Source organism: Suncus etruscus, chromosome 3 (assembly GCF_024139225.1).
Source record: "Suncus etruscus isolate mSunEtr1 chromosome 3, mSunEtr1.pri.cur, whole genome shotgun sequence".
Lineage (NCBI taxonomy): Eukaryota > Metazoa > Chordata > Mammalia > Eulipotyphla > Soricidae > Suncus > Suncus etruscus.
In genome coordinates this window covers 72,337,100-72,481,278 of record NC_064850.1, presented here as the reverse complement: position 1 = coordinate 72,481,278, position 144,179 = coordinate 72,337,100, and the positions used below count along the sequence as shown (strand labels likewise).

At 41.2% G+C, this 144,179-nt stretch overlaps 1 protein-coding gene across 2 annotated transcripts; it reads right to left on the bottom strand.

The window, feature by feature from the left end:
• Positions 1–33,847: 33,847 nt before the first annotated feature.
• On the bottom strand, positions 33,848–139,599 carry TLE1 (TLE family member 1, transcriptional corepressor). Of its 2 annotated transcripts, none has more exons than XM_049770569.1 (20): positions 139,440–139,599; positions 138,500–138,600; positions 136,527–136,590; positions 136,372–136,416; positions 105,733–105,795; positions 103,719–103,823; positions 88,943–89,147; positions 88,201–88,217; positions 71,793–71,909; positions 67,922–67,975; positions 66,527–66,679; positions 65,001–65,145; positions 64,067–64,257; positions 62,271–62,347; positions 43,852–44,101; positions 41,673–41,920; positions 38,037–38,184; positions 36,380–36,530; positions 34,584–34,660; positions 33,848–34,441 (listed from the first exon to the last, which is right to left on the bottom strand). In XM_049770569.1, exons 1-20 carry the CDS (start codon positions 139,461–139,463, stop codon positions 34,334–34,336), a joined length of 2,343 nt encoding a protein of 780 aa, XP_049626526.1. In that variant the 5' UTR covers positions 139,464–139,599; the 3' UTR covers positions 33,848–34,333. The 2 variants fall into 2 exon arrangements, with proteins under 2 accessions (XP_049626526.1, XP_049626527.1); XM_049770570.1 differs by having other exon boundaries at positions 103,749–103,823; positions 139,440–139,598.
• Positions 139,600–144,179: the final 4,580 nt, after the last annotated feature.

Genomic DNA, 144,179 nt, shown 5'->3' with positions numbered 1-144,179 from the left:
AAGAAGAAATGGGCATGAAAAAATCAATCCCATTCACATTAGTGTCACACAAACTCAAAAATCTTGGAGTCAGGGAATAGGGGGTGGGGTGGGAATCTTAACTAAATATTAACTTAACTAAAGAGGTGAAGGACCTATACAAAGAAAACTACAAATCCTGCTTCAAGAAATAAGAGAGGACACAAGGAAATAGAGACACATACCCTGCTCATGCATTGGCAGGATTAATATCATTAAAATGGTAATACTTCCCAAAGCATTGTACAGATTTAATGCATATCTCTAAAGATACCCATGACATTCTTCAAAGAATTGGATCAAACACTCCTGAAATTCATTTAGAACAATAAACACCCATAAATAGCTAAAAAAAAAAAATCCTTGGAAAAGGAATATGGAAGGTATTGCTTTCCCCAATTTTAAATTGTATTACAAAGCAATATTTATTAAAACAGCATGGCCCAGAGAGATAGTACAGCGGCGTTTGCCTTGCAAGCAGCCGATCCAGGACCAAAGGTGGTTGGTTCGAATCCCGGTGTCCCATATGGTCCTCCGTGCCTGCCAGGAGCTATTTCTGGGCAGACAGCCAGGAGTAACCCCTGAGCACCGCCAGGTGTGACCCAAAAACCAAAAAAAAAAAAAAAAAAAAAAACCAGCATGGTATTGGAATGAAGGCAGATCCTCAGATAAGTGGAATAGACTTAAGTATTCAAGAATGTTCCCCAGACATACAATCAATTAATTTTTGATGAAGGGGCAAGAAATCCAAAATGGAGCAAGGAAAGACTCTTTAACAAGTGGTGTTGGCACAACTGGTTAGCCGCTTGCAAAAAAAAGTGAACTCAGACAGCCATCTAACATCATGCACAAAGGTCAAATCCAAATCAATTAAAGATCTTGACATCAGGCCTAAAACTATAAGGTATATAGAACAATAGGTAAAACACTCCATGACATTGAAACTAAAGGCATCTTCAAGGAGGAAACAGCACTCTCCAAACAAGTGGAAGCAGAGATAAACAGATGGGACTATATTAAGCTGAGAAGCTTCTGCACCTCAAAGGAAATAGTGTCTAGGATACATAAGCCACAGAATGGGAGAAAATTTTCACCCTATACCCATCAGATAAGGGGCTAATATCTAAAATATACAAAGTACCAACAGAAGTTAACAAGAAATTAACACTAACCCTATCAAAAAAAATGGGGAGAAGGAATGAACAGACACTTCTTCATAGAAGAAATACAAATGGCCAAAAAACACATGAAAAATGCTCACATCAATAATTATAAGGAAAATGCAAATCAAAACAACAGTGAGGTACCATCTAATGCCACAGAGACTGGCACACATCACAAAGAACAAAAACAATCGGTGTTGACAGGAATATGGGAAGAAAGAAACTCTTATTTACGACTAGTGGGAATGCCATCTAGTCCACCCTTTATGGAAAACAATATGGAGATACCTCAAAAATCTGGAAATTGAGCTCCCAGATGATCCAGCTATACCACTCATAGGGATATACCCTCAGAATACAATTCAAAACTCCCTTCTTCACACCTATGTTCATAGCTAGACTCTGAAAACAACCAAGATGCTCTTCAACAGAGGAATGGCTAAAGATACTGTGGTACATATACACAATGGAATATTATGCAGGAGAGATGAAGTCATGAAATTTTCCTATACATGGATGTATATGGAATCTATTATGCTGAATAAAGTAAGTCAGAGAGAGAGACATACACACAGAATAGTCTCACTCATCTATGGGTTTCAAGAAAAATTAAAGACATTATTGTAATAATGCCCAGAGACAACACAGATGAGGACTGGCAGAACTGCCTCATAATTTGAAGCTCACCACAAAGAGTGTTGAGTACAGTTATGGAAATAATTACACTAACAACTAGCATGACAATGTCAATGAGTGAGAGAAGCAGGATGCCTGTCTGGAATACAGGCAGAGGTTTGGGAGGAGGGAGGAGCATTATTGGTGCTGTGAATGTTGCACTGGTGAAGGGGAATGTTCTGCTTATGACTAAAACCCAACCACAATCAAACTTGCAATCATGTGCTTAAATAAAGATTATATATATACATACATACATATATATACATACTTACATATATATATATATATATATATATATATATATAAAGGTAGAGAAAGCATCATATTCTAAACTACTGTTTCCTTTTTCTGTAATAGGAGCACAGATTTTTGAAAGTAGGTCAGAGATTTTATTTTTTTGAAACAAAGTTAATGATGTTTAAAATATGCACTATATGTACCTCTGTGGAACTCTGAATTATCTTGATGTCTGAACTTTTGGGGATGGCCTATAAGAAAAATAATTCAAAAATGAGTAGAAATCATGGGAACTATAAAATGAATTTGGGAGGTGAAGCCCCAAATACATTCAAAGCAGAATGAAGAGAAAAGCAAACAAGACATTGTCATGCTCCCATCTGTATTTTTAAATCTCATCCTGAAAAGATTTACTTGCTGGATTTTTGCCTAAGAGATTCAGGAGTTCCTTCAGGCCTTTTTTTTTTCTTCCCCATTTTGACATGGGAAAAGGTGCTTTCAAAAAACAAGCCCAACAGAGGGTTTCCTCCCTTGGAGAGCCACAATACTAAACCCTTCTCCACCCAAAACAAACAAACACAACAAAACAAAACCTTCTAACTAGTATTTAGGCTTTCAAAAATGGTTGGCTGTGAGCCTCACCAGGATAATCTTTTTCTCCCTCCTTCAGCCACACATAATACAGCCTTTATTCAGCAAATAGCAAAGTCGTTTCTTTGAAAGTCAAAGGTCACTTTTTGCTGTATTAATAGCTGCTCTGGGAGGGTCAATGTTGTGCTATCCTACATTTTTTCCAGGGCCTGGAGATGCAATTTCCTACAATCTGCAGGCAATTTCCCACCAATTTTCTTGGGGAGCTAATAGGCTGTGACAGGAGATGGAGCTAGCAAGCAGCAGGCAGCTTCAGAAAAGACAAATTGCATCTCTGCCACCTAACTGGGCAATCTAGATCGACAGAGTTTATAGCTTTGTAGTGTTATTGGGCCCCATGCTAACAGCAAATCATTCACGCTGCTCACTGAATTTCATATTCCCTTCCTTCTGAATTTGTTATTGCCACATATCACTTCTTAGCACTTTCCCTGGAAATTGCCATGAAAGGGGGTTCACAAATATATTAGTGACTTTAAGTGTCTCCCTAAATTGCTTACCAGACATTATTAGCATTCTATAATTTCTGTTTGCAGAATTGGAGCCAGTACCTTTTTTTTTTTTTTTTTTGAATCACACCTGACAGTGCTCATGGGATAAACCCTGTGGTACTGAGATATGAACCAGTGTCAGAGTTGCAGCCACTTTTAACCTTCTACTATCCTGTCTAAGCTGGTAACTTTTAAGGAGAAACACTAGGATCGTTGGGAAAGTGAGTCCAAATGAAAAGAAAATGCAGTGCAGCAGGTTGCAGGTACTTGGCAGGACAGAGACTATTTCTTCTTTTCTGAGTAGATCTGTCATGTGTTGTGTACTCTCAGGAGCAAGCAGCTGATCCTGGTGACCCATATGGTCCCCCGTGCCTGCCAGGAGCTATTTCTGAGCAGACAGCCAGGAGTAACCCCTGAGCACCACTGGGTGTGGCCCAAAAACCAAACAAAAAATAATAATAATAAATAAAATAGAATAAAATAAATATAGAAATCTTTGCAAACCATCATCACAGCTCTGATTTCTGCTTCACTTAATCTGTCTTGAAAAGCTACCAATTCAGTACAACAGTGAAATTCTTCCATAAAATGAAATAGGACTCTTAATTGTATTTGAATCTCTCTTGATAGTATGTAAATTATCCATGTTCAACCTAAATGACTTAGAAAGGAGAGATGAGCAGAGGGAGTTAGATGAAAGAAACACCTAGTCCTTGTGTCAATTTAAGCATTCTTTCTAATAAACTTCTTTTACAGGAACTACATTCAGTACCTAGCACAGAGCATGGCACACTGATGAGTAAGATGGCTCCTGCTGCTGGGAATTGCACAGACTGGTGGTGAGACAGGCACTTTTCAAATAAATTGCTAGACATTATGGCCCAGTTTCTTCTGTGCTACTTTTGAAGACAGTGGAAGAGACTGCCTCTAAAAGTCTACTGCCATGAAAAGTAGAACAGCTTGGAGTCAAATAAAGCCAGTGAACGTGAACAAGCTACACAGATTTGAGTCTCCTTATCTTTTTACCTAAAGTGTTTCTAATTTTCAAGAATCAGTGTGGAATGACCAATGCACTGTCATCTCTTGCATGTGAGACTGTCATTTAAATAAAATTGTATAACAAAAGTTTTTGGGGCAACATAATCTAGCAATAGTATCTGTACTAGTATGATGGGAATATTATATTCCTATGAGTACACTACTTGCTGTACTGTCTCCCCAGCCCTTCAGAATCCATCTTTGGCACCTAATTCCTCTGTTTCAAAGAATTTATGAAAGCCTGAGAGGGATTTTTATTTGTTTGGTAAGAATTTTGATGTTGTTGTTTTGTTTTGTTTCTTTTTAAAGACTTAAGGAAACCTAATTTTTACAAATAAGTAGAATTTGAAGCAGAGACACGTCCATTTCTCTTGCCTAGCCATTGGAAGAATTGTGCACTCTTTATTGTTTGCCTGTATATCCATTAAAAATAGTATTATGATGCTTTAAAAAATAAACTCAGTATCAGAGAAGGTGTGCATAAAGATAAAACAAAATGATCATTTCAGAAAGGGAAAAGGAAGTTCTGGTGCAGTATTTTTTAAATCATGGTATTTTCAGGGTTCATTAAGCAAATTATTTTAACTTTCTGGCTTTGAGAACAGGCAGAGAATCACCAAGCAATAAGAATTTGAGAAGGGCTCTGGAGATCTCTGCTCTTACTGACTGACCTCTGTACTTGCTAGTGAGATCTAAAATGTCATCTTCCATAGATGGTCCCTTTCCAAAGGTTTACTGACATTAATGAGCCTTAAAGTCATAGACTGTTTCTAGAGGCCATGAGCCTTAATAATCATAACATGTTTCTGAAGGCCAAGGAAATCTCACCAAAAGTTCATACAGAAGTCTCTGTTTTGTATTTCAGAGGCCCAGGTTCAAATCCCAGTTCTGAATGTTCTTCTGAGTACCACCTGATCCTAGGTCTGAGAGTAGCCCCTGAACATTGTCAGGTCTAGCCAACTCCTTCCCATCAAAAATAAGATTTTTTTTTAAAGGCCAAAAAATTGTATCAAAAGACTGGAACACATACCTTGCATGTAGGGGGCCTAGTTTAAACCTTTAGAGCACTGCCAGTATAATTCCAAACCACCAATAAACAAACACACATATTTCTTTTTCCTTTTCTTTTTTTTTCTTTTTTGTTTTTTTGGGTCACACCCAGCAGTGCTCAGGGGTTATTTCTGGCTCTATGCTCAGAAATCGCTCCTGGCAGGCTCGGGGGACCATATGGGATGCTGGGATTCAAACCACCGTCCTTCTGCATGAAAGGCAAATGCCTTACCTCCATTATCTCTTCAGCCTCTAAACACACATATTTATAATCTCAGTGTCCATAATAGTCTTTTATAAGCATTAATTAATGGAATTAAATAGAATGAATTAAGTAAAATTAATTAAATAAAATTAATTAAAAGGCAAATACTTCCTAGCATAAAATAATCATTAGGCATGTACCACCTCCAGAGGAAATTCCAATTAAATAGGCTTGGAAAAAGTCCTCTGGAATCTGCATATTCAATTCTCTTGTAGTGCTAGATTGGAAAATTCCTGGGATAGGTATAGACTGAAAGGAATAGAATGAATATCAAATGTTTTCCCATTATATATCTGTAATGAAACTCTAAGGATGGCCATGGCACAGTGTGGGTAAAACATAAAATTTCCTCAGTTTAAAATTCTACTTTGAAGTGACTTTCTAAATCTAAGAATATTTAAAAAGAAATTATGTCAAGTAAAATTAGTAAGGCCTATTTTTAATATAAATAAATGAGATAGGGTTAAATTTTTCCTACTTAATATAAAGTAAAGAAAATGAAAAGTATGGTGAATGTATGTGTTAGAATCACTTCTAATTTTTTTTTTTTTTTTTGGTTTTAGGGTCACACCCGGCAGCGCTCAGGGATTACTCCTGGCTCCATGCTCAGAAATCACTCCTGGCAGGCTCGGGGGACCATATGGGCTGCCAGGATTCTAACTAATGACCTTCTGCGTAAAAGGCAAACGTCTTACCTCCATGCTATCTCTCTGGCCCCATTTAAATCTCTTCTATTTTTATGTCCTTGTCCAACTTCATAAACATTGTATTTTAAAAATTTTGGTCTTCAGTAGGTAAAAGAGGATGTAAGATCACATCTAGTTTAACTGGCATGGAAAAAAATGGTAATATGCAAGAACTGTAACCATCTAACTGGGCTTAAATGCCAGTCAGTCAGTCATTTCTTAATCAGGAACAGTGACAAAATCACAAATTCCATTGCTGCTCTGTCTTCAGAATTAGCTCCAACAAATCAAAAATAAAGGCCTTCACTACTTTGTGTGGTCTGGCAAAAGATTAAGCCAAACAAATAAAATATTTTCCCAATCAGCAAATGTTCCTACAAATGGATTGGCTAACAACCCCGTGTATTTCTTTGAATTCTATCTTGCATGCAATCCCATTTTTCCAATGATCCATTAGTTAACCAGAAATACTGTACATATTTTAATATGTTACCAGACCTTAAGGGAATTGATGCATCTCAAGTGAATGCCTCAAGGGAGTCTGGTTTATTGCATAGCAGATAATTCTTTCCTGAAAAAGAGCAAGGTTCACTTGAAATCAAGATTTGGGGATCATAAATGAAATCGATTGAACCAAGGAGTCTTTTGTAATGTAAGGCTCATGGGAGACAAATGAGCACTTGCGAATTATGAGGGAGTGAAAATCAGGTCTAAGAAAATGACAAGAAACTTGCGTTAGCACATTGTCTATAAATATGGTGTTTTGAGAAGGAGACTCAAAGGATTTTCCAGGCCATTCTAAGAAGTTCTTTGTTGAGAGACAGAGAGAAGACAAATGCTGGTCATGTTCCAGAATATCTTTATGCAGTTAACCACAAAATAAGTTAATAGCTTATTGTAAGTGTAGCCAGTTTTTAGAGTAATGAAGTAATCCACTGTGGATTACAGCAAGGAAGTGGAACAAAGGGTGTGAAATGAACAGATGGATTTGATTTTAAACAAATTAAACCCATGACAAGGGATGTGACAAGTCATTTTTCAGTATCCCATGCTACAGGTTAACTTCCTTTTGTGACCTTTTCAGCTTACTATTTTTCCCCTCTAAGGATCTCAGGTCTTTCTAGAAAAACAGTTTTGTGCTTCATGATTATGAACTAATCTCTCTTCTCTAAAACAATCAAACTACCACTGGGGACAGTCGCAACAGAATGCTGGCTTGATTAATGTCCAAACTACTTGTTCTTTTTATCTTGGATTCATTTCTGGGCACATTGATAAATATAAGAACAAATGCTCAGAAGATGTCACACCTTTGTAACTCTGAATTCTGTAAGTTCTTCTGTTGAGAACAAGCCGAGATTGGCAGATTCATCAAAGCGACTAAAATCAACTCCAGGGTGACTCATGAATAGGTCATCCTTGTTCCTTCCACTTTTTTTTTTTTTTTTTTTTTTTACCTCTGGCTTCCTTCCCCAACTTCACACAGTCAGTGGCCAAAAGCTGTCATGTTTTCCTACTTAGGGTTATGTAAGTACTCAACATGATTAGCCTACCAGCACATTTCCCCTATCAGGAACTCAGGGCTTTTTAGGCTGACCCTCCCTCTTCTATGTCTAATCACCCTACCTGTTTCCACTGCCTCCAAATAATCTTCTGTTTTCTCACTGCTCAGTAACAGTCCCATCTCCTACCACTAATGTCAACTAGAAATTCCAAGGGAAACAATAGGTGAATATAAATTCATAGTAAGATATGAATGACTGGACCATTGACTTAAATTACAAGTTTCCTGACTCTGCCCCCTATCCTGCCTCCCAGAGTTCCTAGGATTTTTCCCTAAAAAACATATCTGACCATTTTCTGATGGATGCCAGTGACTCAAAGACTATGTTCTACTTACTCCAAGTACAACTCCACAAGACTAAATACTACCATTCATGTCCAAGACTTAAATCTCATTCTAGCTTTTCATCCTGAAAATATACAGAAATATTACCTTTTCCTGTCAAAATTTTTTTGGGGACCCATACCCTAAAGTGCTCAAAGGTACTCCTAGCTATGCACTCAAGGATCACTCTTGGTAGGATCGGGGGTGAGACTATACGGGGTGGCAAGGATCAAACCCAGGTTGGCCATGTGCAAAGCAAATGCTTACTCTCAATACTATTGTTCTAGCCCCTTCTCTGAAATTTTTAAATTCTAGTTAGAACCACTCCCCAATCACAAACATCTTAGGTCAGGATTTTCACTCAGATAATTCCCTCATAGACACCCATGTCAATGTTGTGGCACATACTTAATTCATACTAGTTACTTCGATTCACATTTACTTGAATTCTAAAAATTCACTTCTATCCAAAGTGTTCTATTAAAGGCTAGTATAAACTTAAAGGACTGAATACATGTTTATGCACATGAGCCCTAATTCAATTCCCAGCACATCATGTTCTCAAAAGGACCATCAGGAGTGGTCCCTGAGCACATAACCTGAAGTGGGCACAAAATGTTTTCAATAACCAGTTATACAATGTGAGTAACATGACATTTGCATATTAAGTAAAAAAATAAAAATAGGGGCCAGAGAGATAGCACAACGGTAGGGTGTTTGCCTTGTTCGTGGCCCACCCATGACCGACAGTGGTTTGATTCCTATTTCCGGCATCCTATATGGTCCCCTGAGCCTGCCAGGGGTGATTTCTGAGTGCAGAGCCAGGAATAATCCCTGAGCGTCATACAACAAAAACAAAAAATAATCTGAAGTAAGAATGTGAATAAGTGTCAAAGAATCAATTTGTTGTAAAGAGGAGGAAATATAAGGAAAAAGCTTGTACTTTGCTTATAACCTTGTCAATTTACCTCATTCTATAATGATATGAAAGGACAAAGCCTCATGGGTCAGAAAGAGAGCAACCAAAGTTTTGAAATTAAATCAGTAGAGAGCAATTGATGACCCAGTAAGGAACACATATCATTAGCTTCTCCAAAATATACCCTCCAACTCCCTCTGTACTCTAGAAAAGTATACCATTGATAGGTTAATTCTCTGCTTTGTGGAACAGCATGAAAAAAAAAAAAAGGCAAGAGTAATGTAGAATGCTATCTATTTAGAGATCATTGTGTGTTTTAGGCAACTCGGAGGAAATGTGCAGGACAGAAAAGAGATTAATAAAGAGCTGGCAGGTCACAGAGGAATGAAAGGGAAGGGGGGAAAAGACATATAAATATGATCTAGACAAGTCTTCAAATTGAGCAAGTATGAGTTCTTTAAGACTATTCAGGGAAGCTAAAAAAAAAAACGGGCCACAGAATGGCATTATTGAAAAGTGTTATAGAACTAATGAGAACATAAGGACAGTAAAGACTGACTTCATTCAAAATGGTATTTGCCTTCTTTGACTGAAAAGGGGCAGAAAGGAACCATCTGTGGTTCTCTGGAATTGTTCCATATCTTGATATGGGTAGTAATAGGCTTAACACACAAAATATTATGACAAAGTCCTACAAGAAATTGTTTATTGTTTATCTAAATTTCAAATGTAATAAATTTTATTTTGCTAAATCTAGCAAATGTGGGGTAACAGTTACATAGGTATAGAACACTATTTCCTGAGCTGGAGAGATAGTTCAGCAAAAGTTGACTACTTTGCATGTGCCCAACCAGAATTCTATCCATAATATCACATATTTTTCCCGATGCACCTCCAAGTGTTATACTTGAGCACAAAGTTGAGAGTATGCCTCATATACAGCTAAGTATTGTCCTCCCTCCCACCCCACCCCAATCAAAAATAATTTAAAACACCACCATCAAAAATAATTTAAAAATACTGCTCTCTATGTAGGTGATTTTTGTTCTCATGGAAAGAACTCTGCATTGTCTAGCATTGACAAAAGTTGAATGGACACAATCAGAAAGTAGAAGTAACTAGAAGAGAAAGGCCAGAAATGCTGCCAAACTTCCTATACTGAACAGAACAGTTTTCACTTAAAAAATTGCCAATCAATGTTTCTTATTTCAAGACCATGGCGTGTTTTTGGTTTGTTTGTTTTTTTTCTTTTTTTTTTTTTTTGTCTATTTTTTGTGGTGCTTATCAATATAGCTGGAGTCCTCACTGGATAATTGACACTTTTTTTTTTTTTGGTACTGGTGGAGTGTTTCACCTTCTTTTTCTCCTTCATCTCCCAAACCAATGATGAGAGCCTCTAGAAGGATTCCACCCATTTTTGGAGTATTAGACTCTTACCCCAGTTTATATATCTTCTCTTTTTCCGGCAAAACCATGCAACTTGAACTAGCTAGTCCTGCCCACAGTTAGAGGGGGAGATAAAGGAGGCATCAAGACCAAACAGGTGCAAGACTACTAGGTAGTGGGTTGGATACAGAGGGGACCACATATTCTAGCCGCCCTGGGGGTGAGGGAAGAGGAAATGGGAGGTAGGACAAAAACGGAGGTGTAGGGAGGACAATTTGGTGATGGGAATCCCCCCTGATTTTATGTAAATATGTACCTAAAATGTTACTGTCAACAATATGTAAGACACTATGATCAAAATAAAAATTATATTAAAAAAAAAGTGAACTCTTACCTAACACCAAAAAAAAAAAAATTGCCAATCAAATGTCAGGGGCCGCAACGGTGGCACTTGAGGTAAGGCATATGCCTTGCAAGTGCTAGCCTAGGACAGGTCGTGATTTGATTCCCACAGCGTCCCATATGGTTCCCCCTAATCAGGAGCGATTTCTGAGCTAATAGCCAGGAGTAACCCCTGAGCATCAACAGGTGTGCCCCACCCCCCAAAAAAGACAACATCAATTGTCAATAGTACATGTCTATGCAAAGATAAAACAAGATAATACTTGCTGGTATGTTTTTATTGCACACACATGCAATACATTTCATAAGAAGTAATTTTGAGCCAATAAAATTGTTTACTCTGCAGTATTACAAATCTTAAAAGAGAGTAAAAAACTTTTAACAACATAGCTTATTGTATTTAAACAACATTAGGGAAAAGTTAGCTTATGGCTGTAAAGATAGTTTAGGAATTAGGACACACAAATCACATGGGTCTAACCAATATTCTATACTTGCATGACATTACTCTCTAAGCATTGCTAGAGTGGCACCTGTGATCCTTGGCATCATAGAACTTGAGTAGTAACACATCCTCAGGCTCAGGTACTCAATCCAAAGGCATAGAGGCATAGATGGCCAAGAAAGATTAGGAAGGGACACCTTGATCCCCCAATAAACAAGAACGGAAGGAAAGAAGGGAAGAAAGAAGAAAAGAAGGGAGGAAGGAAGGAAGCAGGGAGGGAGGAAAGAAGGAAGTAAGGAGGAAAAGGAGGGAGGGATAGAAGGAGAAAGGGAGGGAAGAAAGAATGGAGGAAGTGAGGAAAGGAAGGAAGGAGGGAGAGAGGAAAAGAAGGAAGGAGGGAGAGAGGAAAGAAAGGGAGATAGGAGGGAGGGAAGAAAGGAGGGTGGGAGGAAGGAAAGATGAAGGGAGAGAGGAAGGAAAGAGGGAGGGAAGGAAGAAAGGAAGAAGGGATATAGGGAAGGAAGGAAGGAAAGAGGGAGGAAGGGAGAGAGGGAGGAAGAGATGGAAAGAAGAAAGGAAGGAAGGATGCTAGATTTTAGTTGATAATTTACTACATTGTTAACTTGAATGTGATGCATTTAAGTCATGCAAACTTGGGTATTACAGGACTTCAGGATTATTTAAGTCTCATCTTTTCCTGTATTTACCAAGACCTCATGGCCACGTTGTCCTGAATCCCCTCATCCTCCAGAAAATAACCAGAGATATTATGAGATATTTTATATTTTCAAGGGAATTACAAAGATAGTCAATAACTCCTAAGTTATAGGAACTACTAGCATTATAGAAACAACTAGATTGAGTTAGTTTACAATATTAGATCACAAAAATCAGTATGGTGGCCAGAGAGTTCAACAAGTTGAGTTCATGTTTATATGTCAGAGGTCTAGATTGGAACCTCAGAACCACATGACCTTCAAGTATATAGCCAAGATAAGCTCCTGAGCAGATAACATAAAAATAAAAAATTCAAAACAAAATAACATGGAATATAAAATGAATAGAGGTAATGTCCTTCCAAAATTTGAGTTGTGAATTTCCCAGTAAATGCATGCATCTCATTAATATGTACTACCATCTAATTTTGTTTCAATTATGTTTTTTTATTTTTTTTTCATTTTTCATTACTTGAGTTCATTTTTTTTTTACTCCAGTACAAGTTGTCTAGAGGCACTCATTTAATAGGCAGAACTGTCATATATTTCTTTTGGATTGTAGTGCTATGACAACATTACAGGATGCCAAGAACAGAGAAAATTTAGGTAAGGTGGCACAAACTAAATAAATGTCCATATAAATTTAATAGTATTTGTATAGTAGTATTTGTTTGTAACCAAGTAATTTTTTGTGTTTCATAAAAATAAGTGTATTGACAGACACACATCCCACAGCCTCTACCATGAAAACAGTCAGTTTCACAGCTTAATAGTAATCTTTGGAGAGGCATAAAGCCAAGCCAATAAAACTCCCAGGTACTCCAATCTTAAAGCTAAAAGCTTTAAAAGCTTAAAGCACTTCCGTGGTGGAGAGGGGAGAGGGAGAAGGCTGAATACTGCCTGCCAAAGCCCTAGCAACTAAACCTACACCCCAAACCCACTGCCATCTAAATAGTGCAACTTCACAGCTTCGTGACTAATCTTAGAAGAGACTCCAAGCCACACCTGTGAAACTCCTAGACATATCAGTCTTCAGGCAGAAAACTCTGGAGCCTCTTGTGGGAGAAGTAGGCAGGAATCATCCCAATTTTACAGATCCTAGAGTTCCTGTAGCCTGTGGCCACATAGGAGGCCATGAGGTATCTCCAAAGGCCACAATATTAATGGCCCACTAGAGACACAAAAAATTAAATGGGACAGTAGCATAGAAGCCTACTAAGCTCAATAAGTGAAAACAATAACAGAAAAAGCTAAACTATAGACAAACAAGTTCAGTAAATTCTCAATGACTTTAATAACACCTTGTGTGATATAACAATTTTCACTATTTTTTTTTACTGAATTATTTTTGAGAATTTTACTTGCCATGTTGTATTAACAAGCAATATAAAATAAATTGCTATGTGCCTGCCAAGGGACAGGCTTGTGAGAAACTGGGGACAATAGTGAAGGAAAGGTCACACTACTGGTGGGATTAGTGTTAGGACATTGAATAACCAGAAAATTATACTATGCATAACTTTGTAAAATATGGTGTTTAAGGTGGCACTAGTGGTAGGGCGTTTTCCTTGCACGTGCTAACCTAGGACGAACTGCGGTTTGATCCCCCTGCATCACATATGATCCCCAAGCCAGGAGTGATTTCTGAGCACATAGCCAGGAGTAACCCCAGAGTATCAAATGGGTGTGGCCCACCCCCCCCAAAGTATATCTTTCATTCCCAGGGAAATGGATCATATTGGACATTTTTGACAAAACACAACATTTATAAATGACTACTGAATAGAGAGAAATGTCTGTGTTACTTTTATCAAGGTACAATTAAACAAAAAACTATGAATATTCAATGTATATATCTTGATAGGTATGAAGAAAAGTATACACCAATAAAACTATCTTGACTTCCCCAAAAATGCCTTTTATAAGAGGGAACATGTTACTCCTACTTAAAATGAAGCTAATCTGTGATTTTACTTAGAGAGATAAAATAGGAAAAAGGAAGAAAGGAAAGTTGGGAATAATATCCTATTGGTTGAATATTAGAACTGCTGATTTCATATCTGTCTCATAAGCACCAATGGAACAATTCACTGTTCCTCAAGTTACATAGAAATTTTCAGGTATAGGGGCTGGACAGATAGCATGGAGGTAGGGTGTTTGCCTTGCATGCAGAAGGATGGTGGTTCAAATCTGGCATCCCATATGGTCCTCCAAGCCTGCCAGGAGCGATTTTTGAGCGTAGAGCCAGGAGTAACCCCTGAAAACTGCTGGGTGTGACTCAAAAACAAAACCAAAAAAAATTTTTTTTTCAGTTATATTCAAAGCAAGCTCAATTGTCATTTGTCTTTTAATTGGCCAATACAATGTAATCACTGACACCCTGGTCAAACTTCCTGCTTTTCAGAATATTCTCAGTTCCTCTACTTTTGCACAAGAGAGAATCACACTTGACTTTCAAGTTTTCCATAGTTGGGTTATATCTATGGTACTTACAGGCAAGCACAATTACTTGTGCTGCCTAGTGCCAACAGAGAAATACCAAGTAGGTGAGAAAATAAGTCAAAGTAAATTAAATTACCTGTAGAGAGCTAATGGGGCTGATTCAAGCTGCAGCAAAAAAAATCAATGAATAGAAAATAATGGTTCACCAAAGAAAAATCAATAGAACCAAAATGGGCTGACCATAGAGAAGAATTCTCTCATAAACAAGCCAGCTCTAAGCTCAGTAGATCCAGCATTTGTCCAGCTTTCTGAAGGAAGAATGAACTCTTCCCACTTTTTGTATATGTGAGTTGCCTGGAGATCTCGTTAGTGTGAAGGTTGTAATTTAGTAAGTTTGGATGGGACCTGAGAATTTCCACATCTAGCAATATTCCAGGAACCATGGATGCTGCTGTTATATGGATCACCCTTTGCGTAGCAGACATTTAGAGAAGCATGACTTCCCAATGCATTCTCCTTGAACAGCAAGATCAGCACCACCTGAAAACTTAGAAATGCTGTTGTTTAACCTTACCCAGAATTAAGTGAAGCAGAAATTCTCATACTAGGGTTTAGGAATATGATTTTTTTGTTTTCCTTCACTGGGACCCTAGAACCTAGACCATGGGTCTGGCAAGATCAACTTGGCACCTGTAAAGTACTGAGGATTAAGTCCAGAACCTCATGCTAGTCCTGAGTGATTTCTAAATCACTGAGCCTTCAAGCAGTCACTTTCTCATTGCAAATCCCTAAAATAAGAGCTGTGAGGATCTCCTCAACCCTCCACTTGCTACACCAGGGCTTTAAAGCTACTAAACTATCTACCCATCACTCTCTAGAAATCTTAATTCTGAAAAGCTTTCTATATTGGGGCTGGAGCAATAGTATAGTGGATAGGGCGTTGACTTTGCATACAGAGACTCAGGTTTAACCCTCAGCATCATATATGGTCCCTGGAGCACCACTAAGAGTATGATTCTTGAACAGAGAGTCAGGATCAAACCCTAATCACCACTGGGTATAGGCCCAAAACAAAACAAGCAAGCAAACAAACAAACAAACAACAAGGTTTTCTATATTATGTTAACACACTCTACAGTTTGAGAATCACAAATAATCTGGATCTAGGTACAGTACGCTTCTATGAAGTTCCTTGACAAATTCTACTTTAAAGTTTCTCATAGTAAGTAAAAATACAATCTCCTCTTTCCTTCCTCTGAAATCCTCATCTCTTGTATATCCATTGTGTTAACACTTCAGAACTTTAATTTTCTCTTCTAAATTACATTAAGAGTTATTATCTTTTCTTTCAAATTAAATCAAGAATACCTTGAAAGTAAAAGCCTTACTTTGCTTAGCTCTCTATCTTGAGTTTATTTAGCAGTCTTTACTATATAGTACATGACTGATGAACTTATTAATGATTGGCAATATTATATGATCTCACACTGAAGACAAATACAGTTTTGTTGCTAGTCTGAGAGTCCTCTTCAAGTAAACAAAATATATAAAAATATAAGCATTAATTCTCTAACTGTACAAACCAAAAAGCAACTATGGGTCTAAAAAGGTACTCATTTATTGCCAATAGCTTTTTTTAATATAATATCTTTATTTAAACATCTTGATTACAAATATGATTGTGATTAGGTTTCAGTCATGTAAAGAACACCCCTCTTCACCAGTGCAACATTCCCACCACCAATGTCCCAAATCTCCGGCCAATGGTTTTTTTTTGTTTTTGTTTATGTTTTTTGTTTTTCTGGCCACACCCATTTGATGCTCAGGGGTTACTTCTGGCTAAGCGCTCAGAAATTGCCCCTGGCTTGGGGGGGACCATATGGGACACCGGGGGATCGAACTGAGATCCTTCCTTGGCTAGTGCTTGCAAGGCAGACACCTTACCTCTAGAGCCACCTCGTTGGAGACCAATGGTTTTTGATTCAAGTTGGGGTTCACTTAGCTGTGCTGCTCTTATTTGGCTAGGATTTTCTGATGAGGACCCTGGCAGGTTGAAAACAGCTAACAGCCTGAATAGGCCTGAAGGGTCTGCTTCTAAGATGGCTTTTGCATATGACTTGTGAGTTGATGTTGATTGTTAGCAAAGGCGTCAGTTTCTCTCCTTAAAGCTACTTCACAACAAAGCAACTACCTTCCCTCAGAGTAAACAGCCAACGACACCAAAGCAGAAAAATCCCATGAGCTCACCTGCTTAACATTCTGTTGGTTAAATCTAGTTATGGTTTTTTTTTTCTTTTTTTTGGTTTTTGGGTCATACCCAGCAGCGCTCAGGAGTGTTCCTCCTGGCTCTATGCTCAGAAATCGCTCCTGGTAGGCTCGGGGAACCATATGGGATGCCGCATTCGAACCACTGTCCTGTATGCAAGGCAAACACCCTACCTCTATGCTATCTCTCCAGCCCCTTAAATCTAGTTATATAAGAAGGAATAATACAAGAATTGTTTGGAGGATAACTAGTATCTTGGAGGTAGCCTACAGTCATGTAACATCCTCAGTTTTTTGTCAATACTGAATTTGCTCACAGGTATTTACAGTGAGGAAAAAAGGAAAATATTAAACAGAGAATATGAATATATATTTATATATAATATATAATTATATATAAAACATAGCATTATTGTTTATATAACATATTATTTACATATTTATATATGTGTAAATATATTAAATATATAAAAAATATATTTAGCGGTGAATGACACAATAGAGAGGGGGCATTCTGTGAGTAACTCAAAAATGAGGCCAGAGGCTCTAGGTAATGCAGAAGAAACCTTCATGTGACAACCAGCAAAAGGAATACTGGAAGGGTATTGAACATAGTAGAACAAGTAGAGAAGAGGTCACAGACTGAAAGAAGGTAGATGAGACTGGAATAGTAAAGAAAGAGTGAGGAGTGGCCTGAGCATTTAAAGAGGCAGGAAGCAAACTGGAAGCATATGTTATCTCTAAAACCAAGAAAAGCACGTTTCTAGAAAGCATAATCTACTGTTTGAAAAAATGCTAAGAGTTTGAACAAGAAAAACATATAAAGAATTGGCCAATGAATTGGACACAGAACCCTGGAAACCTTATCAAGATCAATTTCCATGGTGTGCTTGGAATTATGTCTGGTAAGTGTGTTGAATTGAGGCAGAAGGAGAATTTCTCTAAAAAAAGAAAAACCACAAACTTAATGTAAGAAGAAAAACATGTGAGTAACTTGAGAACAAAGAATCAAGAAAACATTTTTTTGGGTGGAGAGCCTCACCCATTTGACACTCATGGCTATGCCCTCAGAAATCACTCTTGGCTTGGGGGGACCATATGGGACGCCTGGGGATAGAACCATGGTCCGTCCTAGGCTAAGGCTTATATGCCTTACCTCTAGCGCCACATCTCCAGCCCCAAGAAAACATTTTTGTTTCAATTTTGGTCTATAACTTTGTTGTCTAAGATGGGAGGTCAATGAAATTATACTGAGAAAGATGAGGTAAAACACAGAAATCTCTGAAACACAACAATCATACTTAGCCTTTCAACTAAACTTTTAGACCTAACTAATTCAAGACAGCAAATTCGGGAACCTTGATTATTTTTGCTTATTACTTAATTGGGACTTGCAGTTCTTTGTTAGTTCTTACCATTTAATCCAGAAATAGTAGCTAGACTTACTATTTGTAGAAGTTATAGAATAAGGTGGGCAGTTTTTTTCCTACCCTACAACTTAAAAATTCCCACTTGTTTCTCTTCCTCTTCTATTTCGTTTCCTTTTTCTTCTCTTTTTACGTATCATTCTTTTCCTCCTCCACTTTGTCTTTTTCTTCTGCTACTGGACGTGCTCAAGAGCTACTTCCAGCTTAGTGCACAAGGGCCCATCCCATTGAACTAACTCTCTGATCCCTAGACTATTCTTTCTTCTACATGCTTCTATTACTCCCGATAGCCTTTTGGGTAAGTGTGGCTGAATGCCTATAATCAGTGAATCATTCTGAAAGTTGATGTTTACTTCCTATTGGATGTCCTAGACAAATTTTGTCGGTTCCTTGAATCTGCAAGTAAGCGAGGGCCAGAGTTCATCATCTGAAGAAGTCTAGTCTAGTTTTCTGAGGAATGAGTGCCTTTGCTCTCAACAGGTCACTTGATTGAGCTCCACCAACCAGACATTTGATTGACGACAACCTCAGTGAAATCATCAGTTGATTGAAGCAGCTTGAGGTCAACAGAAAAAATGATCCAGAGTGCCACGCAAATTGTAAAAATGAACAAATTAATGCTGAAGTCAATTTGCAGAAACTTTTTTTACAAACTTTGTGGAAATTTTGTTATAAGCAACAGGAAGCTGACATTCTATTAAAAAGTGAACCTGGTTTCACAATTTTTTTTTCTTTTGTGAGAAAACTGGCTCAAAAACATCATATACTTTTTCACGCTGCCCTGATATTTACTGTCTTCTTAGAAATTTTGATAGCAGTACATGAGAAAAAACAAGTAAGACTTTTAATTGGATCCAATATCGATCCATTTGGAAACACATGATGTTCTGGATTTAGATGTTTTGAAATCATTGGACTACAGAAGTCCCTGTGCTTATTTGCTTTATTCTCTCTTTTTTTTTGGGGGGGGTCACACCCGGCAGTACTCAGGGGTTACTCCTGGCTACACGCTCAGAAATCGCTCCTGGCAGGCTCGGGGGACCATATGGGATGCTGGGATTCGAACCGATGACCTTCTGCATGAAAGGCAAATGCCTTACCTCCATGCTATCTCTCCTGCCCCTATTGCTTTATTCTTCCAAGATGGAGGAACATGCATAATCATCCTCCCCAACCAGAGAGTTTAAAAACGCTTATTTTCTCAATGAATAACTTTAGTTTCCTACCTATTCTATGTTCAGTACCATAGTTCAGACCTCTGGGTACCATTTTTTTGTGTTTGTTTTTGGGTCAAACCTGGCATGCTCAGGGGTTACTCCTGGCTCTATGCCCAGAAATCATTCCTGGCAGGCTCGGGAGACCATATGGGATGCCAGGATTAGAACCACTGTTCTTCTGCATGCAAGACAAATGCCCTGCCTCCATGCCCTCTCCAGTCCTCTGCGTATGAATTTTAATCATATACAAAGCATTTGAATGTTGTTGGTTATGAACTCTTGCCTAGATGGTGTCACTTCCTATTCAACTGTCCACTAATGTAGGGATTTCCTTAGAGGACCTGACACTAACACATAGCAATCAGGGAGACACACACACTTATTTTGATCACTGTTCTATTGAAGTCTCTTGAATTGCCCCTTTCTCCAATAGTGATCTCAGATCCAAGTAGAATACTGTGTTATACAAGGCTGAGAAGTTGAAAGAGAACAAGAATTCTCCAAGGGAGAATGGCAAGACTGAAAACAGATATTATAAGAAAATCTAACTGGACTTCTAGAAACAATAGATTTGTATAGTAAAGTGACAGGCTACAAAATTAGCACACCATAATTAATGGCATTTTTTTTTTTTTTTTTTGGTTTTTGGGCCACATCTAGCATTGCTCAGGGGTTACTCCTGGCTCTCTGCTCAGAAATAGCTCCTGGCAGGCACAGGGGACCATATGGGACACCGGGATTTGAACCAACCACCTTTGGTCCTGGATCGGCTGCTTGCAAGGCAAACACCGCTGTGCTATCATTCTGGGCCCCAATTAATGGCATTTTATATTCAAATAATGAAAGACAAATTTTAAAAAATCCCATTCAAAATTGTGCCTCAGAAAATCCAGTACCATGGTGGCAACTTAACTAAAAAAGAGAAAGTCCTATACAAAGAAAACAATGCTTCAAGAAATAAAAGAGGATTCAAGGAGATGAAACATAACCTACTCATGAATTGGGAGGATAACATTATCAAAATGACGCTACTTCCCAAAGCATTGTACAAATTTAATGAAATTCCTCTAAGGATACCCGCAACATTTTTCAAAGAAGTGGATCAAATGCTCCGGAAATTCATTTGAAACAATTAATGCCCATGAATAGCTAAAGCAATCCTTGGGGAAAAGAAGAGGGAGGTATCACTTTCCCCAACATTGTACTAAAAAGCAACAGTCATCAAAACAGCATGGTATTGGAATAAAGACAGACCCTCAGATCAAATGGATAGACTTAAGTATTCTGAAACTGAACCCCAGGTATACAACCAAGAAATTATTGATAAAGGGGCAAGAAATACAATGTGGAACAAGGAACGCCACTTCAACAAGTGGAGTTGAGAAAACTGGTCAACTACATGCAAACAGCAAACAAACAAAAAAAGTGAACTAAGACCTCTCTATGGTACCATACACAATGATCAAATCAAAGTGAATTAAAGACCTTGATATGAGCCCTGAGACCATAAGGTACACAGAGAAAAACTTAGACAAAACTCTCCATGACATTAACTAAAGGCTATTTTCAGGAAGGAAACACCACTGTTCAAGCAAGTGGAAGCAGAAACAAATGGGACTACATCTGCATTTCAAAGGAAATAATGACTAGGATACAAAGGCTACTCACAGAATGGGAGAAACTATTCACCCAATACCCATCTGAAAAAAGAATTAATATCTAAGATAGATAAATTACTGGAAGAACTAGAAAACATCTACCAAAAGGAAAGAGGCTGACAAGGGCAGCACGGCCTTGGTGATGAGCTTGTAATAGTTGGCTATGTATGTTTTATCATACAAGCGAATTTCTGTTAAACAATAAAACATTTATTATATACCTTAGCATCATTAAAGATACCAACTGATATTTGCTAGTGGCACATAAGCCACTGACAAATTTACATAGTGTTTGAAATTGATGACTCTAGACAATAACTGGGTATTGATAATGTGATGTGCATGGTACCCCTCAAGTGTAAATCCCATGTTTAAAAAAGAGAGAGAGAGAGAGAGAGAGAGAGAGAGAGAGAGAGAGAGAGAGAGAGAGAGAGAGAGAGAGAGAGAGAGAGAGAAAAGAGTTAAATGCCTGTGGGCCCCACAGGCAGGCAGGATGGAGGGTGAGAGGGAAACCGAGAACATCGGTGGCATTCATGGGTTAAGAGTGGTTTAACATTGTAAGACTAAAATTCAACCATAAACAATTTTGTAATTGTTTTTTTGTGTTTAAATTAAAGGTAGAAAAATAAAAATTTACATAGTGAACCTCTTCTAGTTAATGCAATGTAAAGAATATAAGTCTAATGTTAGTAAAGGAGCCCTTGTTGGATTGTATTTTTATTCTAGCAAAAGTTAACTTGTGAGTGCCAGAGCAATAGGACTACAGATAGGGTGTTTCCTTGCACATGGCTGATTCAAGTTCTATCCCTGGCATCCCATATGGTCTCCAAGACCACCAAGTGTATTTCCAGAGCACAGAGCCAGCAGTGATTTCTGAACATTGCCAGGTGTGGCTCATGAAGAAAAAAAGTCAACTGATGAGCTGGACAGAGTAAAGAACAAGATTTAACATGCTTTTCTTGAAGAACAGAGTTTAACATGCTTTTTTTTTTTTTTTTTTGCATGTAGTTGACTATAGTTTGGTCACTGTCACAACCCATGTGGTCCTCCAAGCACCAGCAGGAATCACTCCAAAGCACAGAATCAGGATAGGCCCTGAGCAACATGCAAAATGGCTCCAAAACAACAAAAAAAGTCATTTGGAAGGTGGAAATTCTTAACCAGTTTCTTGCACTGTGACCTGGCAGCTTTATAACATTAATTCTTTTTTAGCATCAAATCTGTTATTGATTATCCTGCATTTAGACTTTGCTGAAATGTTAAGTGAAATATGGGTTATAACAAAGCCTAGCTATGGATCAGAGTGACAGTACAGCAGGTTGAATCCTTATCTTGTATTGACTAACCTGGGTTTGATCTCTGGAACCACATGTGGTATCCTGAACCATCCAGGAATAACTGAGTATCACCGAATGTGACCCAAAAACAAAACAAAAAAAAAAAAACATACAAAGTTGACTTTAATGGAATCTTAACTGTGAGGGATTCTGCTCCAGAGATGCTAGAGCTTTCTTGGAGACTCTAGCAGCTAATTTTTATTATTCTAATGTAAATGAAAATCTTTTACAATGATTTAGGGTCCAATAGTTCAGTTTATAAACATAGAAAGGCTATTTTGCAGGAATAAGGTCTGTATCTAACATCTTCCGTCACTGCTGTGATGTATCTTGCAACAGCAGAGTGTTCCATCTCTTTTGCACAGCAACCAAGTTATGAAAGGATCATAAAGTGTACAGCTCCATGTTGATGTAATGGCAGTTGGATTTGGACACGCCCCTTGGTACCCCCATTGTAATGACAGTTAAACCTGAACACACCCCGGACAAAGCCCTTGGGTATGCCTCCTTATCACACCAGGTATAAAAGGAAAAACTTGGACCTTTAGGGGGGGGGGGGCAGGATAGTGACCAGAGCAGCACGTACTGGTCTGCAGGGGGCCAGAGATAAAGCATCTGAGAGATGCTGTCTGCTTTCTATCTATTCTTTTCTCTTTCTTTTATGAACCCAGGCCTCCCCTGGCTGGTGAATTTCCATCTATCTCTTTTTCTCTCTCAGAAACCTTGGAGGCAATAGCAGCAGGCCTCAGACTCCAGGAGGAATATAAATGCTTAAAATGAATACATAGATAAGAATTAATAGATAATGTGAACACAGCATGCAAGATAGTACAGTGGTTAGGGTACAAAAGTACCATGTGCCTGACCTGAGTTCAACCCCCATCATAACATGATTCCTCCAGCACCTCTGGTGTCTTTGATAATCCTTAGCACTACAGGTCTCAAATCACACCATATCTTCAGATCCTAGGTTTGAACACAGGCCTGGTTGATTGAGAATCAATCAGTAGGGTCTTGGGGACCTCCTGAGCACTCCTGCACACACACACACACACACACACACACACACACACACACACACACACACACTCTGTAAGAAAGTCTGCATATATCTGAATGTCAAAATATCAGATGTAATAAACTGCTGCCCAGAAAGAGCTCGATATCATGCTACTAAGTTTTCATTCCGAAATAAGGAAGACACAAACATGGTCGACAAGATAATCATGCCTGAATCAGGTGGACACAGTAAAAAGCAATAATAATGATCTCGACAGTATTTTCAAATCATTACTTGCTTGGCAAGACATTAGGACAGGCATCTTGACTGGGTGGGTACTGTTTTATTCAATCTCCAAATAAAAGAGTCTTTACAGCCCAATGGCATGTCAAGGGATTGTACAAATTGGCATTTGTGGTTATCACAGAATGCCTGTCACCTAAGAGACGCCTCCATTTCCTGTCATTGCAGGCTGTCAGCAGCCCTTATCCTGTTTCCATGGAAATTTCCTTTAGATAGTGGGGGGAGGGGATGTTAGGGGTTGCCTTCTTATTTCATTATTTCAAATAGGATGTTTGAACCTTTTACCTTCTTTGTACCCATCTGAGACTCGTTTCCTTGGTAACGAAATCCTAGATGCCAGCCCCTGAGAGATGAGAGCAGGAACTGTGCTGATCTCTGGAGCCAGCACTGAAGGAAGAGTTGGTCAGCAGGGCTGTGAAATTCCTGGGATCAGCTGAGCAGTGTGAGAAGGAAAAAGAAGTAGAAGTGACCTGAAACTTCAAAGGAAGATTAAAATAGCAACAACAGCACAGTTTTCTTTATTTCAAAATCCAGTTATTCAAGGAAAATAAATCAATATATATAAATATATAGGTGCTGATTTTTTAAGACCAGACATTAAAAACTGAAATTACTTGAAGTGAACATCTACTCTCACCAGTCTACACAGTACCTCTCCGAGTTTGCTCATTTTCTCATATATCAGACTCAAATATCTTATAGTAAAAAAAAAAGAAAAGGAAAAGAAAAATTCAAGACAAGAGCTCATTAGGTCATTTTACTCCCATTAGATCAATATTTTCTCATACTGAGTGATCTGCTTTCTAAGGGACTCTAGATGTTTTTAAAATAATTTTCACTGCAGAGGGTATGTTAAATGGGCAATGTGGTAGTACTAAAATGGCTGTCTGCTTAAAAAAAATAGACAAGGAACCAGAGGGGAAAGAAAAGAATAGCCATTAAACTAAACTATTAAGAATGGTTGCACTTTACATTCCAAATGTGAAGTTATGTATCGGGGCTATTACCATTGCAGAGTGCTGTGCGGTGGATTCAGTAGAATGGCCATATAAATTGAAAAGCAAACTAATGTCTCTTCAAGCTCTGGAAACCACAGAAAGAATTTGCTCCCAAGTGGAAAACTCTAGGCAATCAACCAATGAATCACTCACCCAAAGAACAAGAGCTTTGTCTTTCTCATCAACTGCCTTTTGTGCAGAAGTAGGATATGGGTCACTTCATACAATATCAGAAACAAAACTAGAAGGGCGTAAGTTTCAGCGCATAGATTCACTTGAGTGCTGATGGTTTGTATTATGGGAAGGAAAACAGCTTGTTCCTTTCTTTAATTAAGCCAGATAAAGCATTCCCATAAAATAATATACTCAAAATGCTTTTATAAAAATAAAACTCATGACCAAGGAGCTGGTCTTGGGTAGAAGTAACATTTTACTTTTATGCAAGAAAAAAGTCAAGGACAGAAATGAAAAATAGACATAATACACTATGTTCCAGCAAGTGCGCTCTTGAGGTTACTCAAGGAAATAATTCAAAGAAAAAAAGGCTTTTAGATGTGAAGATGGTTAATGCAGTATTAATGATTAGTCAATATGTGGCTAGAGTAACATTGCAGAAGTAGCCTAATAAATACTGCTATATCATTTTATGCTGTCAATTAAGAGCAGAGTATTATGCATTACAATGGGAGTGGGTAGGGTTTGTGATTGCTGAGAACATAAGATAAAATGAGTGCTGTGCTTACATCTGAAAGTATGTAGGAGATTTGAAGTAAGTAAATTAAAAATGGAAGTCAGAAGAGTTTGGTTCTTTTCCTGTGATCTTTGGATGCTTTCCTGGCTTTCACCTTAGCTGGTGTGTGCAGTAAGGTGATTATTTAATTTGGGAACCCATCATGCCTTAGCTTATTTATTTTTCGCCACACCGGTGATGCTCAGGGGTTACTCCAGGCTATGCACTCAGAAATCGCTCCTGGCTTGGGGAATCAAATGGGACGCCAGGGAGTGAACCACGTTCCATCCTAGGTTTGTGAGTGCAAGGCAAATGACCTACTGCATGCGCCACAGCTCTGGCCTTAGTTTTTTTTTTTTTAAGTGGAGGTTGGGCCACACCCAGCAGTGTTCAGGGGTTACTCCGGGCTCTGTGCTCAGGAATTATTTCTCATGTACTCAGAGGACCATGTGGAATGCTGGGGATTGAGCCCGGGTCAGTCACATGCGAGGCTAATGTTTTACTTGTACTATCTCCCGAATCCAATACCACAGTCTTAACTTTCTTTTAAGTTAAATTTCTATATTTTAGATACTGCGTTTTACAGAGTTGTTCATGATGCAATCATTTCTAGCATTTACTATCCCACCACGAATATAAAATTCCCTCCAAACTGGTCATTAGTTTCCCAACCTCTCCAAAGCCTGCCACTTGTCACACAATGCACAAGTTTGAGGATCTGTAGTGAACTAATATGATCATATGGCAACTGCAGGGGTTCATAAGGGGCCTCTCTGAAGGGCCCCAGTGTGATCAGCTGTGAGGCCAGTATGTCCATGAATTTTTCCTACTAGTTGGGTCTCTCAAGAGTCTATGATGATGCCTCAGTTTTGGTGGCTTTGCATGGGGTTGCTGCTTTCTACATCAGTTTCATAGCTTATAGTTTTTTTTTTTTTTTTTGGTTTTAAAGCCACACCCGGTGACATTCAGGGGTTATTCCTGGCTATGCACTCAGAAATTGCTCCTGGCTCAGGGGACCATATGGGACAAGGGGGGATTGAACTGTGGTCCGTCCTAGGCAAACGCCCTACCACTTGCGCCACTGCTCTGAACCCTGTACCAGGTAGTTCTACAAGTAGGCGCAGCGAGGGAAATAGAATAAAGAAATAGTAGCAAGTCCCCATCATGACACGAATAATGGTCTCGTGCATCAAAGTATTGTTGACACCTTCAAAATCAAGGTGTTCTAAAAAATGAGGGGGACCTTCTCAACCTAACCTACTTAATTCAAATCTATTTACCAACAGGGCTAGCTCCTTTATTCCAGAGCAGAGAGATGATATGCAGAGTTCAGACCTGAAGAAAGTCAATAGTACTTAAAATTGGGCAGATTGAAAACAAGTTGCTTTCTAAACTGCTTTTCCACAACATATTTCAACTGAATGAATTCTTTTTTTTTGGGGGGGGCACACCCGATGATGCTCTGGGGTCACTCCTGGCTATGCACTCAGAAACTGCTCCTAGCTTGGGGGATCATATGCGACGCTGGGGATCGAATCAAAGACCATCCTAGGGGGGCCAGGCGGTGGCGCTAAAGGTAAGGTGCCTGCCTTGCCTGTGCTAGCCTTGGATGGACCGTGGTTCGATCCCCCAGTGTCCCGTATGGTCCCCCAAGCCAGGAGCAACTTCTGAGCACATAGCCAGGAGTAACCCCTGAGCGTTACCAGGTGTGGCCCAAAAACCAAAAAAAAAAAAAAAAAAAAAAGACCATCCTAGGTTAGTGCATGAAAAACAAACACCCTACAGCTTGTGCCACCACTCTGGCCCCTATAGTTGAATGAATTCTAAGGAAAGATTTAGCCAGTGTCTCAGATAGTACCAATTCTGGGACTGCAAGCACTTGCAATTCACCATCTACCTGCTGCTGGAGAAATTCATAAGTAACAAAGTAACTAGGGTAAAAGGCCACCCACTGAAGGAGATAAATATTCACCCAATACCCATCAGATAAGATATATAAGATACTAAAGGAACTTAACAAGAAAAAACATCTAACCACAACCAAAAATGGAGAGAACAGACATTTCATCGAAGAAGAAACACAGATGGCCAAGGGGCACATGAAAAAATGCTCCACACTTCACTAATAAAACAACAATGAAATATCAACTCATGCCAGAGACTGGTATACATCACAAAGAACAAGAACAACCACTGGTTGCACTGGTGAAGGGGTTTGTGATTTTTATGGCTGAAATCCAATTACAAACAGGTTTGTAATCATTGTGCTTAAATAATTAAAAATAAATAAATACAAAAATGCCCTCTGTATTCCTATGTTCACTGCAGCTCTATTTATAATAGCCAGAATCTGGAAACAACCCAGATGCCTGACAACAGATGAATGGCTAAAGAAACTGCAGTACATATACATACACATGGATGTATGTATGGAATACTAGACAACTGTTAAATTAAGTCATGAAATTTTCCTATACATGGATGGACATGGAGACTATTATGCTGAGTGAAATAAGTCAGAGAGATATAAACACTGAATAGTCCCAATCTTCTGTGGGATTAAAAAAAATAAAAAAACGTATGGTAGGGGCTGGAGTGGTGGGACAAGCTGTAGTTTGCCTTGCACGCACTAATCTAGGAGGGACTGCAGTTCGATCCCCTGGTGTCCCATATGGTCCCCCAAGCCAGGAGCAATTTCTGAGCGTATAGGCAGGAGTAACCCTGAGCATTACCTGGTGTGGCTCAAAAACTAAAAAATAAATAAATAAAATAAAAAACCCGTATGATAATAATACTCAGAGATAACGAGGGCTGGCTTACTACAAAGAGTGATGAGTGCAGTTAGAGATGTAAGTACACTAACAATTATCATGACAATTGTAGTGAGTATTAGAAATAGAATGCTAGTCTCCAACAGGCAGGGGGTGGGGGAAGAGAAATATAGGGGTCATTGATGGTGGAAAGGTTGCACTGGTGAAAGGGGGTACTTTTCATGACTGAAACCCAACTACAAACATGTTTGTAATCATGGTGCCTAAATAAATGTATTACAAAAAAATAAAAAAAGTTGCACTGGTGAAGGGGTTTGTGATTTTTATGGCTGAAATCCAATTACAAACAGGTTTGTAATCATTGTGCTTAAATAATTAAAAAAAAAAAAAACCCAACCACAAAGTAACTGTTGACTGGCAAATTTAGTGGTCACTAGCCAAACTGGGCCTAAAGTGGCAACTTCCCCAAGTACAGTACATTCTCTAAATTGTTAAAAGTGTAAAGAAATTCAAAATTTTGCTTTAAATGTCTCAAATTGTTCTTCAAAGTGCTATCACCTCAAAGACTATCTGAGGGGCAGAGTGATAATACAGAGGACAAGGTACTTGCCATACACCCATCAACCTGTTTCCTTTTTTTTTTTTTTTTTTTGCTTTTTGGGTCATACCCGGGGATGCTCAGGATTTACTCCTGGCTATGCGCTCAGAAATTGCTCTTGGCTTGGAGGATGGGATGCCAGGGGATCAAATGCATTTCCTCCTAGACTAGCACACACAAGGCAAACACCCTACTGCTTCCACCACCACTCTAGCTCCCAACCTGTTTTCTATATCCACTACCAATATATAGTTCCAGACCCCCACTAAGAGTGATTCCTGAGTGCAGTCAGGAATAAACCCTGAATGCCACCCGGTGTGACCCCTAACCAAAACAGAAGAACAACAAAGACTACTGTATTATTTAATCCTTGCAACAATCCTGTAAGGAAGGTATTTTATTTCCAATTTTGCTATGCAAGAAAGATCCTGAGAAGAGCTCGGGAAATTTCCCAAGGCCACACACAGACAAGCAAGCAATGTTTCACACCTGGGATCTGTATTACCTGTTTGGAAACTCATGCCAAGTGCGAAGTTCTTTTGGCACATCCCAGTGCCCACTGGGCTAGTTCCGGTCTCTGTTCTCATTACAAGTTGGATGTTACTCAAGCACCTGCAGACATGTTGAGTGTTATTACTGCTATTAGCTTTTATTTCCCCACTGTCCTTTATGGAGAGTTAGTGCAAAGGTCCTTTTTTGGACTGGATGTGGCATCAGGATCTTTCACCACAAAAGGTGGACAGTTAAAGCTGAAGAGAAGCATTCTGAGTTCCAATGTTTCTGATTATCTTAGAAGGGCAAGGTGCAGAACTGCCCCATTGCCAGCTGCACTCCTCTAACATAAAGCTATCAAAGCTGCTGCAGCAGGACCATATTAGTCTATGCTACTGCCTTTGCTATTGGTCTAGGCTTCTCCAACTCCCACTGATTTTTTTCCCCCTGTTGGCTTAGTACAGCAGATAGGGCTCTTGCCTTGCATATGGCTTGCCCATGCTAGATCTGTAGCACCCTTATGGCCCCTTGAATCCACCAGTAATCCCTGACTGCAGAACAGTAAGCCCTCAGCACTGCCAGTTATAGTCTTGAATTAAAAAAAAAATGCAAGTAAAGCTAGAAATTGGGATGTGACTCAGTGCTAAATGCTTACTTCTCAAGTACAAGGCCCTGATCTAGGAGTGATTATTTTCTTTGCCAACAAAGAAAAGAGAGAGGATCTTCATTTGCCTTAAGGCAGAATTATTATTATTATTATTTTTTATTTTTATTTTTTTGCTGTTCCTTTCCCACCCCCAAGCTTTTCTACTTGATTAGCAAACCAGATCCAGGAGCAAATCCTAGTTAAGGGCCATCCATCATTTTTTCCTTCAACAGATACTCAGCTCTAAAAAGGATATAGACATAAGATGTAAGGTTTGCTTTGGCTAATACTTCAGTGTTGGTCTTTTTACTATGATTTTCTTTTTTTCCCCCTCTTACCACTTAAGCTTCTAAGAATTTAGTTATGAGGTAACCAAAACAAAACAAAGCAAAAAAAAATCTAGAAGTAGGTAAGTACTAATTCCTATGTTATTAGCTAAGGCTAAATATCACTTAAATCACCACTTAGAGGCAAGCAAAGAACAACAGTGAAAAATAATCAACACACTTAATTCTCAAAAACTATAGATTTTCAATATAGGAAATATAACATACAAGTTCATACAACAGAAACCTACCTTGAGAAAACCAGTCAGCCACTTTAGTGCCTAAAAGAAATACTCAAAGGTTTTTAAAAGCTTTTCTGAGAACTGTACAGTGCACCGTAAGTATGGGGAGAGGCAATCAATGAGGGAACCACTTTAGGGTTCTTTCCAAGAATCAATCTTGGACCAGGGATGAGCACAATGTCTCACAGCTTTTTTTCTGACAGTGGCTCTTTGGAACTTTGTTTCCTTTCTGTGGCTCCTTGTTCTCCTGTTGGATTCCAGTTTACACCACTTTTACCTGTGGCATATTTGAAGGCCACCGTTGAACATAAGTGAGGACTTAGCTTGATCCCTAGCACCAGCAAGAAAAACAAAAACAAAAAACTAAGATCTAAACCAGATGAAATGGAAAAATGATGCATACTTACTGCCTACCATTAGCGAGTATTTTATAGAATAGCAACAATTGGTAAACCTAAGATTGGGCTAACATTATCATGCTGCTCACAAGAGAGAATATGAATGGGCACATAATTGTAGAAGTCAACATGGCAGTACAGTATCAAAGAACTGAAATATTCTATTTTTTCGTAGTTGATTGCATATCTCCAGAAATTCCTAAGGATCTGAATGAAAGAAACATCTCAATGTGTAACACTTTTTATGAATGAGAATCATCATCCCTATATGTATGATTTTTAAGTCACAGTGAAACTTAAGTTGTGCAAATGGTAAACATTTAAAAAAAATAAGAGAAAATGTGGGTAATTAGGAAAAAATTTCAGTCCATTCTCAGATTTAAGAGGACAAGTGATATGACAAAACTGAATTTTATTTCTACTTTCTATACTTTCTACTTTCTATAACATAAGAAAACAGCTTCTGAAATTTCTGAAAATTAATTCTGAAATTAAATAGGGATAATTTTTTGATATTTGCTAAGAGTGAAAACTGCCAAGCACAGCTTTAACAACATTACCAGTCATCATCTAGCTGAATCTGAATATACTGAACACTAATTTATAATCCATATTTATTTAAGTCAAGAGGAACACAACATCTGGATCAATAGTGACATGATTCCAGTTTCCTCTCACACCTTAGGCAGAACTCACTTTCCCACTTACATCCTTAGTGTGTGACTCACAATCTTGCCACCCAAACCTGTGATGAGGTCCTCAAGACCCTATTAGGCAGTCACAATTTTATCTGTCCCTTCTTAGGAGTGAGGAAACAATTGTGTAGGAAATTCCCCTGAGCAGAGGAACCAGCTCAAGAATGCTATTGTAATCTACTCCAACAGACCAGTTTCTCATTCAAAAGAAAAACGAAAGTGGCATCATCAATAGAAAATGTATTTCTTGAACCCAGGAATCCTTTCAAAATGTGTGTTCCTTCTCCATGAATACAGGCCACACAGCAAAAACCCTGAATCACCAATCTTCCACCAATAATAGATTGGTAATAAAAGAGCATTTGTTTCTTTTCTGAAAGAAAAATAAACTCCCCTTTACCTAGCCTTGTATTTTGTTACCTTCGAACTGAAAGTGAGGAAACCCAGAGGGTCCCTGAGAACTTCTGTGCACCTGCAGTCTCCATTGGAGCAACTTACCCACTACCATACTGATGGAAAAAAGGAAAGCAAAGCAGAAAAGAGAGGAGAGATAGGTAAATAGTACATTAATAAGCTCTATGAGTTGGTAGTTTAGAAACCGCTTTCAATATACAATGAAAGAGAAAAATCAGCTTTAGTAATTAAGGTTTTAACATTCACTTAATGAGAAGAGAAAATAGTTAGTGAGCTCTCAATATAAATATTATTTTAGCAAAAAGTAAACAAAATAATATTGTTAAATATGCAAAATTCAAGAAGGACTAGATAACAAATAAAAACTATAAAGACAAACTGCCAACAATTCACTAGATCCTAAGAAAACAAGAGCAATAAACATTCCTTGGGTGCTATTTTTAAACAACCAGGAGTCTGAGTGTAAAATGATTAACCCTTATTTTCTAAAACACAGAAGTAAATAATAAGGTAAAAAAATAAGCCTTTCTCTTTTTTGGAGCCACACCCGATGACGCTCAGGGGTTACTCCTGGCTATGCACTCAGAAATTGCTCCTGGCTTGGGGGACCATATGGGACACTGGGGATCAAACCAAGGTCTGTCCTGGGTCAGCTGCAAGCAAGGCAAACACCCTACCACGGAGCTATTGCTCTAGCCCCAAGAATAAGCTATTTGAGGGACTAGGCCTTTTGAGGGACAACGTGCATAATAACTTATTAAAACTTGTTAAAAGCCTGGTTATTTACAGGTTCTACCTACTGAAGTTAGTTAAAGCTAAAAAAAGATTAAAAAATCAGACAACTGATAGATAGCAACAATAGCTGATGACTAAGCCTTAAGAAGATAGGGCTCAGTGCTGGAATAGCTGGCTAAGTAAATTAATATAATAGATCAAGTAAGTATTGATGAGACAAAAACAATAGACAACCCACCTTTCCTTGAGAGGTTAGTGAAGTCTATTGCTTTGTGAACACACTTCATTAGAACAGTAAACTTAGGTTAACCCCTTCTACTTCCTAAATGAACAGCTCATGAGGAGAAAGAATAGATTTGAAGATTGGGTTTCCCTAGAGAACAGAACAAATCACTACAAAGTCAGTTTTAATTTTTGACCTAGAAATCAAGAGTGTCCTGATTAAAAAAAAAAAAAAAGGTGCATCTTGACAGTTATTTAAAATTAATCCAATAAAACTGCCATGAATAGGGGCTGGAGTGGTGGTGCAAATGGTAAAGTGTCTGCCTTGTCTGCACTAGCCTAGTACTGACTGTGGTTCAATCCCCTCACGTCCCATATGGTCCCCCAGCCAGGAGTGATTTCTGAGTGCATAGCCAGGACTATTCCGAGAGTCACTGAGTGTAGCCCAAAAATAAAACAAAACAACAACAACAAAAAAAAAGCCAAAAAACTGCCATGAACAATATCTTCAACTATTCAGGATCCTACATCTTTAGTTTCCAGTCACTCAGAAGAGCTGACTACAATCTAGTGCAAAGTACTCCAAGTTCAAGTCAATTTCTAAAATTATAAAATAAGTACAGGTTGGGGGCAATAGTCAAGTGTTCAGTTTGATCCTGGCTCCATATGGTCTCCCTCAGTGGGTTGTCTGTTGTTGATTGTTTGACCTGAGTATCACTGCATCCTCAGGTGCTAGTTGGCTAAAAATGATCCAGAGTGGTCCCAGGACCTCTGATCACCACTTTGGAAACACCTCATCCACCCACCCCCAAAATAAAATAAAATTGTACTTTCTTTACAAATATTGGATTTTGCATCAAAATTTCATGACTGTGATAAAAAGGAAGCAGGAAAAACATTTATTGGTACTAAAGCCTTTTACTGTAATAAACCAAATATATTTACAATTTATACAAATGTTTCACCTTCAACAAAAATACAAAAGAACATTTCACAAGATGCAAAACCAGGAAACAAGTTCATTGGAGACAGCACTGCTCTACCAAGGGCAGAACATCGGAAGAAGCGCAAGGAACAGAAAGGTAAGGTGGGCAGGGCACACAGAAAGGGTGCAGGCTCCCAAGGGTCTAGTCAGCCAGGTCCATTCTTCAAGCCTCGTCCCTTGGCCCCTCTGTCTTGTGCTCCACTGGTCCAGGCAGATTGCCACCTCCTGTAGATACACTCTCACCATTTCTTGGCAAACTCCAAGTAGTTTTGTGTCAAGGTTTGGAAAACAGGTTCTCCATGTTGCTTTACTGCTTTAAAAGTTAGAGAACTTCTATTTCTACAAATTCAAAACATTTTGGCCCAATTCAACTATAAATGTTAAACCAGATAACGTTTTTCAGTAGATGACTTCATAAACTGTAGCCTTCTTGTCCCCTGAGCCAGTCACTATGTACTTATCATCCACAGAGATGTCACAGCTAAGTACGGATGATGACTCTTTGGACTGCAAGAGAAAGCAATGGGTATAAATTTAGTGTAGAGCAACAAGACCCTCAGAGGTCCTGTTCCCTTGAAAGTACCCTCACTTCTGGTGCCTTGAAGCCTACTGTAGACCAGTGATTATTCCAGGCTGGGCTCTGACTTACCTGGAATATGCTGGCCCCATAAGGGGTTCGCCATGCATTGAGGAGGTTGTCTTTCCCAGTACTCACAAACCACTTACCTAGGAAGAGTAAAAAAACAAGGGAATTTAAGAGACTGGAGAGGTAGTAAGAGGGAGGAGGTCAAGTGACTGCTTTACACAGAGCCAAACTCAATTCAAATCCTAGGCACAACAAATGGTTCATTCCCCAAGTCCCTTGAGGAGCGATCCCTGAGCACAAAGCCAGGAGCCCTGATCATCACCAGATGTGGCCTCAACTCACTCTCAAATTAAAAATAAATAAAAAAAAAAAGTATATTAACAAGGTGGCTGACAAGAAATTTTAATTCCTCTTTATACTATTCCTAAAATATTATTAGCAACTTGGACTTAGCATTTTCATTATCTATCATGTTCAGTGGTTTGGTCCATGACATAAGCACAAAAAGAGCAATTTGGGGGATAAAGAGCTATCAGAAGGTTAAGTGCTTGTCTTGCATGGTTCAATCCCTGACACTGCATACGTCCCCAAATCACCATCAAAAGTCACTTCTGAACGTATAGTCAGGAGTAGTCCTTAAGCATCACCAACCTCCTACCCAAAAAGAGGGAATTGAAAGAATGGGAGGATGGGGTGATTTTGAGTACCAAACTCAAGGTCTCACACATACAAGGCATGCATTTATCACTAAACTGATCTGGTACCTGAAACAATTTTAAAATCTGGACTCCATTTTGGAGCTTGTGTGACTGTGGATTTATTCCGTTATTGGTAGGGAATGAGTCAGACATAATAACTAGTTAATACAGGATATCCTGCACACCTCACAGTTTCCACGCCTCACAGTGATCAGGGCTTAACTCCTGACTCTGCCCTCAGGAATTACTTCTGGTGGGCTTACGGATACATATGGGGTGCCAGAGATCAAACCTGGGTTGCCACCTACAAATCAAGCACCATACCCACTGTACTATTGCTCCAGCTTCAAAAGCTGTTCTTTAGTTAGCTTTCTCATGAGAAAATGGGATTTAGTCCAGGGCCAGAGTGATAGTATAATAGATAAGGTGTTTGCCTTGCATTTTATTCACACAGGTTTGATCCATAGCATCCCATAAGGTCCCCTATATACCACCAGGAGTTAATTCTTGAGTACAGAGCAAGGAGTAAGACTAGAACACTTCTGGGTGTGGCATAAAAAGAAAAAAATTAAATAAAAAGGACTTAGCCTTTTCACAATAAGGACCGAATATCCTTAAGTAGAATCCAGCTACAATATACATACATGACACTAACAAAGCAGAAAATGGCAGCTGCTCATCCATGTATGCAACCACCCATACAGCATCCATTCATCCATCCATCCATCCAGAATGCTGGACCCCAGATGACTTTTGTATTTAAGCCATCTGTAATGCATAACTATCTAGGTACAGCTAGAGATTTCTTTCCTTGATGAGGGGTTCCTCATTCTAGTCCCCAGCTCTTGCCCCAGTCAACTACAAATTCTCACCCACTCCTTTTCTAAGTGGTAGGTTAAATGTATCTAACTTTCACCCCAGACTCACTCCACCAAATGTATATATATTAAAAACCTTTTACCAGATAATTTTATGGCCCCTTGACTTCTCTTAGTTCAGAAAACAGCAAAACAGACACCACTGGGCTCAAAGAGCCATATTAAGACAAGAGAGCTCTTACATGTAGCAGCTGAGAAGAACACTTTTCCCAGATACGACGTGTATGACATTTCTAAAGTTTAAACCATCAGTGTTATCTACTTTCCTTCCCATTAAACTCACCACAATAAGCAAATTTGAGGGACAACACACAGCTCTCATGGAGATGAAGCTGGTACTTGTCAGGCTTGTTTACATGGAGAACTTCCACATTGCTGCTCTCCATGCCCACAGCCAGCCACTCCCCAGTTGGGCAGTAGCCAAGGGAGAAGATCTGCAAGAAGCAGAAAGTCTTAGACATTACTGTGCTCAGAAAAATCAAGAAGCAAAATGCTAGCAAAAGAGAGAGGCCAGGGAGAAATCTTAAGAACAAGAGGAAGTGATCAGTGGCCCTGACACTGGCCAAATGTGCAGACCAAGCAGCCAGCAGAGAGGAACAAGCAAGAAAGCTTTTAGCATATAAGAAGCAAGTGGAGGGCCAGAGCAGCAGGTTGGGTGCTTGCCTTGCACACAGCTGACCTGAGTTTGATCCCAGAAATCTCATACAGTCCCCTATGCACCACCAGGAGTGATTCCTGACTGTAGAGCCAAGAGTTATACCTAAGCATCACTGAGTGTGGGCCTCCCTCCCACAAAAAGTAAAAAAACACTCTATATGGTCCTCATGAGCATGACCAGGAGGGATGGGATCCCAGGGCACAGAGGAAGAGCTCCAAGCATCACCAAGTGTGGCCCCAGAACAAAATAAAAATATTAATTATAGTATTCAGGTATACTGTTTTAAGGGCCCTTATATCCTATGGATATTAATTGAAATAGGAAAACACAGAGCAAGGACTGTGAGATTTAGAGACCTTAATAGCCACTCCTGGCAGTGCTATGACAGGGTGTAGGGGGCCAGAGACTGAGGTCAGGACATCAAGCATCCTGGATTATTCAACCACTTAAACTATTGCCCTAGCTCTTGTTTTTCTTTTTTAATTTGTTTCTGGGTCATATTTGACTGTGCATAGGGTTTATTCTCAGTTCTGCACAAAGGGATCCCTCTTGGTAGGGCTCATGGGATAATGTGGGATGTTGGAGATTAAACCCAGGTCAGCTTCCATAAATAAAGCAAGGATCCTACTCCACAGGACAATCCTTCTGGCCTCTATCTTAGTTCACAAGTGGAGTTATTGTTATTGCCATATAAAATTAAAAGAATAATTTCATTCTCAAAGAACATTTCAAATGACAAGTGCTATTTCCTAAACAAGTCAAGATTCAGACATACACCATCTCAAGAATCTTCACACTCTATGATCACAGTGACCATTATTTTTTCTACAGTTTAAAAAACCCATATACTGAGTTGCCTCTAAGTTCATCTCCAGGGGTAAGTAAAAAGTGGGTCTCTACTGAAATACTCCTTGCTCTAAGTGCCCTGTTGTAAGAGGAATAGATTAACCTTCATAACTGGTGTGACTTTCTCCTTGCAGTCTCTCAGCATCACAAACTCTGTTGATGTGTGAATCAAAGGATCATCTCCTCCTAGATGCAGACTCAATGGTGAGAATGTAATGTGGATGACAGACAACATGAATGAGAGCCTTCACTGCCTGGATTCCTTCAACCCACAGGTTTTACACCTACTCTCAGGGTTGTGGCATATCTTTCCTGCCTCTCTCCTCCAATCCTGCTCTGGCTCTCATTGCCCTGGGATGAGAGAGGAGGGAGGATGCACAAAGCGTAGGCAACCCACAGGTCACTGTGGAAGGGCCCAGTGAGGGGAAGCTGTCACCTGTGAGGTAAAGTCATGCTGCTGCAGCTGCCGTCCTTCCCGAAGGTCCCAGGACCGGACTGTGTTGTCCAGGCCGCCTGTCCAGAGCTTGGTGCCATCGTTAGAAATGTCAATACAGCTGGCCCCATCTGTGTGGCCCTGGAATTGCCTGAGAAAACAAACCAGATTGAATAATGATTTCCTGCCAGAGCTCAAGGTAAACAGTACTGTGTTAGTTTTGGACCTGAGCTGTGCATGTCATCTCCTAAGCGTCTGCTGACGTGCACAATCAAATGAACCTGCCCCCGAGGAGGAGAGGAAGCAGCACCTGCAGGTTTTCTGGCCTTTTCTCTTTTCATGATCAAAGTGAGCAAGAAGCGGAATTCCATTTTAGGTCACTGCACAGAAGAAGTCAAATACCCGTGGCTGGCTAGTCTTTCAAATTTCCTGGGTTTTTTTTGTTTTTTTTTTTCCTCTTGAAGACACACCTGGTGATGTGTGGTAGTGCTCACTCTGGGGAACCACATGGTGAAATTGCCAGAATTATACCAAAACAATCTGTCTGAAAGGAAAAATTCCTGTAGGTCTGGCAAGTGTTTAAGTGTTGAAAAGGGAGTGGGGGGAAAATGAGCACCAAATTCCCGGCGTTTTCCATCTAGACAGAACAGGTCTTGCCCTTGAATTGTATGGGCCTGTACCATTACAAGCATGGGGTCCAGAAGCATTTGGTTTCCAAGAATGAATCAACAAGGCAATGTCCTATGTGCCAGAAAAGCATGAGCTCACGTATTTACTCAACTTGATGCTCCGTATTGGGAAAAAAGCAATGTTGTAGGCAATCTGGATTCCCAGAAACAAGGAGGTCAAACTGAACTCTGAACTCAGAAGCATGAAGCAGAGACACAGCTAGTTGATTAGGTAACTTGTGGGCACCTTGGCCATGCCAGAGCTGAGATTGCTCTGTTCAAGATGAGCCTGTTGGTTTCAACCTAGATAAGCACAGAGCAATTGAGGGGATGTGCAGAGCCACAATGTGTGTGTATACAGTAATAGCAAGCTGGCACACAGTAAGAGTGTGCTAAGGATTTGGGGATCCTGGCAATTGAGGGGATGTGCAGAGCCACAATCTGCAGGTGTGTGTGTGTGTGTGTGTGTGTGTGTGTGTGTGTGTGTGTGTATACAGTAACAGCAAGCTGGTACACAGGTGTGTGTGTGTGTGTGTGTGTGTGTGTGTGTGTGTATACAGTAACAGCAAGCTGGTACACAGTAAGAGTGTGCTAAGGATCTGGGGGTCCTGGGCTTGGTTGTGCAAGAAAGCAGGAAGATGACAGAGGACTAAAAAGAGGTCACTATCAAGGCCCTGTCACTTGCATAAGCCCAGCAAACCCAAAGAAAACCTCCCTGTCAGTGAGCAAGGTTTTATGCCTAAGTATCCTCTGAGCCCTTCAAAATAATCTCAGAGTTCAAGGTAAGCATAGACTACAACTTGGGCTAAACCTGGAACTTCCAAAGTATGAAAGAGAAGAAAAAAGAACTGCAGTTCCCTTAGGTTGCAAGTTCTCAATCACCAACCCAAAAATTTTTCCTCTCTATGAGGTGTTAAGCTTGCATTTTAGTTCTCCCCTATATGACCCAACTCTCTCCCCTACTGTCAGCAGAAGCAGATTCCAGTTGTCCTAGACTTGCTCACAGGTTACCAAAGCCAATAGCAGTCCCTGCCTTCCATTCTGAACATGCTGCTTTAGTCTTCCTCAATCCTTTCTGTTTCTTTGTACCCAAAGAACTAAATAAATAATCCTATGATGTCTTTCTCCGATGACTCAGATTGCGTGGCAGATAATGTGCCGCCCCTTCCAGCCACATATCTCAGCGCTGCTCTTAGAAACTGACAACAGGGAACTGTAGAGAAAACGGTGAGCAGGTGAGCAACAGCAGGCACAGAGATGAACAGAAGCAGCCTCCAGCCACTGCAGCAGGCTGAAGAAGAAGAAACGAACCCATAAAAGTGGCACCCCAGGGACTGGCTCTGGGCAGGCTTCAGACTTCAGATGAAAGAGTGAGGTACCCGAGTTCCATCTCAGTTTAATTACTCCCATCTTTGTGACCTGGAGCCAAGTCAATGAAACTGCTCTGTAGCTCAGATTGCTCCCCCCAAATCAGTACAACAGTTGTACAGAGGACAACAGGTTTAAGTAAATTAAATGTTTATAAGACCTGAGAACTGAAACTTTGAAATTTCATGAATTTGTAACAAATTAATTTGTAGCAAGAACAATGAACACTTGTTAGTCTTTCAAGTCTGAAGAGATTTGAGACCCAGGTCTGTTACCTACAGTGCTGGTTAAGCTGACCCTTGTTCAGGGCCATAGGTGGTTGAGAGACATTCATTGTGTTCAGAGCTTTGAATGGATGCACCTACTGTAATGGCTCACAGTCTGTCCTGGACTTATTCCTTGGACTATTTCTTTGGCTTCATACATCAAAATGGAGATGTTTTGAAGTGAAGGTGTACTGTGAAGCAGACTAGTTTTACCTTTGACATTTAATTAGTACTTAGTGTTTAAGACTGCCACACCATCTCTGAAATCAATACTGGCTTCTGCACATGGAAAGGGTTGATAGGAGCCAAGCAGAGAGCCAGAAAGGCAAGACTACTATCAGATGCCAGGAATCAAGCAAGCTGAGTCAAAGGAACCCTGGATTGGATGTCTTAGTTACCAAGAAACAGCAAAACTCTTCTGTGAACAAAATTCATGGAATCCCTTTTTCATTGCACCTCTGTTGATATTGCTATCCTTTATCAGCAGGCTCCTGTTTGCACAAACAAGCTGCTCGTTAAAGTGAAAAACATCCACAGACAGTCCCTGACTCATGATCCTTCCACTGTAAGATGGCAGCAAAGTGGTAACAAAATAAATCTCTGAGATTACAGCTAGTTCTTGGTGTTGGACCCTCTTGGGGTACCTGGTAGAGGCCAAGAGCAGTACTTCCTGTGCACTGTGAGATCTGCAATCTATTCTTTCCTCTCTTGGGCAGTAGACAGTATATCACATGAAGTGTTCCAGACTTTAGTCTCAAACAGTGTTAGACCATTCTGTTCAAGTGAAGATTACCAGAAGTGTTGTATTGTGTGAACAGAGGTGATACTGGTCTATGAAGGCTCACAGATTATAGATGTACTCGATGCCTTATATCAGGCTATTTTCAAGGTAATGATGGGTGTATGAAGCATGTAAGTATATTGCACATCAAGAAGACCTATAGGACTGAGGACCCTTCGCAATGCCACATAATACACTCAGTCCTAAAAGAAATCCAAACCTCTGTGTGTGTGTGTGTTTGTGAAAACCATGTTGTTTTTTATTAATGGGGACGTACCATGGTGTGTCAAGATGAGGGAACTCAGGGACTAGCACATCTCAGCTTGTGTGTCACCACTTGAGGTGGACCACACCAAGGGTACGTGTCAAATAAAATTGGCATATGCACATGGCTGAAAAAGGAAAAGGCCTCCCCCCTGTGGTCTTTGTACCCTCAATCTTCAACTCATGCCTGACACTGCCTGAGTGATTAGGTGAGTCTAAATGGCAGAGCAGATAAGCCTGCTGGGCCAAAGACCTATGTAGGGAAATATTCTCTGGAAACATCTTTGCTCACCTCACAAGCGTCTGGTTGTGCAGGTCCCACACAGCAATGTTGCCGTCACTGCAACATGAGAAGCACACCTTGGAGTCAGGGCTGATGGCCAGGGCGTAGCAGGCTGGAGCAGAGGACGTCAGTTCTGCCTTGATGCGTGGGGTGGGGGCGGCCAGGTCCCAGATAGACAAAGTGCTGGCCTCCCCACCCACTATGAGGGTACACCCATCAGGCAGCAATTTGCAGGAACGGATGTAGTTATCCCTGTTCTATGGAAGAAAAGTAATTCAATTCACTTGGGATACTACATTGTCATCATGCCAATGCCATATTTGGTAACTGCCATCTTGTTTTATAACTTTGAAAAGGGAGTTTCATGGAGACCAGCAAAACAAAATTAATGTAGTAGGGACTGGGAAATGACAGCAACTATCTCCAAGCCAAAAAAGAAGTGCACAGGGAAGTGTTAGGATGGTCAGGGCACTTGAGAATGCTTCATACCGTTCTTGATGTCTAATTTTCAAAGGGGCCAACCAAAATGATCAGAAGGGAAAAGGTACATGTGTACTCAAGAAGAAACCACACACTTCAAACTAAAGGAGATTTTACAGTCCTCTGAGCCCATCACCTTCCACTGTCTACAATTTGGAAGCTGCAAAGTCTGTACCCTAGCCATATCTTGGCTTTCATTACTCTGAACTCCCTACCTAAAACTTAGACTGGGTTACCATTGCCTACATGGACTCTTGACTAAGGATGTAACAGCAATACTTTCCAGATTACAGTTTTAATTTACATAAGAAAAATTATGAAGAACAAAGAAGTCAATAAAAAAAGACATCTTTTTATCAAAGGTAACACATTTACAAAAGAGGTAGAGTCAAAATGACCCTTCCCTCCCCAGGGAGGCAACTGATATCTTTGGTTCAAATCAAGTTCAATCATAAACTGTCGAGGGTCAAAGATTTGAGAAACTTTATGTGTATAACAACAACAATAAAAAACCATAGGGCTGGAGTGATGCTTCAACTTAAAGGTAAAGGTGCTTTCTATGTACACGGTTAAATCAGGTTTGACCCCTGACATCACTTATGGTCCTGGAAAGACTTTCCAAGAGCAAGCCCTGAGCACAGAGCCAAAAATAGCCCTCAGCACTGATGGCTGAGTGGCCTAAAACTGACCTAAAATCAAAACCAAAAACAACAAAAAAGGGCACTGTTATACTCCTACTACAAGAGTCTGGTGAGGATCAAGTATATTTAACTTGCATAGACAGATTAATTTTTAGTGTATGTGCTGCCGAAGCGAGCACATTTACAGGCTATTTTTATCTTAAAAACAAACAAACAAAAAAATCCCAACCCGTTCCCCCAAAAGGCCTTTATCTCTCAAAAGCACTAGCCTGCTTTCCTTTGTGATCACTGTCCCTGCAGTCCTCATAATTAGCCAAACTCAGCCCTGAATGGTGGACAAGTGTAGGCAGACAACAGGTCAGGTCAAGGGGACCCAGTGGCATGTGATGTGTGAATGGCCCAGTCCAAATTTAAGGGTTGAAAACTGTCTGTGAGCTCTATCATGCTAAGACAGAAGAGAAGTCCCATGGTCCACGCAAAGTTAGATCATGAGTCTTTAGAAAGGACCCCTGGGGTTCTGCTCTTGTTGACAGCAGTCCTAACACTTTATATCACGCACTACCACCTCTTTCCATAAAATCTAATCTCTCCTAGATCTCCCTGAAAACACATGCACTGTTGAGAACGGGCTTCATGCCATAGATCAAATGTTTACCAGTCAATATTTATCCAAAGTAGGGAGGGAGATCAAAAGTGCAGTCTAGCTGCAGGGATCACAGTCCAGGTCTAGTTGTATTTTCCGCCCCATGAAGTGAGAAAACCCTCCTTGAACATACATTCAGAACCATTTTTAAAATTTTTTTTTAAAAAGAACCCCATCTGTTCTAACATTTAACCACTGAAACACAACAAATGAAGTGACAAAGGGTGTAGTGAATGAGTGATGTGTGTGTGTGTGTGTGTGTGTGTGTGTGTGTGTGTGTGTGTGTGTGTTTGAAGAATTAACACAGGAAATAGAATAGGCTGCCATTTCCTCATTATACAAATAAACCCAGGCCTGGCCAGCTATTTCCTTCTGGAGTCTCCAGGGACAAATTACCCTTGTGGACTGGTTCCTGCTCACTCACCAGACAGTCAAGCTGAGAGACAGGGCTCTTGTTGCCGGGGTGACTGATGTCCCAGACCTTCACGCAGCCCTTCCCCCCGGTGTATACGTGTCTGGTGGGGTTGCTGATGGTCACTGCACATACCACCTCCCCGTGGTTCAAGGTGTTGATCTGACGAGCATGCCGGGGGATGCCAGGTCCAATGAGGGCATCGGGGGGGAAAGGAACAGGTTGCATCTGCCCATCAGCCGTTACGTGGAAAGAGTAGGCTCTGTGGAAAGGGAAAGACCAGAGGACAGCGTAAAGAGAAGTAAGCAAAATAACGGCTAATACAGCCATCAGTCACTATCCTAGCCAATCCAGGAGGAAGTCAAAGACAAGGAACCTTCTGGTCATTCTCCCTCAGAAATCAAGTCAGTTGAAATATTTTCCTAGGGGATACAATTAAAACAAACAGCAGAAACGTGAGGTGTACCCTGAGACACATGCTGAACTGTATTTGTAAACTTTTCATAGATGTTAAGATCATGCTTATTCATTACATAAAGCATTCCTTCAAATCAATGATAAAATATGACATGGTTTCCAAATAGACTTGTACCTTGCACACAAGTATGAACTAAGTATATGACTTAAAATGATTATCTTTGATATTAAGGTAAAACCCTGAAGAAGTCATAAATACACACTAAGTAGCACATTCCAGTGCTAAAAGTAACACCACAACCACAAACTGGTTCCTGAAACCTAAAAGCTTAGGATCTTGGATTTAAACTATTCTTTGCATAACAAAGAGAAAATAGATGTTCTTTCACTAAACAGATCTGTGACAGATTTCAGATACTCTCTCAACACTGTGCATTCACACCTCAGCCACTCAGCAAAGGCAGCGAAGCTCCCAGATCAAAAGCAACTCACCCCAGTTTCATTTCAGAGACAGACACAACAACTTGGGGTGGCTTTTAGTTCACATTTTAAAGGGGAACCGGAGGCATTTGGGAACTTTGCACTTTCTACATGATTTTGTTATAGACCTAAAACTGTCCTAAAAGAAACAAAATTGGGGCTATCTGACATGGCTCAAAGTGGTGGCGTACTTGCCCTACAAGAGTCAGGCCCCGGGTTCAATCACTTTCAGTTACAGGTTTTCACCACACTCCAGCATGGAGCAGCACATCCCATATGACCACACTGGCACTAGGGGTGGCCTCTGCAAACCCAGAGAACTGGCCGGAACAACCAAGTCTGCCAAAAGAACTATTAAAATGATGGTAGGTATATTACCTGCCTGCCTTTCTTTCTGCTGACTTAACAATGACAAGATGACTGGAGCACTAGCAGCCAATCATCACCAGCAAGGTGATGTGAAGTTGGAAATCAATTGCTGGAGCAGTGAGATGAATGGGATGCAGAGGCACAAGCCACAATAGGGTACACAGCAAGCTCTGGTTTGCAGAGTGCCAAAGTCTTTCTGGAAGGAAGAAATCCAACTTCTCTGTTAGCTAAACTATTGTTTTCTTCCCCAGTTAGAAAAACTAATCTCAGTGCACAACTGTTTCAAAAGTCTGAGAGCAGAATTTTTCCTCTAATGATTTAATTCTTGAGACTTAAAGCACTAAGAGATGTGAGATATTTATACAACATAAACAAAGATATTTTACAAAAGATCAGAAGTGCTAAAATTTTTGACCTACATCCAAATATGAAGTAAGACTATTATTCTCTTAACTAAAAAAAAGCTCAATAAACTAGAAGTTTGCCATTAAACCTCTACAGAGAAAAATAATAAAAGTCATTATTATAAAAAAAAGTCAATAAAAGTTTTGCCTCCAGTAACACTCTGGAGTAAAGCATGGGCCATCTTTGGACTTTATCACTGGCACCTCTCGATCCTTTTAAAGACATAAATGCCATAAATGCTGATGCGAAGTTTTTTATATCAATGTGAATTTAAGTTTAAATTAGCAAGGACAAAACTGATTATCATTTCAATTTTTCCAACAGTGTTAGGTCTGTTCAGATATTCCAGATCACTTTGGTTTAACCATGGGAGGTTATAAGAGTCAAAGAATTTATCCATTTCTTCCAGGTTCTTTTGTTCTGTGATATAATGTTTCTCAAATTTCTGATTACCCTTCGGATTTCTGCAGTATCAGTAGTGACCATCCCTTTAAATTTCTAATTTTTATTGTCTATTTCTTTCTTTGTGAATCTTGCTAGTAGTTTATTGAGCTTGTTTATTTTTTAAAGAACAACTGCCTTCATTGAATTTTTTGATTGCTTTTTGGGTTTCCCTGCTCATTAATTTCTGCCCCGAGCTTTGTTTATTTCCATCTGTCTGCCTATTTTTTTTATTTTGTTGGTTATTTTTCCTTTTTTAAAACTGTGCCATTATTTATGTAGGCTCTTCTTTCCTGAGAAATGCTTACAAAGCTATTAATTTCCTCATAATACCACATTTTGTATCCCACAAATTCTGGTAATTTTGTGTCTCCATTCTCATTTGTTTCTAGGAAAAATCTTTTGATTTCTTCTTTGATTTCGTCTCTAACCCATTGGTTGTTCAGTAGTGAGCTGTTTCATTTCCAGGTATTAAAGTTTTTTCTGTGTCTATTTGTAATTCACTTCTAATTTCAGTACATAAAGATCTGAGAAGGTAGTTTACAACTGTGGCTCAACATGTGGTCTATCTTGAAGAATGTCCCATATGCATTGTAGAGAAATGTATATTCAACATTTTGGGGGACAGAGAACCCTATATATATATAATATATTATATATATATATAAAATTGGAAGAGAATGGCTTTATATATGTACATATATACACATATACATATATATATATATAGCCATTCTCTTCCAATTTTTCCTTCAGAGCCAATGTGTCCTTTTTGAGTTTTAGCCTGGTTGACCTATGAAAGGATGACTGAGTGGTGTTGAAGTATTCCACTATTATTGTATTGTTATTGATGTCTTTCTTCAGAATTATCAGCAATTGTTTTAAGTATTTTGCTGGCCCCTTATTGGGTGCATATATGCTTATGAATGTGATTTCTTTTGTTAAAATATCAATTATTAAGAAATGTCCATCTCTATCTCTTATAATCTTTTAAATCTTTTAAATTTTAAAATGACCAGTACAGCCTTTTTAAGGTAGTTGTTTCCTTGAATGACTATCTTCCAACCTTTGACTTTAGTCTGTATTTGCTCTGACTCTTCAGATGTGTTTCTTGCGGGCAGCAAAATATTGGATTCAACACATTAATCCATTTACCACTCTATCTCTTAAGTGGTGCATTTAATCCATTGCGTTGAGAGATATGATTTTATCTTTTTGTAGAAGTTTAGAGTATTTGTTTGGTCTGCTTTGCCTTAAAGTATACCCTTCAAGCTCTTCTTTTAAGGTTGGTTTTGAGTCTATAAAGTTTCTGAGTTGTTTATCTGTGAAGCTGTGTATTCTTCCTTTAAACCTCAATGAAAGTCTGGCTGGGTATAAACTTGGCAAAGCATTCATTTCATTGTGTTTTGTCTCTATATCCCACCACTACCTTTGAGCTTGAAAGTTGCTTTTGATAAATCGGCCTTTTTTTTTATTTTATTTTTGTACCAGAGATTCCCCCAGCTTATTTAGAACAGCAGCCCAGAAAAGTCTTTTCTTAAAAAATAATATATAGAGGGCCAGAGAGATAGCACAGCATATAGAATATTTGCCAAGTACGCAGCTGATCTGGGTTTGATTCCCCAAAATCCTATATGGTCACCGGATCCCTGACTGGAGTGATCCCTGAGAACACAGAGCCAGGAGTAAGCCCATTGAACTTCTGGGTGAAGAGGGGGGGAAGGAAGGAGGAACGGAAAGCAAGAAAAAGAAAGCTGCTGTAAATCTTTTTTGTTGTTGTTCTTGTTGTTTTTGGGACACACCCGGCATTGCTCAGGGGTTACTCCTGGCTGTCTGCTCAGAAATAGCTCCTGGCAGGCACGGGGAACCATATGGGACACCGGGATTTGAACCAACCACTTTTGGTCCTGGATAGGCTTCTTGCAAGGCAAATGCCCACTGTGCTATCTCTCCGGATATCTTAAGGATGACTCTGTATGTAATTTCTCTTTCTGATCTTGCAGTTTTCAGTATTCTATCCCTATCTGGTTTTTATCACTGTGATAAAAACAAGGTATATGCCTTGGGGTGTTTTTCTTTGGATCTCTTTTAGCTGGTACATCCAGGATGTGGTTGTATGCACTTTTTAATTCTGGGAATTTCTCAGCAATGATGACCTTTAGAGCTGATTCTTTTTTTTTTGTTTGTTTTTGGGCCACACCCGTTTGACGCTCAGGGGTTACTCCTGGCTATGTGCTCAGAAATCGCCCCTGGCTTGGGGGGACCATATGGGACGCCGGGGGATCGAACCACGGTCCGTTCCTTGGTAGCGCTTACAAGGCAGACACCTTATCTCCAGCGCCACCTTCCCGGCCCCTAGAGCTGATTCTTCATGGGAATTTTCTTCTTGGGTCATGGACACCAATGATTCTTATACATTTTCTATTGAGTTTATACCAGAGTTATATTATTGTTGTCTGTTTACTTTTCTTGAGGATTTTTTCCAGCCTCTTCTGTTGTATAAAAGTGTTATACAGCTCATCTTCTAGATTACCGATTCTGTCCTCAGTGATTGTTACTCTGCTGGTGAGGCTTTCCGGTGAGGTTTTCATTTCACCTACCATATTTTTCAGCCCTGATATTTCTGTTCTAAGTATTTTGTCACCCCACCTCTATCTTCCTCCGTAACTTTACCTGATAGTAAGACCAGCCCATTTCTGTGAGGAGTCTTTGGTAGGTTTGCCTCAGGGATGTAAAGGGAATTCAAGGATGAGAAAAGATTCAGCGGGAGATGGAGGAAGGAGGAGCAGGAAGAGACATGGCAGAAAGAGGTTGAGATGACAGGGCTGACTATGGAACCAGCATAAAAGTTTTAAGCACAGGTGTCACACATGGTAGCTAGGGCCTTGAATAAAGCTTCATGTCTCCTGAAACCTGATTGCTATGAGTCTTTTCTTCGTGGCTACTCTGAACCCTCAGAACTGGCAGCTGGAGGGAGTTGCAGGTGCGTGGCCAAGGCTGACAGAGAAAGGCTCCTCCATCCATCTCAGCATCATCCACCTTCATCCAGGACTCAATAATTAATGTGTTATTTTACAGTATTCTCATTTATACTTTCATATCCTCTAGTCTTATGGGCTGTCCGTTCCATAGTTTAAGTTGTTTGAACATCCTAAAGATTTTCTTTCTAGGGGCCTGAGCAATGGCACAGCAGTAAGGCATTTACCTTGCAAGTGGCTGACCCAGAACAGATGTTGGTTCGATTCCCTAGGGTTCGCATGGAACCCCAAGCCAGGAGCGACTTCGGAGCACATAACTAGGAGTAACATCTGAGTGTCACTGGCTGTGGCCAAAAAAAATTTGAAGAAAAATATTTCTTCTCTAAAGACCTGATCAAAGAGGTTATGTAGTGGCTGGTATTGGTTGGATCTCCATAACTAGTATCTTCACTTATAAGGTGTGGTGGGGTTCTGCATAGTTTTCCCATTGTGACCTTTGTTATATGGTACTGTTATGTCTTGTGGTACAGCTTCTTTTGTTATTGGTTTTTGAAGCACTCTTGGCAGTGCTCTGGGGATCATACATGGGATTGAAATCAAGGTTAGTCTCATGCAAATCCAACACCTCTGCCTTAAGCCCTGTACTCTCTTTAGACCTGCTCACAATAGCTTAAAAATATGATTTGCAAAAATGCACACATAAAATTTAAATGATGCATTAATGCAACATTACTTAAATAAAAATCCATAAATCATGTTTTTTTTTTCTGGAAAAAAGCAAATGACATTTAAAGAACTTAGTTTTCTTCTAAAGGATACAATTATAAATATGTAAATGCCTGAAAATTGGTTTAAATAACTAGAGGGAACTAGCTAGTTGCCTAAATTCCTTTTATTTTTGGTGAAATACACATCAATGCTTAAGGTTTACTCCTGGCTTTCCACTCAGGGATGACTCCTCATGAGATTCAAGGAACCGTTGGTGGTGCAGGGATCAAATCCGGGTTGGCCACATGTAAGGAAAACTCATTACCCATGTACTATCATTCTAGTCCTGTGCCTCAAATTCTGAGTGCTACTTTTAAGTCGAATAATTAAGCACACATAATGTGAGCCTCCAAAGTAAATATGCATCTAAGACAAATACAGCTCAGTGAACTCACTTCATTTATTCTTAACTCTATTTTTTTAATTTTTTTTTTTATCTAAAACTACCCTCCTTCAATGTCCTTGTGATGTGTCTACAAATTTTAATACATGCACACCACAGCTCATTTACCTCATGCCAATATAGTGTATTTGGAGTCTAAATCAAATGGTGTTTTATTTCCCTTAGATTGCCATGGGGCCAGAGTAACAGCATAGCTAAGAGGAAGCTTGTCTTACACATGGCAGACTTAGGTTTGATCCCCACATCCCATATGCCCCCCTGAACCTGCCAGGAGTGATTCCTGAGTACAGTCAGGAGTTAACACCTTTACATAGTCAGGTATGGCCCCAAAACATAAACAAACAAATAAAAGATGTTGCTGAAAACTTAAAAGTCTATTCATATTCAAGAATTCAAAGTTGAGTAGCAAGTTCTATTGACTAAGACATTTGTCAATGTGGCTGGGTGAATAACCAAGTATGGCTAACACATTGCACTGTGTGCTTTCTGTGCTGATGTGGGAAAGCCATGCTCTGCCTCACAAGAGCCCTGTGCTGTGAAAATATTGGCTCCATCAGTAACTGTGGCCAATGCTAGGTGAGCAAAGTCTATCAGGTACAATCAGCAAATCCACATTTTCATGGATAATAATTTGCTCTGCTTCTAAAATCTGTACATTATCAAGTGAAACACTCCAGATAGGCACAAACATCTCCCCCAGGTACCCTCTTCTGTAAGTAACACAGGAGACCTTTGATCATCACACTGAGGAAATTTAAAATTGATTCATGGTGCAGTAAACTGCCATTGCTGGCTACCATCAATAGCTTTTCCTAGGGAGCCCTGAATGGATGTTAATGCCACAGTCACAAGGGCCTTGGAGGAAGCCAGTGCTGCCCACAATCCTAGAGAACTTCATCAAAGAAACAAGTCAGATGAACAGTACAGGGCAGGCAGCTCAAAATGAGACTAAATGAAACTAAAGTCCAGGAGCAGAGTCTGGAACTATTGTTTCATCACAGAAAGATCCTCTTCATGGGTAAAGGCCTCACTAATGCAAACTGAGTATAATTTAGGTCAAGAGGAAGAGATCCAAGGCTTGGGGCATCTACTCTGTAGAGATATGGACCCAGGTTCAATGCCCCCAGAGCCCCATATGCACCAGGTCCCATCCTGACTGCTCTTCCACCATTGGCATAACTTATTATTTCCAGTTCTACCATGGCCTGGTATGTGAGAGCACCACAGCGCTAGTTCCAAACTCAGTGAGCAAGCATCACATCCAGGGAAAGCCAACTTTAGGAAGCATGTGAACTCCACTGGTAGGGCTCACAGTAATGTCTTCAACTGGAAGGGAGATTTCCCCAATGAGCAATTTGATCAAGCATGTAATTAAGTACCTAAGCCCCTAGGTATATGTCAGGTATGTATGCCATATCATAGCACCGACCAGGAAGTGAATGATTGGAAAGAGGAGAGGAGGGGGAAGAAAGAGAAAGGATACAAGAGAAGAAAACAAAAATGGGAGAAAAGAAGTAGAATAAAAGAGAACAGAGAAACTGACCTCAGCTATTATTGAAAAAGTAAAATGGAAAAGTAAAACTCAGAGAGTTTATAAACAGAGCAAGCTCTCCCAGAAAGAGGACATCTACCAAAAAGTATATGGTAATAACTGTACTTATGAACACTGAACACATACAAATCCTGAATTCCCAACATCAAAGTTTGGGGATGCTGGTGACTGGAAGCGACCCCAGAAGCACTGTCTGGATGCTTATGATGAAATTTTGTCACACACGTTTGCCCTGCACTTTCTTGTGGCCATGTCCACTTCCCAAGCAGTCTCTAGAGCCCAGGACCTGGCTGGGTGGCTAAAACACTTGCCCTGTATATATAAAACCACCAACTTGATCCAAATGGGACCCTGAAGGCACAGGTGAGTCCTGTTAGTCAGTGCTATAAATAGGGATGTGAGCCCCACAGTCAGGACTGTGGCCCATTGTCAAGCAAATGATATGAACAAGAGTACTGCCATCAAGCAACTGTGTGGGGTGGCATATTTTCACCTATCTACTGAAGTGGTAGGGAAAACTTCTGACCCACAAGAAAGCCAAGACTCTGATGTCACAGGAGCCCAAGATGCAGAGCCTGGGTTACTTCCTAACTCTCCACCACAATACTGTTACTGGTTACAGTCTGGGCTGTACTTGTTTCCTGATTTATAAAGACAGACTGGTCAAATAGAAAGGTAGTAAAGGCTGCTGGGGGACTAAGAACGGGTACCATCATAAAACAGCATAGTGCTTCACACCTGCCTGCTGTGCCAGGGATGTGGTGGGGGTAGGGGTTGGGGCATCGATGAGAAACAAGGTCAATTATTCTATACCTACTACTGAGAGGTAAGGGCCCAGGCAATACCAGCAGGACTTACACTGAACTCGAATCCAAATGCAAGGTCAGGAAGGTGGGGAGAAAGGAAGGTGATTGGCTGAGGGGTAAGGGAAGCAAAAGACATGGCTAAAGAAAGAAAGGCAGGACTGGAGAGACAGCACAGTAGTAGGACAATGGTGGTTCAAATTCTGGCATCCCATATGGTCCCCTGTGCCTGCCAGGAGTGATTTCTGATCAGGAATAACCCCTGAATGCCACCCGGTATGGCCCAAAACAAAACAAAACAAAACAAAAAAAAGGTGGGAATTAGCAGAAGGCCAGCAGAAAAGTGTCTGGACAGGATTGGGAGAAAAGAAGACTAAAAAGAGGCATCCCTGGAGTCTTCACCAGGGATCATATAGCAAGTGTCTCCCACAGCATCCAAAAAGTCTCCAGGACTGTGTTCCCTCCCATACACCCCACTTTTCCACAGTCCAGCCTCTCTTCACTGATCATACTCATATTCAGAAACTTGGCTTTAGTCTAAAAAGAAAATAGCTCAGGGTACTCAGATTTGCAAACTTCTCGGCTGGCACCAGAGCCCCTTTCCTCATCAAGATGACCACAGAGGGCAGAAGGAGAATGGAGAAGCCCAGCTTCCCTATAATTTCTGGTGCGTAGTGGCTCTGGCCCCATTGAGTTGGAGAACAATACTGCACTCTGCAGAAGCAGGTTGTTTTTTCCTAGCTAAATGGTTCCTGCTAATAAAACGATGTCATGTTCTGTGGCAAAATTAAAAAAAGGTGTTTACAGAGCTGCTGTTTAGCTAGAAAAGAAATGGCAGTGGCAGAAACCAGTAAACAGTACTGAAGACCCACAGTCCCTAGAGAGAAGGTTTGTGGCAAGACCCCTAGCTTTCTGTGGACTTCTCACATCCCACTGGGTACTTCTGGCTGTATGTTAACATGAAACAAAACTCAGACTGTATCAGAAATCCTTATTTATTCTTAAAGACCATGAGGGCTTACCAAGGCCTTCACGACTGACATGTCTGTTCAGTCTTCTGTCCCATCTCCATCCCATGTCCTCTAACATGTCACATGCTATCAACATTTCCAAGCTGTGCATACTACTCCCTCCTTCCTAGAATAGAACTCCCACCCAAGCTGCACCATCACTTCCTCCATCAGCCTGCCATGCCTCTGAGGGAAGAAGGCTCCTTTAAAACTGACGGCATTTGAGCTCACCCAAAGAATCTCTGGGATGACACGGTACCATACAACAGTGCACATTTAATATTCTGTTCTTTCTTATGGCAGGAGGGTTTTATTTAGCAATAGGTGGGTTGGATCCACCAACTCATCCACACTGATGAACTCAATAAATGCATGCAAATACCGCAAAACCTTTATTGCTACCTAATCACATATAAATACAGGCACGAGTGGCTTTGGTAAGAAAAGTAAAAGCCTAGCTCCACAACTAAGCTACAAAAGAACATGATGACCACAGAATCTCCCCTGGGAGACTGGTCTGAACTAACAAGTCTTGGGCCTTCTTGGAATAGATGCAGATTTCCCTTTCGGGCTGAAAACACAGTGGCCCACAGCCACAACAGACAAATTTCCCACAGCAATGGCCCAGCTCCACAACTGAACCTTATCAAACTGTCAAGCCACCAAATTGTTCCAGATTTATAGACTCTACATATATTGCTATATAACACCCCCAAAATATCACTAAAGTGTCAGCCCAGTAAATAGGATTATAGCAAATCTGATGGGAAAATTACAGAGAACGCCAAGCTTAGAGAGCCTAAACAGTAACACAGAGGGCTCAAATAGCATCAATCATAGCCCAGTAAGTCCTTAAACAACAACTTTATTAACACTACTGAGTATTATATTATTACAAATTAACCCTTATCATCTAAGTTGTGATATTTCCATTTGCCTTTGTGCTATAACAAACAATATAAAGTAAATTTGTGCCTGCAAGAGAGTAGGCTTCTGTGGTGGGTGAGAAACTGAGGACACTGGTGAAGAGGTCACATTGGTAGTGGGTTTGATGTTTAAACATTTAATAAATGAAACAACTATATTATGAGCAATTTGGTAAATCACAGTATTGTAATTAAAATAATTTCTTAAGTAGAGAAAAAGAGAAAAGGAAGTCAACTGAGAACCTGATTAATACCGAATAAGTTCTCGCACAAAATGCCCAGGACATGTTCCAAAGACCACCAGAGAGGTAAGCAACAACTTCCCCAACAGGGAAAAAGAACAGTACCTGAGTGTCAATTTGGATCGAACTAAAAAGTAAAAGAAAGCTACTGAGTAGAAGAATGAAGCCCACTACCCCTCTGAGTCAGTAGGATGCAAGTCTTTCCCAAGCACTCAATGCTGAAAGGTATGGCACTGGTTAGGGCTTCACTTCAGTCATTAACTAGCTGTGGGACCTCAGCTTCATTGGCCCTTCATTGGGTCTCATGTCCCTATTTTTACAATGCATCCTGACAAAAAATTCCCTCCACAGTTGAGATGTATAAATGATGAGTAAATGAAGTGAGGAGCACAGTAAAGTGCTTCCAGAAAAGTCTGAAGCACAATCTAGACTTGTTGTGGATCCTGTGTTCAGGGAGAAGTCTGGGAGCAGATAAGTGGCCACCCCAGCTATTAAGAAGCAGTAGCAGCACAATTCTAATCATGGTGAGAGTGGCCAAAGGAATGGGACTGTCACAAGTTCCTTTAGATACTGCAGGAGGGAGACAGGGAACCTGGCTCAGAAAGGGAACATAAACAGTGCTAGTATCATCAGAGCCATGGAGACCAGGCTAAATCCACAAGCCCATCTAAAGAACAGAAGAAGAACATCTAAATGGAGATTGTGGGGGACACTCTTACATGCTATATAATGCTCATATGGTGAAGTTGGTGACTGGGGATTTTAGGGTCCTAGGAAAATCAGAGCCAGAACTGGGGGTGGGAGAAGAGAAGAATGACTCAGTAAGCTGGAGCATGAAAGAGGCCCAGTATTGATCTACACCATCACATAGCCCCAATTTACCCCCAATAAGCAAGACTGGGAATGATTCCTGATCACCAAGTAGGAGTACCTCCTGAACACAGCTGATACTAGTCTAAAGAACAAAAACCAGAGACCTGTGATTTCAAATTAAACATGAGTCATTTACTTGATATAAAACTTCTTTATCAGGGCTGGAGCAGTGGAGCAAGTGGTAAGGCAACTGCCTTGTCCACGCTAGCCTAGGATGGACCGTGGGGTTCTATCCCTCAGAATCCCATTTGGTCCCCCAAGCCAGGAGCAATTTCTGAGCAAATAGATAGGAGTAACCCTTGTGTGTCACCAGGTGTGGCCAAAAAACCAAACAACCAAACATCCAACCAACCAAACAAAAAAACCCAAGTCTTTCTTTAACATCGCTTATAGGATCGTGCACTACTCCTTTCATTTTTTTTTTTTACTTTGGTTTGAAAAGGGGAGTTAGGGGGCACTTCTGGGCTACTATTGACAGATCTAGGGAGCAAATTCAGGCCTCCCTCACCCAAATCATCCACACAAGCCTATTGGCTTCTCCCTGTCCTCCAAAATCCTTTATTTCTCTTGCCAGGATTTTCCAGTTTGGCATCCTGGTTTCTTCCCAATGAACAAATACGTATATCTGCTGTAATTCCTACCCCATTTAGAAAACAAGATTTCTACATCAATAGAGGCATTAGTGAGAATGAAATTATAAGCTAAAAATTTCTGAACTTTAAGAAGAGGTTTTTGTTACCATATTTAGAAGTAAACATGACATTTTGAAAAAGACAGATGCAAAACTTCTTTAAATGAACATAAAAAAATAAGAAGAAAGGGTCCCTGGCCCCACCAGCCCCCTCCATGCCTCTGCCATAAAGAAGCCCCATACAGCCACTAAGGTGGCCTGGAGCAATCCCCCAAAACCCTGGTCAACCAAACTTTACGAACCCTATTTTAGTGAGCCAGGGACACAGGGAACCTACGGGTAGGTTGTAGACCCTGACCACTTGTTAATGACCCCTCCCTCCAACAGTCCCCACCATGCCTCAGCCACTAGCCTTCAGAAGCCCAGTCCTACCAATAATGTGAGCCAGGTGCTTAGGTTTTGATAATTCAATTTAGTTTTTATTGTAATAAACAATAGATGTAAATTTGTTTGTACCTGTAAAGGGGTAGGGTGGGGTAGTGAGTGGGAAACGGGTCACTGGTGGAGAGAAGGTCACACTGGTGGTGGGATTGGTGTTTGAACATTGAATGCTTGAAACTGCATTATAAACTTGGTAAACCATGGTGTTATAATAAAGACTTATTAAAAATTGTATTACTTAAAAAACCTTTGAGGCCAGAGTAGAGTAGAGCTTGCCTTACATGTAGACCCACCCAGCTTCTTCTATCCTTGGTATTCTGTAAGGTCCCCCAAGCAACACTAGGAGTGATTCCTGAGTGTAGAATCAGGAGTAAGCCCTAAGTAACACTGGGTCTGACACCAAAACAAGAATAAAAAGAAAATAATTGACAACTAAACTGCCTTTGGTAAACCACTAAGATGTGTGGAATAGCCATGAATATATGCTTTAAATATGGTGATAATTATAGTGAAATACGGGTTCTGTGTTTCAAGGCTCAATTTTAAAATTCTAGGAAGGAATCAATCACAAGAAAATGGCATTAGCAAAAGAAATAGACACTCTATACTCCTAAATAAACAAAGCATGTATTATTATAAGCTATTCCTGAACATGTGGCAAGGGACAGGGAGAAATGAAGGGAGGGACAACTGACAACACAACAGAAAATTCACATGAAAAGCAAGCTCAAGACCACCTAAAGAAATAAGCTCCAAGCTCCCATTACCATGAGATAGAAATTCAGAAGAGAGGCTGAAACAGGCACAAAACAGATATGCTATGCTAAACACCAAAATATTGGAGCCAGAGAAAAGAGGACTAGATTTTGAAGCCCACTAAATATGGAATTCTGCTGTGGAATCTAGAAAATTTAGGTTGAGAGAGGTAAGAGGAAACAAAATCAGAAACTGAGAAAGTCTGGTAGCTGTGGGTAGTGGAAATGGCTAAAAGCCAAGGGATGGTCTCTACTCATTACGTACTCATAAAAACATGTTTTTCTAGGATATTTTCAAATATCAGTAAGATCTTCTTTTCCCTTTAGGTTATAACTCAAAAAGGTACTTTGAAGACTTATTTAAACACTAAACAAGTGGGTGGAAGATTCTCAATTGCATGTCTGGCACAAAAGCATAGGGTGAAGGAACTTGGAACAAACTTGGAGTCTTAAACCAAGCTGTTATTAGTCTGGGGTTGCAGAGAAAGCTCAAAGAATTAGTGCATATGCTTGGCATTGTGTGGGTCCCAATTCCATCCCTGTCACTAGTCTGGTTTGTCCCTCTAAGCACCAATGCAAGTGATCCCCACAGAGCCAGGAAGAGAGCTCCATGCATTGCCATGTGTAGGACCAAACTATTTTTAATCAAGATTATTACTGAGCACTCTGTGATAGTATGCATAGAAGGAAAAGCACAATTCTGTAATATTTATGGGAGCAACCTGTTCTATACCAGGAAAATATAGTGGGAGTGAGATGGGGAGGGGATAACCACAAAATGATACCACCTGACTAAACACCCCTCCATTCACAAAGCTGGGGGGAATCACTTTCCACAAACTAGAAATAAGCTGCAATTAAGCTGACCAAATACAATCAATTAAAACTTGCCTTGAGGGCTTCAAAAAACATTTTGGTTTAGTATATAGCAAAAAAAAGTTCAATTGAACTCTGAAATCTAAAATGTGTATCTCCTAAGAGGGAGGAGAAAGGGAAGGGAAGCAGTGGGGAACGAAGAGGGAAGAGTTATAAGGGGAGAACTCCAACAAATAAGACTAAGGTGAAAATAGGAGTTAAAAAAGAAATAATCTGGGGCCGGAGATATAGCATGGAGGTAAGGCGTTTGCCTTTCATGCAGAAGGTCGGTGGTTCGAATCCTAGCACCCGAGTGTGCCAGGAGCGATTTCTGAGCGTAGAGCCAGGAGTAACACCTGAGTGCTGCCAGGTGTGACTTAAAAACCAAAATAATCATCATCATCATCATCATCATCATCATCATCATCATCATCCAAGGCTTAAGTTTGAGGTTTGAGGGTGGGGACAGTGCCTTTGACAGTGGTGAGAAAAAGGGGAAAGACAACCAGATCTGTGGGGAAACCCTATGGAAATTTTAAATCACCTCAACATTAAGACCAACTGAAACTAGGGCACATAGCCCTCTTTTATTCCAAGAACACTGAAAATACCTGCTATCTGCAGGGAGGTATCTGCACTGACCATCCTTCCAGGATCATTGCAATGGGAGATACTTCTGAGAACGCTCCCTTTACTCTCCAAGACCAGGCTGGGCTTTCAGGAAAGCATTGTTATCTCAATGATATTTGGGGGATTAATGCTTAAGTTTCTCCATCAAGCTGTAACTCCCAACAGGGTCCCCTAATGGTGTACAGCAAGTTTCCATAAAATCTGGCACAAAGGGCAGGAGGCAAGGATCTGCCTAGAGACTTGTAGTGAGCAGATGGTGTGGGAACAGCTACAGCACAACAGGAATGCCAGCAGCAGGGCACAAAGGTCTCCAAGGAGTTCCAGAGTTGTCCAGAGCATGATGGATTAGGGATCCAAGGGTACCGGGGAAGGGGAAATGAAGGGAGGCAACAACCATTTCTGATAAGCAGAAATTTCAGTATGACATCTCTGAGATCAAGGGTCAGAATGGTTTTCAAACCATTGGGAAAGAGGAACTGCTCAGGATGTCCCAGGGCCCAGTACAACAGCAGAAAGACACTCCTTATAGACACTCCCTCTGGGGGAGCATGGTAAATATGAAGGGTCCAGTCAAGGCCTCTCCAATATTTTTGTTTTCTGGCCATCCCAAGGTCCCCATGTGGATCTCTCCAGCCCCACAGTACAGGAACCGGAGCACACCACTCCTTCACCTGAATTCCCTCTGCCAGAATACCAAACACTTCCTGCATTTACTGCCACACAACAGCCTCCCTGACACTCACTAGACACTGAATGTTTGTCTCCTGTTCAGTCTTCCTATTTCTCCTCACAACACATTTAGCCACAGCATTTCTTTTTCTTTAATATGTGCACCACATCTTCAATCCTGCCACCAGGCAGGGAAGACAAACACCTTTTTGGGAGCATGCCCAGTGCAGGGAATAGGCCTATAGGCTATTCTTCTGCAATCTTAATAGTCTTAGCTACCCATATTATTTCTCACAGAGCGACTCTTACAAATGGCACGTGCCTGTATCAAATTGTCCACCCTACTCTGGACATTCCTGTCTCAATTTCTCTTGTGTGTCACAGGCCAGTGATGCTCAAAGCACAGTTGGCAAATATTTACTACAGTCGGATGAGTTGGCCCATTCAGAAAAAATTTATACAGTACTAGCTAGCATTCTGTACCATTTCCTTGTTCTTCGTATTGTTGTGGTAAGAAACATATACTCTTGCCCCAGAAGTGTTAAGAGACTAATACTAGTATTAAGAGGAGTAATACTTTTCCAAACAAGCAGACTTCATGAATATGAGAGGCAAAAAAAAAAAAAAAAAAAAAAAATCAAGATTTATGACCATGGCACAGCAAACACTTGGAAAGTCCACTTTTCCTTCTAATCTTCATTCATTTGAATTTTACACAATGAGACTCACCTCTAACTTGACTTGAAAGAGATTTGGAAAAGGTAAAATTAAGCCATTAGGGGACCGATTACTGGTCCAGTTCATAAACCAAGAGAAGACAATCACCCTTGGGTGTATATGTCACACTCTGCCTCTATGTCCATTATCCCTCTCCCAGGCCAGTCATCATACCTGACATAGGGATAGTGCCAAACACAAAAAAATCCTGGGGAGCTCAAGGGTCATAAAAACAAATATCTTGGGTTTAGTTTAAAGGCATCAATATGGTCAATCTAGAAGGCTGGTAGTAGTCTGGGGTGCAACCAGCAACTGAGTACTATTTGTTTGCTCCAAGACACTAGAGAGCTAAATTGCCACCAGAGTGCTGAGTAACATCTTTCTGCAAATAAATTAGGAACCACTAGTTTAAACCACATAAAAAACAGTTGGGGCCAAAGTGGTAGAACTGCAGGTTAGGGCCTGCCCTGCACATGGTCAACCCAGCTTTGATCTCCAGTACCCTATCAAGTCTCCCAAACCTACTAAGAGTGATTCCCAAGAACAGAGCCAGGAGTAGTAAGCCCTAGGATGCCTGGATGTGGACCCAAGACAAAACAAAACAAAATAAAACATTAACCATTTGGTGTCTGAGCATGACTCTGTATGAAGGCAGTACTATAGTCAATAGCATGTGTCATGCACCCCACCTCCAGCCCAGCTCATGATGTGCTTCATATACCTAGTAAGGAAGAAATTTTGTTTGCTGAACATGTATCCTTACCTGACTATGTTGGACTATATAAAGTCCATCAGAATTGAACCATACTGAATGATAATTTCCCAGAAGATTCATTGGTTGCAGTTACCGTTGTTTCTAACACAAAATTATCAGGTGTCTTTTATCTACTCACCATCAGTGGGATGCACAATAGCTACTCAGGGGCAGGCAGATGAGCAGACCCAAGAAAATATAGATGGTCAAGGGTATTCCAGCAGCAGTTAAGAAAGTAAATAGAACTGCCCATTCTGGCTCTTCCTTGACCCAGGTGTCACCCAGATTCTTACCATCATTACTATTTTCTAGGGTCAACAATAGCCTTGGCTCACAAATCAAATTGCTATACAATAGGTATGATAACATGAAAAGCATAACATGATTTAGGGAAACTGTTCCTGTAAAGCACACGAGGGGAGGTGATGAGAAATTTCATTTTATTTAGGCTGCAGATTCAGATGAAACTCAGATCCCATCAAAACACAGAATGCCCAAGCTGCTGAATGAACCACACAGAATAGTGGAAATGAGTACAGCCATGAGACAAAAGAAAGCTTTAACAAAAATAAATAAAATGCCTATGGCATGCATCTCCAGGAAAAAAAATAAGCTGGCAGTGGCATAAAGCCTCTGTCCATCCTAAGAAAAGCCAAAAGGGGTTTAGTCAGGAAGGAAGAACACCCACCTAAGATCATTATTGTTGATCATAAATGTTACAGGCCAATAATTTTTAAGTTGACTAAAGAGGATAAAATAGTCAGCAGTATTTTTCAATTTCTGAATGCTTTGTGTTTTATAATTTTGGACCTCTGAGTTAGACATTCATCAGAATCTTGCTTGACAGTTAACCTTGGAGATGGCATTCCATAGAACTTACCCTACACACAACACTTAACTTCACCAAAATGAGTGACAGTTAGCAAAATGAAGGCAACACTTTGTAAATCTCAACCATTTCAGGAGGTCCAGTCAGTTCAGTGCCCACAACAGAGCATTGCAGGAAATCTCCAAGAGGCATAGCAGAGAGGATTTGTTAAGAAGGGTCAAAGCAAGGAGGGCTCAACCTTCTCTTTTCCTACCTCCTTCCTCCTCACTATCTCCAGAAATAACTGCATGCACGATTTTACCCACAGCAAGAAGACGACAATGGTACACAACACTTACAAGGTGTCTATTTTGCTTCTCTTCAAGAAAACACACTAGAAATCTCCTTGGAAATGCCCAAGAATCCCTTTGGAATTCTAGTCAATTAATATCAAAGACTGTGTAACTGCCTTCAAGACAAAATTGGGAGTTTGGAGGAACTTACGGTTTCCCCCCTGGGATGCCAGCCAGGTTTGGAGGTATTGTAGGGACTCTCATGTGCGGTGGGGGGTCAAAGCCAACCTGGAAACAGAAGAAAGCACACCAGATTTAGAAAGTGTGCAAGAAAGTGTGCAAGGGATGTGCGCTGTGAATATCTGTACAACTTTCCACTAGAGCTCACTAGTCTCAGAAGCAGTATTAACAGATGGATTATGTGGCAACCTTAACAAAAGTATAGTAACGTAAAGGCATTATGACCAAATTTTTATGGAAGTGGGGGAACAATTTGACAAGGCCAGGCATTGTTAGGACTAATCCAGGCTTTGTGCTGAGGAGTAACTCCTGATAATGAGGAACCACATGCAGTGCTGATTTGAACAGGGTTACCTAAGTGCCTGCCTGATTCCCTCTATATAAAAACCACACCTTAGTATCATATGATATCTCAGTAGGTGGGAAGAGGAAAGAGAGTTGAGGTATGATCAATGGCTTTGAGAAACAGTTCCTTAGGGAGAAACTTCCTGTAAACTTGGGATCATTCAGTTGTTTTAGGATTTCTCAGACTTGGCTTTACTGACATTTAAGGCTAAAGAGTTCTTAGCTCTGTTCTGGGCAGTCAACTGTGCAAAGCAGCATCAATGACTTCTACCCTCTAAATGTCAATGGTCATCTCCATTGTAAGTGAGTGCCCCCAATCTCATGAGGGAGCAAAATAGTCTCATTTCTATGCCCCTGGTCCAAAATAATCTTCAAATACAAGGATTATATACTTTGTGTAATCAATACCCAAAGACCTTTCCCTCTTCAGCATCCTTAGCTTGAAGCTCTTTCCCTTCCATTTTTTGGCTTTTCCAACTAGTACAACAAAAGGGTAAAGGCTAAAAACTTTTACCACTGTCTCAAACCACTAATAAGTAATATTCTCTCAAGAGAAGAGATGGGGAGAAATGCACATAACATGTGCTCAAGAGCCAAGAGAATTGATTTTGGAACTTGTATTTGCTACAGGGTCTATTTTATTTTCCTAGATGCGCTCAGTCATTACACATATTTGCTGTAAGAATGCTCTTTAGCATCATTCTAGTTCAAAAGGAGGCCTTTACAGTGGCACAAAGCAGTTCAGGAAAAACCTGCTCCACAATTTCACAAAGCTCTTGTGTTTCTGCATGTCCACTAAAAATCACCTCTCACATCTAAGTACTGGTTTGAAGAGTAAAAGCATGGGAAGAGAAAGTTCCAATTCATTGGGGTCCGCCCCCCACCCCCATGAGAACTAAAGAGGAGGGACCGGAGCAGTGGCCCTAACAGTTAGGCATCTGCCTTGCAAGCGCTAACCTAGGACAGACTGTGGCTCAATTCCCCCATGTCCCATATGGTCCCCCAAGCCAGGAGTGATTTCTGAAAACATAGCCAGGAGTAACCCCTGAGCATCAATGGGTGTGCTCCCCCCCAAAAAAACATAACAAAAAATAAAGAACTAAAAAGGAAAAAAATAAAATAAAGCTCTCAAAAAAGGAGCGGAGAGATAGCACAGCGGTAGGGGGTTTGCCTTGCACGCAGCAGATTCAAGATGGACAGTGAAAAGGCATCTGTGTACTACCGGAGTCACTTCAACACCTTCCAAGAAAAAAAAAAATTTCTTGTTTGTTTCGAGAAACCCAGTGAATGTGCTAGGCTGGCATAATGGAGTAGCATGCTCTTGAAGAGCACGCAGTGGGAACACTGAGTCTGCCTCACCTCCCTGCCCATCCCAGCTTCAGCAGGCATGATGTCCCCATTCTTCCCTGGCATCCCACTTACCATTGGGGAACGCCCGTAGGCCACCACAGCGGCGGCAGCAGCAGCTGCACTCATCTGCGGGGACATATTGTGAAGGCCGGCATAGGCAGCTCCAGGGCTGGTCAGCTCCCCGTTCATGCCCGCGTGGGGCACCATCCCAAAGGGAGCAGGATAAGGGCCAGGCACTGCCAGAGGTGTCCTCAGGCCAGCTGCTGTAAGGAAGTACACAGGCTCTTGTGACACAGATGGCCCCCAGATCCAAGATGAAGGAAATTAAGCAGCATCATTGCATCCCATTCATAAGGGCTCAGGCCCAGGCATGACCTGGAGCTCTAATTTCATTGCAGAAGGCTTTCTAAAATAAAAGCCAAGATTTCTCCTGGATTTCTGGAAACCAAAGCCAGGGTTGAGGAAGACTATCATTTTGGGACATGAACATTTTCCCTTTTCCAGAAAGAAAGGTAAAGTGGGAAGCTAGGAATTTATTTGTGGGTTGGTATCTCAATAAAGCTCTCCCATTATCTATGAAGGAAAGACCACCGGTTCTCAAGGGAGGGAAAGAAAAACTAGGCCCACGGAAGTATGCAAGAAGCACACAACCACAGGCCTGCCATGTCAGTCAGTATTAGCCAGCTCAGCATAGTGTTGGCTTGGGAACAAGCTTTCATGTGGAATAATTATCAAGAACTTTATTGAGGGCTCCAGATTTGGATGATTTGGAAATAAAAGCAAAGCCCAGTGTAAACAGTTGGAGATTGAACAGAACAGGGTGCAGCCTTGGAAATCTGAGGACAAACATCTGTTTCTTATCATAGCTTTCCAGAGATAAGGAGGAAGGCAGGCAGGAAAGTGCATTTCAAATTCATGGGGGAAATTACGTCATGAGAGGAAAAGAGGAGCAGCAAGCGAGGCCTCGGGAAAGCCAAACCAATCACAGTAAGAGATGACACGCTACCCGCTTGGTTCACGAGGGGGTCCATAGCTGGCGGCTTGCCGAGACCTGGACGGAGGCCTGGTGTGGCACTGGTTCCCGGTGTTGGCAGGTCACTTCGTGGCGTCGGTGTGCTGGATTTCAGAACAGGCGTGCTGGCTTTCTCATGCTGGTATCATTAAACAAATTAAATGAGTATTATTTTTAATCCAAGCCATATTACACAATTTATCACAACAGCAGCTGGGACGCGGGGCACCATCGAGCAACTCCCTCAGCCAATTTTCATAAATCCACACGATGTTGACAGCATTAACTTGCGAGCGAGAAATGTTGACCTTTCCTCTTCCTGCCAGAATGAGAACCTGAGCTGGAGACAAACAACATAATCTTCCCCGACAGACTTTATTTTAAAATGTATTTTTCCACCAGCCTTGTGGTTGGTCTCTGGACCTGGGCCAAGAAAGAAGGCCCTGCTCACCCCTAATTATCAGTGGAGGTACTGAGACCAAGGGTCAGAGGACAGAGGACCCTGGGTTGGATAAGAAGCAAGTAGGCAGCTCAGAAACAAGAGTCTATGAGTCAGCCCTAACACTTTGACTAAAAGTGACTAAAAGAACAGTATTTGGCAATTATGAGTCAGAGGGGGACCCTTGGAAGGTAAGACAGGTCCTCAAAACGAAGTCTTTTGAGTCCCAGCCTAGGGTCGGAACCACAGCACAGAGAGCAAGGTGCCAGCTCTGCAAGTGTCTGACCCAGGTTGATCCCCAACACTACACATGGTTCTTTGAGCATAGAACCAAGAATAAGCCCTGAGCACCACTAGACATGGAGACAAGCCCTAAAATCAATTAATTTTAAAACATCTAAGCTCAAGAAGCATGGTCCTCACATCAAAGAACACAGGATCACTGATCTCTGTTATTCAATTTGCTGAGCTAAGAAAAGCTGGCCAATTCCTCAAGCTTTCCTCTGCATAGGTTCAATTGAATCATGCCTAAGAGGACTTTGAAAAGAATTGCAGGGTTACTGCGGCATGGTTAGTGGGAGTTATGAGATGATACCTTCACTGGTAATGGGATGGGGGTGAACTATACATACAGACATACCACCCACTCCAGGTCCCCACTCATTCCTCCTAGGCTTCTCCAGGTAGCACAGAGCATCATCAGATTGTAAGTAAAACTAGATACGAGCATACTCCACAGAACTGATCATCTAAAACCCAAGCAGATGGACACTTAAGAAAACAAGGACTTCTCAGAACTCAGAGGGCAAAGTGCCTGCCAACTGGGCAGGTTCAGAGAGCCATGCCAGGAATGTCTCCCTTAGAGAAGGCAGAGGACAAGGAAGCACGTGATCTCTACTATGGGCCCCAAACAGACCAAGAAATGTGGAAAGCAAACCTACTCTGAGATGGGGACAAAATACAGAAAGGTGAATTCCACTCTTAAATGCTTAAATTGCAAATGACCATTTTCCAAATATGTGCAGATAGGGGGGTTCTCTGGTCGATGCTAGAGTGACATGAGGCTGTGCTTATTACCCACCAAACTCATTTCTTTGGACTTCAAAGAAGCAGAACTTCCAGAGGAGGCCGTGGACGCTGGGCTGCTGGAAGCATCCTTCTTTATCAAACGATTTTTTTCTATTCCATTTTCCCGGGGGGAATGAGCAGGGCTTGCTCGAGGAGAAGACGGATCCTTAATAAACCAAGACAAAGTTCTCATGACGTGTTTAGAAAATTCAGAGACCCTCCATCAATACCTTCTGTTTTGTCCAAATTAAAGGAGAAAGCTGAAACCCTTCAGATTTGAGGACTCATACCTAACCACCTGGGCACAATGATCAGAATAAGCCATGCAATATACTCATAAAAGCACCATACATAGGGGGAGCCTCTTGTGTATGAGTGGGGGGAATCTAGAGACAATCATATTCTTCCTCACGCTAACACTCTTCACCAAAGAACCACACCAAGAAAGGGAGCACTGCCAGGAACCCAGATGACAAATCCAAATTAATTAAGATATTTTTGAAGGAATTAAAAAGCCATGTTAGTATCACATTAAAGAAAGTCAGAAGAAAAATACAGTATGATATCACTTATATGACAAATTTAGAATAACTACATGAGGGAATGCAATGATTAAATAGGGGAGTTGCCTAGAACATTCTTGGCTCTTATGTATAGTGAGGAGAAGAAAAGAAAGAGTGGAGGGGAGACAGACAGATGACAAATAATAGAGGATAGATGTCAAGATAGGTGTCGAGCAGAGAAGAGACGATGATAATTGGAAATAATCACAGGAACTGGGTGCTGAAAGAAGAGAGAATGATATGCATGATACCCCTTTAGTAATAATATAGCAAATCAGTGTCTTGCAGGGAGGGAGAGAGTGAGAGGGAGAAAGAAGAAGGAAGGAATGCACAAAAAATGATAGAGAGGACAGAAGGGAAACTAGGGAAATGTGGTGCACTAGTGAAGGGAGTTGTACATTGTATGACTGAAACTCAATCATGAACAACTTTGTAACTGTGAAAATAAAAATAACCAACTGTGTTATAAACTACTTTGTAACTATCATGTTTAAATAAAGTAGTTTAAAAAAATAGTGCCTATCAAAATGGCTGGGGGGAGAGGTATGGAAAGAATCAAGGAACAGTGAAGGAGAATGATATTGGTGGTGGGATTGTGGCTGTAATATTGTAGTTTGAATAACTTTGTAAATTTCAATGCTTTAATTAAAAATTTTAAATAAATTAAATCAAAAAGTCTATTTGTTTTGATTTAAAAAACTCCATAAAAAACAACATGAGGTTACAAGACCAAGTCACAAGTTATAACAGACCAAATGATGGAGATGGGGAAGGGGAGTGTACACAGGCAGTGCAGCATGGCTTCACTCTCACTCTGAAATGAAACCTGACTAGACAATGGTTACCTCGTTAGACACATCCACAACTAGGTTGTCGTCACTTTTGTCACCATCACTGTCCTGCCAAAAAAAAAAAGCCATTTATTAAAAGGTTTCAGATAAATTTTTCTAGATTCAGTATAGTTTTGGTCTGGGAATGAATACCTTCTTATCCAATCATCTCTTTTTACCCAGGAGGGATCCCTATACAAAGCCAATGGGCAGGAATTCTGGTCAACAGTATTAGTCCAAACTTAACTTGCATTCAGGCTGCAAATACCTGGCTCAAACAAACGCCTAGCCTATATATAATCTCTGAACCTCTCTTACAATCTGGCATCTGCATTATCTTATGTCAGATTCCGTTTGAATAAATCAGAAATTTCCTCTGAACACCAAATTAAAAGCACAATTTTCATGTCATGCTTCTAAGTATATCATTTGACAACAGCCAACCAATCGAATGCTCATGAATAATTGCTAATTTGAGACAACCTTAAACCATATTATCAATGAGTCAGTGGACAACTACAAAACATAAAACAGATAGGCAGTGGAGAGAAAATAGGATGCAGGCACTTTTCTTTTAAGTGGCTAACTCTAGTTATATCCTCAACACAAAGGTGGCTCCAAAAACCAAATAAATGGAACAAAGCAAACTGAAAACAATTCTAGCTACTAGCTGAAATGTGGTAGATCTAACTTCACAATGAGCTTGTATTTTTAGAGATAGAAGATAAAAATACAAAAACACTGGCATCCCAAAGGGCTTGGAATGCTGTTTCATAAAAAGTCACAGTCTGGGGTCGGAGACAGTAGGACACTTGCCTTACATGTGGCCAAAGTGAATTTGATCCCCAACACCATAGTCTCCTGAGTACTGCCAGGAATGACCCCTGAATGTAGAGCTAGTATTAAAATCTGAGCACCATTGAGTATGGCCCACAAACCAAAACCAAACCAGAAAACACGGTTGGCTCAGGGCTGGAGCGATGGCAGAGTGAGTAGGGTATTTACCTTGCATGCAGCAGACCCAGGTTCAACCCCAACCATCCTATATGGTCCTTTGATCATTGCTGGGAATAATTCCTGCATGCAGAGTCAAGAGTAACCCTTAACAATCAGTTGGTGTAGCCCAAAAGAGTAACAATAGCAACAACAACAACGAAAACCACACAACTGTCATACAAGAGAAAGAGAAGGTTGCATTTGAGTTTGGAAACAAACTCCCCAAAAGTTGTTCACTTTTACAGTAGGCAAAAAAGGTTTTATTTTATTTATTTATTTTTAATGGAAGACTTTTCATTACCTTTCAAAGTACTGTTCAGAGTAATGCAATGGGTGTTCAGAAAAAGTAGCATATTACAAAGGGTCCTAACAATCAAATAGGATGGGAAGTTCATAAATTTATCATTTAAATCCTTTTACTTGTTACTGCCAACTAATGGCATAGGTTTATGTGAGAAATTAAAAATTTTTCCCACACTAACCTAAATTATTCAGTAATGTATACTTGATCCATAGTTAACTTTAGTCATTGTTATAGAAGTGCAGGGCACCTCTCTAGCCACACATAAAATTACAATAAATGAGGAACCATAGATAATTCATGGTCTATTAAAACAAGTACTTTCGTGTAATATAAAACACAGGAAAATCTGTTTCTTTTAGCAACCCTATAAGAAAATACAAATGTTCCCATGTGTGAAAAATTCAAGGATAGTGCTAGTTGTTAAAAAGTTTTTTTTAAGATTTGATCAAAAAATGGTCAAGACTGTAAACAAACCAAATAGACAGTAAACAGCAAAGAATTATATGAATTCATGAGATCATTAATAGTTTAAATCTTAGCATTGCATATGAAACAGTCCACAAATATTAACAGTCCTGGGACTAGTATCAACCTACCATGATATATAAGGTTTAGGGCCTGTGGATGAGATTCTCCAATCCCATGTTAATATACTGTCCTCAATGACTTATACAGTAAACATTAAACAAACTAATACAAGCAAATTAAAAAGATGGTCCTTGCAGAGCTACTGATTCAAAATCATATTAATAACAGTTCAAAGGGTTAGGGATGAGGACAAGAGAGGTAGTACATGGGTTAAGATACTTAGTATATGGAGTCCAGTTAGATTCCCAGCACCATATATGCGGTCCTCAAACCCCCTGATGTGAAACCACATTTTCAGGTTCTAACACTGACTTTTTTGGCTGAGTTGCCAAATATCAACACGTGTGTGTGTGTGTGGGGGGGGGGATGACTTGGAATAAGGTACAGAAAACTGAGAATCTAAATTTGAATTCCTGGGATCTGCAAAATGAGGATGAATTCAAGGACACAAGTAGAATATTCAATTCTGGGATGAGATGGCCTCTGATATAACAGTTACGAACTCTAACTTGGTGCTTTGGCTTCTTTATCTTTAATATAGTGATGATGCTTTTGGTTCTTAAAATTCATGGGGTTATTTCAAAAGTCAAATGAAATAACCACAGAGAAGCACAGTTTCTGACCTAACCCAAGTTCTTGCTCAAGAAATGTGACTAGTGGCCAGATGAATAGTACAGCAGATAGGGCATTTCCCTTGCTTGTGGCAGACTTTGATTTGATCTCAGGCATCCCATAAGGTCCCGTGAGCCTGCCAGGAGTGATTCCTGAGTGCAAAGCTAAGAGTAATACCTGGGCATTGCTGGGTGTGGCCCATAAACAAAACAAAAAATCATTACTAACTGTTATTGCTAGGCTTGAGTCAGCCTGCAGGAGGTAAGAAATGGTCCACTCTGTCCTATAGCCTACATTAGGTCAGCAATAGGAAGAGTCAAGGTGAACAAGGATAGGCCCAACTCTGAGATCTATTTTCCTTTATGTCTACAGATACACAGAAAACACAGTAGGAAAACTCCAAGTCATGGGTCAGTTTCAATATTAACAGTCTCAGACCAGAGCCATTAACCATCTGCTTCGCCTAGGTTTAGCTAGATCTAAGTTGAGTCCTCACACCAGTAACCTTTCAAGTGACCTCACTCATCTAAGGAACATAGATGTTCCTTTTTAGTTTGTTTTTGTTTTGGGGCCACACCTGGTGATGCTCAGGGATTATTACTCCTGGCTATGTGCTCAAAAGTCGCTCCTGGCTTAAAGGACCATATGGGATGCTGGGGATTGGATCCAGGTCTGTTCTGGGTCGGTTGGGTGCAAGGCAAACACCCTACAACTGTGCTATCGCTCCGGCTCCTAATGTTCCATTTTTAACATGAACTTGTATCACTAAATTATTCACCATTACTAAACTGTATGTAAGTCCATGCCTTAAAATCTAACACAAGTCTGTACCAAAAGAAGAATATCAAAAAAAGCGTTTGGGAAAGCAACACTCAGACTCCGGATATTTTAAAAGCAGAGCAGGTTATCAAATTTGGAGGGCTCACAAAATGAAAATGCAGATTCTTGTTCAAATACCAACCCTGAATGATGAGTAACTAAAGCTAAAAGCTTCAGATGTAATTCTGACATATAGGAACATAATTTACTGTCTTAAAGAGAATTAATAGTCTAGTGTGAGATTCTAATGCTTTATTATTAATTTTGTTTTTTTGGTCACACGTATCAGTGATCAAGGCTTACTCCAGTACTTAGGGATCATTCCTGGCAGGCTTGGTGAACCGTGTGGGGAGCCAGGGATGGAACTCAGTCAGTAGCATGCAGTAATAGCGCCCTCCTCACTGTCCTATCACTCAGGCCCCATCTATTGTCTTCTAGTATTATTTTAAGCAAAGTGGAATTATTACTTAGGTCTTAGAGGAAACTTGTATGCTCACTTAAAAGGTGAACAAGGAAAAAAAAAAAGCGAGCAAGGAAACAAATATTCCAAGTCCTTCACGTACTTACATAGTGGCTGGAATCCTTATCATCCAACTTTCTTTTCTTGATGTCATTGGAAAATTCAGGCCCATTTCGGCGTTTATCTGTGCCTCTTAGACTGTCTGGAACTAAGAGGGAATTACTCTGTAAAACAAAAGAAAAATAAAAGAAGAAAAATTTCTTCCAAGCTCTCTTTGTACACCCGAAAACCTAACCTGAATGTGATAGCTGTTTTAGGAAGGTGATACCTACAAGGCTTTTCATTCCCTTTAATTCATCTCTGCTAAAGGCTTTGATGTCAAACATTTATAAAGGTTTAGGAACCGAAAGAGAAACCTGAGCCAGTCAAACCACCCAAAGCCTACTGGCCTCTTTTTCAGGGCCTCACCATTTGTTTCCTAGTCTGTACTTTGAGAGAAGAGTTAGCTGTTTACATATGGACATGATTTTTGTTGTTGTTTTCTTTTCTTCTTCCCACACAGCTACTGATCAGGACTGTTATAGATATGTGAGCAAAACCTGAGGTTACTCTATTAGTATATTCTGTGTTTATAAAAGTTGATGTGTCATTCTAAATAAAGGAGACCAAGAAGACCAAGAGTGCCTATAGTTATTGAAAGCATGGTTTCCTAAAAGGCAAATCACATTTGCCACAGCAATAATAAAAGAATTCTTTGGAATTTTTTTCATTTATTGTTGAAAAAAAGATAGAATGTTCTTCCCAAGAGCACTGCAATTTAAGATCCAAAAAAGGAATTTCAGCCACTTCAACAGGGAAGCTGACTCACACACACACAGAAGCAGGAACAGAGTCTGATTTGTTTTTGCACAAAATACACAGGTCACTTTCATTCCCAGGTGCAGAGACTGGAACTATACACCCAAAGAAAACAGGCATTTGAGTTATTTGGGGGCCTAGTTAACAGGACTTGACATCCTTTCAATTCCTATCTCCTGCAGGCTTCCAGCATCAGGACTTAACAAAGAGTTCTTTTCTGTGCAAGATTAGCATATGCATGGGGCAGTTAGTTCCAAGATGTGTTGTTCCCTTCAACAATGCAGAGCAGAGAAGCATCTCCCACAAAGCCCAGATAACCCCAATTTCTAAAGGATGTTTGAGAACTAAGTGTCTGTGCAGGGCAAACAATTGTGTTACCATTTTCTGCAACAGGAGGAGGGGAATACCAATCAATCAGATCAATATTATCAAATGCAATAATAGTCTGTAGCAGGAGCAATTCTCTGAAGACACATTGTTAATGCAAAGTCCAAAGTACAAGGATGGTATCAGCCAGGTGTCTTAACTCTCAAAGATCTCCCAACAAAACTTGAAACCCTTCCAAGCATGCCTTTCCACTTCCACTTCAACAGGAAAAGACATCAAAATGGCAGCCAGAATACAATTTGAGCCTCTTTGCCCACTATAGGGAATTCGGGAGGGAGTGGAGCTTCATTCAAAGCCATTCAAACTATACAAATGCCAGCAGACTTATACAAAAGCATATTAAGAAGCTCAGAAGCTGTGGAATTGAAAGGTGAGCTGGCTAAATCCCTGGACTAATTACCTTTGTAATGGTCTGTTTTTAATTTAAAAAAAAAATGGGGCCAGAGAGATAGCACAGCAGGCAAGGTGTTTGTACAAGGCCCACAGGTTCACCTTCACCCCATATGGTTCCCCCAATAAGGAGTGATTTCTGAGTGCAGAGCCAGGAGTAACACCTGAGTACTGCCACTGACTTCGGTCTATCACCAGCACCCTCAAAAAAATTGTAAACTGTCTGACCCAGGCCTGTCATACAGAATAGAAAAACTCAACAAAATTAAATGAGTTAACTTGCACTCTGAAGAGCTGAGCCAGGAATAGAGATAGCAGTTTCTGAGCACATATTACAGGTGATCTCTAGATGGTGTCAGCCCCCAAGTCACCTCCTCCAGATTCTAGAAGGAAACACTAGCTGCAGCCCTAATCAACATGGTAACTGCCAAGACCCCTCTCTCAACAAAGGGCTGATTCTGAAGAAGTCTTGCTGCTTGAGGCCAACCCTGGTATTCATGCACTCCGGCACACAAGGGCTGTATGTTAACCAGCTGGTATTTTCTGTGATGTACCACAGCAGTTATCAACACAATTGACAACGTTCTGTAAGCAATTAAATGTTTGTACCAAGCAGCAACATTTATTTTATTATATTTTATTTTCTGAGGGTTGGGGCTTAACACCCTGAAATGCTATGGGGTTACTCCTGGCAGGCTCAAGGGGACTATGTGAAATGGTGGAGATCAAAAAGGAGATTATAGGTGCAAGACAAGCATTCTATCTACTGGGTTATTATTATTGCTTGGGCCCAATGGTAGCATTTATATGGCTGCAACTGGGGGCCTTGTGTTTTAAGACCCTAACCTGTGCCTCTGCCTTAAAAGCCACTACTCACTCCGGCTAGAGCAGCTCAGTGAGGTCTGGAACATGCATGGGTCTTCAAGCAGCTCTGGAAATTCCTGCATATCTCTGGGCAGCATCAGTAATTTACACTTCTGCAAAAGTTCCCAGAAAATGGGGGAAACAGGTAGAGCGAACCCAAATGGCAGGCTTACAACAAGATGCAAAATACCGTACATACTAGAGTATAAGCTGAGTTATTTGGCACAAAATTTGTGCTGGAAAACCTGAACTTGGCTTATACTCGGGTCATATAGGTTATTTGATTTGATGTGAAAGCACTAAATCAAATGTACATAGTCTCCAGTCGTCTTCTGCCATCTGTTTGAGGGGGTGGTGCTTCAGCCCAGTCCACAAATTGCAAAGAGCTGAAGAGGTAGGCTGCTGAACTGACTGTATGCCACTATTTGGGGGGGGGGGGGGGCTTTTGGGCCACACCCGGCGGTGATCAGGGGTTATTCATGGCTATCTGCTCAGAAACAGCTCCTGGCAGGCACAGGAGACGTCGAACCAACCACCTTGGGTCCTGGATTGGCTGCTTGCAAGGCAAACACTCTCCGGCCCTACCACTGAACTATTTAAACCACAATATTCTGGCTTTGTATGAGGCCAACAGCAGTGATGATTATCTGCAAACTCAGTGATGATAATAATGTCTATGTTGATTCCCTCACATCAGATACAGCTGAAGCTCTGTTTGGACATATAGATGATGAGGAGGAGGAATCTGGTTTTGAAAGATTTTAACCTTTGTGAATTAGTTTTATTACCTGTTAAGCTACGGTTTTCTGCACTTTAAAGTTTTGAAGTTATAGTTTATAGTTTTTCTTTAGTGATAAATATTAAAAAACATTTAACCTGATTCCTCAATTATTGTAATTGTTTTATATATGTATTTTTATTTTTGGAATTTACAAGTGGCTGCTGCATTTTCCATCTCAGTTTATACTCGAGTCACTAAGTTTTTCCAGTTTTTTTTTTTAGGGTAAAATTAGGGCTTATCCTCAGGTCAGCTTATACGAGTATATATGGTATATCTTATTACATACCTGCAATGCTATTTAAAAAAAAAAACAACTGGAGGTAGAGCAGGTCTGGAAAGATGTGGGAGAGAAGTATGAAGCCAGCAGATACTTGGCTCACCAGCAGGCACAGAGACCAACTACCCACCACATACCACTTCCTCTGACCCGTAGTCCCAGGGCCCCATCTTCCACTGCTGTTCTTAGTTTGAGGAAGTCACTCACTCCAACCTAAAGAGCTCTGGGAAACAATTCAGAAATCTAAGTGACTTCCAAGAGTATTATTATTATTAAATAATGTTGATACTTTAAATATTTTCCCTTATGTTGTTATTAAGCTCTTTATGGTTCAGAGCAGAATATGGTGATCATAAACCAATTATAAGTAGTTTAGAATGAAAAGGTGCCAAAGAGTTCATTCAGCTAAGTGGGAAAGGTGCTTGTCTTGCACAGGGCTAACCCGGGTTTAATCTAATCCCCTGAGCCCCTGCCAGGACTGAACCCTGAGCTCAGGACCACAAACAAAACCTGGCAACCACCCAAATAAAACCAAACATAAAAGCAAAAGAGATGATACTTTTACTACTGATTGAAACTGGATGTTTCAAATTTTATGGTTCTATTTCTTAGACTAGAAAACAGAAGCACACTTAACAAACACTAACATTTAATCAACATTTAGGAGAGTGTTTCCAAAAGTACAATACTGGGGTCACCTTTCTTTAAAGTGGACAACTGGACATGGCTTACTGCTTATTCTCCTTGGCCTCCTCCTTGAGAAAGAAAGGAAGAATTTCCAGAGGGAGTCATTTGTCTACACTCAATGACACTCTAATGAGAGTATCCCCTCCAAGAAGAATAATTTTTAAACTTCACTTATATTCACAGAATACTTGCACTTTAATATGTGGCCCAAACAATTGTCATCTGAAAGGCACACTGGTTCTTTAACGTACTCAGACTGACATTTCAATATGACATAGTAATGCCTAATGTTTTTGACATGTTTTCTCTAACCCCTTCTCCTAACTAGTCCTTTAGACACTAAGAAATATGTGGCTATATGACTGCCAAATCAAAATGTAAAACATCATTTTAATGTGTTATCAAAGTCGCACAGATCTCTTTGTCACACTTCTTTTTCCAGAGCCCCTATTTTGAAATGTTTTAATCTGTTAAGCAGCATTCATCAAGCAAATTTATTTTTCAAATAGTTATTTGCCCCAAAATACTTAACTATGAATTTTTTTTTGTTAGGTGGTGGGTTGTTGTTGTTGTTTTTTTATTAGCATGACAACTAATGTTATGCTGACTGATTTAATTCTAGACAAGAAACTCAATGTTTTACTTCACCTTACAGCTGGTAAATTTTAAATATCTGTCAAATTTCTCAAATACTAGTTACTGGGAAGATTTTTTGAACAAATCTCCAAGAGCTCGGATTTCCAGGTTCTATGTTTTGTTATCATTTTTTGTGGTGGATGAAACAAAATCATTTTATTTACTTTATTCTATAAGAACTTAAATTAGGAATCATACAGTCTACAGAAATATTATCAATCTGAGCAAGCCCAGGCGTGAATAAAACATTAAGATTTTGATTCTCAAGCCATGAGGCTTTGGAACATCTTCCGAGTTGCACATGCGTTTAGAACCACAGACAGTGAATAAAAAGATCAACCCACAAAGAAGCATCTGCAGAAACTATGTGATCCCAGTTGAGCTGCAAACTCCCAGGAAGGATGTAGCCTGGTCACCACTGAATGCCTTACACACAGCTGCTACTGTCCTAACACACTGCTATGGGTTCTGGAACCAATCATGCCCAGAAGCATTTGCTGAAGCTACGTGACTGGAGGTGAGCTGGGTCCTAAGGATGGAGCAAAAGGAATTATGCTGCTCCACTTAGTTCGGAGGCTGCAGGCATGTCCTATTCAATGAACCCTAGCACAACACGCAGAAAACATCACTCTACAGGTGTGATGATAGGCAAACAATTCAATTCAACACCATGCATAGAGAATGAAGATGGCAGCTATGATGAACCGAAAAGTGCCAACCACCTATTTAGCCTCAAGATAAGAAATTTAGAGAGAAATATGGAGGATGTTCATAGAACTCAAAGAAAACATAGATCGAGCAGAACAGACCACAAATAAGAATCGAGAGGATATAAAAATAGGAATCAGAAAGATCAAAACTGAAATAACAGAACTGAAAAAACGTGTAGGCAAAATAAAAACCTCACTGGAAAGCTCTCCAACAGAACAATAGCTGAGGACAGAATTAGTTACCGTATTTTCTGGCGTATAAGACGACCCCCTAATTTTGCAGTTAAAACATAGGTTTAGGCCTATATTCGCTGTATCAGACAGAACGTTCCTGTGCTGCAACTGTATGTACCACAGTGAGCCAATCACAACAAGCAAAGGTTCAAAGGTTATACTGTAATAGAATTCCTCTCTGACTCTGGCCAATCTGAGCAGATTTTTTACAGTGTAGATTCGGGTCCAGAACATTGTCTAATTTGCATGCATAAAAAGCCTGCTTGGATTGGCTGAGTATAGAGAGGCAGTCCGAACAGCCTTGCAGTGATTGGTGCAGGATCAAGTTGGAAAATTCGTTTTGTGGCAATATTCAGACAAGTTTCGTTTAGTGGCACATTGAAACATTTTTCGGGATATACTCGCATATAAGACAACCGCCAATTTTCGTTTGACTTTTTTTTGTTTCAAAAGTCATCTTATACGCCAGAAAATATGGTAGCTGGAAGATGAGATGCATAACAACACCATACAACAAAAGAGATTAGAAAACAGCCTTACAACTAATGAGCAGACAATGAAAAAAAACCTCAAAGAATATGAACAGATGAAAGCATAAGTCTTTCATAAACTCTACATAAGAATCATTGGAGGGGCCAGAGAGATAGCACAGCAGTAAGGCATTTGCCTTGCATGCAAAAGGAGGGTGGTTCAAATCCCTGCATCCCATATGGTCCCCCGAGCCTGGTGGGGACGATTTCTGAGCATAGAACTAGGAATAACCCCTGAGTGCTGCCAGGCGTGACCCCCCCAAAAAAACAATAAAAAAAGAATCATTGGAGTCCAAGAGACCCAGATAAAAAAAAAAATCCCCAGGAAAAATCCACAATCAAGAACATCATTACAGAGAAACTCCCAGAGCTAAAGATGGCATGCAACCAATTCATGCATGCCTGAAATGAACATCCAAAAAAGATCTTTAAAAAAAAGCACCCCAAGACACATTCTAGTCACTAGGACAAATCCCACAGATAGGGATAAAAAACTGAACTGCTCCTGGCAGCCCAGAACACCAACTTCATGAGTCCAGCAAAAGGTTGTTCTTCCTAATGCAAAAATAATGCTCATATTCAAAGGAGTTTTTATTAGCTGCAATGCTCACCACCCTGGGGGACTTACTGTTCCCTGAAGAAAAAGTATGTGTATGTCAGAAGTACAGACTGGAAACTCGTGACACACCTCCTTTACGTTGTTCCACCAAGGCAGTGGAAACCTAATCTACCAGCATACTTTACACTGACAATTAACTTCTTGGTTGAACATTAGCACAATTAGGTAACCATGAATCCCATCACACCAGGTGTGCCAGTGCCATAAACACCTGGTACCAATTAGTCCTTACCCTCAGCTTTAGTTTTTGTTTTGATTCTACTAGCATTCACAGACTCTGCCTGGCATTCTGATAAAAGCATTTTTAATCTAACTAACAGAAGCCCTACTTGCAAATGAGAAATAGAGGCAAGTGAAAGAGTGTGGAAATTTGTCCACTTGGCAGCCACTGTAGATCTCAAAAGCCCAGACTTCAGGCTACAAGTCTGAAGTCTGTATTTTCAAAAATCTTTATGCAAAAGAGGGCTAGAAGAGGGTTCCTTATTTGCATCTCAGAATGAAAGCATTGGTGGGCACAGATGGGAGACTTGGTTAAGACAATCCCAGAAACTGAGCTTGGAGAAAACATAAAGGAAGAAGTCAAAGCACAGAGTGCATGAGCCCTCGGCATTACTCTACAACTGTGCCCTCCAACCTACCTTCTCCAAGTAGTCGAAAAGAAAACAGAAAAAGGCCGGCGCTGTCACATGTATGAAGCCGAGTTTCATTTCCAAAACAGTGAACCCTCACTATTTATTAAAAAAAAAAGTTGGTGCAGAAAATGAATAGATTTTTAGACCCATTTTAAAACCACTTCATGAAAACTTTGATTCCCCTAATCTTCGAGGAGTGCAGGGGAGAGATAGTTCTATACCTGAAAGTGCTCAGGGTGACACTGAGGTGCCTCCTCCATGCAACTCATGTGCTCCAGCCCTCTGGCTATCTTTCTGACCCAATTCCCCTAACTAGAACCTCGGTCATTGCCAAAGTCAAACATATCCTTCATATATATATATATATATGGTTTTGGGGTGACACCCGGCAGCGCTCAGGGCTTACTCCTGGCTCTACGCTCAGAAATCACTCCTGGCAGTCTCAGGGGTCCATATGTGATGCCAGGATTCGAACCACAGTCCTTCTGCCTGAAAGGCAAATGCCTTACCTCCATGCTATCTCTCTGGCCCCTGCTTCAAATATTTTATGTTTTTGTTTGTCTGTTTGGGGGCCATACTCAGCAGCACTCAGGGGTTACTCCTAGCTCTCTGCTCAGAAATCATTCCTGGAAGGCACGGGATTCCAACCACCATTAGTCCTGGGTCGTCAAATGCCCTACCACTGTGCTATCTCTCTAGCCCTCAAATATTTTATGTTTTAACCTGTGTATAAAGAGTGACTTAGCTGTTACTGCTGCCTTCTATATGTTAAGAGAGACTTCCTTAGGCAAAAGGTCCTAGAATAAACTTGCAAGCATTGGTACGATCAGGTATTGAGGGACTTATCACTTTTGTTCCTCCAAATGACAACAGTTTTTACCTACTACTTTTTGGAGGAAATAGTGCCAACGATTATGGGATCAACAGGGAAAAATTATGGAAGAGAAGTTCCAAAAGGTGGCCAATAACTTTTCAAATTACCCAGTATACTATGAAGACAGATTTTATTTTGAAGGATAAATACTCTACCTACCTTTTGACTTCTGAGGAGGGGATGATTTATCTACTCTGTGATCACAGTGAGATTAAACTTGAACACATACTTGAAACATGCAGACTTCAATACCGACATGATGAGTTATGAACCAAACATATACACAGTCACAAACACACCAGCACCTGCAATAAGGACAGGTCACTCCCAAGAACCCACATCCCCAACAGCTCTACATAGGGGCGCCTTTCTTTTATTGTTTGCTTTTGTTGCCTTTTATTTTTATTTATTTAATTTATTTTTGCTTTTGTTCTTATTTTTTTCCTTCTAAACATCATCATTCTCTGGAAGTGATTTAAACTCTGCAAAGGAGAGTATTCTGAGGCCTGTGTATAAGAAAACAGTGTTTTCCACAGAACCCAAATATATTAAAATCTGCTATGACTCATTTCAGTTTTATCCTTTATTTCTGGGTCATTCTTTGACATGAGTCAAATAGAAATTCTGTCCTTTAGGGGAAAACAAACAAACAAAACACCTTCTGCTAGTTTGACATAGCTTTGGGTAAATTAAACCAGTTTTTATAGGACTTGGAGTCTGTTCTTTACTCTGGACCATGAGAAATTTTAGTGCACTTAGGGAAGGAAAGGAAGGGCCTAGGACAGGGGTCTTAAACTCAATTTACCTGGGGGCTGCAGTAGGCAAAGTTGGGGTGATTATTGAGTGCAAAGTCAGTAGTAAGCCTTGAACATTGGGGGGTATGACCCAAACAACTAAAACAAAACAAAAAAAGATTCCTCTAGGGCAGGGCCACAAATTTGAGACCCCTGGCCTAGGACTATGGCTCGTGTAGAGCATGTACCTTGCTTCTCTGTGTTTGGAAGTAGGGGGAGGATAAGTAGGGGGGAGGAGGAGAGACAGAGGCAGATAATCTGAGTCTAAATTCATATAACCAAAAGGAAAGTAAAGCACACGTGACTACAGTGAACATAACTAGCGATACATTTATTATAGCAGTCTTTCTGCTTTGCAGGTAGACAGCACAGGCCACAGCTTGCTCTGCTATGTCCATGACTTTCCTTGTGGTCCCTGAATTCTCACCCTATGAGGCAGCAACTACTAGCATTTATAGGTGAATATAGGGTGAAAACCTGTGCCTGTGCAGTCAGAATTCCACTGAGTTCTGTCTCTGGTCAAAAGCAGTGTTGTTTTAACTACCACAGAACTAGAGTTCTTAGAAACAGAAGTGGTAAGAGGTTAAAAAAAAAAAAAAAAAGAAAAGAAAAGAAAAATCACAGAAAAAGACCAACACTCAAGCAATATTAGTCAAAGCAAACCTTACATCTTACTTCTACATCATCTGTAGAATTGTTCAAGAAAAAGTTGAGGGGCCAGAGTGGTGGCGTAGGGCATAAGGCATCTTGCCTTACGTGCGCTAGCCTAGGACGAACCGCAGTTGGATCCCCCAGCGTCCTACATGGTCCCCCAAGCCAGGGGCAATTTCTAAGCATGTAGCCAGGAGTAACCCTTGAGTGTCACTGGGTGTGGCCCAAAAAGCAAAACAAACAAAAAAATAAATAGAAGAGAAAATTAATGGTGTTCCTTAACTAGCATCTGCTCCTGAATCTGCTTTATTAACCAAGTAGAAAAGTTGGAGAAAACCAGCAAACAAAATGTCGCCTTGGGGCCGGCGCTAGAGGTAAGGTGTCTGCCTTGCCAGCACTAGCCTAGGACGGACCACGATTAGATCCCCCGGAGTCCCATATGGTCCCCCAAGCCAGGAGCGACTTCTGAGTGCATAGCCAGGAGTAACCCCTGAGTGTCACTGGGTGTGGCCCAAAAACAAAAAAAAATAAAAACCAGAAAACAAAACAACAAACAAACAAAAATGTCGCCTTAAAGCAAATGAAGAGCCTCCTCTTTCTGGCAATGATCAATCCTAGGATCTGCCTTCATATGTGAGCAGCACACACTTTAACACCGACCCACATCCCAAGTCCTATCGTGACTAAATTTCTGTTTTGTGACTACATCCGGTGGTGCTTTGGCCTTACTCCTGGTGTATCGCATGCAAGCAAGTGCCCTATCACAAGCAATACTATCACTTCAGCCACCTATCTTGACTACTTTTGAAGAACTGCTTAAGAACATTCTCCTTCTGGGGAGATTCCAGACTGGAGGTGGTTTGTGCACGTGGGACTTTAGCCAACTATTAAACTCATGGCCTTGAAACCAACGGACCATCTCTGGGATCCAGATTCTAGGCATTCATTGGTTCATTTTAGGATAGCATTGATATTATTTGTAACCAAAATCTTGACCTACTCCAACAATCTGACCATGACTTCAAATTCTCTTGAATGGAAAAAGTTAATGGGTGTTGCACTATTGTGACCTCTTAAAAGCTTTTTCAGGTCCAGGAACCCCACGAGAATTTGAAATCAGAAACCCTCCCCAGAATCACGCAAATGAACACTGACTCACAATGCTTGGCATGCAGTTTGAGAGCATAGGAACCTTCTCATCCCTCCAGGAGCCCTGCCCAAATTTTGCATTCACTCCCTAGCCACCCCCAGTCACTTCAAATATTTCAAATCATAGTAACAGGGCATTTCAATGTTTCTTATTTAGAAAGGAACTGTGATCTGAAAAGATATCACTGCAGGAACCAGAGAGGTTTCCTTTGCATGCAGTCAAGCAGAATTCAATCCCTGATACCTCACATGTCCCCAAGCCCTGCCCTGCCCTGCCAGAAGTGATCCCTTAGCAGAGTCAGGAGTAAGCTCTGAACACTTCCAGGTATGCTCCCAAAACAAACGAAAAGGTATCAAAGCAAATGGTACCAAGTATATGCTGTACCTCATAGTACTTGGTACCTAAGTATTCAATAGAATTTATTAATAACTGAACGAATTTAAATACCATGTCTATAAGGAATGGAAGGAAAGGAAGGGAGAAAGCAAAAATGAACAAAATCACACAATTTGTCAATTCTTTAATTTCAAATCTTTTAAACCTATTTAAATTTTAGTCTTTTAAACTTATTAAGTGACATCCCTTCAGTTAAAATTTAGTGCAACTTGTCTCTAACTGAAATCTCTAGAACAGCTGTCTTCATTACTGAAAATAAAAAGAACTTAAGTTTCTTTGTTTTTCTAAATACTAGTCTCTGATAACTAATCTTATGGTTTTTAATATTTTTAAAATTTAAAAATAAGTAAATTTTAATTTAAAAACTAAAAGAAGCAGGGGCCAGAGAGATAGCATAGTACTAAGGCATTTGCCTTGCATGCAGAAGAATGGCGGTTCGAATCCTGGCATCACATATGGTCCCCCGAGCTGCCAGGAGTGAACCCTGAGCACTGCTGGGTGTGACCCAAAAACCAAAAAAAGAAGAGAGAAGAGGGGGAAGGGGAGGGGAAGGGGAGAGGTGGGGAAGGGGAGGGGAAGGGGAGGGGAGGGGAAGGGAGGGGAGCGGAGGGGAGGGGAGGAGAGAGGAGGGGAGGGGAGAGGAGAGGAGAGGAGGGGAGGGGAGAGGAGAGGAGAGGAGAGGAGAGGAGGGGAGAGGAGGGGAGGGGAGGGGAGAGGAGAAAAGAAGCAGCCTGAATCTCTTGAAAGTTACATATATTTTCATGCATTTCCTTCAGAAACAAGAAACCCAAAAATATTAAGTTTCATTTTTGGTCCTACTACTTTCATTTCCTGGGTTTTAAATGGGTAACATTAAGGTTTATTTCCTTTCAGCTCAGACCTTAAACTAGAATGGATAATAGTTCTATCACTAAAAATACATAAACCTCAAGAATTACAAATCAATCCTAGAGTCACAGATAAAAATCTATATTGATATTCTCTGTGGTTCTACCAAAGTCCCTGATTTTTGCACTTTTAAATTTTGTTCAATAAAAAAAAGCAATAAACACAAAACACTACACAGCAGTCTAGAATATTCCAGAACCCCTCAGTCTTATTTATGGAAGAAAATTTCAGAATTAGGCTCAAGAACTCCAGAGATTCCCAGGCTCTTTCAAATCTCTAAAATGCTATATATTCTGGAGGCCAGAGCCAAAGTATAGCAGGTAGGGTGCTCGCTTTATACACAGGTGATCTGATTTTCATCTGGAACAAAATACGGTTGCCTAATTATTGCCAGGCATGATTCCTGAGCACAAAGCCAGGAGTATGTCCTGAGGACTGCCAGGTGTGGCACCAAAAAGTAAAAATATAAGACTATGTTCTTCCTCCACTTAAATATAATATATAAGTTCTTGAGAACCCAGTAAGCCTTTGCTAAGTCTGGCAACAATAACCTGAAGACATGAAAAAGCCAAACTTCCAAGTACAAATTTTTGTTTTGACATTATTTTTCATTACCATTATGGATGTTAACTTCAGTGTCTCTGTATCTGAGTGACATGTCTTCCTAGTCCAGAAAACTTCAAAATACCATCAGCAACAGAAAAAAAAATTCTTTAAGTTCATCAATTTGATTTTCATTCCAGTGTTAAAGATGCTGGATAAGTCCAGAAAACCACCTTTGTATATACATGGCTCTTAAATACTCAGGAGAAAATAAAGGAAAGCCAACAGCAATAGAAAATTCAAATCATTGTGTTCAACAAAATAGAACTTCATTTTTAGGCACTAATTACACACACACACTTTTTTTTTTTTTTTTTTTGGATTTTTGGGCCCCACCCGGCAGTGTTCAGGGGTCACTCCTGGATATCTGCTCAGAAATAACTCCTGGCAGGAACGGGGGACCATACGGGATGCCAGAATTCGAACTAACCACCTTAGGTCCTGGGTTGGCTGCTTGCAAAGCAAATGCCACGGTGCTATCTCTCCGGCCCCCTCCCCCCCACACACACTTATTATCCACTATTTCTCATACTCAATTTTCAAGTTTGAAGAACTATGTAATTTTTTCAAGTCTGCATCAAAATTTCACATATATGGACAACAAATAGCTTAACTCCTTTTGACAGAATTAAATGTTTAGGCTAAAATTAGTGTCTTTTTCCAATTTAATACCAATAGCAACAAGGGTCTTCTCTAATTAATCAAGAAACACATTTATTATTTAGCAGTGCAATTAAACATGTCCAAAACATAATGTGAGAAAGTTTTTCACATTAAGACTGGCAAGATAATACATGCATTATTACTTTTTATTATTAGGTTATTTTAATAATGTATTTTCTTCTCTTTTACAGATTGGCTACTGCAACATATGCATGCTTGGAAATTTCATTGGCTACAACTCAACATATAGATTCAATGCCATCTGTAATTCAAAGATTATTATTTAATCACCAAAAGAGCTATAATCACTACCCTTTTTGCATCCGAATTCTACCCTCACACTTCAGCCAAGCTTAGTTTTTAACCAAAAACATTAATAGAGCAACAACCACTAACAGACATAGAGGGGTATGGAAACTGTCACTATGCGCTAATGTGTACAAACCTCTACTAAATCCAGCCACAGGAACTGCAGAGGTGTGCAAGGCTATAGTGTGTCCCTTCAATAGTTTAGCACTCCCACTGAATCTTTCGAAAGTTTTCTGTCTTCTAACATTTTGGGTGCCTTTCCTTAGTTAAGAGTTCATTTTGGAAAAAAAGAAAGAAAAAGGTTGTGCTATGTAGGCACAAGTATCTCAAACTGTACATGCATTTTCCTGTATTATCTGACAGTTTAGCACTCAACACTCATGATTTAAATTGAAACCTTTCTGAAAATAAAATGAAGTCCCAGGGGCCAAAGTGCAAGCTGAATGGGTCGAGCGCATGCTCTGCACACAGGAGGCTGGGTTCCATCCTTACACCTGCCCCTTGAGCACTGTTAGGGAGAAACCATACCTGTGCACAGCTAGACATGGCACAAAAAACAAAACAAACACAAACATTCAAATCAGTGAAGGATGGGGGAAAGCCTCGAATAAATTCAATCTATTTAGAACTTGCAGCAAACTAAGGGACATATATGCTCTCCACATTCACTGCCAACTCTTCTCTGGCCCAAGACCACAGAGGGGTGGAGGTTTAATGGACACTTGATGTGCATGTGGAAGAAAAGAGGACAATTCACAGGAAGCTAATACAGCAAACAGATCATCTCAAAAATCTAAACCAACTTCACTTTGAGAGAAGAGCTTCTCATTCCCTAGTAATGACTTTTTCACTCCCTTTCAAAATTTTCTTTTTTCTTTTTTTTTTTTTTTTGTGGTTTTTTTTTGGGTCACACCCGGCAGTGCTCAGGGGTTACTCCTGGCTCCATGCTCAGAAATTGCTCCTGGCAGGCACGGGGGACCATATGGGACGCCGGGATTCGAACCGATGACCTTCTGCATGAAAGGCAAACGCCTTACCTCCATGCTATCTCTCCGGCCCCTCTTTCAAAATTTTCTATAGAAAACTTGCAGTACAAGAATTTAAAACTAGGGGCCAGAGAGATAGCATAGAGGTAAGGCATTTGCCTTGCATGCAGAAGGTCGGTGGTTCGAATCCTGGCATCCCATATGGTCCCCTGTGCCTGCCAGGGGCGATTTCTGAGCATAGAGCCAGTAGTAACCCCTGAGCAAGCCAGTAGTAACCCCTGAGCGCTGCCAGGTGTAACTCAAAAACCAAAAAAAAAAAAAAAAAAAGAATTTAAAACTAGTTAACCCATGCCTCCACAAAAATTCATTCTGCCCAACACACAGAAAACTTTCAAAGACAGACAAATCATATAGTTGGTAAGGAGTTTAATTTCCAAGTATCAATTCAGGTTTGATTTCCCTCCCAAACATATGGTCCCCAATTCCTGTCAAGTGATCACTGAGCACTGAGTAAGCCCCAAGAAGAGCTGGTTGTGTGGTCAGCCAAAAACCCGATAAAGCACGCCAAGATATTTTAAACAAATTTTACGAGCTACCAATCTACACAGAAAACATTTTAAACTTAATTTACGCACCTTACCACCAAACTCACAAGAAATAAAAGGCTCTAAATGATTTATAAGTTACTCTTGAGTGTAAGATACTTATAAGGAATCCATTTTCTTTAGAGCCACATTTAAATGCTAAATTGTCAGGACTGCCATGTCCATAGAGAAAGAAAAGAAGGTAAAAAACCATAGGTTATCCCAGATGAAAAAAATCTGCTAACTCTAACTGCTCTAGGATGATGGAGAGCTACCACTTTCCATACAAATGTGCCCGAAGCTAACTGCTAGATGTTACAGATAGATCAATCACGCATCAAATCAAATGGGTAACAACATTTAGACAGGTGACAACAAAAATTCTGTAAGCAAGGCACCCTCCCATTCTCAATCTCTGTATTTTTAAGAGCTTACTTTGAAACACATTTTGTTGGTCTAAAATAAATTTAAGTTCAAGTCCACATTCCAAAAACAATTATGAGCAAAAGTGGATATGGAAATCTAGCAGCAACAACAACAAAAAAAACCCTAAATTTCAGAAGATATAAAAGGGATGGAGTAAAAATACCATACTACTAACCAATTTCATGTGTACATCATGACTTCTCACTTCTAAAGCAAGTTTAAGATAAAAATAAATACTCTTCAACTATAAGCAACCTGGCCTGAGAATGGAATGATAAAACAGATTTCTGAAATTGGTCTAGGGCACAAACAGTACAACAGATATATCCCAGTGAGAAATAAAAAAAAATAATAATAATAATTTGCCTCCACACCTAAAGTTTCCCTCATCCACTTTTAAAATTTTAAAGAAAACATATGGGAGGGTGAGCCAAGCTATTAAACAAAACAAAACAAAAAAAATACGTCACATGGGTCACTGAGAAAGATGAGGAGTGTATGTGTCCGTGGCTCTTTCAGAAAAAGCAGGCTGGGAGGCATTGCAGGCAGGGAAGGTGTTTACGTGCGGCAGTGTTTCAGTACTTACCGTGCCTGGTTCTCTGTCTGCTCCCGCGGTTACCAAGAAATGCACAGACATGCCCGTTCAGACACAGAGGCAAGAACAGAAATAAAAAAAAGGGGGGAATAATTAGAACACAAGCCCCAAACAGTTTGAAAAATGGCTTTTATTTATATAAGTCATTGCACATTCCTAATACAGTGATTTCCTGAAAATTACAGTATTTTGTAAACATAAGATTTACAGTTTAACCATACACAAAGCCTATTTTTTATTTCTTGACAGAATAAATTACTTTTCTTCAAAAAATTAGTCAAGTGCAATTTTGCCCAATATTTAATGCATACTAGAATTAAAGCCTATGAAACTAAGTAGTAACAGATGCAATTATCAAACCTTTCATTTGAACACAATTCACTTTCAAATTTAACTTCTTATTTCGCCCCATTTAACAACATTACTTTCTTTGAAAATTACCCAATTAAGCAGTTAACAGTTTTCCATAATATGGTACAGGCCACTGGCATTAACTAGGCAGTTGCCAAGACGCCTGCAATCTAAAGAGATGGAGAAATCTACAGATGCCCATGTTAAACCCTGGAAACTTGCAGGGTGAACTGGGTTTCAGTGGCCAAGCTTTGCGACAGTTCCTCTTAGCTCATGCTTTGCTCTCTGTATGGATTGGGGCTTGCTTTACCGGTGCACACAACTTTGCAGCACTGTATGAACGTTAGGGCAAAGTCCTAGTCTGGCTTGCCAGGCCTCTCACCTCTGTGGTGCTCTGCATCATGGTGCTTCTTGTCATCTTTTATTGTCAAGTGAGACTGCCCACTCAGAGCACTGGACAGTGCCAGAAGGCCAGCACTGCCTCCGAGGGGTGGGATTCCAGGAGGCTGAAGTCCTGAAGGGTGAGGCGTTAGGGGGACGGGAGGTCCATGGCCATGAGAAAGATGTTGAGCTTGCAACTGCTGCTGCTGTTGATGGTGAGAGAGGAAGAGGAAGAGGGAGGTGGAGGTGGCAGCAGCATCCAGAAGGGAAGGAGACATGACATTACAGGATGGAGGAAACAGTACAGGAGGTTCCAGAAACACACAAAGGAACAACACAAAAAGAGAGAGGAAAGGAGAAAACATGATTAGCACTTCCAGTTCATCACAAGTTTGCTTTCACCTACTCCGACCTATCCTCACCTACCCAAGATACAGTCCTCTTAGCTGCACCATCACTTTCTGGCATTACTCACCTCTGAGTGGAGCTGTTTATTATTAGCAACTTTAGCTCTTATATGTCAGTTCCCTTTCTCAGCATCTCCCTGGATAAAACCCAGTATGTCATTGAATCTAACATGTCAGATTAAGTACACAGTCTGATTTGAGAAAGGGCAGACATTTATCTCCTAGGCCCACAACCTAGGTGGTAACCTCACCCAGTTACCACCAGTGAAAAAAAGACTATTTCAATGACACGGTCCCATTAACTTACCATAACAGTTGGATACAGAACTCCGGAACGAAGTATTAGCATCTTTTATTTAAACATACCACCCTAACCCAAAACTTTTTAGGTCTTTCTTTCCCCAAGCCCTCACTGCAGCAAGAGTTAGTACTGAGGTCCCCCATATCACTGAAGCAACCAAGGTCACGAGCAAACTACTGAGGTTCTCCCAACAGAACAGCTGTAGAAGAACAATGGCAGCTGCTCTGGGGTTACTATGAGAAGTCTGGAGACACAGAGGTGAGTGCAGAGACAACCAGAAGACTCCATAGGAAGAAAAGTGTTAATATTGTCCATTCTTGTGGGCCCTAGATTCCAATCTTTACTGCTCCTTCAGTGTCAGAGAGAAACACAAAGGAAGAACCCTGACAAAGCAAGTACTCTTGCCACATCCTGTGGAACCTCACCCACAACAATGCATGACCCAGTCCCAAACTTTAATTCGTTCTGAAAATTACAAATCTATGCATAAAAGTGTACCCAAATATTCTATTTTAAGACCATGTTGTGTGAAAAAGTAACCGGGAAATGTTCCCTGAATCATTGTGCTGTCCAACATAAAACACTTTTATGATGAGATAGTAAAAACTACTGCAGCTCAATTTCTAAGATGTGGTGTTTAAAAATTCAGATTTGTGCTCATTTCCCTGGGATTCCATTATTCCTTTATTTATTACCCTCTTGCATTGTACTAAATATATAATCTTCATGTCAGATCTGATATAACTTCCACTCAGTACACTGATCTCTTATTCAATCATAAACATGCTTTTGTCCATCTAGAGATGAGAGAACAGAACCTAGAAATCAGGCACTGAGCTATCGTACAATGGGTTAAGGCATTTGGTTTTGCTTGAAGCTGAACCAAGTTTACGGCCTAGCAATCCATATGGTCCCCTAAAGCCATGAGGAGTGACCGACCCTGAGTGCAGTCATGAGTAAGCCCTGAACACTTCTGGGTTTGCCATCTTCCCAAATAAAAATAATTTTAATTTTTAAAATCCTTATCTATAGCCATTAATGACAAATTTTAGGTTAGTCCTAGCTTCTTCAGAAAGAAAAGCCACTTTTTCTTAAAACATCCATTCCTGATAAGTGATTCCAACTAGAGGAGTCAGGTCAAAGTGGGCAACATTAAAAAGAATGATCAGAAATTGTATACAACTCACCCACCATCAGAGATCATGACAATTTCTTTACATATAAAATCACCTTCCCGTCATCCCAAAAAATAATTCTTGCTCTGTCACCTTTTATGAGCTCGATGATGGCAAGATAGAAAACTGAAGAAGCTGGCGGTAGTCTCATGGTCCACTAAGCATGCTCATTAGCACTTAATTAGGAACTAGACACCTGCCATAAGAAATGTGCTTGGAGAAGGATGAGGAACTAGTCTGCCCTACCAGCAATTACTATCATTACTTGAAGAATAAGAGCTATGTCCGGTTTTAGTGAGGGGATGCAACGATGCATACATAAGCAAGTGCAGTGGGGTAATTAGGCACTGCACTGATTAAAGGAAGACAAGAGAGGCTAAGCAGAGGGGAAGGGCAGAAGGGAAGGAATGTAACTACAGGGTCCAAGATATCACTCTCCGGCCCCTCCCAACAATTCCCCTCCCCCATCTAGAATGGAATTGCCAAAAGACAACATCTGAAGTAAGGCATTTCTGTCATACCAAAGGCATACTCAGTTAACTAAACAGGCAAAAAAGAAATCAAGATTTCCTAAGGACACCAAGTTGGGTTTTTGAAAGAACAACTAATATATTAGTTCTCTGATATATGACTGAAAAGACTGGTTTAGATTAAGGGAGGAAGGTTACCACATCTCTGCACATTTTTTTGAGTACTTAAACCCAACATTAAGCTATGAACTATCAACGGGGCTATCAAGAACATGGGCAACTTTCCCTTATACCCTATTCAGACTTTCCAGGCCCACATAGGATAAATCAATTTCTGTCCTTTTATTAGAGACAAGTGGGTTCTTCCAATCGCTCTTTTTATTTGGGGGCCATGGGGAGTGCTTGCCCTCTCCCAGTGCTGTGGATTTCAAAGTCATGAGAGCCACATCAAGGAGTGCAAGGGTGGTAGTGGTGGGGATATGGAGTACAGGGATGGAACCCAGGGATTCACATAAGTTTCTGAGGCCACACTCCTGGCCATGAGTTCTTTATAAAGAAGAAAATGCAAAGGCAAAAGAATACTAGGTTGACACAGCTGTTAATGATGATAGACAGTCAGGAAACACAGATGGTGAGGTACTTCCATATCATGCCATGGAGTTCCTAGACTTTGATGTCCAGTACCTGGTCTGAAGACGGGGTTAAACATCAAAAGCTTCCATTTCTGACAAGTAGAGAGCTGCCATGAATTTAGGACTGAAGAGGTCTAGTTGCCAAGAACAGCACTTCTCCCTGTGACGCCAACAGTGTCAGGTTCATAGGGAGTGAAGTATAGACCTAGGACTTGCAAGAACGGAGAAGAAAACAGATAAACCCTAAAAGCCCCCAGGTTCTCTTATGGCATTTAAGGGCCATAACCCAGAGCTAATCCGCCCTTCCCACTGGACCTAATATCATAACTAAACGCAGCTAAAAATCTGCATTCACATTTACAACTTAGGAGACCATCTCTCCATTCTACATTTCCTGGCTCCTGCTACCCATTTCAGACAAAGAAGAATTTCTTTGGCTCTAGCACACGAGAGCTCTGTAGAGAAGCAACAAGCCTATGGAGATGGTATTGGATTCCTTCAAAACAAAAGACACTTATCAAAATAATAAGTGTCATTTCTCAAATATCATCTTGGACCCACATACAGGCAAGCAAAAAATTTGACTGCAAATCAATTTGACTACCTGCCCTCTGCATCCCAGGAACATTTTCTCTGCCCTTGTGCAATCATGTATCTATCACCATCATCAAAAGGGAAACAGATAAACATTACTTTCAAAATATTTTTTAAAGTAAGAGTGATACTGATCTCATTATACATTCAACAAAAGCCAATAAGCAAAACCAAATCAGTAACTCTGGCTCCTAGAGGAACTAGCAAGTACCAGTCCTCTATACCCAGACCTGCAACTCATACTGGGGAGACTAGATTTCTCAGCTAGCACAGATTTTGAAGGCAAAAATGAGACAGTGTATTAAGCTTTTGCTCCGTTCACTGACTTATACAAATTAGTAAGCTCTGAGGTAACACTTAAAAGAGACGTAAATGGCATAAAGCAGACAAGTAAAAATGTCTATACTATAAAGTTATTCTAAAAAGCATTTTTTGATGAACTGTAGGGTTTTTTTTTGGCAACATAGTTGGTTTTCTGACTATCAGTCTAGAAAGTGATCTAGAAAGTTTCCATGTAGGGGTCCTCAAACTTTTTAAACAGGGGGCCAGTTCACTGTCCCTCAGACCATTGGAGGGTCTGACTATAGTAAAACAAAACTTATGAACGAATTCTTATGCACACTGCATATATCTTATTTTGCAATGAAGAAACAAAACAGATACAAATACCATATGTGGCCCGAGGGCCATAGTTTGAGGACCACTGGAAGGGCTATAAGGTACTACAGGTACCTGGTGGATGAAGGCCAAAGATACTGTTCAAGGCCTACAAGATAGACACTATATAGGTGATTCCCCATCACCAGTATGGAGCCTAAAGTTGAGAAATTTTAGTCTTAATCTAAACTAGAATTCTGTTCCATTATATAAAAAATCATGTTTGTAAATGCCAAGGAACTTGAAATAATTGCCTGAAAAAGACTTTCAGCAATTCAATTATTCATTATTCCTTCATCACCATCAAGTATCTTGTCACAACTCAAAAAAAAAAAAAAAAAAAAGCATCTATTTCCAGAGCTGACTCCACTAACAATTTTAAAAACAAACAAAACTTCATTTTAGAAAAGAATTTAGGAGCAGGCAATATAGTACAGAGATTACACTGCTGGTTTTCCAAGTGACTAACCCAGGCACTACACAGGGTCCCCAGAGCACTTCCAAGAACGATGCTTGAACAGAGCTAGGAATGAAACAAGAAAACCACCAGTGCAGCCCAAAAATGGAAAGAAGGGAGGGAGGGAGAAGATTTTACTTACTGGTATTTTGCTACATCCAAAGTGAACTACAGACTGCTTTAGGTTGAGGGACTGGAAAGATAGTACAAGATGAAGTGTTTACCCAGCATGCAGCTGACCCAGGTTTGAACTTGTCCTGTTAGACCTAAGTGCAGAGCCAGGAGTAACCTCTGGGCACTGCCGGGTATGACCCCAACAAAACAAAACAGAAGCTTAAAAAGCTTTAGGTTGTACAGAAGACGCACTCCCCCCACTACCCTCCCCTCAAAGGTGGGGGAAATGTCTGTGTGTCTTATGGAGCAGCCTGGAGCTGAAGCCCGAGTGCAGGGGAGAAGAGCATTTGACTAACCATTTGACAGCTATAGTGTTATGTCCCCCCTTTATTACACAGACATACTACATAGTAAGAACAATCAGGTTACACACTTTCACCATCATATTTAGAGCTTTCATCTAAAACTATTTGATCACTGAGGCTGGAGAGATAGCATGGAAGTAAGGCGTTTGCCTTGCATGCAGAAGGACGGTTATTCAAATCCTAGCATCCCATATGGTCCCCCAAGCCTGCCAGGAGCAATTTCTGATCATAGAGCCAAGAGTAACCCCTGAGCACTGCCGGGTGTGACCCAAAAACCAAAACCAAACAAACAAAAAAAAATAAATAAAAACTATTTGATCGCTGCTCTAACCTTTATTTTTTTATATTAACAAAAATGTATTTTAAAAAAATGCTTTTTATTCTCTGATGTAAAATAAAAAAGTTATGTAAATGTGTTTAATCAGCTGTGGACCTCGTATTGTAAATATATTTCAGTCTCCCAGGCTGGTTGTTCCCAGCCGTTGTCTCCTGACTCTTGTTTTCCTCATCTAAAAACTATGTGCATCTTATGGTCAGGTACATCTTATAGAGCAAAAAATATGGTACTTACTCTAACACAAACAATATGAGACAGATAAAATAAGCCCCAAATAATGGGTTAATTATATTGAATCACACAAGAAATAAAGTAGTTTCATCCATGTCAAATAATAGCCATGCATTTAGATTCTTTAATTCACTGATTACCTCGTGTGGCTTGGGTCAATTATGTTACTATAATAAAATTAACTTTGCTATTTACATTTGATGCATTAATATAATACTGTAATCATCTCTACGCTCCCTTCTGGCTCCTGTATAAAGTAGGTACGGCACAGTTTACCACCGTTAGACCAGCCTGAAGCATATACTTTTCAACCTTTTAACACCTGTCATCTGCATCCATAGGGCAGTAACCTAAAAACACTGACCTCTATACAACTAAAATAGACACCATAATAAAAATGAAGACCATCATCCACACCCTTCTCACAGTCACTAGATGCTAATCTAAATTACCTATGGACTAACACTGAGGCCATTTCAATTCCAGAAACTCAGCCCACTTAATAGCCTTAGGGAAAATGAGGTCACAGACCACACTGAACCCAACCAGAAGTGAAGCTGTGTCCTAAAATAGCATCCCCGTAAAGGCTAGATGGGTGCTACGGAGTGGCGTTGTAGCACTATTTAAACTCTTTGGAAGGTGGAGAAATAAGAAAAGTTGCATTTGTTGAGAGTTCTCTGAAAATCATTTCTCCTTGAATTGTGTCATTTTCTAGATTCTTTGCAACAGGCAGTCCGTATCTTGGGAGCATGCAAAAAAAAAGAAAAAAAAAGAAAAAGACAAAATGGGAAAGAGCTAGCTGTTTTGCAGCAGAAAGAATCATGAAGGACAATACTATTGACATTATCTGAAAATCTCCTATTATATGAGAATGGCCTCTCACCTGAAGAGGGGCAAAGGTGATAAACAGGCAGAAACTGCTTACTGGGGCCATGAATTCTCAATACACTTGAAGACAAGAATACAAAATAATAAGAACATTCCACTGAAAGCCCTCATACTCAAAGCTCTATACATAGAAAATGACAAATCAGAAGCAAAAACAAATGGCAGATATGCAGGCAGAAACAAGGAGAAATCTTAAAATTCTGTAAAAGGGGCTAAAGTCATCATCATTTAAAAGAAATTCTAACTCCTCCCCTCATCATCATTCATCATGACTTGCTAGTCTAACCTGCCCTGAACGACAATCAGGGTTTGTGACAATGATGAGAGCTCTGGGACAGAAGGTCTGAGTTCAAACAAGTCTTCCAAAATCAAGTTTATTTAGGTAGCTCACACAAGATTTTAGTGAAATGGAGTTATAAGAAACTGCAAATCCAAAACTACAGTAAGAGATCCCACCAAGAGATGGCCAGAATCTCAGTAAGACAATAGAAAAAGTGTTCAAAGTGCTTTAGAAAAAAATAGAAATCTCATCCACTACCTAGAAAAATAACCTGGCAGTTGTTCAAAGAATTGGTTATCATATGATCAGTGATTCAGTTCACAGTGTGGAGAAGACATGTCCACATAAACACCTGTACATAAATCTTCATAATAGCATTACTCATGATAGTAAAAATGGAAACACAATAGATGCTCATCAAATGATGAAAAGATAAATAAAAGTAATCAACAATACTACGAACATTATTTGTCTGTGAGAATTTCAAAGCACATGCTCTAACATGATTAAACTTTGCAAGCCAGACACAAAAGGACCCATATCACAGTCTATTTATTTACATGGAGTGTAAACAAAGCCAATTCTCTTACTGTAGAGAATAAAAAAGGAGGCATAGCTGCTAATGGATATGGGTTTCTTTTCTGAAGTGGTAAGAATGTCCTAGGGGCAGAGCCAGACAGACAGTACAGCTAGAAGAAGTTTGCCTTGCATGAGGCTGAACAGGGTCTATTCCTGCCATATTCAAAGCCCTGCTTCACGAGTGATCCCTGAACACAGAGCCAGAAATAAGCCCTGTGCTCTGCTGGGTGTGGTGTAAAAACCTTAATAATTATTATTTTTAAAAATATCTTGGGAATAAAGGGATAGTATAAGGTTTAAGGTTAAGGAACATACCAGACATGCTGACTCTGGTTCAGTCAATCCCTGGCACTACTCAGACCTAGGAGCATCATTAAGTGCAGCCCTGGAGGTCCTGAAATGCCACTTGGCCCAAACACACATAAGCCAAACAATGCTGGGAAAGGCTCCTGAAATCTATCCTCTCCCACAAACTAACACACACATGAATATTTTACAATACCTCAACCAAGATGATAGTAAAGGAAGTTCCCTACTTTTCTCCCCTGAAAGAATAATTTAACCAGAAGAACTGGAGACCAAGCGAGTCCCACAACTCAAGGCCAAGACTAAGGTACAATTCAGTAAAAAAAGATGCAGAGAAGAGCTCAGCTTCGCTAGACAATCAGTGACTAATATTTGTAACCATAAGAAAAATGAAACTTACCAAACTTACCGAATTTAACCCCTCTACCTCAGTTTTTAATTTTTGGTTTGCTCCTCAAAAGTGCTTTTTCACTGTCGTCCTTATTAAAAGCTACTCATGGGGCTGAAGAGATAGCACAGCGGTAGGGCATTTGCCTTGCACTCGGCTAACCCAAGAGAAGGTGGTTCAATTTCCAGCATCCCATATGGTCCCCCGAGCCTGCCAGGGGTGATTTCTGGGCGCAGAGCCAGGAGTAACCCCTGGGTGTGACCCAAAAACCAAAAACCACAAAAAGCACTATAACTTAGCAGCAGAAAAGTATCTGGTTGGGTCTTAACCTCAAAGCCAGTAAGGGAGTAATGATCTGCTGCTCAGCAGAATCACCTCTCAGAGGCATAGTGGTTGCTCCAATGGACAGTCAGGAAAACAGAAAATTCAGAGTGAGGAGCATGTTCTATGTGAATGCTGCAGTTCATGGTCGGAACTCACCAAGGCCATGCAAGGGAGATGGCACTGTCTACTTATAGACAAGGACATGATCATGGTTAACTAATGTATGAGGTCACAAAATTTAAATAGGACAATATCCAGTTTTTTGGGAGACAGAGCATCCCACATATCAAAGGAACTCTGAATGAATTTTCCACCGCCTGATTCAAGCCATAAAAGTTTGCTTAGCCCCGAGCCAACTGAAAACTCTGCAAATAAATTTAGCCCAGCACACAGAATCTGGCTTAACCAGATTCCTTAACCTTTCCACGGAACCTGTTTTTGTAACTGCTCTCAAACACGTAATTATAGATAGGTTTTTGTAAAGTTTAAATTATGATCCTTATTGCTTGCACAAAAGAAAGATTTAAATGGTAAATAGGCTAAACAAAAATTGTATTTGCGTAAATATCAATTAGCTATTTGTTTAAGGATTTGCTTCCCCTCCCCCCATCCTGCCAGGTTCCTCTTTATCCTTCCCGCCATCAAAATGTGTTTATGCTCCCATTGGTTAAAATTGTTGTACTTGTACAAATCTGATTGGTTTATATTTCAATCCTATGTTACTACCCCTCCCACAGGAGCAGGGCATATAAACCCTGCTCTCCCTCATTAAAGCCTCTTGACTGGAATGCACCTTGAGCATTTTACTAACTTCTGCAGCTTAATTTTTTAGGTGTTCACAAAAGAGCTTAACACTCGCGAATTATTTGTAGCTGCTTTCTGCCTTCTGTCCCGGTTGAGAGAAAGCTGCTGGCCGGAATTCTCTCCCAGTAAAGGGCAGGAGCAGAGGCAGTTACACAGTTTCCTCCAACTTCATGCACTATGCCCAAGACACACAAGGGTCTCCAAGGTTTCACAATGAAAACGCTCTGAAATACTTAAGCAGAGTAGGTCTACTTCAGCAGCATTGAAACTGCTAAAACTGGAACAACTCTGAGCAGATTGGCATGGTCCTTGCACAAATCCATGAAGCCTCCCATATGTACTAAAAATAGTATGAGCAGATGAGCACAAATAGCATGGCACTGAGCAACAAGGAATTCGTAAAAACCACATGTAATTTATGTATTTATTAGTTATGTTTTCTTTAAAAAAGGAAAATCGGGAGGTGTTTTCTTGTACAAGGCCTGGGTCTGTCAGAAAGACCTGAGTATAAGGTCATAAATTAGCACCCCCTCCAACAAAATGAGAAAGAGGAAGTAGACAGACAGACAGACAGACAGACAGACAGACAGGCAAACTTATAGTCATTGCTTTCTAATCCACAGTAACCATCTGTCTTGGGAAGTGAGAAAGAAATGACCAAAAAGAATCTCTGAAAATGACTGGTGGTAATAAATAAACATAATATATGGATTATATTATTTATATCAGAGGTCTCAAACTCAATTTACCTGGGGCCACAGGAGACAAAGTCGGGGTGAGGCAGGGCCGCATAAGGGATTTTGCTTACCGAATATTCACAATAAAAAATCGCATCAGTAAGAAAAAAAATTGCATTAAACATTCGCATACCCCTAATGGAACTGCTCGGGGTATGCGAATGTTTAATGCGATTTTTTTCTTACTAATGTGATTTTATTGCGATTATTCGGTAAGCGAATAATCGCAAATACTGCGATATTTGAAGGCCAGCAGCAGGCCACAAAATGTTGTAGGAGGGCGGCCCATGGGCCGCGAGTTTGAGACCCCTGATTTATATCATATAATATATAATACTATTATCAATATAATAATTTTTTTTTTTGGTTTTTGGGCCACACCCGGTAACGCTCAGGGGTTACTCCTGGCTATGCGCTCAGAAATCGCTCCTGGTTTGGGGAACCATATGGGACGCCTGGAGATGGAACCGCGGTCCGTCCAAGGCTAGCGCTGGCAAGGCAGACACCTTACCTCTAGTGCCACCACGTCGGTCCCAATATAATGATATTATTATTAATATAATTATGTGTTAATTCATATAATTATATAATATATAAACCTCCAATCTATGTCTATAGATATGTATCTATTAGCTATCTGATATATACATGTTTATATGAAAGATAATGTGATATAAATGCAACTGATATCACTAACTTAGAATTCCAGTCTAAAAACCAAAAAAAAAATCATTTCAAACCAAGAGGTAGAGAGAATACTTGGCTCTCTCTTTTTTTTTTTACTCTTTTAAAGAAAATGCATCACATAGTTGACAACTGATCATAATATATTTGTTTCAGGAAGACCAATAGCAAAGTTATTAAAAATTTAAAATAAAAACTAAAGAGATGGAAGAGAAAGAAAAGAAAAAGTTCAGTAGCAAGTATATTTTTGAAAATTATTGAATCACCAATGAGCTATTAAAACACTAGCAGAAGGTTTAGTAAGCTTTCTTTGCTCTTTTTAGTTCATAGACAAGAAGCAATCTTCAAGAGCACTGCAAGTTGATCTTTCCTACATTAATGTCCAGTCTCTATATCACAAATAAAATGCTATATAATTTCTGTTTTGGGTGATTTTAATAAAATTCTACTTGTTTTTAAAATATAAGTAAGGTTATTTAAATGATTAGGACTGACTTGTTTAAAAAAAATTAAGTCTCAAATAAGCTCTTTCCACCATGTATTTGTTTTCTAAAGCATAAATGAGCAGCTTGCAAATCAAATTTGAACCCTGTGCCTAGTTTAAGATTGTAAATATCTCCTATTGTTACAAGAATACACTGTTGAATGTAGAGCTTATAAAGACAAATCTGTACAAGATGAGGTTGCAGTAATTATTCTGCCAATTAATTCCTAAATCTGCTATCACTTAAAATCATATTTAAAAAAACAGCAAAACTGTTTCAAAAGTTCCTCCAAATATCTAAAATGTTAGTTTATCTTTCTATAAAACCAGCAATCTATGTGAGCAGGTTCTATGCTTTAAAAAAATTTTTTAAAAGAAAAACTTAGGTTTCAGTACTTTCTGAGATATGAGAGCTAGCTACAGCGATAAGAAATGACACCAGTAATTCACACAAGGCCAGAATGAACCTAACAGCTCTTTCTCCTGAAAGAGCAAAGACAGATCTGGGGCACAAATGCAGTTTCCCTATGAGCTGGGTGTTCTTAAGAAGTTAACTTTTTGCAGGTTTCTAAAGAGAAACATCTTTAGCCTTGTCAAGTAAGCAGGAGTAAGCTCCTTGATTGTACCTTAAAGGGAATAAAACTGTTTTAGCTCATTTACATTTTAAAAGCTACTCTTTCATGATCTTTCACACTTGTAATAGATGTCTAAACCGTTAAATTACTATTTCTTTTCTTAGCCTTTAAGTTGAGGCAGAAGAGTGGTGCAGAGGAGCATGGCCTCTCCCCATTGTTCTTCACCCTAAGTTGGTTCCTGAACAATACTGACAGCTGCTATCAGACCAAGCTGCATTTACTCCATGAGCAGCTGCTGCTTGTAGGAACAGACAGCCTCCTGGTGCCTCCGCCCCTCTAGGGAGACAGGCTGACATACTGCATGTTCAATGAAGGGGTGCAAAGGTCCACTGAATTGTCAACCCAATTTTATGCTACTTCGATTTTCCAGGACGCACACAATTCCTTTCAAGCAAAAATCAAGCATATGCCAAGTGCATGAATCTTGCCGTGTGGGATAATTGTCAATCACTACGAACTTTGGAAGAGCTCTGACATGAATTAATACACTGATCCAAATTTACAATGATAAAAACTGCACACGCTATTCTCCTGAAGACATACGACTGGCGGTTAAATCTTGTACTGAACCCAAATTCCCTCATTTGGATTATTGTTGCTAGCTATTAGAGCTGATCTGCCTTTATAATCTCAACATGTTTCCTGGACTAAAGCCATTCAGAGTCAGCGATTTCATCTGCCCTTCTACAACGACCTGCTAGTTTTTATTTTCTGACTCAACTCAAATAGAGTTATTACCCATAACTGCCTGGTTAATACAAATTCCTCCTTTGTGAAATGTAGGCCAGAGCAGGGCAGTAAGCCTTTGAGCATGTAACTATCCAAGTTTTAAACAAACATGTTCCACAAAGTTTAACTGGGTACTTGAGAATTGCTTTGCATATGTTTTCCTTTAATCAAAACAGGCATTTCATCCTCATTCATCTGGGTTAAAAAATTCTGTGCTCCAGCTACAAGTACAATTTGCTATTAGTCTTTGCTAATCAAACACGGAACATGCGAAAGTACCAGTGAATATTTGATTTGCTCTCTGAAATAAAGCAATTCATTACACAAGAAAAGGGGACAGAAGGCAGCAGACAAATGCAGATGTAATTGTGGTTTTTGTTGAATGTGATTAGAGAGCCCACTAAGTAACAGTCAAAAATGTGATACCAAGGGGGTGAAACACAGGGCCTGGGTCTGGGGAAAGGAGGAGGAGGGAAGAATTGTTTATGCAGAGCTAAGCTGTCAAGTGTAATAAAGCAGCTTGAATAAAATTTAAGCTGAAAATCCACTGAAGTTCCCTATTGCAGAGAGGAAAAAGCTATTAAAAGGAAATGAAGGTCACCCTCCCAGTTTATTTCACCTAATTGACTGCCAATAGCTTACCACAGGCAACCCAACTGCCTATCTGCAATTGAGAAACTGATGAAAGGAGAGTTTTCAAGCTGAGGCTCATTCTTTAATCCTCCTTGGCTCTTATGTTTTTTCTCCCTCTCCAGTTGGGATGTAATTTTAAACCCTGATGGATTAACTGGTTCTATTGTCTGTGGCCATCATTGGACTGTGGCACTACTGATCGGTGCAGCAGCATGTCTAATTATCATTACAAAGTGTCTGAACGAACTCTAAAGACCAGCGGGACATCTTCTCACAGCAATTAACATAAATTGATAAATGAGTGATTTGAATCCGCTCAAGGCACTCACATATGAATAAAATCAGAAAGGACCATCCCTTGTTTCAGCTACTTTTTTTTGCTTAATCTTTGGAAAGGCAGAAAACAGGAGGAGTGTCTGAGATGCTGCTACTTGGAGAGGGCAGGGGCACTTGGGGGATGGGAGCGGAGGATTAACTCAAACAGGGGCTAGACCGCAAGGTTCACCAGGCTCATTAATGCAAAGCAAATGATCTGGTGATTGACAACCAGCACCAGCAAAGAACTCAATCAAACTGAATTCCACACAGGGGAGTAGAAACCTGGTGATAGGCCAGAGGAGCAGAGTAGAAACCTAGTGGAAGGGCTAGGGCAGACCATTATCACTTCTTGCAGAGCACTTTCCATGGGAATGGATGCCACTTAACAATTCATGGACAAGGTGAAAGACAGGTGCAAACTGCTCTGTAAATTCTAATACCCCAGAAAGGAAAAGGTACAGGCACATATATATATATATATAATATATATATATATATAATATATATATATATTATATATATATAGGAAATAATTTCAACTGTATTCTGACCTCCCCGTGATCCACAGTAATAAACAGAAAAGGAAAATGTTGAAAACTGTATCCTAAAACTTTTGTTGGACTGTTTAATCTGGGGGATATCTAAAAATGTGTTTTATTTTGAGGTTTGAAGGCAAGACCCAGCACACCCCAGAGCTACTTATGGTTCACTACTGAGGATCAGGAGGTACAGGATATCAAACCAGGGCATCCTGTCGGCACTCAGTCTGCACTGTCTCAGTCTTTGCAGAAGCCTATGTTCTCGCTTGAGGACATTTCTTTCTTTCTCGTTTGCTCTCTCTCCTTCTCCCTCCCTCAACAACTCCAAATAAAACCTGCTTTTCTTTGATTTAGTTAAACAAAAAGACAAAGATGGGTTGAGAAGACAGTTCAAGGGGCTAGAGCAGTGTTCTGCATTCAAGAATTTCAGGCTCAATCCCTGGAACCACATGGTTCCCTGAGCACCAACAGTATGCCCCCCCCCCCAAAACCAAACCACATTTTTCTTCTCTCCAGAAAAATATTTCCCCTAATATCTTGCTTATTTAGTCTTTCTTCCCCCTAAATATCATAGAATATCAGAAATTTTCACCCCTTCCCACTTAATATTAAGCAATATTCAAATATGTATATATATATATATACACAACACACACACACAGATTTTAAACGCTCAAATAAAAAAGAAATGAAAGGTGGTTATACACACTGTAGGAGGTAGACCTGGTAGGCCACGTACCCCGATGATGGCATTCAACTCTGCCATGGTCACCTGCTTGGCACGTTCCACAGCTTGAGCCACTTGTTGTTGATGCTTTGAAAATAAAGCGTTGAAGAAAAAAGATTATTAGCAAGGGTTGGTTCAAGAATGTCACTGTATCTTCCAACAACAAAAAGACAAATGCCATCAGACAATGCAGATTAAATATTTGCATATGTAAATTTTCAACAACATTTTGTTTTGGGGCCACAGCCAGGACAATCAGGGGTTACTCCTGGCTCTGAACTCAGAAATCGCTCCTGGCAAGCTGGTGGGGGGACCATATAAGATGCCAGGAATGAAATCTGGATTGGCTGCATGCAAGATAAATGCCCTACTATTGTGCTATCCCTTTGACCTCTCAACAACACAACAAAAAAGAGATTTTTTTTTTTTTTTTTTTTTTGGTTTTGGGGCCATACCTGGCAGGGCTCAGGTTACTCCTGACTCTGTGCTCAGAAATCACTCGTGGCAGGTTTAGGGGGACCATTTGGGATGCTGGGAATCAAACCCAGGGCTCTCCTGGGTCAGCCACATGCAAGGTAAACACCCTACCGCTGTGCTATCTCTGTGGCCTGAGAGATTTATCTTTATGTCTAACCAATTTCAGTCACGACTTTCATCTGATAGGAATGTTTAGGTCAGAAAGGCAGACTGTCAAAAAAGACGTCAGGAATAGCAACCAGAGTCATTAGAAATGATTCATATGGGATTGGGAAATAACATTTTCCCAGGGGTCCACTACAGAGAAATCTGAGCAAGCAGGGTGTTTTACATGGCCATTTGAAAATAATAGTTAGTATTCCAACTTTCAAAATGCAAACAATTGTCTGAACAAATCCCAACACATCATTGGAAAGCCTTCTGGAAAATTCAGGGACTTCCTCTCCCCCTGCTTAAGCTCCTAAAATTTTCACTTTTCTATGGGGTACAGGACCAATACCACCACCCATATACACAGGCTGAAACTCACTCTACATACCTCCCAATACACCCACACATAGTTTGAAGTGGTTGAAGACTAACAATTAGATTTCCAAAGTCAAGAACATATCTAACTTGTGACACCATACAAATATTTGGTTGGAAGAAGCTGCATCTTCCACTAACAAAGATAGTGTGACACAGAAGAAGTTGCTAGAAGATGCCAACTGCAAGTGATACCCCATAATAAAGACCAGGCCAATAGTCTCTTCGCCTTCTCCAAGTAGTAGCATTCTGCATTTATTTTTAGATGTTTAGCATTTGTTAGCCTGATTCAAAAGTAAGGCAAGCTTTAAAACCAAATAGAATGGTTTTACGTCAATTTCACAACTTACACAAAGAGCTTTTAGCTTTCCTTTCTTGTTTGGGCCACACTCAAAACTGCTGGGGGAAAGGAAGGGCCAAAGATAGCCAGAATCTGGGATTTCCCCCAGCCCTTCCTCTCAAATGTTAAGGTCAAACCTCTGTTTTGCCTAGTATAAATGGTTTTTATTAGTGTATTAATCCTAAAGATAATGTAACACGAACACGTTTTCTTAGCATCCATCCTTTCCTGGACAGCCATTTCCTCAATCTGATTTAACAGGCAAGTACAAATGTACAAGGAAACCTATTTCTTATATTGTGTCAATCCTGGCAGAACCATTTTTTTTAAATATAACAGGGAAAAACTTCCTCCAAAAAGGACTCCTGAATCATCAAGCTTACACGACAGCTCAAAGAAAACAAAATCTTTATGTCTGATAGTCATTTTGCAGTTTTCTAAAGAAAAAACTAATTTGAGGTTGAGCTACTGTCACCACTACTACAGTATGCCCTGAGATCTGTTAGAAGAAATAGCAGGGGGTTGCACACTTCAGCTGTAACAGATGTTCTTCACACTTGTTTCCTTGTGATAAAATTAACATCTTCAAACTACCTAATTTGCAAACAGAGAAGCAACATAATCGCACTTTAACAGCTGAACAGTTTTACTTACTTCCTGAGACAGAAATGGGATGACTTGTGCACAAATCGTATTCAATCTCTTGGCGATTTCAGTCTATAAAGACAAAGTCATATAAATATTTAATATACTCGTTTCAGTTCAGAAAGATAAAAACTTCATATCCAATACTATGGTACCCCACTACCTAGTTGTAAGGCCAGGAAAAAGTTTTCCCAGGCAGTTACTAATATTTTTCTTGAGATAAACAGTAGATAGTAATTTCGCTTGCAAAAGTAAAAACAATGACACGCTTTACTGGTCAGTTAAATAAGAGATAATAGTTTAATTGAGTCAGAAAATCTACATGGTTTAACCTGGTGATTGCAAGCCCCTCCATGTACTTATTGAATTATGCCGCACCAAGGCACACTTATGTAGTTCTCTCAGGTTTATTCAAACTGATATCGGAAACCAGTGGGGCAAGAGCACAGCCATGTTACTTTCAAGATCAGGTATGGAATGACAAAGAATGAGCCCACAAACTTCTTTCTCCACTAGTTCCACATTTTTTTAGTTGAACTAATTTATGTTTTTGTTTTTGTTTTTTTGGAGGGTTTTTTGGGGGTTTTTTGGGTCACACCCAGTAGCGCTCAGGGGTTACTCCTGGCTCTATGCTCAGAAATCACTCCTGGCAGGCTCCAGGAACCATGTGGGATGCCAGAATTCAAACCACCGACCTTCTGCATGCAAGGCAAATGTCTTACCTTCATGCTATCTCTCCGGCCCCTGAACTAATTTGCGTATTTTCATGGTAGCACTTTCATCAAGTTTCAAAATCTCAAACACATCATAAATAGTACTGCAACAAAATTGTAGGAGGACAAACAAGGCAGGCAATCTTGGTACCTATTCATTTTACCACCATTCAGCATCATATATAAAAATCTAACAAATCGGTGGCATGGGTTAATCTCAGGAAAAAAAGCTTCCAAACTACCACTAACTAATCTGCTACAAAGAATAAACAAGCTAGGGATAATAAAGGGTGTACAGCTTCCAGGCTAAAGTAGGAGCCACCTGCAGAAAGGCCCAGCTCTAATACCCTTCCCAAGCAAGAAAAGTAGGTCCCTTCTAGTCCAATGAAACCAGTCTCTGACTTGAACAAAAAAGAAAGAGAGCCAGAGCTTGGTAACACAGTCATGCCTTCCATCTATGAAGCAGAAGGGTTTGATCATCCAAAATAAATGCAGGGGCTACAGGCGCGAGTTTGCATGCCCACATGCGCCTCTTTCTCTCTTCTCTCTTCTCTCTTCCCTCTCCCTCTCCCTCTCCCTCTCTCTCTCCCTCTCTCCAGGCACGAGTTTGCATGCCCAAATGTGCCCCTCTCTCTTCTCTTCTCTCTCTCTCTCTAACCATATTTATTTCATTGTCTGTCAATGCTTACCAGCATTGCCTCTACACTTTGGCAACAGAAAGGATCACAAGAGTAAATTATAAAGTATACTATTTCAGGCCTTTGAGAAACAAAGAATAAAGTAAGATAAAGTAGAAACTTCAGGAATTAAATAAACAACTCCATGAACAACAAAAAGTAGCTGACTCCTGTCATTTGCAATGACTCTGGTAATAATTGAGTGGCATGCCCTTTTAGTGTATGGGACAGCATTTTAGGCCACACCAATTCAATTCTTCCCAATGAAAGAGGTTCTAGACTTTGCCAGTAAAAGAATGTACTGTAAGAAAAAAATGCCATAAAGAGAATAATCCATGACCTTGCTTTAACCTGAAAAATAAGCATATATGCAAAAAAGGATGCTGCTGTCACAGGTGCAAAACAGAACTGGATCAGTCCCACAAAGTTTATTGACCACAGCCACCACTCAAGGTTACAGCTATCCTCGAAAGCATGGGCTTCTTCTTTTTCTACTTCTAATTCTTTCCTCCCCAAAGGGCCCTAAGAAAGGGTAGAAAAACCTTCCAAGGACCCTTACACAGGCCCTTGTGACTTGCTCTAAATTTGCAATATTTTACAAAGCCAGGGGGCATTATGTATATTCCCTTCTCCAACATGTATATTTTCTTCAGTTTTTCAAATTTTTAAATGGTATTGAACATACATACAGAAATATGAAAAATAAAGTCCTATCTTCATAGGGTAAGCATGACAAGCATCTTTCTGGTTCTAGGAAGCATTGCTTCAGTTTCTCGCTATGTATGTGTGCAAAAGATAGGACTAGACAGAGACCTTAATGCCACTAATGATGCCATTATATATATATTTCTAGGTCAGAAAAATAGCACAGTAGTAGTGCTTGCCCTGCACACAGCCAACCCAGGACAGATGATGGTTCGAATCCCGACATCCCATTTGGTCTCCAGTGCCTGTCAGGGCAAATTCTGAGCACAGAGCCAGGAGTAACCCCTGAGCACTGCAGGGTGTGAACCAAAAACCAAAAACCAAAAAAAAAAAAAAAGGGAAAGAAGGAAAAGAAAATGTTTTTCTGTTTTCCATTCAAAAAATGCACACATGTCCCAGCTGCTCTGCTGTCTGGGATTCCCCCTGACACAGCAAGGATGTGATCTTGAGCAATTATCCAGGACTGTATGAGCACCACAAGTAAGGTGCAGGAACAGCAAGAAGGACCACAAAACCCAGGTTATCACAAAAGCAACAGCAGCAACAAAGGGAAAGGGGCAGGGGAAGAGATGTGGCCAAAGTCTACACTCAATAAATATAGGCATGAATAACCACATCATTACTAAAGCTGAAACACAAAAGTATTGTTGTTCTGGCATTCTGGCTATCAGTACTTTCATCTAATTGTCCATGATTAAAATCTGTTGGGGGCCAGAGATAGCTCAATGGCCAGGGACACATGCTTTATACATCAGAGTCAGGGTTTACTCCTCGGCATCACATGGTCCTCAAAGCAAGGAACAGAAGTAGCACCAGGTATAACCCCCAAAATTTCCTTGTTGATAAAAGACTTTAAAAGGAATCCCTAACAAAACTGCATAATCATGTATAATATGGTGATAAACTGCCTGGCGAAGAACATACTCACCAGTTCACCAATCTATGCAGTGTTTCCACTCTTTGCCAGAATCATTAATAAATTCTGTTGGGCTTTCTTTGGACCACAAATTGGAGTGGGGGAGCACTCTTTCCATCTTGGGTGTTTGGAGGACCTTTTAGACCAAACCTGGGGATCAAACCTGAAATCCTGCATGGGTCAATCCTTTGGAACTCTCTCCTGGCTCCTGGCTCTCCACTGAGTATTTTTAAAGTCTTTATCCATCATTCCATCATACTTTTTAAATGAGCATTCTGATTTGCACTACTTAGATTCTTCTGGAAATTAAGTGTATTTTCATATTTTACTGAGACACTGTATTTTTCCTTTCTCCATTTCTTCACTGGTATTTTGTGGTTCTCTCATAAGACAAATAGTAACCCTTTCCCAGTCTTCCCAGCTTGCCAATTATCTTGCAACCATACTTAATACAGAAATGCTTGTCATTTATCATCTCAAATTTAAATTAGCCAAGAGTATTCTTCCCATGTCCTGATCACAAGTTCAAGATTAGAAAATCTTTTTTTTAATAATCTGCTATTGCTGAGGGTTAAAGCCATAGCGTTTTCCTTGCACGCGCGGCTGACCCAGTTTCAATCTTAGGCATCCCATATGGTTCCCCAAACCTGCCAGGAGTAACTTCTGAGCACAGAGCTAGGAGTAATCCCCGAACAATACCAAGTGAGGCCCAAAAACCAAAAACCAAAAAAAAAAAAAAAAAATAGTATTGCTGTTAGTGGCTCTACTTTTATATCTGATTACTTGATTATTGTGGAATAAAGGGAAAAGATGATTTAATAATATGTGTCTTGAATAATTATGTATTATTGTTCACAATGCAGGACTTCCACGGTAAACGTAACATTGTTAGGAGTCTGAAAGGGGCTAGAGCAGGGGTCTCAAACTCAATTTACCTGGGGCCACAGGAGGCAAAGTCGGGGTGATCCTTGAGTGCAAAGTCAGTAGTAAGCCTTGAACATTGGAGGGTGTGACCCAAACAACTAAAACAAAACAAAACAAAACAAAACAAAAAAAGATTCCTCTAGGGCAGAGCCACAAAATGTTGTACAAACAGCCCACAGACGAGTTTGAGACCCCTGGGCTAGAGAAACAGTATAGCAGGTAAAATGCTTGCCTTGAGTATGGCTGATCCAGGTTCAATCCCTGGCATTCCAAATGGCCCCCAGGCACAGCCAGGAATGATCCCTGAGTACAGAGTCAGGAGTAAGGAGCATTGGTTAGTGGACCAAAACAAAACAGTGGGCTGAATAAAATGAATTTAATTTTTTCATATCAAAATCAATTTTAAAAATGGGAGTGACTAGAGTACAGTGGGTAGGGTGCTTGCCTTGCAGGCCCAGGTTCAAATTCATATGATTCACATCTCACAAGATCCTCGAGTCCACCAGAAGAGGAATGATCCCTAAATGCAGAGCTAGGAGTGAGCCCTGAATACCACCACCAATTGCCCAAAAAAACAAAACAAATAAATAAAATTAGGAGGGAGGCAGTTAAAATAGGCAACAGCAGAAACAGGAGAGATGTGGATACAGATCAAAGATAAAGAACCATCCAAAGTCACCCCATTTGTTCTGACAGTTGTAAATAAATGGTCTGAAGAAACAGAAGGAAGAGCAACTAGGGAAGATTTTATTGCAGCTGTCTGCTCCCTCTGAAAGGTTCCTAAAGCCTAAGCTTACATCCTCTTGACAAGTGAGCTAGCTCCCTTTGGAAGTCACAAAGTCTTTTCAAGTTCAAGCATCACTTTTGATTTACTTGCAAATTTCCCAAATCACCTCCAATCTTTTCACCTGTAAAACACCTGTTCACCTCCTAAAATAATGAAATTCCTTTCAGCAATCTTTAGTCCTAACCCTGAGAAAAAGAAAAAAACATCCAGGCCACCCAGGAAAAACTTATCTTTACTGAAGGACCTGCTTATTTAGACTCATTTTGCATACATTAGTTCCAAAGGGCTCTTATCAAAGAGGCAAAGGTCAACAGTAGTGCTGACATCTGGTGGTGTGAGGATGAGTTTTTTGTAACAAGGCTAAGAGTTTTAAACACCATGACCACTCCAATAGTTTTTTTTTTTTAATTTTCCCCATCCCAAGCCAGAGCAATAGTAAGTACAGCAGAAAGGGTATTTGTCTTGCATGTGGCTAAGCCAGGTTCGATCCACAGCATCATTACTGGCGGTTCCTCAAGCACCGCCAGTAATAACCCCTAGCACAGAGCCAAGAGTAATCCCTGAACACCACCAGTATCTCCCCCACAAAATAAAATTCCCCATCCCTTAAAAATAAATCTACCTGTGGACCACAGAGAAAGTAGTGTTTAAGATGCTTTCCTTGCATGCAGCCAACCCTGGTTTGATTCCCAGTACCACAGATGACCCCTTAGAGCCTCTCTAGGAATGATCCCTTAGCACACAACCAGGAGTAAGCCCTGAGTACCACCAGATGTGGCCCAACACATCCCTCTCCCAAAAAGGAAATAATTTTTAAAAAATTACTTTAATATTATCTTATTATGTCTTCCTTCAAAACCAGGGTCCTCTGGTTAAAAAGAACAATTTAGCAGTTTTTGCAATGAGATTAAACTGAATATTTGACCCTGCTTAGTAAAGAATTGCGAAGTTTTATAACATTTTCAGACAGCCTTCCCACCACTAATGAAAACTGTATTTTTTCACTAGAAATCATTTACCTGTTTAAAGATAGACAGATTCACTTCCTACTAACAATCAGATTTCAATTTTTCCCTTTACCTGTTACACTTTTGGAACAATACAAAGAAGCAAGAGCTATTCCCCAAATCAGGGGTGTCTAGAGCCAGAACAAACCAAACTGGAAAAAAGGACCTAAACATGAAGTTGAATTCCACATAAAGCCACCCTCTTAGTGGGAGGAAGTCAGGCAAATTATTAGTGCAGAATGTTCTGTCACTCATGTCAGTGCTTACGCTAAGGTAGTAGAATTGACTCACAGGATTAAAAACCTTGGGAGTGTCCTTAGCCTGGATCCCAGATCTCCAGGTCTCCAGTAACCCTCCTACAGCATTCCATCAAAATCAAATAAGTTAACATGTAAACTACAACCAGACAACAAGCTCACCACACTCTTACCCCCAAATCTTCAATGTCGGCCTAAGTCCACCTTGAAGCAGCCATTCCTCATCAAAAACGAATTCTTCTCTAGGGCCTTCAAGTTCTCCCACACTGTAGACTATCATTTTGTAAACCTAGACTGTACATTTAAAAATCCCATACTAGGGGCCGGGCGGTGGCGCTGGAGGTAAGGTGCCTGCCTTACCTGCGCTAGCCTAGGAGACGGACTGCGGTTCGATCCCCCGGCGTCCCATATGGTCCCCCAAGCCAGGAGCGACTTCTGAGCGCATAGCCAGGAGTAACCCCTGAGCGTTACCGGGTGTGGCCCAAAAACCAAAAAAAAAAAAAAAAAAAAAAAAAAAAAAAATCCCATACTAGCGTTTCTATACAAATTTCCTTTAACACAAAAGTTGAGGACAGGAGTCCTTTTTTTTTTTTTTTTGGTTTTTGGGCCACACCCGTTTGATTCTCAGGAGTTACTCCTCTGGCTATGCGCTCAGAAATCGCTCCTGGCTGGGTGGGGAACCATATGGGACACCTAGGGATAGAACCGCCATCGTCCTACGCTAGCGATTGCAAGGCAGACTCCTTACCTCTATCGCCACCTCTCCGGCCCCAGGAGTCCTTTTAAATACTGATCTAGTGCCACCAGGTATCCTGTTGGCCCCACCACAGGGTAAATAACTCAATTCCAAACTAATGTTTCCTTAGATCAAAACAGAATCCGCAGGTTCCTAAATGAAATCGATGCAACCAGAAAAATCATCACAAAACAGTGTTAGAAAAAGGATCTGGGCCAGAGAGATGTGGGGCATTTGCCTTGCATGCAGAAGGACGGTGGTTCAAATCCCAGCATCCCATATGGTCCCCCGAACCTGCCAGGAGTGATTTCTGAACATAGAGCCAGGAGTAGCCTCCGAGCAGTGCCAGGTGTGACCGACCCCCTTCTGCAAAAAAAGGGTTCTGTTTGTAGAAAGAAGTTTTTTATCTTGGAGGGTAAAGAATTTACATATATTAAAAAGAGGCACATCTAATTCACTGTTTCAAAATTAAGTAATCAAAACCCCATTGTACTTTTTATATTCTTCCAAAGCAGCTTTCAACCACCTATCCACTACAAACCTGGGTGTGGATAAAGCAGCATCTGAACTACAGAACCACCAAATATTATGTATCCAAATTTCTCATGTCTACACATTTTCATATTTTTACACTTTGTATAATTTTAAGATCTAAGAGTCTGTCCTCAACTACCCACTTCTCTAGAACACACACAAAACAGGGCAAGATAGGTCTCAAGCAATCCCATGGCAAATTGCAAACTAATGGATCATAAAAATACTTCTTACGTTGAGGAGTAAGACAGGCACCTTGAACCAAGCAGGAAGCCAAGAAAAAAGGACAGTGGTGGAGTGCTGGGAAGAAGTGTCTGGCAACAGATAAGTACAAAAACAGGAAAACAAAACAAATAACAGATAACCTCTAAACAGATAACCTCTAAATTCCTTCCCACTAGAAGTTTCTGACTAAGTGAAATGACAATGTCAAATACAGGGAGTTCAAATTCATCAGGGAGTAAGCAAAACAAATACTGTAAGCAATGCAGGTCATTCTGCATGGGTCAGGTAGTGCAGCAACCAAAAGTAATAAAAAAACAAAGCAATAATGAGTCCTCCAGGAAACTAGAATAGCCAAACATTATGGAGGACAGAATAGAGTGATGCCATCATCTTAGAAAGCAACTAGGCAATGAGCTTCAAGAGTTTGAAATTATTCAAACCCTTTGGTAAGGCTTCCCACAGCTAAAAACTTATCATAAGGGAACAGTTCAAATGAAAAGCATTCCAAACATAAAGCTGCTCATTGCTGCACTAGTTTAAAAAAAAAATGTCAGGTAAAGATATAAAAGGCAGTTTAAATATATTAAAACCATCTAGTTTCTTTTTTATGACAGACTAACATTTACTCTCCCAATATACCTGTTGTCTACTATTAAGATCAATTAAGGTCCAGAGAGATAGCACAGAAGTAGGGTGTTTGCCTTGCACGCAGCTAACCCAGGATGGACAGTGGTTCTAGTCCCAGCATCCCATATGGTCCCCCTAAACCTGCCAGGTGAGATTTCTGAGCACAGAACCAAGAGTAACCCCTGAACGATGCCAGGTGTGCCTCCCTCCCCCCCCCCAAAAAAAACAAAAAAACCAAAGAGCAATTAAAATACATGAACACTACCTCTGACAGCAGCATCAATAACCTATTTAATCTCTGTATATTAAGAAGCATGTTTAAAAAAAAAGAAGCATGTTTAATGGTTAACACATTTACTAATCAAGCAGAAAGGTCAGAACAAAGGAGTTAGTGTGCCCATGCGTTTAACAAAAATAAAAAATATAAAGTATAAAGATCCACATGTTGGGTGAGGCCACTCCAGGCACCATGTTTCTAACCCCTTCGGACAGCAGAACTGAAGACGCAGGGCAGGGTCATAAACAGTCAGTTCACGTTTCATTCGTGTAAACTTGTTTTTATTTCATGGCCCTATCCTCCATATGCTTTTCCTCACATCTGCTTTCTCTTCTAAGCTTTTTGCTGCCCTCTGTCTCGGGGCCTTTTGCTGCTACAACCTTGCCTCTCCCACCAGACTTTTTTATTCTTTATTTAAAATAGCCATCCCCATCCCAGGTGTTGGTGCGTCTGATCATCCAGGTGGGATTAACATCTCAAAAGAAAGCTTAAGTAAAAAGGGTGTTGGGGGAAGGGTTACACCTGTGGTTTTGTTAGTGGTACTGGGACCTGCTATCAGCTGTCATGTGGCTGTGTTCTTTTTAAAATCATGGATGTGGCCAAACACTGTACATTAATATCCAAAATAAAAACAATGATTCTGTGCTGTAGTGGTAGGGTTATGGGGAATCCCATTGTTCCTCCAAGTGACCTTGTGACTAAGACTGGCCCTTAAGCCTCTGCTATCACCAAGCAACCTTAGAAACCACATTTCTGTCTTAATCCTCTCACCAGGAAGGAGGAAGTAGAACCTACTAGGGACTAGAAGCTAAGCTGTTCTAACCACAGCCTTGTTTGCAAAGCAAGGTAGCCCAAACAGAAGCACCCAGGCACAGCATGCCATCACTTGGTCAGACTTAGTACCTAAGAAGTGTCCCCAGTGTGTCCATGGCGGGGTGCTGTTCTGCTCGGGCAGGAGTGCATGGCATGGCAGAGCGAGCTGATTTTCTAAGATCACTATCCATGTCAGCTGAAGGAAACAATCACGTCCAAAACTGCACTGAGTCCTCTTTCTGACAGGCACAGAGGAGCAGAAACTCAACTCTAACAGAAGCCATTCCAGCCTACCAGTGGAGGAAAATCCACAGCAGTACCTCAGGGAAAGACATCTCTATGTGACTATACTCTCTGCCTGACTAACAAGGTATTTGGAGAAAAGGTGCACTTGGCTAATCCAGGTTCAATCTAATCCCCAGTACTCATAGGGGCCCCCAAGTCCTGCCAGGAGTGATCCATGAGAGCAAAGAGTGAACCCTGTGCATTGCTCTGTTTGGCTCCAAAACGGTGTACAACAAAACTATGCAATACACACACAGCAAAAAATAATTTTCCAGCATTCTCCTCTCCCTCCTAAAAGAGGGACAGAGAGTCCTAGACTGAGAGACCATTAGCACATCAGCTCACTCATCAGACTCGCTTCAGATAAAACACTTTCTTTCACCACTACACTAATGAACTTTATCTTAAATATGAACACAGTCACTTTTTAAACTAGAGCTGAGTCAATAAAAGAACCTGACACTGAAGAAACCCAAAGGAAAAGTTCTAGGACATATAAAAGTTGAGGATATGGGACAAGAGAAATATTATAGCACGTGAACTGTCCCAGGTCAAATCCCAATATCCAATCTAATTGCCCAAGTCCTTAAAGATTGATCCAAGTGCAGGGACAGGAATTAAGTCCTGTGCACATCCAGTGTGCTCCCACCTAACACCACCACCACCAACACCCCCCCAAAAAAAAAACAACTAAAAAAAGCAATATCAGTAGTTGCCAAATTACGTAGTTCGCAAACTTCAGAATGGACTGACTCAAAAAGCTGCTATACGGGCTTTGCTTTCAGGAGCCCCCATTCTGATCCCTGGCACCAGCTGGACCCTGGAGCAGCCCTGCATCAGAAGTAGAACACACTCAACACAACATTTCCAACTCAAAAAGTCTGCACAGCTAACCAGTTGCCACGTGAGCTGAGAACAGGGCCAGTGGGCCTGACTGAGAACTACTACCACATAAGAACCACAGGAGCAGCAGCAGGGACTGCTTCACAGCTCGACCCTCTTACATCAACTCTCTCAGCACAGGGCAGCAGGTCTCCCCATGAGAAGGAACTGAAAGGTGAAAAAAACTTGCCTAGGGTCAACAACAATCATCCTAGGGAGTTGGACCCAAACCTCTGAGTTCAGCCACAAATAGCTGCCTCACCAGTTTCATAAAATGATTTTCCCTATTGTGGGAAATCAAGCAATACCTATTCAAAGTATTCCCACCCATGGGAACAAAAGCTTGCCCCTCCTTAAACCCTGTGATTAAAACAAAACATTACCTTTCAAAAGCACCCCTTTTAAAGGGTGACAGAAGCCCTTTAGTGGCTACAACAGAACAGAAGTCACCAATTACTGGGAGATAATAACTTTTATCTCCCATCGTCCCCTCATTTGGCAGCTCCCCCAGCATGTTAACTCTGAGCCCTTCCAACTCAGCACACACTGTCTTCACTGCTCATCTTTAACCCCTTTCACAGCCTCTGTGAAACATGGAGGGGTTAAAGAACCTGCAGAAGGCTGCAGGGGTGGAGATAAAAACATTAATTGCTCCCTTTCTCTGGCTCCTTGGAAGGCAGATGCAGGGCCTGCATCTCAAAGCTTCCCTATCTTCCAGGCAGCTCTCAACTGAGCAACTCAAGTGCTCTTAATTGTTTATGCTCTTAATGCAGAGCCTCTTGAATGCATTCATTTTTAATAGCAGGCTTGAGTGTGGGGCCCATCAAAGAATGACAAAGCAACTCTATTCAGTGGCTCTCCTTGCTGCAATGATGGTCTTTTGATTTATTTGCAAATGACAAGCTTAGCAGGCCCCACAAGAGGGTTGCCCTCATTTTTCCTTTAAAAAAAATTCAGTTGCATTTTCCAAGATGAAGTTGAGTCTGCAATGCTGCATAATTGTACAAAATTTTCTCCCTTCAGTTCCTTCTAATTAATGACTTAAATGTTTTGACCCAACTGTTGCCAAGCAGAGCATTTGGGCTTTAATTTGTCATTTTGGTAAAGATGCATCCTTGACAAAAGCATCGCAGCTGTTTCAAAGCCTAAATAGCACATTGCCATTATTCAGAAAACCTCGCTCTAGAGTTCAAAGAGTGTTGTTCCCATGAAATCGAATTGACTTATCCCAGGATTAAAAAAAAAAAAAAAAAGCTTTCAGCATTCTTAAAGGAAAAGGCAGCATGATAAGGCACCGCAGGTTTAGAGAGGAAAGACTGTAGGATGAATCACAGACCACCACTGCAAGTCATCAGCTATGGTTCTCAAATGGAAAGAAAGAAATCTCTATGAATGAAGAGATAAATCTCTGGTACACTCTCCAGAAGCCTACACCTTTTACACTCTACCTTGGTTTAGTCATAAGGTAGCTTATAAGAGATTAGATAATATCACACAATAGCAGGATCAGTGGAAGGAAAAACCAGTGACATCACCGTGACTGAAGGTTAAACTTAGCATCAGAAAAATAAAATTAAGCCTACAGTGAGACAAAGCTGCACAGGAAGACATACCAAACAAGCTGTGAGAATATCTTTGCTCAAGATTCACATGTTCTCCTAGAAATGTAATTGAAAACAGCACTCTAAACTCCAAGTCTACATTAGAGCTGTTGGCATACCAGTTTTTGAATGGTATTGACTTTGCTTCGACCACACCCACCTCAGACGGAGCAAACCACCAGCTCACTTTTAACCACCAGAATTGACTCTGCCCACTGCACCCTCACCACATCTCCTTTGGCAACCACTGGAGAAACAGTTTGGTACACATGTTGGCACAATCAGCTGGAATCCTTTGCCAATTTGGAGAGTGGAAGACAGTTTCTAACCTAAGGTGACCATGACCTACTAGTTGCTCAGTTTTAAAAATATGATACAGATAAAGTGACCTACACAGAACAAGGACACTAATGACCACTGAGACCACAATTCAGGAGGAGAGAAGAGCCCCCACAGAGACTGAACTGCTGGAGAGGTGAACCTCTGAGAAAGAAAACAAAGACACCATCTTCCCCACCCCCAACAAAAAACAGAGCAGTTTCTGAGGGCAGCAGAAGTCAAGGACTAGGAAGTCAGGCTGGGAAGTTCCAATCAGAGGGGAAAAGAATCTGTGCACAACAAAGTCACAAGAGGGAGGGAAGAACACTTTCTCCAGAAGGTTTTCTTGGGGGGTTGGGGGGGGGGGGTCACACCAACACTCAGGGTAACTCCTGGCTCTGTGCTCAGAAATTGCTCCTGGCAGGCTCGGGGACCATATGGGATGTCCAGTCTTGAACCACTGTCCATCCTGGATCGGCTGCGTGCAAGACAAATGCCCTATCACTGTCCTATCTGTCCGGCCCATCTCCAAAAGATTTTAAACCATAATTAAAGTGAAATTTGGGATGCTGACCAAAATTTTCCAAGTATGTCCTTTGGGAGAAGTCTGAAGAATTCAGGAGATGGACAAAAAGTATCTAAGGGTCTGAGATAAGACTTCACTCATGTATTTAATAAATCAAAGAAATTAACTTACTTATACAGATGGAAGCCAATAAGATTTTTTTAATATAAAGATAAAATACTTCTTTAAAAAGGGAAACCAAAACAACTGAATGTTCCGTCACAATACAATCCATATAAAAATCCAAGAGAAAAATAATCACCATTCTCTCAGGTTAAGAGGCTACCTTCATAAATACCCAGTGTAAGGATTTATTACTCAGGATTGCACAAGGTGACTAAAAGATGTTAATGAAAAGTATGCCAGATTGGATAAAATGTGGTGTATATATACACAATCAAATCCTACTCAGCTATGCAAAAAGTCATGCAATTAGCCACTTAAGTAGATGGATCCGGAGAGAATCATACTGCGTGAAGTTAGTCAAGAAAGAGACAGACACAGAATGATCTCCCTCACAGGTGAGATATGGAGAAATTAAGGGAATGGCAAATGGTCAGAAACAGAATGTGAGAGGGCCTGAGTGATAGCACTGTGGGTAGGGTGTTTGCCTTGCACATGGCCAACCCAGGTTCAATCCCTGCCATCCCAGATGGTCCTCCAGCCTTGCCAGGAGCAATTTCTGATCTCAGAGCCAGGAGATACCTCAGATTGTTTCCCTAAACTTACACCCCAGAAAAAAGAAATAAGGAAAAAAAGGAAAAAAATTGAGAATTGATCAATAGGGCTTTCAGGAAGGAACAATGGCAGAGGAGTGGACACAGTGGAGGGTGTGGTAAAGAAACACTATGCATGAAACTCAGGATAAATGGGACTGGAACTCAAGGTGTTCAAATATAAAACAGGCTAATTCAAAACAAGACAGAGACAAGTTCCCAAAGTCACCTCACATCTGTCATGGTTAATTTCCAATGTTTAAATGACATATGTATTATCTTCTCTCAGACAAAGGTTCTCAATACTCCCACCTTCCAAAAAATAAAATTACTTAGCAATCTTTCTGGAAATCTACCTTTTTTTTTTTTTTTGGTTTTTGGGGCCACACCTGTTGATTACTCCTGGCTAAGTGCTCAGAAATTGCCCCTGGCTTGGGGGACCATATGGGACGCCGGGGGATCAAACCGTGGTCCTTACTTGGCTAGCGCTTGCAAGACAGACACCTTACCTCTAGCGCCACCTCACCAGCCCCGGAAATCTACCTTTTTAAAGCAAACTATAACATCATCCCATGCACCGAATCTCCAACCCCAGGCGAATAAATCTGAATCAAGGTCACAAAAGAAATAATCCAGACTAGGCTGAGGATGAAATACAGGTAGTCTGGCAGTCTTCTACCTCATATGGAGAGCAAGCTGCCTGCCAGAACAGCCCTTTTTATTGAGTATCAAGACCACCTCTGGGTGGGGCAGTAAGAACAGATAGCTAGGGGTCTCAAACTCAATTTACCTGGGGGCTGCAGGAGGCAAAGTTGGGTGATCTTTGAGTGCAAAGTCAGTAGTAAGCCTTGAACATTGGGGGTGTGTGACCCAAACAACTAAAACAAAACAAAACAAAAAAAGATTCCTCTAGGGCAGGGCCACAAAATGTATGGAGGGCTGCAAACGGCCAGCAAGGCCACGAGTTTGAGACCCCTGGTATGCTATCCTGAGCCAATCCCACCCAGATTTACAAATAAGACACTCTCTGTTTTGGGATAAATCCAAGTTGTAAACAAACATACAAAGGAACTAGGGATGATCTTGGTGTTAGGTAAAATAAGGTATAACCTAACAGCAAATAACATCTAGGAATGGGAGTAGGGAAAAAAACGTATCGCCCACTTAGGGAAAGATTGGCTTAAGAAACTATTAATAAGGGAGGAAACAGCCTAAGGTTCTGCAAGTGAGAACAGTTTCTAAACTAGGGACCAAATCAGTTAATCACTCCCTGAACTCACAAGTTATTTTACAAGTGCTTAAGTCAGTGTGTGTGTGTGTGTGTGTGTGTGTGTGTGTGTGTGTGTGTGTGTGTGTGTGTGTGTGTGTGTGTGTGTGTGTGTGTGTGTGTTTAGGAGGCATCCAAGATGGTCCCTTAATTATATGGGTGCAGGTCATGCCAACTTCCCTTTCCCAGAGTACCAGAAACCAAACCTAAGCTCAGAGTTCTGTTCCAGGGGCTGCACTCATGCCGTTCCCACAGGGCTGGGCTGGCTCAATAACCGAGCTCCTTCTGGAAGAACAGAATAGACTTCCTGCCATTTGGACTGTGAAACACAGTAATCCACCAGGGAATAAAGGTCAATGTTGCACTTTTGGTCATTACGGAATCATTTGAGATATCTGTGGTGAGGAAGAGAGGAAAATCGAAGGTTGTGAGGAGGCTGCAAATGGCTTGACCTCAGACCAATTTTCATCTCCATCTGTCTAATAGACATGCTGCTAAAATGCCCTCCCTCCTTCTTGGCCACATGGCTATTTTCAAATCCTCAGCACAGCCAGGAACCAGTTAAACAATACATTAATAAGGAAAGAGAATCTTCTAAACCTCAGACTGGAGCTTCCTCGGGCTTTAGGTCATTGGCTCAAGTTTACAATACAATTCTCCAGTCTGCAAGCAACTGCAAAACAGAAATTCTAACAAACAGAGGATCATCTGCAGTGCAGGGACATGTGCCAAAATCTCCTTATTTGTACATGCAAATATATGCTCACTTACACCTCCACACCCACCCAACGACACACACACACACACACACACACATCCGCATCTGTGCACATACACTCACACACACACACACACACACACACACACACACACACACACATTTCCAAACACTGCATGCTGCTCAAAGACTTTTTTTTCAAGTATTCAATTAATGCTGCTTAAGCATTACTAAGGCATTTCAATCTTTGCGAACAAACTATTCCTGTGAACCCAGAGCCTGATTACTAAGTAAAACCAGAAAACAAATGTCACTATCTCCTGACTTTACACAAACTCTCCTCATTGACCAACCTTTTTTTAAAGTCATGTTGTGCCATACATAAGTTTAGACTCCCACAGTATATCAATGTCAAACAACATCGTGTCAGGCTAAGATTCAATTCAGGTAAGTGCCACTGCCAAATTTTCTTGTTCCCAGACGGGCTTTAAGATTATTTTATTGCTTAAAATTTAATTTGTTCCAACTCAGGTCTCCATGACAACGTTGGCTAACCCTGCAAATCATTTGGGTAATTGGATATCTTATCTTTCTATTGCTCTCAAATCGAATGATTCTGCTAGAATTGTAACAGCCAATCAAATTTACAGTCCTCCTGAGTAATAGACTTGGAAAAGTACCCACATTCATCTCCTCTTACAGCCATATTACCAGTATGCAACTAACAGTAGGATCTAGTCTCCAACTATACTCCGAAGTAGAAATGGTGTCAATACCAATATTCTCACCATGCAAAGTCTGCCTCAGAGCACCTTCCCTGTTAACCTGCTCAAATTTGGGAAGCAACAATTAGTACAATTTGAACAGACCGTTCAAACCTTAAGCAATTTCAGCACGTTGAAAGGAACTGAGGAGGTTAATTCCAAAAGCTAATCTGAAAAACAAAAACAAATGAAATGCAAGGCACAGCTTTTCGATATCTATCTGACCTGTGACAAAAATGTGCTGGAAACATGACAAAAAAAAGAGTAGTGCAGTCAGTGCCCTGACACATTTGCCCAGTGCTCTCTGGGTGGTTAACCCATACTTAACACATTAGGCAGGTTGAAGGAAGGAATACCCTTTGCTATAAACAATCAGTTCCACAAAATCTCTATACCCATTAGAGAAATGCATTGTCAAATTTGACATTTCCTTATTCATCATTTAATTCAAATATCATAGCACCCACAGTACTCAATTATCAAATACAGATTTCCTACAAAATTCAAGTCAGCAGTTGCCTTATTTAGTTAGTGGTATGATTCTGGCCCTGGGTCAGCTAAAAAGGACAGAAGTTGGATGCGTTTCAGGGGTCCAATTCCAATCTTCTTGGGAGCTGTGCAAGGAGATTTCATCAGCAGGAGCTCACAGCCCAGGCTCTGTAAGAGAGCCAGCCAGCTTACAAATGGAAAAGGCCCTGGAACCTGGGCCAACTGGCAGGCAGAGGGAGTTGTCAAGAACCTTGTGCTTCCCTTAGATGCTCTCCTTAGAGACATCAGGGCTGCTTCTCAAGCTAAACACAGAGACAGTAATGATGTGAACTCCTCAGCACACCCAAGTCAGCAGGAGGGCAAGCTTTTAATAAGCATGTGTAAAAGCAAGTACTGGCAGGATGGGTCTGAACTGGGTCTGTCTTTATCCCCAATTCTTACAAAGACACAAAGTCAGCCACCTGCATCTCAATTTCCAATCCCTATGGATGGATCTTCACCCCACCATGACGAATTTTTTTCTTCTCTAAATCATTGCACCCAAGTAATTAGATACACATGGAACAACACACAAAAAAATGAGGTCCATGAAGTCTAATGAGAAGGCAGCGGTTACACTGTTCTAAGATTACACAGCACTTTCAAAGTTTTCACAACCAAAACGTTTTTGAGGACCTTGGAGGGCTGAGGGGTTATTCCTGACTGCTTGGAATAACAGAGCAGAGCCGGGGTGGGGTCAACCACATGCAAGGCAAGTGCCATAAATTCTTTACTATCTCTCTGGCCCCTCAATTTGAGGGGATACCACTAAACCTTATCTAGAGTCCAGACTTTTTTTTCTCCAATCAAGTAACAAGCTAACTTTATAATTTCAGTTACCATTTAATTTTCAGAAGGATCAAATATCTTTTCAAATAAAGGTTGCATTTTCTTTTTTTCCCTTTGTGTGTGTGTGTGTTTTTGGGCCATACCTGGTGACACTCAGGGGTTACTCCTGGCTAAGTGATCAGAAATCACTCCTGGCTTGGGGGACCATATGGGAAGCTGGGAATCGAACCCAGGTCCATCCTGGGTCAGCTGCATGCAAGGCTAATGCCCTACCGCTGCACCATCGCTCTGGCCCCAATGTTGCATTTTCCCATTACAAAAGACTACAAAAATATCTGAAAGACTCCCCCCTCTTGTATTCTGCCAAGACTCACTTCAGTCAAATAAACCAAATTCTCTTGGTAATGCATGAATCCCCTTCAGTGTAGATGCTTTAATTACTTAAGGCTGTAGTCTTCCAAGGACAGTTTGTTACTTAGTCTAAATAAGTTATTTATTTTCATTCCTTAGATAAGAATCTAAGAGGCTGGCAATAAGGGTTTTTTAAATTGGGAGGCCCAAAATGCTTCCATTTGAGCCCAAAGATAAATGATTCTGATCCTAGTGAGGTACATTAAAATAAAATTATAATGAGAAAAAATTTTCAGATCTACAGAGGAAAAAAATAGGCTCAGAAAAAGAGCTTAATCTAGAAAGTCCAGTTCTAAGGGCTCAGGCAGAAAGTCACCAACAGCCAACCTACAGAAGATCTGCTAATTCCACTACCATGATGTCAGCACCTAGCCTGGGAGCCCATTTTCTTATTTGAGAGGAACACTGAGTATCTCTGCATGATTATACTTCCACAGAATCAAATGCAGGACCTAGTACAAAGGCTCTAGAAAGATCTAGGATGGGGCCTAGGATTGCTCATCCTAATGCCCCAAATAAATAACCTGACTTTATTTAACAGTAATAAATTCAAATCCTCCCAGGAACAAATAGCCCCTGAACACTGCCAGGCTTGGCCCCCAAAAGTTAAGAAAAATAAAAGCAGTAATAAACCCAAGAAACTACTGAAACCTAAAGAGTTCAAATGAAACAACTGTCAAGTACTGGATTTCTGTCCCAACGTGCCCCTGTTACTAGTGGCCCATCCTTTAGTCTCTATCAGACCAGGACTCGGGCAGATTGACGTTCAGTCACTTTCCTAAAACGAAGCAAACTTTTTTATTTCCACTCCCTAATCCACAGAAACCTTTCAAGATGGCACAAATAAAGGCAGCTGCATTCTGTTCTCTAAATCAATTTTCTCCCTGGCCATCAACTAGATGTTCCCTCACAGAGGAAGAACAGCCCTTCCCTTCTAATTCAAAAATCTATACTGCCATTGCCCTTGCAAACTGCTAAACAAGCAGTATTGGCAAGTCACTTGTGTTCAGTAATATATTTACTGCAAATCCCAATGGATCGCCTCCTAATGCAGTTTTCTATTGTGTCTCTGTGTGTCAATACACTGGCCAGTCACCTTATTTCTAAGAGGCTCTGTCCAGCTGTTTGCTCAAGGCATCAAGAGGGTGCCAAGAAGAGACAAAGGCCACACTCCTGGAGGCCAGCCTCCTTCCTGGGGTGGGGCTCTGAAAGAGGCTTTGTCTTCCCGTACTTCATACCCTTACAACATCCAGGACCTGAAGCCAACTGAAATTCCCCACACAGTGACTGCCCCAGCACAGAGTACAAAATCTCTGGGTTTTTTTTTTTTTTTTTCAGGTAACCCACTCTAAGGTTTCCTCCAAATCAAAGGTTGAACAGCTGGAGCCAATGAATATACTAATCACATCGCAAATGTGCATTATAAAGACCCAAAAGGTAGGAAAAAAAGGTAGGAGGGCTTCGAGAATGAGTCCTGCACCTTTTTCTTAAGTATGGGCTTCCAGGCTGAAAAAGCTAGCCTCCTTAGGCAGTGAATTACCTATTACAAAAGAACCAAAATGACAAAGAGCTCCCCAGGAGGAAAATGTTACAAAGGAGGCTGAAAGTTCAAGAGAATATGTATAATCTAGCAATCCAAGAACTAAAGGCCAAGACAAAAACTTGAGATAAATCTAAAATCCTCTACTCAAAAGATGTTACTTTTTACCTAAACATCAACCACTGCATAAAAGAGGCTGCAAGGAAGGAGAAAGAAACCCTCCCACCCCCCCACCCCCTAAAAAAAAACCAGGGCTAGGAAGACAGATAAAAGGTTTGGAGGACACAACTCACCAAGTAGAATTCAAATTCAATTCTCAACCATCACCACCAACTTCCTTTACCCTGCTCACACACCAGGCTCCTTCAACAACACACCAGGATTCACCTCTGGACCACTCTGGAAGGAGCCCATCGCAACTACTGAGTGCAGCTCTAGCTCACAAGCAACCACTCAAAAGCAAACATTACAAACAAACAACTACTCTATTAAATTCATTGGAAGCATAAATTTTTTGTTTGCTTTTAGATCTAAAACTTTTACTATGAACTTTTTCAGCCTCTTGAATTTTTTAATGAACTCCAGACATTTAGGTCATAAAGTATGTATGCATGACTATAAAAAGGCAAAATTAAAAGGATGTGATCACAGAAAATGTTTAACCTTTTTTTTATTGATAATATGAAAGTATGATTATAAAATTCAATTCCCTCTAAAAATTAAGTGCAATCTTTACTAAAGGAAATCTGTGATCTCTAACAGCATTAAATGAAAATCTCTAGAGGTAGGGGAACTCAAGTAGACAGCAACATGGCTGGTGTAAAGAAGCAATGATTAGGCCAAAGCCGTAGTATAGCTGGTATGGCTTTTACTTTGAACAGCTCAGCTGACTCAGATTCAATCCCTGGCACTCCAAATGTTAGCCTTAAACCTGCTAGGAATAAACCCTGAGTATCACTGAGTGTGTCCCCCCAACTTTTTTTTGTTTTTTTTTTGTTTTTGTTTTTTGGGTCATACCCTGCTGCACTCAGGGGTTACTCCTGGCTCTACGTTCAGAAATCGCTCCTGGCAGGCTCAAGGGACCATATGGGATGCTGGGATTCGAACCACCATCCTCCTGCATGCAAGGCAATACCCTACCTCCATGCTATCTCTCCCGCCCCAGGCCCAAAAGAAATTTTAAAGGGAAGGGGTGGGAAGGTGGTCATATGAAAAACCCTATTACAAGGGCCAGAGATATAGCACAGCGGTAGAGTGTTTGCCTAGCTTGCGGCAGACCCGGGAAGGACCCAGTTCGATTCCAGGCATCCCATGTGGTCCCCCAGCCTGCCAGGGGTGATTTTTCTGAGTGCAGAGCCAGGTGTGGCCCTGAGCACTGTCTGGTGTGGCGCAAAGACCAATTAATTAATAAATAAAATTTAAAAAGGGGAGGGGGTGGAGAGATAGCACAGCGGTAGGGCATTTGCCTTAGACGGTAAAGAATGGTGGTTCAAATCCCGGCATCCCATATGGTCCCCCAAGCCTGCCAGGATCGATTTCTGAGCGTAGAGCCAGGAGTAACCCTTGAGTGCTGCCCGGTGTGGACCCCCTCCCCATAAAAAAAACCTATTACAAAAAAATAAAAGCAAAAGTAGGGGCCAGATTGTATAGGTGTTAACAAACTTGTTTTGCACAAGGGAGATCTCTGGCAGAGCCAAGAATAACCACTGAGCACAGCTAGGTGGGACCAAAAATCCCACCAAAATATTAAATGGCAGGACTGCTGGCAGGTAGGACAATTAGTTGTACAGAACTCTGAAGAATGAGCAAGGCCATGTGAATGTTTACCAAAGGAAAGTCTGGACTTTTTACAGCAAAAACAAAAAAGCACGGAATATTTCAGACATAAAGGAGATCCACTCACTTAACTAGATTCTAAAAAATCCAGCTAAGAACATGAAAAAGGGGAAAGCAGCTAAGGAAGACTGGTATTGGATAAACACTTATCTATGAATGACAGACTGACAATGGCAAGAGCTGAATTAGAACAGACATTATGGAGACTATAGAGCCTAAGAGATTGGTCCTTACAGAGGTTAGGATATTGGTCATGAAACCAACCCCTGGTTCTTTCCACATACCACATAGGTCCTCTGAGTCCTGCCTGAAATGTTCTCTGAGCCCTGAGCCCATTAGATGTGACCAAAAACAAAAACAAAAGAGGTGCTTCTCTGGCATGCATAGAACTAACCACTGTTTGTTGCCTGGTAACCCACTGGCATGCCAAAGTACTGCCAAGAGTAATCCCTGAGCAGAGCCAGGAGTAAGACCTGAGCACCACCAGGTGGCCCAAAAACAAACAAAAAGGGCATCCAAGAAAGGATCTGAAGCTTTTGATGCTCTTTGTACTCACACACACTCTTTTCTTGGGTTCCACCACTTCAACCTAACAACACTCAAAATGCCATGTAGGGCCAAAAGACAAACTCAGGCTCCTGTACAAGCCAGACGCATACAGATGCTCTAATCTTCCAAGCTACCGTATTTTCCGACGTGTAAGATGACTTTTGAAACAAAAAAAGTTAACCGAAAATCAGGGGTCGTCTTATACACCAAGTATATCCCGAAAAATGTTTCAATATGCCGCTAAACCAAAATTGTCTGAATATTGCCACAAAACGAATTTTCCAACTTGATCCTGCACCAATCACTGCAAGACTGCTCGGACCGCCTCTCTAACTCAGCCAATCCAAGCAGGCCTTTTATGCATGCAAATTAGACAATGTTCTGGACCAGAATCTACACTGTAAAAAGCCAGTCAGAGAGAAAGTCTATTACAGTATAACCTTTGAACCTTTGCTTGTTGTGATTGGCTCACTGTGGTACATGAGCACAGAAACACATGCAACACATGCAGCACAGGAACGTTCTGTCTGATACAGCAAATATAGACCTAAACCTATGTTTTAACTGCAAAATTAGGGGTCGTCTTATATGCTGGAAAATACGGTACCTCACCTTCCCCAAGTATTGGCCATCTTAATATTCCTTTCCCAGGGCTAAAGTTTCAGGAGAGCAGATAGGTCAGTTAATATACTAGTAATCTCTGCATGCAAGTATACTAAGAAACTCAAAAAACAAGCCAATGAGGTTCTGAGAACATGAATCCTTTTCTAACTTTGGATGAGGGCTAAGGGGAATTTGAGCCACAACCAGTGGTGCTTAGGGGCTATTCCAAGATCTATGTTTGAGTACCACTGGCCAAAATGTTTTCTTTCTGCCCCTCTATTTTGGATGCCTACAGAATGGCTGAAGAAAACATAGGGATGAAAGCACTTGTCTTGCAGGCTGCAATCCCAGTTCAATCTCCAACACTTCATATCATCCCCGAAACAATGACGTGAGTGTCCCCTGAACACTGGCTAGGAAACCAACTATACCCATCTATCCCCCTCCACTTAACAAAATGAAACATTTATTTAAAAAAATAAAAATAGGTAAGTAAATAACTGCCAAGCTACATTCAAACTTTAATAGGATGCACAAATTCTGATTTTGTAGTCCTTTGAACAATAGTCTAACTTAATCCAATACTCTATTTCGGCAGTTTAACAAACTACCTAGTTAAGATGCAAGCTCCAATGTACCTGCATTCTCAAAAACAACTGATCCTGGGCTGTAGAGATACCACAGAAGGCTAGAGTGCATGCTTTGCAAGCAAAACCCCTGGATCAATCCTGCAATGAGGATCCCTGGTAGTCCCTGAAGCCCTGCATCTAACACTAACGGTAACACTCAGCATCTAAGTGTGAGTTAAGCCCTGAGCACCATAAGATGTGGTTTAAAAACAAAACAACTGAATACAGTAACTAATAAGCACTGAATGTTTACTGATTATCAGTTGTACCTGTTAATAGCTGAAAATACAATTCTATTTACTTTCTGTATGCACAAAATTCACTGCCAGCCTGAAAAACTTATCCAGGAGCCAGCGAGATAGCATGGAGGTAAGGCGTTTGCCTCACATGCAGAAGGATAGTGGTTCGAATCCCAGCGTCCCATATGGTCCTCCTAAGCTAGGGGCGATTTCTGAGCGTAGAGCCAGGAGTAACCCCTGAGCACTGCCGGTGTGACCCAAAAAACAAAAACAAAACATAAAAAAAAAAGAAAGAAAAACTTATCCAGTATTGGACAGAAAACTCATTCATCTAACAGAAGCTCATAAACTTTCCATGCCAGTTTTTAATCTGGACCCCATAAGCCTTTACCCTGCTGTTTTTCTGCTAACATATTGATGGTGAAAAGTAAGCTACAAAGCCAGTTCAAAGTACAGTGGTTACGTTTGTGTCTCATGTAGCTGTTCTTGGTTCTATCCCTCGCAATCCATATGCCTCTCCCCACCACCAAACCCACCAGGAGTGATTCCTGACTGCAGAACCAGGAATATAAGCCTTGAGCAGAAATTTCAGCCTTGGGTGCAGGAAAAAAAAAAAAAAAAACCACTTCAAGAAAAGCTCTTGAAATGTATACCGAGGTAAGTGAGTAAGGGGGTGAGTAAACTGTTTTCTCAGTTATGACTTTATGTTGCAAACTTAACAATTAAAAGTACTATTTGCTCAAAACCATACAACTACGCAGCATATTTCTGAGAATTTACTGGTTCTATTAATGAGGAACACTTTCAAGATACAAATGTCTAAAATGGTCAAATAAGTTAACTCAAAAAAATATACTAAACTTTCATCATGTTATGTCAAATATACTAGCTATGAAGATTTTAATCAAAAATTGGAAGCAGGAGCCAGAGATAGTGGAGCGAGTAAGATGATTGCCTTGCACAAGGCTGATGTGGTTCAAGCCCCAGTACCATATAAAAGGTCCCATAAGTACCACTGGGAATGATCCCTGAACACAGAACCAGGAGTAAACCCTGGTTTACCAAAATCAGAAGTAGCAGTAATCAACAGGGACAGGAAGGAGGGGTGGCAATAAACACTTTAAGCATCTTGGTTTCCTCTAATTTAATCCTCTTCTGGACAGCTGAAAGTTTAATAATAGAGGGACCTTAGACATACGGCATGATAGAGTGTGGCTAGGCCTCCCCTAGCACAGCTCAATTATGCGTGGCAAGCAGCCCCTCAGCACCACTAGATGTGAAACACACCTCCAAATAAAATTCAACAACAGCAGCCAATACTCATGACTCTTTTATTTTTATTTGAACATAAGGTAAAGGGAGAGACTTTCTGTTTCATCATAATTATTATTTGGAATGAACTTCAAGTCCTCTGGCCTAAGGAAACTCAAGAGATACTAACAAGGTATAGTGCTCCTCTCTTGAGGAGTCAGCCTTCAGAGCATACCTGCTTAATGCCTCTTTTTTGAGGTTTTTGTTGTGGAGGATTTGAGGGAGCTCTGGGAGAAAGGAGTGCTTGTGTCACACCCTGCAGTGTTCAGGAGTTAATCCGGCTCGGGATATGGAATGCTGAGAATTGAACCCGGATCAGCCATGTGCAAGGCCAGCACTATATTCCAGTGCTACGGTTCCAGCACTAGGTTATTTTTGTTTTCTGGGGGTATTTTTTGGTGGGGGCGGGGGGCTCACATCCAGGGATGCTCAGGGACTGTTCCTATCTCTGTATTCAGGAGTGATCCTTGATGGTGTTCAGAAAACCAAAATGGATTGAACTCAAATCCAAAAAAAAAAAACCATCAATGTCACCACCGTGTAAGGAGGCTAGGGGCCAGTGAGCCCAGCTTAGGGGTCCCCACCATCTCTCATCTAAAGCTAAAAAAAAAAAGGGTAAGATGAGAGATAATCTGGCCTGCCATGCACCTGTTACTCTGTCCTACTGCATCCTATTCCCAGTCCTAACAGATCCTGTCTTTAAATAAAATTGGTATCATAGCCCTTGTGAAGTCTGGAGCATTCAATATAAATTTTTGAAATCCTTATTTTGAGTGGGCTGGGCAATAGTATTGACACTGGGAACCTCAGATGGCTCCCTGAGGAGTGATCCCTGAGTGTAAAGGCAGGAATAAGGCCTGAACATTGCCAACTATGGCCCAAAAAACAAAACGCAAAATATTTACCTTGAACACTTAACTTTATAGGTGCCCACTTAACATCCAACATTGTCTAAGGCAAAGTGCCTCCCTGGCCTCAATCTCTATTCCAAATCCTAAAAAAAAAATAGGTCACTAATTCAACTGCAAGAAAGGGCAAGGAAGGTGAGCACTCAAGAACATGCAGTCAGCCTGCTATACACAGACACACACAAGGAGTTTTATCTCTTTTCACTCACGCCTGTGAAGGACAGGCCTGACTGGCAGCACTGAAGTCAGGGTCCACTGGGATCTCGATGACAGCTGCCCTCTTTGAGGTACAAGGTGACTAACACCTGGTGAGGCTTATCGCTAAGTGCCTGGACACATTTCCCATTAAGAAATTCAGACTTCTGGGCTGAAGTGATAGCACAGCAGAGAAGGCGTTTGTCCTGCACACAGACAACCCGGATTCAATCCATGGCATCCTTATGGTCCCTGAGTCTACCAGGAGTAATTGCTGAGCACAAGGCCAGGAGTAAACCCTAGGTCCAGCCATATGTGGCCCAAAAACAAAAATAAAAGGGGGGGGGGGGGGATTCAGATGTCAAAAAAAAATTTTTTCTTGGGGCCAGGAAGGTGGCGCTAGAGGTAAGGTGTCTGCCTTGCAAGCGCTAGCGTAGGAGGGACCGCGGTTCGATCCCCCGGTGTCCCATATGGTCCCCCCAAGCCAGGAGCGATTTCTGAGTGCATAGCCAGGAGTAACCCCTGAGCGTCAAACGGGAGTGGCCCAAAAAACAAAAAAACAAAAAAAAAAATTTTTTTTCTCAAAGTAAAACCAATAGACAGAAAAAGAGAAGGGGGGGGGGGGGGTAAAAACAAATAGTAAATCAAATAGTAAATGAGGAAGTTACATTTAAGGAATTAACCTAGAGATAAATCCCTAGATTTCTAAATAAAAACGTATATAACCACTCTACATAAACAGTTAGAAAACACTATTAATGAAAGTTATTTTGTTTTTGGACCACAACTGACTGTGTTCAGGAGATACTCCTAAGACTACACATACAAATAATTCCAGTAGAGATCACAAGGTGACAGGGATAAAACCCAGGTTGAATACCTCCTGCTACTGTCTTATCTTGCTGACTACAGAAGTCATTTTTAAAAAGAAAGGAATGCACACAACATAAACTGTCATTTCAGTCTCAAACATGTATGAACCTGAGAAACTCGTCTCTCCTCTCCTTCGGACCCCAATGCGTTTATGATTTTTCTTCCCAAGTCTACCCTTTCATTCATTTGTGAATGCTTCCTCATTTAACCCACTCCCTGCTATGCAAGGGAAGAGCAGCTGAGCTGAGGGAGCTCAGCAGGAGTGTCCACAACAGGTCTTACTCCTTTTGCTTCTTCAATGTTATTTACATCTATAGCATGTGGTCCAGATGGCTCTAACCATTTCCTACCTGCTAGTGGCAGGGCTTCCCCCACAGATTACTCAGATTGGAAATGTTTGTCTGCAGAACACACAGCTAGTTCCAATGACATAGCACAGAGGGCAAGAAGAGCGCACACTGCTCCACTATGAAGACCTGCACTTGAAAGTACCACAGTCAACAGTGGTTCCACCACTGACCTCATCCTACCTGCAGTTGGGTGGGTACAGGAAAGCAGCCATGAGATCAGGTGGCCCAAACTTGAGCTTTCCACAGATGCTAAGCCCCAAATTCCACACTCAGATGACACAACTACTCACAGTTGCAGAGCCAAACACCTATCCAATCTACTTCAGGGAGTAAAATGGATCCCTTTAAGTTAAGTGCTATACAAATTCAAGTCACTAATGACAACTTCAAGCCTGTCTTCATCGGCGTGCTAAAAAGACATACAAACGAAGTAAATAAGGCTTATGTCTATATATTTACAGTCCCTCTTGTCCCAAAATATCAAATGATGTAATGTCAGGCCGCATGAGAGGAAAATAAACTTCATGAAGATCACACTGCCAAATATACCAAGCACACATCCCCTTTACATAGAAGACTAACAAACAGTAAGCTGTTTCTTAACATACCTTATGTGCCTCAATTTTTAATATGCCTCCTTATCTCTTACATAGATATTTAGAGTTTCCTATCTATAAACAGAGATCCAGGAACAGCTCAGAAAAAAATCGTGTTTATGCTCGCAAGTAGCATTAAATAGCACTGCTATTCTCCATTCCACTGACCTCAGTAACCAGCCTCAAATGAAAAGGAAAAAAAGTAAGGGGAAGGCCTCTCAGGAAGTGTTGACACAACATAAACAGGGTCTGTGGGCGCCAGACCAAGTCAGGAAACCACAATTATACCAGTCTTCATTTAGACACACTGCTACATTCCAGCTTCCAGACTTGAGAAGCAGGTGGTTAGATCGTCCTAAAATCTCTAGAACCCATTTTTTCCACACAAGACAAACTCGCTGAAAGGTGGGAAGAAAGAGAGGTCATACACCAGAAAGAAATCTTAACATTCAAGCTCTCTCTCTGAGCAAAGTTTCCCCATCACTGGACTTTTTTTTTTCCCCTTAGTAACAAAGATGTTGTCAGAAATGACAATTTTTCGTGTCCCCTGATGCCGTCTTGCTAGCATTTGGTTATAAGCCATAAAGCAGGACTAATTTCAGCCTGTCAGGAGTCTTGCTAATGCCCAGTTTCCCCCTAGAGAGAATTCCTGTCAAATCTAATGAGAGCTCCAAAGGCCTCTCTACAATATAATGAGCACTTAGGCCATGCTGGTGATCAGGCGGCAAAAAGCATCAATTTGAGCCTGGCTACACCCTGGGGGCCAGACGTCACCAGTTTTAATAAGAATTATGATTACTAGCTGCACCAAATGCCTCCTCAGAACTTATTATTAATGTGTGACATTCAGAAGGATGTTTTTCAAATGTAAGGCCACTTTCCACTGAATTACAACGCAGCTTTGCACATCACTCTAGTTAAGGGTCTGTCAGCGTTTACAATATAAACTAAATTTCAGGGGGCTTAATGCCTGACTAGGAAAGACACTGTGTCTCTCAGCTTTTCATCTTTTTTAAATTACGGAGCCAATTATATGTGGCATATTATTAATGTATACCAGCTCATAGATGGACAAGATATACTCACAACTGCTCTTTGGAGCACAGAAATTCATTAGGAAACCATTTTCAAACCAGGGGGATTCCTGACCCTCCTCATTCCTGCTTCCTCCTTTCTATAGAATAAAGAGGTCACTTCTACCAGGTAGGCTAGAGGAGCCCAGGAGAATTACACCCCTTCTTCAGCTCCCCCAATAAAGCCCACAACATTAAACTTCCAAAGAGGTGAGGTTTTTTTCACTTGTAAAACTTAGTAAGTTCTGTTGCGTTAAAGCCCCACCCCACCCCCAAAAAAAACCAAGTCTCCCATTTTCCAGAGTACTTACTTAATACAAGCAAAAAAATGTGCCTGTAGGGCATTTAGGTGGGCCAGACCTCCTAAAAGAGTTAATCTGCATAATTCATTTAAATGACCTGGTACTTTGCAGTCCAATTACTAACTAGTTACAATTGCCTCAATCAGGCACAAGCCATTTCAACACACACAAAAATGAAGGCACAAAAACCCAATCTAAGCTAGGCTGCCAACTCTGCAAAGATTTTAAAAAATAAAATCAGGTTATTAATGAAAGGCCCTGAACTTAAGGATCTCTTTTCAAATCCATATCTGAGAACAGACCCAATAAACATGATATAACTTAACACTATGAAAGTTAAGACAAATTAAAAAATCGAAAGAGTGCAAAAGCAGAAATCAACTCTAAAACACACGAGTTTATTGAAAGTCTTTGAATATAGGGAAGATCTAAAGGCTGAACTAATCAATTTCTCCACTGTGCCCCTGCCGGTCAGCCATGCTCTTTAAATTAATGAACAAGGGATTGGGATGAAATAGCACATATACATCAAGTAAGAACTGTATTGTTGCACTTTGAAACGTGTCCAACTGTGCAACTTCATCTGATGATAATTTTTAAGAGGCAATCGATTTCTAAAAGACTTATTGTACCAGCGTCTTGATGAAAAAGTGAATGTCAGCATATCTCCAGAATACTTACACTCTGCCATTAATGCTTTCTTTGGCAGACAATGACTACTCAATTGAGGGTCCTTTGGGCTGAGCAATCATTTAGCTTTTCTTCTCTTATGAGGTCCTTAGTGCCTTGTTCCAGTTCAATACTCTTTTTATACACTATTATAGTAGCCATAAGTGTGAATTTTATGGGAACTTGCAAACTCATAGTCATAGCTGGAGCTTTCCAGTCACTAATCTTTTCATGCTTTTAAAGCCACTAGAACTGAAGCAACTCTCAACATATGCTGTGGCCATAAAAAGGATGCTTTTTTTTCACCTCCCAACTAGCATCAACTGAGAAATTACTCAAGACATTTATAATAAGCCAGCAAGCCCGAGAGTTGCTTTATGCAACTCTAAAACAGAGATCTCCGCAGTTACTCATATACCTCTTCTTAAATTTAATTCAAGAAATGCCAGAATAAACTTTCTCCTTCAAGAGGTCAGTCCACACTTCTTTCCAAACCAGCACAAAACATCAGCTATTCTAAGGGACTGAGGACGTAACAAAACATTTGCCATACATGAGTGAGGCCCGAAGGCCCAAAATTAACTTTAAAGTTCTTAACTTCAGGAAGTTATGAAGTATGTATCTCCTGTGCATGTATGTGTATGTATGAAGTTATGTATCGCCTATGGAGAATCAATCGATCTAGCAGAAAGTCAAGTTCAGGTCTCAATTCCTATCTATAAACCAACTAGTTTATACTTTCAAAATCCTTCTCATACCACCTCTAAACACTCTATAAAGTTAAAGAACAATGCTTGTTAAAGAAAATCCTTTATTCATAGGGAAAAAAAACCAAGACAGAAAAAAGGCAAGCAAATCCTTCCTCCACCACTTCTAAAGACAAAGTCAGCATTCTAAATCAAAGTAATTTCTCATTTCATAAGAAAAACTTACCTGTTTATGCATTTCAATGTTTAATCCATATGACATTTCGTAATACTGTCAGAAGAAAAACAGAATGAAGCACTTCATTAACTCGGGTAGTGTAAGTTAAGAACATTTACTACTAATTAAAATTAAAAGGAAAACTTCTCATCTTTGATACCTACCATCACATAGTGCCTCTGCATTTCTGTTTTTTCACTTGCCAGTTTCTCACATTCCAATTTAAGGCTACAAAAACAAAACAGGGAACTTAATGTAAACATTATGTCACTTGTTTTAACATCTGCCTTGCATATTTGCACTTCAAGGAAAAAACCCCCAACTAATTTGGAAAATCCTATAAACTATCTAGGTAAAACCCCAAAAGCTTTGTCCATGTTGTTTATAGGAAAAAGAAACAGAATGAATAGTATGCACAGAATCCATTCTACCAAGAAGAAAATCTTTTGTCAAAAACTTGCTGGGAGGACACCTATGGCTGATGCCAATTTACTGGGAGTCTGGGTTCATGACTCAGGATTCCGTGTACCACCAAGAGCAATTCCCTAGGGCAAGGAGCTGGGATAGTTGCTTTGAAGTTCCCCATATTCACACCCCAAGACACCACAAAGACCCCCATATACAAACCACACACACACACACACACACACACACACACACACCTCTATTGGATATAGTTGCTTTGAAGTCCCCCATATCCACACCCCAAGACACCACAAAGACCCCCATATACAAACCACATATACACACAGACACACACACACACACACACACACACACACACACACCTCTCTATTGGATAAGGGCCAGAGAGATAGTACAGTGGGAAGAGCACTTGCCATGCATGTGGCCAAATGAACAGCATCTCATATGATCGTGTGTTGTCCTCCTGTGCCCTGTCCGGCCCACTCCCAGCACTTCCAGGACTGATTCCTGAGTGCAGAATCTAGAGTAACCTCTGACCATGGCAGGGTGTCTTCTCTACAAAATAAAAATCTATCCAAAAGCCTGATTTCTCGGGATATTTTTACTCCTACAAACCTGCAACAAAGTTTGCTTCTCTGAAAGCCACAGAAATATGACCTTTGCACCATCTCCAGTCTCAGGCACCTCCGTGCCATCTTTGCCAATCCAAACAATGTCTAGGTTTCAAAACGGTACCTGTAAAGTTACAGATTTAATTTTGACGGTCCCTTTGTAAAACTCTGGTTCTTAAGGGCCAGCCAAAATATATTAAGTAACTAAAGCAATCAAGTGGCTAAAAGTCCTCCTTGGTAAACAGATGTGGGCCAGGAACACCTACCTCCAGTTCCAAAGATTATTATCTCCAAGCAGAGGAAAGGTCATTATCCAGCAAAGCCTCAAAAAAAAAAAAATAAGATTCACACCCAAACATGTGCCTAGTTCATTTCAAGTGAAGCACATTCAACATCAAGAAATTCGTTATTTCTTACCTCTGATAAGCTAAAATTTCAATGGCACGAGGGGATTCGCTAATACTACTGGAAAGTTCACTAGAAAGAACAGGTGCACGACAAACAGTTTTCACCAATCTTTCTAAAAAGAAACTAAACGGATGACCAATAATGAGACTCCAAAGCAAGCCAGGAGATTCCTAAGTAGGAAGCTTTCCCATATCCAGCATCCAAGTCCCTGAGCACGACCAATGACCTATGCCAGCCAAAACTCTCCAGAATGGACTTTGCCTCAACAACCCAAGTCAAGAGATTTCAACACAGGCCTGGCCTCCCGGAGCCCGGAGCCCGCACTCCAGGGCTGGCTTGAGGGGGTAGGGGCATCGATTGAAGCAAAGGTTCAGCTCAGCCTGTTGCAAAATAAATAAACGAAGCGCAAATATTGACGGTTCTCATGCAACCACCAAATACAAGAGAAAGATTCCCGGCCACAACCGCCAACGGGCCAGCGCAACAACGGGGAGGAGGAAGAGGAGGAGACAAGAAGCTGACCCGGGATGAGCCAGGAAAGGGGGTACAGTGAGTGACAGGTCTTAAACGAGACTCCACACGCCACCGCCTGGACGCAAGTATTCAATACAGTCGCCACCAGCCACCACAGGGTCTGGTCGATTGGGGGGGGGGGGTGCGAATGACCCCCTCCAAGTAGACAGGACACGCACCTGTGATATTGCGCCTGCAGGAATTGGAATTCTTCCTTGATCCGGTCCAGGGACTCCGGGATGGTGAACTTGAAAGGCTGGCCAGCAGCCTGGTGCGGCGTCTGGGGGGGCCAATCAAGGCAGGAAGAAGAGGTTGGGGGGTGGGTTGGGGTGGGGGGGGTGGATAGAGCAAACACCAAACCCAAGGGGCAGGAGAATGGGTGAGGGCACAAACAAAACGTAAAAGTTTGTGGAGGCGCCAAATCAATTCCCGAACCGAATCTGCGTCGGTCTCACTTGGGGTGGGGGACGGAGAGGAGGAGGGGACCCACATCCAGCGACCCCCCTCCTTGGCTTTGGAGGCGGGGAAGTGTCCCCGGGTCACTAGACCACAGTCCCCCGGGGATGGGGGGGGGGGGGTTCTCCCGGACTGACTTGCTCCAGAATCGTCAACGCTGTCGCTCCCTTCCCAACCCCCTCTCAGAGATTGGGGGGGGGCGAGCCCGCGACAATGACCCGGGGACAGGGAAAGAAAAATAACAACCCCCCACTTCTCGTTCCCATAGTCGCCCGGGCCACCTCCAGCAGCGCCCGAGTAGGGGGGCTGCTTTGACATGTAAATAGGCGAGACAGGGGGAAACAAAAGAGGGGCGTCCTGCCCGCCTCGAGGACTGGGGCGTCTGCCAAGGCAAGGAGCGAACACCTCCAAGGCCCCGGGGGATTCCACCCTCCCAGTCTAGACGTCGAGTGGAGGGGAAGGGAACGGGGTTCTCCCACGACTTCCAGCCGCTCCCCCCAACTTCCAGCCCGGGCATGTGAGGGGGGATTCCCCCCGACACACACACACCCGTGTCCCCTCTGCGCAGACTTCGACCGCCCCGACCCAGGGTCCCCCGACGGCGCCTGCCTTCCCTTTCTTTCTTTCTTCCTTCCTTCCCTCCTTCCTTCCTTCCTTCCTCACCGGGTGCCGGCTCTGCGGGAACATCACTCCGGCGGCGGCCGCGGCTCCGTGGCCGGGAAATTCAATTCCGCTCTCAACTAGCAACTTGAACCCCGCCGGGACCGACGCGGCGGCGAGGCCGAGCCCGAGTGGGGGACGCGCCCGCGGCCACGCTCCGGAGGGTGCCCCAGCCGTGGCCACGCCGCTGCCGCTGCCGCTGCGGGCTCCCCGACTCAGGGCCACATCGCGGGGCGCCTGGGCCCGGCGACGACACCCACGACTGCGCGACGCCCGGGAGGGTGCGGGGCTGCCGCTGCTGCTGCTGCTGCGTTCCAAGACTCCGGGCGGGCCCGCGCCGGCTCCGAGCAAAGGGCGTGGGAAGACGGGGCAGCGCCGGTCGAGCTTCCCCCGGGCGATCGGCAGGCGCGGCGAGGCTGCTCCCGTCCCGGGCCAGGCTCCCGTCGTCGGCCTCCTCCGAGGGTCGTCCCGGCGGCGCCCCCGCGCAGGCGATCGCGGACACGGACAGGTGGCGCGACGCCCTCAGCTCGGCTCAAGCCCAAGCCCGGAGACGTCGCGAGCGGCTCCCGGGGTCGCCGGCGTCGGCGGGGCGCGAGGTCTGGAGCCGCGGCGGAAGCTCCACGCCGGGCGGGCGGGCGGGCGGGCGGACTCCGAGACGGAGCGGGGAAAGTGCTGAGGGCGCGCCCCGCTTTGCAGCTCGGCTCGGCCCGGCCCGGCCCGGCCAGCTCTCGGCGTTGGCACCAACCCTCCTCCTCCTCCGGGCCAGCCGGGGCTTTTTTACGGCTCCTCCGCGCGCCCCGGGCGCATCCGAGCTCCGGGACCCCGAGCGCTCGGGCGGAGGGGAAGCTCCGGCCCGTCTCCCAGCCGCCAAGTTCGCTCACGACCGTGCCAGCGTGCGCCCCGCCGCTCTCTCGCAGCCTCGGCGGGCAAAGTCGGTGGGCGAGTCCCGGAGTGGTCACGGCGACGGCGGCGGCTGAGCGGGGATCCGGATGGACGCGCGGGCGAGAACGGGGGTGGAAGGCGCAGTCGGTGGCCTCGGGGGCCCCGCAACGGTGCCCGCCGCCACCGCTGCTGCTGCTGCTGCTCCTGCAGCCACCACTGCCGCCGCCGCCGCCCGCGCCGCTCGCTCACTCGCTCGCGCCGGTTACATTAACACGCGGTTTCACACTCCCGAGCGAACCAGCGCCGGCCCCGCCCAGCCCAGCCCAGCCCCGCGCGCTGGCGGGCGGAGGGCCGGGAGAGCGCCGAGCCGAGCCGAGCCGGCGGGGACGTGGACCAGGCCGGTGGGAGCGGGGGGGGGGGGGTCCGCGCCAGCCAATCGCGAGCTCGGAACCCAACGTGGGGTGTTGACGTCACGCCGCCGCTCAACCATTAGCCGCGTCCTCAGCTCAGCTCTGGTCCCGCCCTCCCCGCCTCCTCTCCTCTCCCACTCCGTCTCCCCGCCCAGACCCTCCCACCCCCCCATCAACCCATCTTCTCTAAGGCTAGCCGCGTCCTCCCGGAGCTGGACGTGGCTCCGTTCCTGGAGGAGCCTGGGGGGAGGAGGGAGGGGGAGAAGCCGCGATCGACCAATAGGAAGCGACTAGACGTGGAGATTGGCACCTGGGATGGGAAGGTCGGTGGGAAGGAGAGCTGCGGGGGCCCGGGCCCCGTCAATCAAAGTAACGTGGGGCGGAGGACGAGGGCGCGCGCGAGCTGGATGGATGGAGGCGCCGGCGATTCTGCTGTTGCTGCTGCTGCTGCTGCTGCTGCTGCTGCCGCCGCCGCCGCCGAAGCTATTGGGGGCTGGAGTTTGCACTCACAAAAAAAAAATCTTTGCCACTTGTTCACTTTTTCTCTTTTCTCTGAAAATCCTCCTTGGAAAAGTCACGCTGACGGGGCCGCGTCATGTTTTCCGGGGGGAGAAAGAGGACTTTGGGTAGCGAACAGTTGAACGCACAGGTAGTCACGTTCAATGGGTGTCGACCCCAGGGTTGGATGTTAATCTTTTGGAAATATATTCAAAGATTACAGATCCTCCGAGGTGGGGTTTTTTTTTTCCTTGAGCTACATTTTTGTGAATGCTGGCAAAGGAAGGGGCTGTGTATTTTTGTTGGAAGCGTGTAAATGGGCCAGTGATAGGCCGTCGAGTGGGAAGCAGAGTCCCTTTTAGTGCTCGCACACTCTGGGTGTATCCAGGGCTGTGCAGGACTTTGGGCTTGATCGGTGCATTTGCAGACGCTTGGCAGGTCTTAAGTCCTGCTGCCTTCGTTTGGGGAGAACACACTTGCCCAGGGACCCGTGCCCCAGTCGCAGAGGTGATGTTTTCGTCTGCGGCGCCTTGTCTCAAGGACTGCTTTAAAGTCCTGGCTCGGTGATGAAGTGGAGACTTTCATGCACCTCTGGATCTGAGGGACTACGAATTGGGTTCGGGTTCCAGGTTTTGGAAATAAAGGGAGACAATGGCCCATACGTCTGTGAGACCTGACAAAACCTGCCCGGCCCACCCCCACACTCCTACTTCGGGGCTACTCCCTGGGGCTGAGTTTTAAGAAGCGTGGAGGAAGGAAGGAGTAAATGGCACAGCTGAAATTCTTTGGAGGTGGAACTTGACTGAAAGGATTTGGGAGACTTACCATAAATGGGGTATAATGTGTCAGACTTCAGTTTTTGTTTTGTTTTTCTCCAGATGTACTATGTAGTAGAAAACATTCGATATTAATGCGTGTGTGTGTGTGTATGTGTGTGTGTGTGTATGTGTGTGTGTGTGTGTGTGTGTGTGTGTGTGTGTTTTAAACAACAGTGCAGTGGAGCTATTTCCAACATAATCGGTGGGTGAATAATGCTGCTTAAGCGAAAGAGTAACGAGGACGTTTTGACGAACATCTTGTATCTAAAGCAATTTAACGAATTTTTTGCTATTTATAGCCTCTACCTTCCCATTATTATACTTTAAAATGACTTATTTAGGGGCTGGAGCAATGGCACATCCGTAGGGGTATTTGCCTTGCACGCGGAAGACCCTGGAGGGACCCACGTTCAATCCTCAGTATCTCATATAGTCCCCGGAGCCCTCCAGGAGCGATTTCTGAGCACAGAGCCCTGAACGTCGTCGGGTGTGGCCCAAAAACCAAAATAAATAATAAATAAATAATGTTAAAAAACAAAAAGACTATGGAGAGGCATTCTTGTTCAAAGATTTGCTTTTGCAGAGACCTTGAACTGTGAAAAGAATTATCTTACATATTACATTCGCTGTTGGAGTTGTTGCAAAAATATGTATGATAATTGATTTGTGTTTTACTGCATCAGTTCCAAATATAACTATAAATGGAAATGTAAAGGAACTCTTTTAGCCAATTTCTACACAGTCATAGTAAATCCTTAAACAAGTTGGCCTTGTAGCATTGCAGTGTTCTCAATGAATAGAGCTGGGGTGAGAGTGGGGCAATATTATTCATTTTGCTGACATGGAGAATGTAAATGGAGCATAACCCTCTTCGTTAAATATGTAATGATCAGAGGAGACTTGCTTTTTAAACGTAGGAGACTGGCACAGAACTAAATTAAAATCATTTGGCAGTCTACCTTCCTCATACACTTCGTGTAGCTGTATACCTGTCTATGGTCAATTCATCCCACTGTATGTACAGGACTGTATTATAGAAAGTGTTGGACGTCACAGATATGCTTGTGTTTGCTGGAACATGCCGGCCACAGAGACACCCCTGTTCTCCTGCCTTACCCAAAAGCTGTCCTTGAGTTCAATAGCACATTGTCATAATGAAATTTAGCTCTAGTTGATGTATTTTAAGACTTTGTTTCTCTCTACATCCCCTACAAAAATCCCATCTAATATCTAATAAAAATCAGATTTATTTTAAAATCCTTATTGAAGTAGATTTGGTTTCTAATTTTACATATTTCAGGTGTACAGAATTGTAATTTGACAGCACATTGCCATCAAATGTTCCCGAATTATTTTTGCTCATTACCAACCTGTCTGTTTCGTCTTTTTCCCAGTTTGCAGGGAGGTAAAAAGTGGAAGTTCTCTTTTAAATACTGCTTCCTGAGTAGAGTTAGAAAGACCAAGGCTTATTATCTTACAGTATTTGGAAAGAAGAAAGAATCGTGATTTTTAACTTGGAAGGCCTTTAATTGTGTGCTGAAAAGGGGTTGGTTTACAAAGCTTGTTTCTCCTCTGCACATCTTCCTTGATAAAGAGGAGAAAGACTGGGCCCTTATTTCAAGGTCAGATTTTCTCCGTGATTGTCATGCTGTAATAATTATACTACAAAACTCTCATCAAACTGCATTACAAATGATGGTGTTTAAACAATCAAGTAGCTTTAATCTTATGTTTTAAATAAATAATATATGTGCAGATTGCCTACAGCCTGTTTAAAATAGTCCTACTCATGAAATCTATAATTTCTGTCTTCTATTTAAAGTCTGTAAACCATAATCTTCTTACCTTTAACATATTCATATGCTGATGATATTTTCGCATGAAATAATATTAAGTACTCTGTTTCCATAGGAAATTTTCTCTGAAAAAAAATCTTTTCCTTTATATCATCTGCACAAGAAACAGAAAGATTGCCAGATTGCTTATTTTATCATTGATGCATCTGTGGCTATATTTTCTTTCATTTCTTGCTCATTATCAAATATTCATCTCACCAACAGCTTAAGTTGTTGCAAAAATAAATGTTATATGTAGTCTAGGTACTATGCACAGTAAAGTAGGGATACTGCTCGTAA

Excerpts from the sequence above, each read along its gene's own strand:
- TLE1 (XM_049770569.1), bottom strand. The coding sequence starts at position 139,463 with ATGTTCCCGCAGAGCCGGCACCCG. Across the intron at positions 66,680-67,921 it reads TTGTGGATGTGTCTAACGAG|GATCCGTCTTCTCCTCGAGC; the intron begins GTAACCATTGTC and ends TGGTTTATTAAG. Across the intron at positions 44,102-62,270 it reads GGCATCCCAGGGGGGAAACC|AGCCTACTCTTTCCACGTAA; the intron begins GTAAGTTCCTCC and ends CCCTTTCCACAG.